This window comes from Muscardinus avellanarius (genome assembly GCF_963383645.1).
Source record: "Muscardinus avellanarius genome assembly, chromosome: 11".
NCBI lineage: Eukaryota > Metazoa > Chordata > Mammalia > Rodentia > Gliridae > Muscardinus > Muscardinus avellanarius.
Window position 1 is genome coordinate 66277069 of NC_137797.1, and position 142418 is coordinate 66419486.

A 142418-nucleotide genomic window follows, 5' to 3' on the forward strand; every position below is an offset into this window, starting at 1 on the left:
TCTCGATTCCTTTTAGGTAGGCTGCAGGTGTTTCAAAATTTGTAAATTTCTTCTGGGTCTTCTGGTTTATTGGAGTATAAGTCTTCAGAATAGTTTCTAATCAGGTTCTGGAATTTCCACATTATCTGTGTATTTCTATTTTCATCTCTTATCCTAGAAATGTGGGTCTGTTCTCTCTTTTTTGTTGTTATTGTTAGGTTGGCTAAGGGTTTAAAGTCTTATTTATCTTTTTTTAAAAAACATATTTTTGTTTTATTGATCTTCTGAGTTGTTTTTGTGGTTGTTGTTATTGTTTGTTTGTTTTCCATTTTATTAATTTCTGCTCTGATTTTGATTATTTCCTGCCTTCTTCTGGCTTTGGGGTTACTCTGTTTCTGTTTTTCAAGGGCCTTGAGGTGAATCATTAAAATTTTTTTTTTTTTTTTTTTTTTTTTTTTTTGGTGGTACTGGCTTTCTACCTCCGGGCTACACTCTCAGGCTTATTTTATATTTTATTTGGAAACAGGGTCTCACTAAGTTGCTGAGAGCCTCACTAAGTAGCTGAGGCTGGCTTCGAACCTGCGCGATCCTCCTGTCTCAGCCTCCCAAGTGCGGGGATTACAAGCGTGCGCCACCACGCCCGGCTAGATTAGTTATATTTTTTAATGTTCAAATGCTTTTACTTATTATACTGACACATACTTGAATCAAAACTTCAATGCTACAATCCTCAGAAAATCTGGGAGAATAGTCAGAAACAACAAACCAAGGCATTTTAATGGACTCATTTTTGCAATAAAAGAAATAGGCCTGTGTATGTCATTGTGAACTGTGGTTCTAAGTTAACCACTAAACACGACATGTTATATTGCAAAGAAGACCCTTGACCTTTCTGCTCCATCTCTTCATCTTAATATTAATGGTTGTCTATGTTCCTTTTAATGATTCAATTCTATTTTCAAATAAAATTCTATAGAAATAGGTAATTATGAAATTCCAATTTTTTACTTTCTGTGACTGACTAATCTCACTTAGCATAATATTTTTCAGTTCCATTTATTTCCCTGAGAATGACATGATTTTGTTCTTCTTTAGGGCTGAGTAAAATTCCATTGTGTACATATCCCATAGTTTTGTAATCCATTCATCTGTTGATGGAGATCTTGGCTGATTCCATAGTTTGGCAATGGTGAATTGTGCAGCTATGAACGTAGATAGGCATGCATGAGTTTGATAGTTTGGTTTCCATTCTTTGGGGTAGATCCCCAGAAGTGGTATTGCTGGATTATATGGTAAGTTCATTTGCATTCTTCTGAGGATTCTTCATACTGTTTTCCAAAGTGGTTGCACTAATTTGCAACCCCACCAAAAATGTATTAGATTTCCCACTTCGCCATACCCTTGCCAGCATTTCTTGCTGTTTGCATTTTTAATGATTGCCATTCTAGTTAGGAGATTGTTTATTCTGTTTTTCCTATATGAGCATTCAAGGCTATAAATATTTATCTTAATACTACCTTCAGGGTGTTCCATAGATGTGGGTATGTTGTGTCTCTAATTTCATTTGTTTCTAGAATGTTTTAATTTATCTCTTAATTTATTCTCATCCAGTCTTCATTTAGTAGTAGTATATGATTCAACATGTATCTGGATCTTTAGTTGTTGATACCCATTTTCAGTCCATTATGATGCAGAAATTACACTGATTATGTTTTAATTTGCTAGTGCTTGTTTTGTGGCCTATAATATGGCCTACTTTGGAGAAGCTTCCATGAGCAACTGAGAAGAATGTGTATTCAGCTGTTGTTGGATGGACTATTCTGTAAATGTCTGTTAGGCCCAATTGGTTTATAGTATTCTTTAGGTTCAAAGTGTCTTTACTAATCTTATCTAGCTTATGTCTTCATTTTTAATTTTTTGGGGGGAGGTGGTACTGGGGTTCCTGGATGCCCTTCTAACTCCGGGCTACACTCCCTGACCTATTTTTATATCTTTATTTGGAAACAGGGTCTCTTAAGCCAGCGCGGCTGGCTTTGAACCTCCGCGATCCTCCTGTCTCCGCCTCCCAAGCACGGGGATTACAAGCGTGCGCCACCACGCCCGGCTTATGTCTTCATTTTGGATGGTTCCTTTCATCAGTAAGAAGTGATACTCTTTATCTCCTTTGACAATTTTTGGCTGAAAGTCTGCTACATCATAATATGCTTGCTTTTGGTCTCCATCTGCATGAAATATCTTTTTCTGTCCTTTTACCTTCAGCTGATGAATCTTTCTGCCTATAACGTGAGTTTCTTGCAAGCATCATATAGTAGGATATGAGTTTTAATCCAATTTGATAGTCTATGTCTTTTAATTGAAAAGTTGAGATCATTGCTATTTAATATTATTACAGAGAGATGACTTCTGTTTCCTGTCATTTTGAGTTATGTTTAATATTTGGGACAACATTTGCTGCCCTTTGTTTGGTTTATCATCTGGTGGTATTCATCTCTTCTATGGTTCTAATGTTTCGTTTTCCATTCTTTATGATTAATTTAAGTGTTTTTTCAAATGCTGGTTTAGTCATCACGAATTCTTTTAGAAGATTTTAATTTCTTCATCAATTTTGAAGACTTGCTTTGCTGAATATAGCCATCTTGATTGGAAGTTATTATTTGTAAGGGCTTGAAGTACATCACTCCATGCCCTTCTGGCTTTCAGTATTTGGGTTGAGAAATCTAGAATGATTCTTATTATTTTTTGCCTAAATGCTGCCTGGCATATTTCTCTAGTTGCTTTTAGTTTGCTCTACTTAACCTCTATGGTACACATTTTGATTATAATGTGGCAGAGAGATGATCTTCTTTGATGTTGTCTGATTGGAGTTCCAAATGTCTCCTATAAATGGGTGTGATATCTTTATCCAAGTTTCTGAATTCCCTTGGTCTTTGCTTCCCTACCTTCTTCAATTACAATTATCCTTATGCTTGTATGTTGCATGTTGTCCAATAACCTTTGAACATTCTGGTCCTGTTGACATCTTATTTTTTCTATATTAATGACTGGTTGTCCAGTTTTGAATGTACTGTCTTATATGTTGAGACTGCTTTACATGTGGTCTACTCTGTTGGTAATAGCTTCAATTGAATTTTTATTGACTCAGCTCAGTCAAGGTTTCGGTTAATTTTTGACTTGGTCCTTCATGTACTGAATATATTTTCTCTGATTTTGGTCTTAATATCTTTGATCATATTGGCAGGCTGGATCCTGGAGCATTCTGTTGAGATCATCTGAATCATTCCTTGACTCCTTTCTGGTTCAGTTTAAATTTTCAGATACAATGTTGTACCAGGGAGCTTTGTTGGTATTTTATTGGGTGAGAGATAAAGCCGGTCCTCTCCTTGTCTGCATACACCATGATCCTGGTAGCATGTCCTGAGATCTCCTTGGGGGTCTGTGCTTAAGGTGGGCTTCACTCCCCCTAAGCTAGTGAGAGGGCTATCGGCACTTCCCAGTCTATGTGGCTGCTGTTTGCCTTGATCATGCACTGGGTTGGGCTTCATTAGTGCAGGGGCCTCAGTCTCTTCACAACCTACAATGACACCCTTGTAGCTTGGATCCATACTGCCACTGTGGCTGTATCTATAGGAGAAGCTATCCCATTCTGCTGGGGAAACCTATCAGCAGCTCTGGGTCACTGACACCTTTGGGTCTAGGGCCTTGCCTTTAGTGCTGTCCCCTCTGGGGTGCTGGAGCATTCTCTCTCTTTTTTCCCACGAGCACCATTGGTATTCGGGTCAGTACAATAGCTGCAGCTGCTGCGGCTGTGTTCTTAGGGGGTGGGGCTTCGCCTTCTTGCACTCCTCTCCCTGCACGGGCTGCAGGAGCTGATTTTATTTTGGGAGTTCAACGGAGCTGGTGAAAAGGCTGCCTAGATGGCTGCCAGCCATGCTTTGGGTTTCTCTTCAGTAGATCCTAGCCACTGCTGAGGCTGCTCCCTGAGCTAGTTCTGGGAGGTGCTCCCAGGCCTAAGCCAGTCCACAGATAAAGATGCTGTGGCTCTGGCTAGGCCGTGCCAATGGGGATGCCTGCCAGCACCAGCCCCTAGCAGCAGCTCGGGGTCTTAACGCACAGGGGCTGGTCTCCTGAGCCTTGCTGCAGGTAGTGAGTGGCTGAAATGGGTGTGCTGCAGCCACCACTGCTCAACAAACCTCTAGGGTACAAAGGTGCCTGAAATGGGCAGGCAGCAGCTGCCACCACCCACCCTAGCTCGAGGGGGCACTTCCCGGCCTTTGATTCAGCATGGGAGATAAGCTGCACTAATAAAAAGTTTTGCCTATGTCAGCTGGCCCACAGAAGCCAGCTCCCAGCAATTAAGTGGAATAACGCATGAAATGGCCTGATGTCCCTCCCCTTTAGGCTAGTGTTGCCAGGCACTGGGGCCCAAGCCACATGCGTGGGCTCCTGGGATGTATTCCCGGGCCTGTTCAGGTCCCACTATGATGTCTTTGCAGTGGATATTAAGCTATGTTTGGGAGCATCCTAAAATCCTTCCCACTCAACTACCTTCAGCCCCAGAATACTGTAGACAGAGGCTGCCAAGGCACTGGGCCAGCGATGGGATGGTGGGACTGGACCACATCTGCCTTGCCGGGTGGGGGGGGGGGGGGGCAGGGAAGTGCAGCAGCTAGGCTGTGATTGCAGTGGCAGTGTTCCAAATGTGTAGATTGGGAAAGAGATGTGTATCAGCTGCCTGGTTCTGAAAGGAAACCCTGAAGGGCCTTCTCCTTTGCCCTGGGCTTCTCTATTTATAAAAAGGAACCATTTCTAGGGATTAGAGACCTTGGGCTTTCTAATAATTCCATAAACGTTAGTTGTTCTCATCTTGGCTCTCTTACCTCAGAAAGAAAAGAAAAAATTAGAGTGATTTTTCTTGTGGAGCTCCTAGGCTTTGTCTTTTTCCTGTCACCCTGACCCCTTCCCCAAGAAGGCTAATTCAAACCCAATTTAACAAATTGTCCCAGGCTAACTAAATTCAGTAAGAAGAAAATATTATAAAATATTACAGTAATAAAATAAAGATTATTAGCCGGGTATGTTGACCCACATTTGAAACCCAGTACTTGGGAGGCTGAGACAGGAAGAACCCAGGTTCACGGCCAGCCTCAGCTACTTAGTGAGGCCCTCCAAAACTTAACGAGACCCTGTTTCAAAATAAAAAATAGGGCTGGATATGTAGCTTGGAGGTAGAACACCCCTTTGTTCAATTCCCAATACCAAAGAAAAAGGAAAGATTATAATTCATTGAATCAGTAGGAAGCCTTGAAGCCCTGCTGGTACAAATGAATGAATAAATGGAGATGTGAGGAGGGTTTTCCTGATCATGAAATAGCAGCTAATGAATGTAGAAGGAATGATTGAACTAGAAAATCAATGTTTAGCAATCGTCCCCAGAGTAATTAACTAAGCCAAGAAGCAACCATGAGTGCTAAAATTAATTGTTGAGATCTTGATAAGGGAGGAGATACTTTCATCATCTCAATATAACTTCCCACCAAAAAAAAATCTTATTAATTACAAAGAGGAAAAAAGAAGAACTTCACAGTGAAAGAAAATGGCAAGGATCACCTTAATCAGTGATCGAAGTTTACATCACAGTACTGGGCTAAATTGAAATCCTGTGCCGCCTAACAGGATGTAATGTGAAGAGCCCAGTGTGACCTCCTAATATTCCTGGCAAAAGTGCAGACTCTGCGTGTGATAGTGGGAACATCACATGAGCCACCTGGGGAACATTCTACACAACCCATGGGCTCTAGTCTTCAAAACTGGCCATGCTGTTGAGGTCAAGTAAAGACTGAGGGACTGTGACAGCTACATGCTCTGTGTATGCTTGGACTGGATTCTTTTGTCATAGGGACAGTATTGGGACAACGAGCCACTTTTAAATGGAGCCTGTGGCTTACATTTAATGGGATACAGTATCAATAGTATATCAAATGTTAATATCTTGATTTTAATGGTTGCTTTGAGGTCATGTTGAGAATATCCTTCTTATAGGAATTACATGAAATTCAACAGAAAAAACATCTTAAGTAAGTTGAAATTTTAACTTTTGATCGAAAGTCAAAAGCTGGGTAAAAAGCCCATTGTGCAAATTTAAAAAGCGGAATATTGATTTAATATGAGCCAATATTTATTTCAGGGTAAATGTACCCGGGCATTCTGGATCGAAGTCTATACTGTTGACCAACACTTCAATAAACTCTAAAGTTTAGAAATAATGCAAAAAATAGCTTCTCTGATCTTAAGGCAATAAAACTATAAATTAAAAACAGAACTAGAGCCGGATGTGGTGTCACACCTTGTAATTTCAGTGTTTGGGAGGTTAAGGCAGGAGGATCGCACGGGCTCAAAGCCAGCCTCAGCTACTTAATGAGGCTCCCGGCAACTTACTGAGATCCTGTTTCCAAATAAAAATAAAAAATAGGTCTGGAAGTGTAGCTCAAAGGTAGAGGGACCCAGGGTTCCATCCCCAGTGCCACAAAAAAATAACATAGATAGTCAAAAACTCTTATCTAAAGCCAGATATAGTGGTCCACCCTTATAATCCCAGTACTTGAGAGGCTGAGACAGGAGGATTTGAGCCAGACTCAGCCACTTAGTGGGGCGCTCCACAATTTAGTGAGACTCTGTTTCAAAATAAAGAATAAAAAGGCTGGGCGTGGTGGCGCACGCTTGTAATCCCCGCGCTTGGGAGGCGGGAACAGGAGGATCGCGCAAGTTCGAAGCCAGCCAGCCGCACTGGCTTAGGAGACCCTGTTTCCAAATAAAAAAGTATAAAATAGGTCTGGGAGTGGCCGGGCGTGGTGGCGCACGCCTGTAATCCCCGCGCTTGGGAGGCAGAGACAGGAGGATCGCGCAGGTTCGAAGCCAGCCGCGCGCGCTGGCTTAGGAGACCCTGTTTCCAAATAAAAATGTAAAAATAGGTCTGGGAGTGTAGCCCGGAGGTAGAAGGGCTTCCAGGAACCCCAGTACCACCAAAAAAAAAAAAAAAAAATAGGTCTGGGAGTGTAACCTGGAAGTAAAAGGGTTTCCAGGAACCCCAGTACCACCAAAAAAAAAAAAGAAAGAAAAAGAATAAAAAGAAGGCTGGAGGTATAGCTCGGAGATAGAATGCCCCTGGGTTTAATCTTTAGTACTGAAAAAAAATCTTATCCATATAATAATTTATAATCCTCTCAAACAACTCTTGGTTCAAAGAGGATAACAAAAACCATATCTAGGATATGACAATAATAAAATACTGTATAAAATAATCTATGAGCCAGGCATGGTGGTGAACACCTGTAATTCCAGGACTTGGGAGGCTGAAATAGGAGAATCACAGGCTTGAGGCCAGCCTCAGCAACTTATAGAGGCCCTCAGAAAATTAATAGACTCTTTCAAAACAAAATATAAAAAGGGCTTCAAAGGGATGTAGCTCAGAGGTAGTACACTCTTGAGTTCCAATAATATATCTACTTTTTTGCATCATATGTATACCACAAATATATATACATATATACATATATATGATGCAAAACTTTAACTATTTAATCAAAGAAAAGGTTTATTTGTAAGACCTTCAGAAACTTAGCAAAACCAATGTTTCAAAATTTAAAAATAATAAAAAATAACAAGGTTGGGGATATATCTCAGAGATAAAATGTCCCTGGGTTTAATCCCCAATATCCCCAAAAGTCACACAAAAGAACACCAGACTCTGAGAATTTTTACCATCCTTTGAAGCGACTCAATTCCATAAAACCAGCTTCAGAACACAGAGCAAAGAGGAAGTCTTCCAAATTCAAAAGCAAAGCCAACAGATCATTGATTTTAAAACTCCAAAGACTGATTATCAAAAAATAAAATGTACACCAGAGAATGAGATTCTGGCAACAAGTGGACCCATACCAGCCAAAAAAGAATTAAAAAATATATGAATATAATTATGTATACCAAAGATAACAAAGCATATGCTTTATCCCAAATATGTTGCAAAGTAATTTGACATTTCAACATTAGTATTTTTAAAAGATGATAATATCAGTTAAATGATACTGATTAAAAAAAAACACTCAGAAGATTTGCCATAAAAAGCTTCATGTAGAAAATAATTATAGAAGAAGTATTGAAGTAAATCAATCTAGAAAGAAGGTGCCTTGAGAGACATAGGAAATGAGAATCATTCATTATTTAAAGGACTAAAAAAAGGGAAATAAGAATATCATAGAACTAAATCTATAACATAAGAGTAATTCCAGAACACAGCAACATGACAGAATGAAAAGACTAAAAGGACACAGAGGAAGAAAATGCTTGACTTTTTTTTTTTTTTTTTTTTTTGGTGGTACTGAGGTTCCTGGAAGCCCTTCTACTTCCAGGTTACACTCCCAGACCTATTTTTTTTTTTTTTTTTTTTTGGTGGTACTGGGGTTCCTGGAAGCCCTTCTACCTCCGGGCTACACTCCCAGACCTATTTTTACATTTTTATTTGGAAACAGGGTCTCCTAAGCCAGCGCGCGAGGCTGGATTCCAACCTGCGCGATCCTCCTGTCTCTGCCTCCCAAGCGCGGGGATTACAAGCGTGCGCCACCACGCCCGGCAGAAATGCTTGACTTTTAAAGCAAAAATATAGATATTGATCATTCCTTCCCACCAACATATCAGCGATTATTCTCCTCTCTTTTTCTAAGATGAAATTGAATAAAAAGATCTAGGCTGGAGATATATATTAAGAGTAATAAATACCTAGATGGGCTGTAGATAGGATTTAAAGTCATGAAATTAAAAGAACTCACCCAAGATCTACAAATAGAAAGTATAAATAGAAAAAGAAAGATGTCTCCTCCGATATCGAGAGGTTGGGGAGAGTTAGGGAAATACAGCAAAGAAGCAGAGAAAAGCGAGATAGGAAGAAAGTCAAAGAAATGCGGTGTCCCAGAAGCCAAATGTAAAAGGAACTGTGTTTCCAGGAGGTTGAGATGGTCAGAGTGTTAAATGGTCCTGATGACAAAGAGCCCTGGGCGCTGTCTGTTAGAATCAACAGCGGGACATCTGGACAATAGCACTTTGGGTGGAGTGCCCTGGGTACAAGCCTGATTCAGAGTGGATTTGGTCGGAATTGGAGAAAATGTAGACACATGGTTCTGTAAATGGACTTGGCCATAGGTAAAGTGGAGCAAAGAACTGAGCTGTTTCCCCACAAAGGGTATTGTGTTAGTCAGCTTCCTTTTGCTGAAACAAATAATTGAGAAAATCAGCTTATAAAGAGAAAAGGTTAATTTGGGCTCGCAGTTTTGGGGTTTCAATGCAGGATCAGTTGGACCCATTGCTTTAGGTCTGCGGTAACACAACATGAAAGAAGCGTGTGGCATGTGTGTCCTAAGAAAACTGCTCACGGGATACAAAAAAAGAGAAAGCAAGAGACCAGGGACCCACAGTCCCCTAGGCAGGCATGCCCTAGGGTGACCTAAAACTTCCCAGTCCCCCACCTCCTAACAGCATCAAACTGGGAACTAAGCTTTTAACACAGAGGCCTTTGGGAAACATCTCAGATCCAAACTATAGCAGATATTGATTCCGTTCAAAGACTACTCCGGATAATGTCCTAAGACAATGAACAAGAGAGATCCTCCCAGAGAACAGAACTAGAGGGTGCCAGAGTGGTTTATCAAGGGTCCTATCCCAACACCATCTCAGGTACCATTGCTATTTCTATGGAGCAGAACATCGATGTGAATCCTTGGTTGCTGGAGGTGGGACTTCGTATTATAGTTACACTTTTCCTTCTCTACAATTGTATACTGGAGTTTTTACCATAATCATAACACATCAAGGAATTGTAGCTAGACTTGGGATCTGGAATTGCATCTGGGTACCATAAATAGTTAAGAAGCTTCCAGGTATCTTTTAGAGAAGGAGATGGTGTATTTCACACGGTGCAAAAAATATATATGTCAAGTGTGTGTATGCGATGACTATTGTTTTTAAATATGGACAGCCAAAGATGGGCTATAACAGATGTCTGGGATAAGATACTGAATAAAAATCCCCATTGTATGATAGCTGATATTATAGCTACACATTGATAACAGGAAGCCTAAAGACAGTACTCCATGCCTAAAGACAGCCAGCAAGAAGCCACCTGATGCATCCCTGACGACTGATCCAGAAGTCACAGAATTGGTCCTATTACCATCACCTGACTCCCCAGCCGGGGTAAAAAACATAGGTGAGAAGGAGCATGTGAGATCCATCAGGGCCAGGGGCTGTCATGCCTTCTCTCTGTCCTCCAGCTAAGCAGCAAGGGCTTGGTGCCTGCTGGAAGAAGACAAGTCTCCTTCCAAATTCAACACCTGCTTACCCTGAAGACTTACTGATCTGTCAAAGAGAAAATGCAGCTGGAGAGAAACGCGGCAGGACAGGGCAGGATGCTGCAGGCCAGCCCACTGGAGGGTGTGGTGAGGAGGCGAGAGTCTCCCGTGGGACAGACACATTCTGCGGCATGAGCCATCTAGGTGGAATTCTCCTAAGAGTGGGGCTTGGTTGGCAGGGGCCACGGATATGAAATGGTTGCTGAGAGTGGTTGGAAGAGACAACCCTACAGTGGGGAGATCTGCAGACCTGTCCCCCAAGAACTCTCAAAGGCACCCCTTCTTTGAGACAGCCACCATGTGGACTCTTCCCACACAGAGGATGCGGTCATCTGGTCTTGGCCAGTGACAATTACAAGAGCGATCAGAAAAGGGACGCTGAGCTGGGCGTGGTGGCGCACGCTTGTAATCCCCGCACTTGGGAGGTGGAGACAGGAGGATCGCACAGGTTCGAAGCCAGCCTCTCTGGCTTAAGAGACCCTGTTTCCAAATTTTAAAATATATAAAATATGTCTGGGAGTGTAGCCCAGACGGAGAAGGGTTTCCAGGAACCCCAGTACCACTAGGAAGGAAGGGAGGGAGGGAGGGAGACACTGATTTCCTTTTACCAGTCTAGTCCCTCCTCCTGACCCATACTCACTGGAAGAAGCAGAGGACCAGCAGGAGGAGAGGCAATGGAGACAGTGAGAGCTGAATTGGATGTGAAATTGAACTGTTTTTTGGTTGGGTTGGGCGGGGTTTTGTTTGTTTATTTGTTTGTTTGTGTACAGGGAAGAACCCAGGGGCATTCTACTTCTGAGCTGCACCCCTAGCCCTTTCAGGTTCTCATAAGTTGCTGAGGCTAGCCGCGAACTTTGCAATCCTCCTATCTCAGCCTCCCAAGTACTGGGATTATAAGTATTACACACTGATTGGCTGAGATGAAAATTTTGAACTGAACTTAGCTCTAGAATAAAGCTCAGATATTAAGGGACCCAAAAAATGAAGTTTCCATAGAGCATTTTTGAGAGAGTGATCAAAGTAAAATAAAACTATTTCATATTTAAACCCCACTGAGCTCAGACTGCTGAATATACCAACTAAATACTGTTGGCTGCCTACTCAAGAGTCATGGCTCCCTTTCTCCTTGCTGACAGATTGACTCTATTCCCATGTATCCCCTCCCCATGGCCAGGTGTATGGGGAGGCAAAGCCCAATAAGGGCTGCATCACAGTCAGTCAAAGCCAATCGGAATGTGATGTGATTCTGCCTGATGAGAACGAGGGAGAGTTGCTATGAAGACTTCGGAGACGCAGGGTGCTGTGGTGCAAGGCCAATAATACCAGCACTTGGGAGGCCGAGACAGGATTGCAAGTTCAAGACCACCTCCAGCAATGCAGTGAACCCTGTTCCAAAACAAGACAGTAAAAAGGGGGTATAACTCACAGGGACAATTCCCCTGGGTTCAATCCTAGTACCAAAAAATAAGTAAATAAATATTTCTAAAAAGGGTTTCTCTTAAAATTAAAAAGTAACACAGAGCCTGGCATCGTGGTGCACACCTGTAATCCTATCGATATTTCTAAAAAGGGTTTCTCTTAAAATTAAAAAATAACACGGAGCCTGGCATCGTGGTGCACGCCTGTAATCCTAGTACTTGGGAGGCTGAAACAGAAAAATCACAGGTTCAAGGCCAATTTAGCAAGATCTTCAGCAACTTAGTGAGATCCTGTTTCAAAATAAAAATAAGCTGGCCTTGGTGGCACACACTTGTAATTCGGGAGGCTGAGACCAGAGGATCACAGTTCTCAGACACCCTCAGCTACTTAGTGAGGCCCTTCACAACTCAGTGAGACCCTGTTTCAAAAAATAAAAAGACTAAAAAATAGGACTGGGGTGTGGCTCGGAGGTACAATGGCCCCTGGGTTTCATCCCCAGTTCTGCAAATAAATTAAATAAATAAATAAATAAATAAATAAATAAATAAATAAGGCTAGGGGTGTAACACAGGGGTAGAATGGTCCTGGGTCCAATTTCCAGTACCACAAACAAAAGCATAACACAAGAACACAATGGGTCCCACTATTACTTTTTTAACCATAATGCACCAATCAAAATAAATAAATAAAATGAAGCTAGGCAACACACCTATAATTCCAGTACTTGGGAGACTGAGACAGGAGGATCACAGGTTCTTGGCCAGCCTTAGCAGCTTAGTGAACCCCTCCGAAACTTAGTGAGACTCTGTTTCAAAATAAAGAATTAGCCGGGCGTGGTAGTGCACACTTGTAATCCCAGCATTCGGGAGGCTGAGACAGGAGGATGACAGTTCTCAGACAGCCTCAGCTACTTAGTGAGGCCTTTTGCAACTCAGTGAGACACTGTTTCAAAATGAAGAATAAAAAATAGGGCTGGGGGTGCAACTCAGAGGTAGAATGCCCCTGGGTTTCATTCCCCAGTACCAAGTAAATAAATGAATAAGTAAATATAAAGAATTTTTTTAAAAAATCAGGCTGGGGGTGTAGGTTGGAAATAGAACGCTCCTGAGTTTAATCCCCAGTTCTGCAAAAATTAATTAATTTTTTTAAAAAAAAAAGCTGATGGAAGTAGTTACACAGAAAGGAAAGGGTACTTTTTCTGCCTCTGGATACTGTGAAGAGTAGTCACAGCCAACTTGCTACCTGAAGGGAAATAACAGAAAGGAGTTGCAGAAAGCTCTTGGACAGAGAGTAGCAGTGTGAAGACAGGGACGGAGTCCAAAGCCCTCGACGCCCTGCTTGAGCCGCTGAGCTGACCAAGCTCACTTGCACGCGCAGCGCCCCCTCATTTGAGCCAGCTGAAATGGAAGGTCTGTCATTCACAGGGAGGAGCGCCCCACCTGAAGCTACCCAGGAAACTGAGTGTTCTAGGTTGTATTCAAAGCCTATGTTATGAGCACACACCAGGCCCTGGGTTCAACCCTCAGTACTGAAAAAAAAAAAAAAATTAAAACCTATGTTATAGAGCTAGTACATTCCTAAACAAAGGCCCCAGTGTTCACCACCTCCCACCTCCCCTGAAGGAATTAATCAGAATGCAAGCACCCCGGGACATACAGGTAACTCTGATGAGTCACAGCCACACCTGTTCTGGTCTTTTCCTCTCTTCGAGCCCTCAGCCCTTCCCAGGAAAACCTCCATCTCTCCTACGGTGCACTCTGCCCTTTTTTTGGCATAGGCCAGGCCTGGCCTCCAGGGTATTCAACCTCCGGCCATCCCGATGTGCTCACATCCGTCAGTCCTCACATAGGTTCCCAAACTTATTTGACTTACTTTTCAGGGGACAAAAAGTTACTCAGCATCCCTCTGAAATCGACCTCTTTTTGTTTGTTGTTTTTGTTGTGGTGGTGGTTTGTTTGTTGTTATTTTTGCAGTACTGGGGAATTAAACCCAGGAGCATTGTACTTCCAAGCTATACCCTAAGCCCAATTTTTTTTTTTAAATAGGATCTCACTAAGTTGCAGAGGGCCTCACTAAGTAGCTGAGGCTGGCTGCGAACCTGCGATCCTCCTGTCTCAGCCTCCTGAATCCTGGGATTACAAGTGTCGCCACCAAGCCTGGCTGAAGTCTACCTCTTTAAGCAAATAAATAGAAAGACGCAGTGACAAGTTTCATTCTTGTATGTATGTATATTTCACTCCAGTATAGCCTACTTTGGGAACCTATGCAACTAGAAAATGTCCCCATAGACTGAAGCTATGGACGCCAAGCATCTGCTTTGGGTATAGTTTATGCAGTTGGAGGAGTGGATACTAAGGCTGTAAGAGGAGAGAAGATGCCAGGAGTGGGCCAGTGATCGCCAGGCCTGCCGGGAACCGGAAACCGCAGCTTCCAGCATAGCTGGCCCTCCGCCTCTCACAGCCAGGGCCACCACACGTACCCACCTCGGCTCACAGAGGGAATGCTGAGCAATGGAGGGTGGTTCTCAGGAACCTGTGCCCTTCCAGGCAGACAGCGGACAGTGTTTGCAGACTGTCCAGGATAGGGCGAGTCTGGCTCAAATCTTTCTGCAGAGAAATAGGATGTGGCTGAAATGGACGTGTCGGCAGTGGACCCTGAAGAAAGAGCTAGAGACTCCCTCCAGAAGAACCACTAGAATCCAGTGAGAAGCCAGGCAGCAGTGCTCCCCCACGCCCCGGCTCCTGTCCTGGGCAAATAGGACCGTTCCCAGTATCCCCCCAGGACTCTCCGCAGTGCCTCGCCTCTCATCTCCACATGGGCTGCTCCTTCTGGCTCTGCCGCCGCCTGAGCTGCCCCGTCAATGGCCTTATTTCCTTCTTTGCTCTATGACAGACTTCCTTTCCGCTCCTGTGGAGAAGACGAGGTCTGGGGAAACAGCGCTGGGTGGGTGAATAGGCACAGGCTTAGGGCACCAGGCTGTGAGGGTGACACTGGTGGTGCTTGGGGTCGGGTGGCAATCAGAGCCAAGGTTGACTCGCAGCCATGCCAACTGTCACCTGTCACTTTGGTAAGTCTACTTGGCCTCCCAGACTGTCAGAGGCCATGGATACTACCCTGCAGGGCTTGTGAGAGTTCAGTAATCATGTGTGTGGCTCAAGGTCAGACCTGACAGAATGCCAGTCTCCTCCTTCCCTTCTTTCTCTCCACTACTCAAGCCGGCAGCCATCCTGGAGATCGCACGAACGCACGCACGCACGGTAACGGGCGTCCCGGCTCCCAAAATCTGCCGGGAAAGAAGGGGGCGCTTTTGCTTAGAAGCCATTCTGTCAGCCTGAGGTGTGGCAGCCTCAACACCTGCACGTCAGGACTGCCCTGGACTCTGGTTCCACCGTGGAGATTCCTGGTCTGCCTCCCGGGCCTGCTACGAGACAGGGAAGGAAGTTCAAGAAACTCCCAGCAGATTCCGTGTGCGCTCAAGTTTGAGAATGAAATATCCCAAGAAGTTTCCTGTTCCTGACCCAAGAGGCTTTCAGATACTGGAATGAGAATCCTGAGCTCCCTGGAAAGGCCCCTCCCTCTCCTTATGGAGGAGCCTGAGCCCGGGGAGGGGGCGCGAGGCCGCGCAGGGAGGCAGTGAAGGACCAGCGCTTGGACGCAGGTGTCCTGACTGAAAGCTAATGTCTTTGAATGAAATAGGTTCATTCAGTTTACAAGACCCACTCAAGTTTCACCCAGCGACAGAGGGAAGGGGGAAGCGCAGGAGCATCTCTGGGGCCTCACAGAGGACTGGGCAGGCTACCCGTGTGCCCGGGCTGCACGCCCTGCTGCTGCTCCACAGAGCCAGCCCGTGAGAACCTCGGGTCCCAAGGGCTCCTCCCAGAACCTCCTCCTCCTCTCTCTGTCCCTGCTTTTTTGTTTGTTTTGCTGTACCAGGGATGGAACCCAGGGGTGCTCTACCACTGAGTTAACATCTCTAGCCCTTTTGATTATTATTTTTATTTTGAGACAGGGTCTCACCAAATTGCCGAGGCTGACCTCAAACTTGCACTCCTCCTGCCTCCGCCTCCGGAGTAGCTAAGATAACGGGTGTGCGCCACTGCGCCTGACTCTCAGTCTCCTTTTTTTTTTTTCTTTTTTTTTTTTCTTTTTTTTTGTGTGTGTGGTACTGGGGATGGAACCCTTCTACCTCTGGGCTCCGGGCTATACTCCCAGACCTATTTTATATTTTATTTGGAAACAGGGTCTCTTAAGCCAGCACGGCTGGCTTTGAACCTGTGTGATCCTCCTGTCTCTATCTCCTAAGCGTGGGGATTACAAGCGTGCGCCACCACGCCCAGCCTTTTCGGTCTCCATTTTGGCCTTTCTCTTCTTCCTCCTTCCCTACCGTTTTTACCTCTGACCGCTCCCTTTCTTTGTCTCTCTGCCTCCAAAGTCACTGAGAAGGACCTTGTTACTGCCTCGGTGAAGAACCATCACTATGGAGCACCGGAAGTGGACGGCATCTTGCTCGGGCCCCTCGGACGCCCTTTGCCCTCTCCTGTCCAGCCTATTGATGGTGGCCTCAGAGTAAAGCCCAGACTCCTCACAAAGCAGAAAAGGTCAGAATAACAGGGTCGTCTGACCCAAAGTCTGACAAATGGTACACAGCACTCTGTGACCTCTTGGCTCAGGGGGAGTCACTGTGGCAGACACGTGACCGCCTCCTCGGTCCAACTTTCCCCGACACCTGAATCAGTAGCCGAGCACACAGATGAGGTCCAGCTCTTGTAGGAGCAGGTTAGGAGAGCTGGATATGGAAAGCCTCGCCAGCTTCTCCTGCTAGTAGAGTCTTAGAGCCAGGTTTAGCAAATAAGTACAGAATACCCAGTTAAATGTGGTTCCAAATATATACTTGAGACATACTTATGTCTTGTGTGTGTGTGTGTGTGTGTGTGTGTGTGTGTGTGTGTGTGTGTGTGTGTTACCCAGGGGTATTTAATCTCTGAGCTGTGTCCCCAGCTCTAGTTCATTTTTTATTTTGCTAGAGGGTCTTAATAAGTTGACTCTGCTGTCCTCCGACTTGTGATCTCCTGTGTCAGCCTCCTGAGTACTAGGATCACAGTACAGGTACATCACCATGCACAGCTTTGTGCAACATTTGAGACATACTTATACTTTAAAAAATGTATTGCTTATATGAAATGTACTGGTGCCATGGTGGCTGCATGCTGAAGTCCCTCCCATGAACGAATCTGAGTCCAAAATTATTTTTAATATCAGGGCCGGCAGAAAAGGAGCCGGACAATTCTCCCATCCTCCTGCAGCCAGCATGTTTCTTTTATTGAGGGTTTAAACAGCAAGGAGGCACAAGTTAGGTTCAGAATTACAAGTTAAATTTTAGGAAAAGGCCATCACAAGTTAAGGGAGGAACAAGGTTAACGTTTCAGGAAGAGAAGGAGGTCATCAAAGTCCACCTTTCGATCCCATCAAGTCCAGAGCAGTTTGTCTGCTTGCAGACAATTTCCACTTAGCATGTACTATGTACATAGCTAAGCTGGTCCGAAATGGTTACCTCACTGCCTGGCTAAGATGGCTCCCAACGAGGAAATTCACATTTAACGGGTGACCTATATTTGGAACCCCTTACCCAGGAGAACAGAGACTGGGTCATGTTTGTTCAGTGTTAGGGCTCCAGCACCCATACCATGCCTGGTATATAGTAGACATTCAGTACATTCTTGTTGAAATGTTTATTTGCTGGAGAAGGCCTCTCAGAGGACCCAAATGTGCATATGTGCATGGGCCCCCCCCCTCTCTCTCTCTCTCATACACACACACACACACACACACACACACACACGCATGCAAGCACACACACACACACACACACACACACACACACACACACTCACTCAAGAGATACTTCATTGGACAAGCATATCCCCAAAGGGCCAGCCGGCTTTGAACAAGCAAATTGACTCATCAATTAAATCAGACTGGAGCACTTAGCAAGTGTCAAGGTCTATGCTGAATAAATTGAGATGCGGAGATAAACAAACCATTGCTCGGGTTCTCAGAATGGTAATTGACCAGTAAAACCCGTAGATTTCAAATCGGATTATTAAAATAGTATGTGACAAGCACTAGACAATAAATGCCATAAAGCCAGGGACCAGGCAATTTTGTTCACCATTTTATTTCCGAAACTTGCAAATGGCAAGTATCCAATGAACAGTACCAGAATATAGTAATAAAAAGATGGAGATGAGTAGGTAATCCCAGTACTTGTGAGGCCAAGGCAAGAAGGTCTCAGGCTCAAGGCCACCCCGTCAGCAAGTCAGTGCGACCCTCAGCATCTTAGCAAGATGCTATTTTAAGAACTTAAAGAGCCAGGTCTGATGGCGCATGCCTATAATCCTAGTACTTGGAAGGCTGAGGCAGGAGGACCACAGGTTCTAAGCCAACATGCAGAGATCCTGTTTTAAAATAAAATAAGCTAGGTGTGGTGGCACATGCATGTAATCCTAGTACTTGGGAGGCTGAGAGGAGGATCGCAGGTTCAAGGACAGCCTCAGCAAGTAGTGAGACTCTCATCAACCTAGCAAGACACTGTTTCCAAATAAGAAATTTTTAGCCAGGCGTGGTGGCGCACGCCTGTAATCCCCACACTTGGGAGGCTGAGACAGGAGGATCACACGGGTTCGAAGCCAGCCTCAGCTACTTAGTGAGGCTCTCAGCAACTTAGTGAGACCCTGTTTCCAAATAAAGTATAAAATAGGTCTGGGAGTATAGCCTGGAGGTAGAAAAACTCTGGGTTCCACCCCCAGTACCACAAGAAATTTTTAAAATCGGGCTGAGGGTGTAGCTTAAAGGTAGAATGCCTCTGGGTTCAATTCTCAGTACCACAAAAAAATAAATAAATAAATAAATAAATAAATAAATAAATAAATAAATAAATAAAATAGAACATGATGAAGATGTGAACGATGCCCTGTGGAGCGCAGGGATGAGATGACTACCACGGGAGGCTGGATGGTGAGGAGGCTGACTGCACTCCAGGGAGAGGGCTGCTCCCAGTCAAGACCGGAGCTTGGAGAGAGAGGAGAGAGCATGCCTGAGAGGACTAGCGTGCGCCGGCCTGACACCTCAGCCCTCAGGGAGTAACTCACAGACGCAAGAGACGAGCTTGGAAAGGCCGAGAGCTGAGTGTCTGCACTTGGTCTTGTGTGTGATGGATTGTCATTATAGACTCTCCAGTAGAGAAGCAGAACGAACTTCCTGGGGATCCCTCAAGCACTGACGTGGACAACTGACTGCGGTGGAGACAGACTGGAGGCCCCAAGAGCCGTGAACAACTGCTAACATAGGCGGGCGCGGTGGCGCACGCTTGGAATCCCAGTGCTTGGGAGGCTGACACAGGAGGACCCAGGTTCACGGCCAGCCTCAGCTACTTAGTGAGGCCCTCTGCAAATCAGCGAGACCCTGTTTTCAAATAAAGAATAAGCCGGGCGTGGTGGCACACGCTTGGAATCCCTGCGCTTGGGAGGCGGAGACAGGAGGATCGTGCTGGTTTGGAGCCAGCCGCGCTGGCTTAAGAGACCCTGTTTCCAAATAAAAATATATAAAATAGGTCTGGGAGTGTAGCCCAGAGAAGGGTTTCCAGGACCCCAGGACCACCAAAAATAATAAAGAAAGAAAGAATAGAAAATAGTGCTGGAGGTGCTTATAGGTAGAATGTCCCTGGGTTCCATCCCCATCACACACACACACACAAAAAAAAAAAACTACTAACATAGCAGAGCCTGGAGACCTCTGCTGGTGGGTCCTGAGAGGCCTGCAGAGCACAGACTCCATCCTTACAGATGCATCCTCACAAAGGGACTGTGCCCATCCCATCTGTCTCAGCCCTGTGCCTTAGTGCCCCGGGCTATGGCCAGGGGACTGCTGGTGAGAGGGGGAAATCAAGGAGGAAGGAGAGGTGAGAGGCAGCCCAAGACAAACTTCCTTCACCTCACATCCTGCAGCAATCGGAGGACAGCTGCCAGCCCTCCAGGCTCTCCACTCCTGGAAGGAGTTGGCACAGCCCAGCACTCTGTGATCTACAGGCCGGGCCTTCCCCTCATGGGACCCTACAGCCCAGCAAGCATGTCCCTGCTGAGGGCAAGAGGCTCAGGCCATTCTCGGGCATGGCAGCCCTCTGCTGCCAGGAGATGCTCCAGAAACAGAAATTTTAGAGAGACCATCGAACCTTCCAGCTGGAGGAGGGAAGGCACAGGAGATCAATTAATTCAGTCCCCAAGACACAAGTCCTAAGCACATCCCCACCTCCTCCCGATGCCTTCTGGGCATCTCACTGCTCAGGCTTGCCCACCAGCCCCTAGGGTGTGGGCTAGACTGACATAATTCTAATGCACCCAAATATGGACCTCTGTACCGGTCACATGTGCTCGTGTGTGTGTGTGTGTGTGTGTGTGTGTGTGTGTGTGTGTGTTGCTGGGGATTGAGCCTAGGGGCACTCTCTACCTCTGAACTACACCTCTAACCCTTTTTATTTTTCTTTTTATATTTTTGGTCCTGGGGATTGGACCCAGAGGCATTCACCTCCAAGCCATACCCCCCTCACTCCTCTGCTGCCACTCTTTTTATTTTTTTATTTTGAAACACAGTCTCACTAAATTGCTGAGGCTGGCCTTCAACCTTCAATCCTCCTATCTCAGCTTCCCAAGTACTGGGATTACAGGCATGTACCACTTCTCCTGACTCTGAAAATGAGTTTCTTTGCTTAATAAATGGCCTCCCAACCATTAAGAACTAAATGAGATATCTCACGTGAACAAACTCAGGACAGTCTGTTGGAATTCCTGTAACAACCTCACCCCTGACCTGATAGGGAGTTTTATCTGCACTCTAGAAAGGAGTGTGGCCTCTCTTTGATTCATTCACCTGACTAATATTTTCCAGGCCCCTACTATGTGGCGGCTACTTGAGAGGTGCTGGACAAACAGCAGCCAGCAAAGTGGGTATAATTCCAGCCATCATGGAAGTTCACTCCTCCCAGGGAGACAGGTACTACCTGATCACATGAACAGAAGTAAAGTCACACCTGTGCTGAGTACCACGGAGGTATTCACACCCAAAAAGTTGTTCCAAGCCACTCAGGGCTGTGGCCCGGCCTGGGGCTGGCACACCCTTGGCACGGCCAGGGCCAGGGGGAAGGCTGGGGGCCTTACTTTCCTGTTAGCTGGTTTCCCAGAAACTCTAGTTCCCAAAAATATCTGTATTCAGAATGGGGAGTTTAGGGGGGGAGCTGGTGTTATGCTCTCAGGTCCAATCCCGAACCAGTTTCCCCACAGCTCACTCTTACCCCCAAATACATAAAGCCCCTACCAGGCGGCCTCCTCAGCACATCCAAGCGGCCTCTCCCGGGAAAAAGCGGCCCTGCTTCAGCTCCAGCATGAAATTCTTCACTGTCCTGCTGCTGGCCAGCCTAGCCTCCGTCTCTCTCGCTGCCATTCAAGGTGAGTGCGTCCCCCTTTCCACTCCCTTGGTCCCAGGAGTCATTGAGTGTCAGCTGAGGGGCATCGGCACCAGGGAAGCCCTTAATATTTGTAAGGTGCTCTGGAGAGACACGGGAGAGACAGAATGAAAAGCCCGCACCTGGTATGACGTAGAGGTGGAGGCAGTGGGGACAGAGCTCATGACCCTAGGAATCCTGCCACTCAAAGCTGGGGCCAAAGGGCTAAACTAGACCCAAATCAGGGCTAACTGTGGGTCCACAGAGATTCGGATTAGATCCCAGCCTCTGGTGATGTGGGACAGCCCAAACATTATCACCACCTTTCTCTACACCTCCATCTCCATCTGTACAATGAGGGCAGGATACATACTCACATTTGATAGCCATTTATTGAGAACTTACTCCATGCTAGACACCGCTGTAGGAATTTGGGATACACCAGAGACCTCAGTCATCGCTGAGATTGCATTGTAGGAGAAAGAAGAAACAATAAACATATTTTTAAAAATAACCTAATGTGTTCGAAATGCTAAGTAAACCAGAGAAGATGAATAACTCTCGTGTTAACTGTCTTGAGACCTCTGGAGATTTTACTCTCTTTTTCAGAGTCAGAAGATGAAATCTCCTTGGAGACTCAGCCCATAGATGCCTGTAAGTCAGATGATTGGGCCCCTTGGAGTAAGTTGGTGGTGGTAAAAGATTGTCCTGAAAATGATGAATTGACATTCAGAGAAGTGAGCAAAGGCCGATGCCCTCCTGGAATTGGCCTTAATCTTCCAGCTGGGCTACTGACTGAGATCTGAGGGCAGGACCATTTGTACAGCACTGCTAGTGGGTAGTCACAGGAGATGGGAAATAGGAGATTCCAAACCCAAATGCTAGCAGGTACAGAGTGCCAGCTCACCCTGAGGCAAGGATACTAAGGGGCTCATGGCTTCAGGCTCCTGCCTCCACAGCCCCCAAACCATGAACACTGTGGAGTTTGGCTTCTTGGTTATCTGTAGAGATGGTTTAATCTCAGCCTAGCTTGTCCCAGTTTTCCTGGGAGAAGCCATAGAAGGCAAATTAGAGCAAAACTCAGAATTCAGAGAAAAAGAACCAACCTTAAATGAAACTCCCCCTATGAACCAAACAATGGGATAGGTATTTGCAAAGTTGATCTCTTTTAACTGAGATTTGCTGGGAAACGTGGAATTCCTAATCAATGGCATTCAAGAACAAGTGCCTGCCTCAAAGGTGTTCAGACATATGGATTCTGGTCCAGGACAACAATCCTACTGGCATGTTAATTGGGTGGTGACTTGACCCTGGTAACCCACCACATGTTAAAGGACATAACCTTCCACGCTGGCTGCTTCTCACCATGAGCTCTTTCTCTGCCCCTTACTCCCTCCGTCTCCTTGATCCCAGCTGCCCAGTCCTCTCCTACCAGCCATCCCGGGAAGGACTCTGCCCCCAACAGTGACCTTGCTGCAGAGCCTTTCATCTTGAAAGAAGATATTTCCAAAGACAATGTGGTGATAAAATCCGCTGGACCAAACAGCCAAAAGCCTGAGCTGCTTCACCCCATCATCCAAAACGACAGTTTCGAAAATGCTGACATCCAACTAGGAAAGACCGCAGAGTCCAATCCCAGCTCTGGTACAAGCCAGGGATCAGGGACCTGGGGAGGTATTGAGCAGAAAAAGGCCGAGGGTGGGGTTCGTGGGTGGGAATAAGGTCGGGGAATAAGTGGGATTCAAAGGAGAAAAGAAGCTATGGGCGGAACAAGAATTAAATATAAATGTATGGTGGTGCATGCCTGTAACCCTAGTACTCGGGAGGCTGAGATAAAAGGATCACAGGTTCAAGTCAAGTCTCAGCAACTTGGTGAGGCTCTCACCAATTTGGGGAGATCCTGTTTCAAACAACAAAAGATAAAAAGGGCTTGGGTGTAACTTGGAGGCAGAACTTGCCTGGGCTCAATCTTCAGTAACACACACACACACACACAGACACACACACACACTTGTAAATGAGATCCCAAACCCACTGGTTGCTAGCACCGGGAATGGTTGCTGGATGGCAGGGAGGGGTGGGGAGAGTACCAGCCTGAACCTGACATTTCTCTCCCAATATTCCCCAGCAACCACCTCAGAGAGTGAACTAGACAACAGTGTCCATGAGATCAAGAAGGATGTGGACAAAGCAATGAAAAAAATTATGGGATTTCTAGAAAACATAATCTCTGCTGCCAAAGATGCCATGAAGCCCTAATGGTGAGGGCGCCTAAGTCCCAGGCCAGGCAGAGAGAGGGGACACATCACCATACTGTGCCCATCCCAGCCACCAGCTCTCGGCCCCTAGAGTTCCTGCATTAAAGTGTTGCAATCCGAACCCTGCTCTGTGGTGACTGTGTGGGCCCAGGAAGGGGGGCAGCAGCTTACAGACCTCTTCAAGTCTCTCCATCTCAAAACATCCTTTGCAGAGGCTTGTCCCTCCTCACCTGCCCCTCCAGGCCCCCTGCAGCCCGCCCCTCCCCACTCACCAGCCCACTGCAGCTGTTCTCCCCAGACGACATGCCCCATGGCTGCCTCAGTCCTGGACCTCAGCGTCACCTCTGGAGGACCAGACACAATGGCCCCTTCTAGAAGCTTCTCCTCACTGGCTTTCCAGGACACTGTGCTCTGCTGGTCATCCAAGTTCCCAGTTCCTTTCCTAGAATATTTTTGGACTGTGCAAAACGCTCCCAGATTCCCATCCTCTACCTTCTTGTTTGCTGTCCACACTCAAGGCACAACACTCTCTTACCCACCTGACTAACGTCCATGTGCCAAACCGTCTTCCTAATACATGCCGATCTCCCCGAGACCCCATGTCGTGAGGCCCTAATGACAAGGGCTTTCGCTGTGAAGGCCTGTGGGACTCGCTGGGTCAAAAAGATCAGGGGAAAATGAGCGTCTCTTTATGAATGAACGGGAGGCTACTCATTCAAGGGCTGGCAGGATGGCAGGAAGGGAGCCATCCTGAGCTCTAGTGTCCTTCCCCCAGGATACATAAAAAGGTCCTCAGGAGACCAACAGACCAACCGACCTACTACAGCGTGGGGCTGGCACGGTCCAGAGAATCTGGAAGATATGTGCAGAGCTGGAGACTTCAAATAATCTCTTTCCCTCCTTTACTTCCTCCCAGTGTAGAAAGTGCCCACCTGCCCACTCAAGTTTACCCCCTCAAGTATGAGGACATAGGACTCACCCCACCAAAACACCTCCCAAACTAGATGGAAAGTTCTACTACGAGTCTTTCTTATGCTATATCTTGAGATGCTGCAAAAATTCTTGCAAAAATAAGATTATGGAGTTCAGGAAGACTCCATTAGAGAAGAAGTTTCCTAAGAAGATTCAGTTAGGAAACTGAAGTGTCTTAGGGATAAAGGCATCCCAGACTCAGCCTTCAGCCCTCCAGTTCAAACCAATGCCAAAAATGACATAAAGCCCGCTGCCCAATAGGAATCAAAGTGCCCGCCCTACAAGTGTCTGGAGAGCTGTACCAATACACAGGCCCAAAGTACAGGCTGCCTATTAAACTAGGTAAGAGGTCAGCCAGGTGTGCCAGCACATGCCCGTAATCTCAGTACTTGGGAGGCTGAGACAGGAGGATTTCAGGCTAGAGGACAGCCTCAGCAACTAAACAAGACCCCCAGAAACCAAGCAAGACCCTATCTCAAATATATATATATATATATATATATATATATATATATATAAAAGGCTGGGGGTGTGGCTCAGAGGGAGAATGCCCCTGGGTTCAATTCCCAGTAGCGAGCATGCGCGCGCGCGCACACACACACACACACACACACACACACACACACACACACAGAGTAAAAACAAGATAAGAGGCCAATCTCCCTGCTCCCCGGGGGCAGCAGTGCCCCAGGGCAGTCTCCCATTTTGCAGACATTTGGCCATTTGTGACCAAATATGTGTCCATATGTCCCACTGATTTGTACAGCTTCCACTATGTGGCAGGTCCCATTTCCAAATGCGCCACACATATTTACTCACTTAATCTTTGCAAAAGACTTAAAATTTTGTTAGCCCCACTTTCCGATGAAGAGACGGAGATATGGGTTCTCACAGCTATTCTTTGTATCCTCCTGGAATCAGTGGGGTGGCCAGGTGACTGGTGGCCAAGGCCTCTGAGTTGGGTCCAAATAGGACAGGAATTAATTCCACAACTGTAGTATGCCCTAGACTTGACCTCCTCTCGCCAATCAGCTCAGTCACCTGAGGCTTATAAAACAAGTGTTACCTGAAAGTATAAAATACCAAACAAGGGACACCAGCAACCAAAATGTGTCCTAAAGGTGAACACAAACCTCCTTCTAAGTTTAAAAGTAACAAAGAACACAACCCAAATATACTCTCTTTTAAATTAAAAGGAGCTGGGCATGGTGGTACACACCTGCAATCCTTGTACTTGAGAGGCTGAGACAGGAGGATTGAAGGTTCGAGGCCAGCCTCAGCAGCTTAGAGAGATCCTCAAAAACGTAGCAAGGCCTTATTTCAAAATTAAAAACAGAAGCCAGGCATAGTGATGCACGCTTGTAATCCCAGTTCTTGGGGGCTGAGACAGGAGGAGCACAGGTTCATGACCAGTCTCAACTACTTAGTGAGGTCCTCTGCAACTCAGTAAGGCCCTGTTTCAAAATAAAGAATAAAAGATAGGGCTGGGGGTGGATCCTGGAGATAAAATGCCCCTGGGGTTCAGTCCCCAGTACTGCAAAAATAAATAAATAAATAAATAAATAAATAAATAAATAAATAAGGAGCTGAGGGTACAGCTTGGGGGTAGAATGCCTTGGGTTCAATCTCAAGTGCAAAAAATAAATAAAAGGCAAGTAAAGTCAAATCCAAAATTTCTCCCCTCCTAATTTCTTAATCTGCTTATCACTTGAGGGGGGTCTGCAAAAGGAAAGGGGGGTTCAAAATTCTTCCCGCCCTAATTTCTTATTATGGTCCTCTTTAGCCAGGGGGGTCTCACTGTAAAGGTCTTGGTATGGCCATGTGGCTGCATCCTGTCTTTCCCCACGTGGCTAGAATAGGAGTACTTCCTGTAGCATCTCCAAAGTTGATTTTATTCATCCCCAGGTAGCTCATGGGTCTGGGTTTTTTTTTTTTTTTTTAATGTCAGAGTAACTAGACACATGGAATACCATAGCACTGGCTCCAAATCAACAAAAATTAGAAACGCAAGCATATTCCCAGTTTCCAAGGAAATTATGTCCCCAAAACATAGTGCATGGTTTTTTTGGGGGGGGGCGGGGGGGCTGGCTCATGGGGAGGATAAAAATATATTTAAAAAAGAAAGACATGAGGGCCGGTGCTCAGCCACAGCCCCTCGGGCAGGTGCACAGGGCCTCACGGAGGTCTCAAGCCTTGGGGCTGCGGCTGCTTACAAACCTCATCTCATCTGTGCTCCTCCTCAGGGTCTCTAGAGGAAAGGGGGACAGAAAAGCGCCATGTCCCTGAATATTCTCTTTTTGTTCCCAAAACAAAGCCATGTTAAGGGAACAACGAGAGCGAGCCTGGACCAAAACATCGGGACACATGGCATCCCGAAGGCCACAGGCTGTCTCTCCCGTGTGCTGGGAGCCCGGGCAAGCCAGTGTGACCTGTGTGAGCTTGTATGTGCACCGGGACCGCCGCTCCTTGACATTCGGATCATACAAGCAAACTAAGCCAACTGCTGCTGCTGCCGCCACTACCTCTGCAGCATAAACCCTCTGCATGGCGACGTTTAGAGACCTGAGGGCCCCGGGCAAGGATACATGGCACTTGTTCAGCCCGCCATCGAAACACTGTGAGAGCAAGGAAGGCTGCTTGGCACAGCACCTTCGTTGGCCCGTCCACTGCTCTGCCACAGCTGGTCCTCAGCAGCGGCAGCTCCTGGTGGCACGGGGGCAGGATGCGTCTAGCTTAGCCAGGGCGCGATGCAGTGGGAGGGGAAGAGGTGATGGCAAGGTGCCTCCATGACAGCCTCTCCTCCTCCAATCCCAGAAGGAGCTCTTGAGATCAGCGGGCGCCGCCTCGCCAAAGCCAGCAACGGCCAGGGCAGAAATGGCGGCATCTGAGGGAAAGGTTTCTGGATTGGAACTCCAAATGGCAGAGAGCCCAAAGAAAGGTTAATTTTGGCATTAAGTTCACTACTGAAGGGTGAAGCTCATATACTGTCTCTTCTGTCATCTTGTGAGTGTGTGTGTGTGTGTGTGTGTGTGTGTGTGTGTGTGTGTGTGTTACTGGGGGATTAAACTCAAGTGCACTCCATCTGTGAGCTATACCCCCAGCTCCATTTTATTTTTTATTTTGAAAGAGGATCTCACTAAGGTGCTCAAATCATGTGCTGAAGCTGGCCTCGAACCTGCAATCCTCCTATATCAGCCTTCAACCCTGTGATATTTAGAGATTTAAAATATTCCCATTCGCCGGGCGTGGTGGCGCACGCTTGTAATCCCCGCGCTTGGGAGGCAGAGACAGGAGGATCGCGCAGGTTCGAAGCCAGCTGTGCTGGCTTAGGAGACCCTGTTTCCAAAAATAAAATAGGTCTGGGAGTGTAGTCCGGAGATAGACGGGCTTCCAGAAACCCCAGTACCACCAAAAAAATAAAAATAAATAAAATACTCCCATTAGTACCAAATTTAACTCAGATGTGACTGGATCTATTTCTTTTATGCATTAATTCTCTTTAGAGTGTGTTCCATCTTCTCAGTAACTGTGTGGCATGTTTCCTGGGTATGAATCCTCAGTGTATGAGAAATATCCCCCTAAAAAAACTGACTGTACCCCTCTGAAACCTGCCTAACAATACTTGCAGTCTCACCCCTCAAGTTGGTCTTCCCCTGCTCCCTGCACGTGACTGTCTACAGCGGGTGTCCACGTGCCCTCTAGTGGCCCCCTCCATTTTGCATTAGTGTTTAAGTTCTCTGGGCCCCTTTTCATCTTTCTGATCTAGTAATGAATAAATATTCTCCTCTTTTCTAGTTCCAGCCTTCAAAGTATTTAGGCATGGGAAACCTTGCCCCTTTTAATGTATCTCAAACATGGGCGCTAAGAAAGGCCTCAACCTTTCTCTCAAAAAAAATAATCTTTTCCCGCAGCTTAGTCGACAGAAATGTCTTCCTTCTTTCCCTTTCCCTCTGACCCTCACTAGGAGACCAAGACTTGTTTCTCACGGGGACCCCGTGTACCCTGGACTCCCTGGGAAAAGCCACCCTCTCAGGACAGAGCGCCCCAGGAGCAGGGCTTGTTCGTTTCTCTCTTACCCTTCAGGTTTGTATTAGCTCCACGGAGTTTTTCTCCGCTTTCATCCACAGTGACTTTCCTCTCTGCAGGGCTCCTGCTCCTTATCATCTGTATGCAATCTGGCACACCTCTGTGGTTAGTCCCGCGGGGCCTCTGAAATCCGCAATCCCAGTCGGGGCTTAATAAATGCACAACGCCGAGCCAACTGGAGAGTCTATGGAAATAATTCCCGGATCCTGTGATCAGGCCATAAATCAAGTCCCTCCGTGGTCCCTGCGGTGGCCCTGAATGTAGTTCAAAGCAAAGGGACAGCCAGAAACCGGGACAGCCAGCTGAGCGTCACCTGCTAAAGATTGCCACGCACAATCTAATGTGGAAGTTTCCAAGTCAGTTCTCTACGCACGCATGGAATTGGAGTGATTTCATTTCAGCCTCAGCTGGACTTACACAGCCGCAGGTGAGTGTTAACAGTAGAGCCTTTGCCCAGTAAAATCCATGGCACAGGGTCCCATGGCGTTGGTCTTTAAGCTTCCCACCGAGGCTCCAGGGAGGTCCACCAACATGTCTTCCCCCACCCTTCTGAGTCAACCCAGTGGAGAAGGATCCAAGAACAGAACAAAAAAGAGACCAGAGCATCCATTTTATCTATGGCCGGACAAGTGCCAGACAACCCCCAGCATTCTGGCCTCTGTGACAAAGCCGGGCTGCAGAATGCCTTGGAGACAGAGTCCAGAAGGGACCTCCTGCAGCCTCCTCCTGAGACACCAAGAGAGAAGGGAAGGGCGGCCTCCTCGCAGGGGAGGGATGGGAGAGTCCTGGCCCGGAGGTGAGAGGGGGCAGGAGAGAAAGAGGCCAAGTTACTCAGGCTCATTCCTGCATTAGCTCTACCCCTCTGTGAAAGGCTGAAACACTGTCTCACCAGCTGTGAAAGCATCCACCCACAGGAGGGGGCAGTCACCAGGAGAGGACAGCCTTTCATCTCCTATCAGCTTTCTAATTGCAAATTACCACAGTTGGACTGCTTTAAAACAACACAGATTTATTATCTTGCAGTACTATAGTTCAGAAGCCCCAGAGGATCTCACTAGGCTAAAATCAAGGCGCATCAACAGGGCTACATTTCTTTCTGAAGGCTCCAGGGGAGAGTCTGTTTCCAGGCCCTTCCCAGCTCGAAGGGGCCGCCCACGGTCTTTGGCCCATGGCCTCTTTTTTCCATTTTCACAGCCAGCAACATCTGGCCAAGACCTTCGCACCCTGGCACCAACCTGGTTCTTTCTTCTGCCTCCCTTGTCCACAACCAAGAATTCTTGGGATTATGCTGGACCCATCTAGAGAATCTGGGATCATCTCCCAATTTTGAGGCCAGCTGATTAGTCACCTCAGTTCCATCCTGGAACTTAATTCCCCCATTGGCAACATAACCCAATATTCATGGGTTCTGAGGATGAGGATGTAGATATCAGCTGGAGGTAGGGCCTTTAATTATTCTGCTTCTAAACATCTTTTGCTCCAATGGGATTGGCCATCGCCTTAAACCACAGGAATCAGTTACCCAAGACCTCCAAACCACCCAGACAGACATTAAGATCTATATTTTGACCTGGATTCCCTTAAAAGGTGGAACTACCACGCTCTTTATGTTGACCTCAGTAATTTCCAGGACTAAAGCAAAGCCTCCAGGGATCTCTGTTTTCCAGTCTCCACCACGCAACTTGGCTCCACCAGCCCCTGATCCAACCTAATCTCTGCCATTATCGTGCCCTCTAGAACTCTCAATCTGTGATTAGCAAATTCCTTGATAATTTCACTGCTTCGTTTTACATATTCTGTTGCCTAATCTTGTGTGTTTGCCATCCTTGATTTGGGGGGAGAGGTATTGAGGATTGAACCCAGGGGCATTCTACTTCTGAGTGATATCTCCAGTCTTATTTATATTTAGTTATTTATTTTTTTTATTGGTACTGGGGATTGAACCCAGAAGTATTCTACTTCCAAGCTATATCTCCATTCCTTTTTACTTTTTGTTTTTTGAAACAGGGTCGCACTAAGTTGCTAAGGCTAGCCTCAAAACTGCCATCCTCCTATCTCAGCCTCCTAAGTACTGGAATTACAGAGGTGCACCTGTGCACCTGGCTCCATTGCCTAATTTTAAATAGCATTTTAAGACTTCCTGAGACTCCCACAACCTCTACAAACATCTCAAGTGGTAACTGCAAACGGTGGAAAGGGATGTCCTCCTGCTCCCCACTGCTGCTTCTAAACCATATCTTCTCCTATCTCCTTGAAAAGCGCCCCTTTTGAAGCACAGGACACGGACACGGGGCCCTCCTCCCCACCCCTCTCTCCTCTCCCTCCCGGTGCCTGGCCTTCCTCTCCCCTTGTTCCCGCCCTCATTCTGGGAGACATTCCACACTCACGCAGATGCCCTCTCCAACTCCTTTGACTTATACCTCGGTCTACACTGTGCCACGTTAACCTCCAAAATTCTCAATTCAAGACCCTGGCTCCTGTCCTCCTGTCTCCATTACTCTAAGAGTCTAGTTGTAACAACGCTTTGATCCCGACTCCAAACCACTGGCCCTGACGTTTTTTCCAGGTAGATAATAAAGACATGTCCCCCAGATTTCTTGCATCTAGATGTGGCAATGTAACCTGATGTTGGCCAGTAGGATATGAGCAAATATCAGGGCAGATGATGACTGGTGCCCTGGATGGAACAGGGGTATGTCCTCCCTTTCACCTTTCTAAACCCTTCTCGCTGACCAAAATGAGATACAGAGGTAGAAGCTGGAGCAGCCATCTTAGGCTACTAACTCGAAGCCACATGTTGAGAAAGTCCTGGGAATTGTGGAGCCGCTACATTACCTCTGTTTAACCCCCGTTTATTTTATGCCATGGTATTATCATATTGTTACTGCCCTTCAACCAGTTCAGGAACATCCTGACCCCCCGTCTTCCTATCTCATTAAGTGTCACCACCATTACTCCATTTTCCAAACCAACATCTTAGGAATCCACTTGATCTCTGCCTTCCCCTCAGTCCCCGCAATTGATACATCAACAAGGACACAGGCTCTGTCTCAAAAACAGCTTGGCTTCCTCCCTCTCTCCCCTCCTCCATCACCCTACTCTATCTCCACCACCATTACTCATCCCCTGGACTTCTGCAAAGACTTCCTAATTTCTCTGCTTCTGCAATTCCTCCTTCAACCCATCCTCCATCCAACACTTAGAATGCCCAGGGGCATTCTACCACTAAGCTACAACCCCAGCTTCCCCCTTTGTTACTTTAAAATGGGGTCTTGCTAAATTCTCAGATACTGGCCTCAGACCTGAGGTCCTCTTGACTCAGCCTCTCAAGTGCTGGGATTACACATGTGCACCACCACACCCAGTTCCTTATTTCTGCCTCTGTAGCAGCGGTTTGTTTTGTCGTTCCTAGTCAGTTCTCAGATCCCCCTCTTAGCTGGGCTTCTCTAGGACCAAGTAAAGAACAGTGGTTCAACTGAAGAAATCCAGGAAACAGGGCCAATGTCAGCAAACCGGATGAGAAACCAGGCACCCAAAATCTGGTACAAAAATCTGGTACCAAAAAATTGGAGGGAAGAAACCAGGTTTGAAACAGGATTTGCTGCCCTCTGGTGGCCAGTTCACATCTGGGCTATTTGCTTTGTGTTCGTGGTTGTGGTTGAAGAGAAGTTGCTGGTACAAAGCTTGAGGCTGACACCCCTTTCCCCTGGCATAGTAGTAACTGTCCCAGTCGTTTTTGTAAAAAGAAATTAAAATTATAATTTCGACGAGGCACCAAAATACAAAAGGTGAAATTTCAATCATGTGGGAAGAATTTCAATATATTTAACAATATGAAGAATTTCAAAGGAAAATTTTAAGAACTGGTTTCTGACCCCTTTGGCCAGATTAAAGATATAAAGGGGGGGTTACAGTCTAGAGAAGTGGAGGAATTTTGTAAGGAGGAAATAAAGTTGTGCTGTTGGTCCCAGCCCCTCCCTCCCAGGGAAAGAGAGGGGCTTACCCCTTGGGGCAGACCTAAAGGGGCACTGGCATGGGTTACCCCAAGAGCTGAGTAAGTGGCCCCTGTGGTGGGGACAAAGTGTTCTAGAGTTTGGGTGCTGACGGAAGTTTAGGAAAAAGGGCTGAAGCCGGGCATGATGGTGCACGCCTGTAATCCCAGTACTTAGAAGGCTGAGACAGGAGGATTGCGGTTCCAGGCCAGTGTTCAGCAACTTAGCAAGACTCTATTTTAAAATAAAAATTAAAAAGGGCTGGGGGTATAGCTCAGAGGCAGAATGCCTAACTGATGAACCTCCAGTGGGCTCTGCACCCGCACCCACAAGAGCAGAAAGAAGGCCTGCTGTCTGGAAGCTGCCCCTCCCCTTCCCCACCAGGCTTCCCTTGAAGCAGGGCTGGAGAAGTGGCACTGGCTGGTTTCAGAGTTGGAGTCATCTATTGACCCCGGTGTTCTAATTTTCTTTTCTTTTCTTTTTTCTTTTTTTTTTTCTTTTTTTTTTTTGTGGTATTAGATATGGAACCCAGGGGCATTCTACCTCCGAGCTACACCCCCAACCCTATTTTTTTAGTCTTTATTTTGAAACAGGGCCTCACTGAGGACCTCACTAGGTAGTAGCTAAGGTTGTCTGTGAACCGTGATCCTCCTGTCTCAGCCTCCCTAATGCTGGGATTACAAGAGTGCGCCACCACGCCTGGCTTTGTTCAGATTGAGACTCTGCCCTCTCTGCAGGTGAGCACAAAAGGAAGGAGGTTTTCCTGAGTTTTCACCCAAGACCAAGGGAAGAAGTTGGCTCTGCCCGATCCCCGGGAAACTACAAAGGATGGTAGAAAGCAAATGAGCAGGAAACCAGAACGCATCTCAGGATGCTACCAAGTGCCAATGCAGGCCAGGTGTTGTGGCTCACGTTTATAATCCCGGAATTTGGGAGGCTGAGACAGGAGGACCACAGTTCACCTACTTAGTGAGGCTCTTTGCAACTCAATGAGACCCTGTTTCAAAATAAAGAATAAAATTAGGGCTGGGGGTGTAGCCCCAAGGTACAATGTCCCCAGGTTCCATCCCCAGTATTGCAAAAAGAAAAAAGTACCTCTGCAGTTTTTGGTGTGTGTGTGTGTTTTGATTTATTTTTATTTTTATTATTGTGTGTGTGCGCATGTGCACATGTGCATGCGGTACTGGGGATTGAACCCAGGAACATTCTACCTCCAAGCTACACCCTCAGATTGATTTTATTTTTATCTTAAAACAGGGTCTCTCTAGGTGGCTGAGTATCTCACTACTTGCTGATCCTGGTCTCGAACCTGTGATCCTCCTGTCTCAGCCTCCCAAGTACTAGGATGACAAGCATGTGCCACCACAACTGCAGTTTTAATTGTGCCAAGCTGTTGCTGTCCATCACTCAGGTTACAGCTTCCCTTCCACTGGGATCAAATTGTGGGGACCCAAGAGTTTCTCTTCAAAGTCCCCTCTGCCTTCTCCTCTCCGATCTAGAACTCCCTGCTCCATCTCTTCCCCCTTTAAAACCCAGCACAGCCCCCGAGGATGGTGCCACCAGCTTCCTGTGCTGGTCCCAGCAGTCCCTGAGCACCCTGGGACACTCACCATCTCCCTACCTGTCAGGGGCTCCACCATCCATCCCAGGTTGAATAGTGCCCCCCAAATTACATGTTGATGCAGAATCCCAGAATATGGAAATTGGGTCTTTGCTAAAGTAATCATTTAAGGATCTCAAAATAAGATTATCCTGGATTTTGGGTGGTCCCTAAATCCAATGACTGACATCCCTATAAGAGGAGAGGACACAGAGACACACACAGGGGAGACAGAAGTGGAATTTGACATTCTGCTGCCACGAGCCAAGGAACACCTAGGGCCATTAAAGCCAAGAAAGAAGCAGAAAAGGACTTTCCCCTGACACCTAGGCTTTGAACCTGTAACCTCCAGAACTGAGAGAAAAACATCCTGCTGTTTTAAGTCTCCCAGTGTGTGCCACTTTGTCATAGCACAAGGAAACATCTCCCCAGGTCCTTCCGGCCTCAGCTGCAGCCCATGGCTAAGCCCTGCCACTAGGGGCTCAAGGCTGGTGCCCTCGCCAGCCTGCAGGAGCTCCAGGCTGTGACTTTCAAATGACCCTTCCTCCAGCCATGCTCCCCCGCTGGGCAGCCCCAGAAGGAAACCTGGCATCTGCTCCCAGCCACCTACAACAACATGTCCAGCACCCGGGAGGGCCCTTCCCCTCGCACCTGGTAACCTACCCTCATCCTGTCCCGCAGCTGGGGAATTTTCCATCAGCCCACCCCCAAGTCGGTCATTAGATTTAATCATTGACAAGGCGGTGTTAATTAGCAGGGCAGGGTGGTCACCCATGCTGATGAGGACACAGCTGGACATGAGAACAGCCGACCTCACAGGGTAGGGAGGGCAGGGCCTGGCTGAGAGATGCAGGGCGCCCTCCCAAACTCTGGCCATGCCAAGCCCTGTCTGCATCCCTGCTCTTTCAAAAGCCACAGGAGAAAGACATTTGCAGCGCTTCATGGTTGCCCCGCACTTTGGGCACAACCGCATCTTACTTCACCATATATGACAAGGATGCTTGTTAAACCAGTCTTAGGGCTGAGGAAAGTAGGGCTCAGAGAGGTTTTGCAACCTAGCTAAGGTCACAGCACTACTGAGGAGCTGAGCTAGAATCCCAGGCCCACCACCATGCTGAAGGGAGCTCTGTGTGGAGGAGCAGCAGGGGCTGAGCAGCCAGAGGCCATGCTGACTCCTTCCTCCAAGCCCTTGGAACATAGCTCCTTTCTTCTTTCTTTCTCTTTCTTTCTTTCTTTCTTTCTTTCTTTCTTTCTTTCTTGGAACATAGCTCCTTTCTTCTTTCTTCTTTCTTTTTCTTTATTTCTTTTCTTTCTTTCTTTCTTTCTTTCTTTCTTTTTGTACTAGAGATGGAATCCAGAGCCATTCCACCTCTGAGCTACATCCCAGCCCTTTTTTATTTTTTATTTGAAGCAGAGTCTCACTAAGTTACTGAGAGTCTCATCAAGTTACCGAGGCTGGCACTGAACCCGGGATCCTCCTGTCTCAGTCTCCCAAGTACTGGGATTGCAGGTGTGCGCCACCACACCCAGGGAAACCCGGTATATCTTTTACTTCTACTTTGGTAATACTGTGGCTGTAATTACTTGGCCACCCCCCCCCCCGCCCACCCCTGACTCCTGCTCAGCTGGGATTTGTCAGTGGACAGAAACTGAGCCTGCTCTGTGTTCTGATGTATCTCCAGCGTTCAGTGTAAAAGCTGGCATGTACGAATACCTGATCAATATTTGTTGAAAAAAATAAATTCAGCAGGAGGGAAATGGAAGGAGCCAGAGGCTCTCTAGAGTTTGGGTCTTACAGACTTCGGATGATCACAGGGTTCAAATGCATTTCAACTAGTCTGTGGCCCACGCCCTGCTGGCCCAGCTGGCTGCCCAGGCCCAGCCACTGATCTGTCCCAGCAGAAGCGCTGGCGTGGCTCTGGTCCTTGGGAGAGCCCCTTCCTCTGTCTAGCCCAAGGGCGTCGGCTTGGCTGCTCTCTCCAGGTCTCCCACCTCTACCGGGGGGGTTTTGTGATTGGAGAAGAGGCAGAGCATTTTGAAGTGAGCATCCCCATCCCATTTGAGTCAGCAGCTCCGGCACCATTCCTGAAAGTGCCAGCTGCAGGGGTGATCACGCAAGCCTGGCAGAATTTGCAGTGATGGGCTTTTTCACAGGCAAACGCGCCCTGACACATGCGCAAGGCCGGGCCTTCTAATTCATCTCCTGAGAGGCCACACATCTACTCCTGGGGTCCATAAAAAGCTCTGAAAACTTCTTTTGCAGAGAGACCTTGACACGGGCTTTGGAGCCCTGCAGGACACCCCATCTCACTACCCACAGAGGGCCTGCTGTTCACCCGGCCTCCCTCCTTCCTCCCAAGAGTTGGCCTCTTAGGATTCGGTCATTTTCACAAGCACGAAGCCACCACAAAAGACAAAGCCTCACTCAGAGGTTATATGACGTTCAGAGCATATAGAGGTTCCAAGGACATGCTGCCAACTCTGAGATGATTCCAGAAGAGTTTCCAGGAGTGTTGGAGAAAGAGCAGCGCATCGGTATGGGCATATGGCTTCCCGGGGACCACTTGAATTGGGTCCCTGCTCCTCTGGAGTTTAAAAGCGGCCTCTAGTCTTACCTCCTCGGGACTGTGTGTCAAAATGTGTGCATTGTGCAGTGCATTCAGGGGCAGGAGTTTGCATCTGCTTACCAGGAGGTGAGGTCCCTGCTCCTGTGACTGCCACAGCCTTAATCATGACAGATATTAGAACAGGAAGAAAGCTGAAAGTTACCTGTCTCCTCCCCATTTTGTAGATAAGGAAATTGGGCCCTCTGTGGGGTGGAGGAATGGGAAGCACTCCCAGAGTCACCCAGGCAGGTGGCAGAGGGGGACATTGAACCTGACCTCCCAAACCCAAGCACCTCTTTACATCACCCTGTCCTGGGAAAGTGAAATAAAGATACTAATACCAGCCCTGCCTCCTGGCTAGCTGTGTGGATTAGTGAATTAATGCACGAGGAGGTTAACAGGGTAGATAAGCAAAAGCAGAAAGTGCTCAGGGTGACAAAGAGCAGCTCCATTAACCCAGAGTCCAGCACCGAGAGCAGGCAAGCAGGCGCTGTTAAGTCACATCTCTGGGACCTTAAATATTCATGGATGCCGAAATGTGCCACAGAACAGCTGCGACGTTCGCACAGACACGTGCAAGCCAGGGAATGGGCCCCGGACAGGTGGCCCCCGTGTCTTGCTCATGCTCAGAAGGGTTCCAAGAGCAGGCGCAGGCAGGGTTGTGTGAGCAGCCCACGCCTGCTTGCACCCACGCCCAGCAGGCACATGCAGTTACTCAGCCCTGGGCAGAAATAAAGGTCAAAGTGACTTACACACACCTTCACAGGCAGATCCATTCCAACTCACCAGGCAGCACCAGCCACACTCCACCTCCCAGCTCCTGGCCACCCACAGATGCCGCACCCACCTGCCCGCTCCCCTCCCTCCAGGGAGCAGACTCTCTCCCCTCTCCCTGTGCCCTCCCCCTCTGCCTCCACCCCAGCACCGGCTGCTCCCATCTTCCCACCAGGCCCTCAGCAGCCATCTCCCCAAAGCTCTTGTGCCCCTGTCTGGACCTGTGGCTTTCAGAACAAGGGGTCTGAGATTCTGGGACTTGAGAAGGTAGCATGAAAGATGGATGGGAGACTCTGGAAGGAACCTCCATAACCAGACCATAATTGTTTTTTATTGTTTATTTTGGGGTGTGTGTGTGTGTGTGTGTGTGTGTTGCAGTAGTGGGGATGGAACCCCAACCCTATTTTTTATTCTTTTAGTTTGAAAAAGGTCTCACTGAGTTGCAAAGGGCCTCACTAAGTAGCTGAGGTTGTCCACGAACCGTGATCCTCCTGTCTCAGCCTCCCAAATGCTGGGATTACAAGAGTGCACCACCATGCCCTGCCCAGACCACAGTTTGAGTGAAAGAAGGGAATGTGAAGTGGGGCAGTATGGAGGCACACACCAGTAACCCCAGTACTTGGAAGGCTGAGACAAGAGGATCACAGGTTAGGGACAGCCTCAGCTACTCAGTGAGGTCCCTTAGCAGTTTCATGAGACCCTGTTTCAAAACAAAAAATTGGGCTGAAGTTGTAGCTCAGAGGTGGAATGCCTCTGGGTTCAATTCCCAGTACCAAAAAAAGGACTTGAATGGTATCTGGGCAAACTGGATGACCTGGCAGGGCTGGGGTTGGAGATAACACAACAGGCAACCTTACCAGCCACTGCTACCACATCAGCCCAGTGAGTGAGCACTTTCTGGAGCCAGGTATCTACCTCCTGTACCACTCACCCCCTGAGCCAGGTCCTCTCCTGCTTGTTTTGCATTTTATGCGTGAGATGGAGGCTCAGTGAGAGGATCCTGAGGTCCCAGAGACAGGGGTGGGAGAACCCTGCTTGAGTCCCTTAGTCAAGGTAGAATGGAGGAGAGAAGAGACCTGACTTGAGGCTCTTCAGAATGATGCTCTGAGTCTGTGGGCAAGAGGGGAGATGAGTGAAGATCCCGTATCCTCCCTGCTTGGGGCCTCCACGACCTCTCCCTCCATTGTCCCTTGGTGAGGGATACACAGATGTTTGGGATAAAGGGGGGGGGGGGGTCTGAGGATCCCAGCCAGCTATTGGGGAGCTGCCTCTTAACCAAACAAGGGGCCCAGCAAGTGTGGGCAGGGCTTGGGGAGCACTGGGGAGTCCAAACAGAGCAAAGCAAGTGCTAATTAACATGTAAAGTTGGTCCTGTTGGCCAAAGCCTTCAGGGCCCACTGGGTCCCTATAACCCAGCCTTGGCCTGAGAAAACTGAGCCCTGAGCTGGCAGTGTAAAGAGATATGGTTAGAAGAGGAGGGCGGGAGAGGTTATTTTGGGAGGTAAGAGAGGCAGGGGCCCTGTGAAATCCAGGCCTGGGGAGTAGGCAGAAGCCAGCCAGCCCCTTACAGGAGTGGATGATCATGAGGTCCCTGGAGAAGCAGTTGCAAATCTGTAAAGAACTTGCCAGTTGCTTAAGGTTAAAAAGAAACAAACCTCCTGGCCCTGGCCAGGCCTCTGCCTGCCTCCAGCACTCCCTCTCCCTCCTCCTCCCCACAAGGAAGCGTCCAGCCCCTCCCCCCCACAGAACCTCCCCTCCCTCTGTCCCCCAATCCCAGCCCCTGGCACAGTGCACGCCCTAGGAATATCCTATCCCCCCTCACTAGCTAGTATAGACTGGCATCTTGGTCCCAACCACCCCAGTAAGTTCCTCACATAGTCTGACTTCCATGCCTTCCCCTACAGATCATTTTCATACTCTGCCAATAGTGAAACTGGAAACCAAAGCCGTCTGTAAACGAGCTGTCCCCCCACCCGGAGCTTCCTCCCCTCCCCCAGCACCTCCCCTCCCCAGCCTTTCGCCTACTTTAGGATCCCCATAATTTAGCAAGCAGAAAACGAAATCTATTTCACAAGCATTATTGGCTCCCCACACCCATTATTCCTTCTGTGAGCCCCAGATGGTCCTCTCCCCCCACGCCCTCCACCCACCCCCCTGGGCGCTTGAAGGGAGACGCTGGCTTTGGAGACCCCAGGCCTTCGACTCCCTCTCCCGCTGCTAAGCGGACGCTGGACAAGTGTGCAGACCTCGCGCCTTCCCCCCAAGTTCTCACCTCGGTCAGCGCTAGCGTTCTCTGGAGGGAAAGTCCCTGTCCAAGTCTAACCTTACTGCTCCCTGCTGTGGGCCTCCGTTCCTTCTCACCTTTCCTCTGTGTGACAGTTCCCTGCGGATTATAAATGAAATTTTCCTCTCGAGTTTGTAGCCTCCTCTCCCGCGGCGCCCCTCCGCTTTCCCCAGCCCCTGAAGCCTGCCCCAGCTTGGAGAAGTTCTTGGCCAGCGCCCCTTCCACCCACTCGGGGCCCAGAAGTCGGAGGACAGCAGGGTGCCCGCCCCGGTGAGCGGCCGCGCTCGGGCGCGCAGGCTGGCCGCCGCGGTGACCACCCCCCGGCGCGGGCGCGGGCGCGGGCGCGGGCACGACGGGGTTAAGCTGGGCGGGGGAGGGGGCCGGGGCGGGGGCCGAGCCAATGGGCGGCCGCGGAGCCCCGGAGCCGCGGGGAGCGCCGAGCCCGAGCCGCGAGCCGAGCGCCGGGCTGGGGCCGGGCGGAGCGGAGCGGAGGCAGAGAGCAGCGCCCGCCCCAGCCCGAGTGCGCCGAGCGCGGGCCCAGCGGCCGCCGCCCCAGCCATGGAGGAGGACAGCAGCCCCAGGAAGATCCAGTTCACCGTCCCGCTGCTGGAGCCGCACCTTGACCCCGAGGCGGCCGAGCAGGTGCGGGGCGGGGCGGGGCGGCCGGACCGGCGGGGCCGGGACCCCGGGTCCCCTCGCCCTGCCCGGCCCGGCGCCCTGTGGGGGCGGGCGCGCTCAGCCAGGGGGGCTTCCGTCCCCTCCCCCACCGCCGGCCGCATCGCCCATCCGTGTTTCTTTGAAACCGACGGGAAGATGAGCTGGTCCAGGCGATGTCCGTCCCGAAAGAGCCGCTCTCGGGCTCCCAGCCCTGGGGGAGGGGGCTGCCCGAGGACACGACCTCTTCCCCTCGGCAGCCCCCCTCCTCCACCCAGACAACCCCGCCAGAGTTTGCGAGCTGGCGGCGGCGCGGGAGGGAGGGCGGGGGACCCACCCGGCTGGTGCTATGGGAGTCGGAAGAGAGGGGTCGGCTCTCCCCGTCCCCTCCTAATGGAGGCGCACTTGCTGGGCTTCCGAGAGCGCGAAGAAGCACGGGCTGGGGACCACCGCGAGGGCTGGGGCTTTGGGGAGAGGGGCGGCGGGTCGCAGACTGAGGCTGCCTTCTCCAAGACTGGACACGTGGGTCCTGATTCCCAACTCCTGCCCTTGGGAGCCCGGCCGGGATGGAGGGCGAGCCGCTGGGGGTCGGGGGCAAAGCGGGGTGCTGCCTCGGGTGGGAGGGGTCCGAGATGAGCGACCTGCGAGGAGGCGCCGTGAGGGCCGGGCTCAGGGGTGGGAGTCCAGAGCCCTGGCCCAGCCTCCTGGCCTGGCCTATTTTTAGCTCTGAGCAGCCTGGCAGAGGCGACGGTGTGTGAGAGTGTGTGCGGCGGTGAGAGTGAGCAGGCGTGTGTGGAGAGGGTTACTACCTACCGCCTGTTTGCCAAATATTTGCGTATCTGCCCAGAGCTCCATCCCTGTCTGTATTCTCTGTCTGCTCGTCTAGTCCTCCCCCACCCCTAGCAGTACCCAGTCCCCACAAGGTCAGTGCTTGCCCCTAGCAGCTGCCAGGCTCTGGCCCCGCCCCCACCCGGAAAACTTGGTGACCTCTTGGAACGCAGAGGGAGTGGGTTTTGTCCTATCTGTTGGATAGACTAAGGTGCGGCTGGGAAGAGAGGAGCAGGACCTCTCCATAACTAGCTGCCCAAAGCCAAGGCTGGGGTAGTGCCCTGCTCCTCGCTGGGTGAGCACAGCCCCAGCCCTGTGAGATGTGACCACCGAGGGAGAGTGAGGAGACCTCAGGGACCAGGGGATGGGAGCTGTTCCCTTGCTGAGAAACAGGCTGAGATGACTTCTGATCCAGGAAAGGGGCTCAGTGTGCGCTGGGGGGCTCCTGCCCACACAGACAGGGCTGTCACCTGCTCACCTGGTGTTTGCTGTTGGAGGAGGCAGGTGTAGGTGTGCATTGGGGGAGATGGGGGAGGGGAGGGCCAGCTGGCTCAGGGATCCGGGGACAAGGGAGGCAATGCTAAGAAGCCCAAGGGAGGAGCCAGGGGCTCAAAACGTCATCAGACATCTGTATCTCCTGGCCTGAAATTCTACCTGCCCCTCCTGCCGCAAGACCAAGTGTGTAAGCAGAAAGATCCAGGATGAGCCCGCCCAGCGTGCTGGCACACACCTGTAATCTCAGTACTTGGGAGACTAAGACTGGAGGATCGTAGGTTTGAAGCCAGCCTCAGCAACTTAGCCAGGTTCTCAGCAACTTAGTGAGACCCAGTTTCCAAATAAATTTTTTTTTAAAAAAAAACAGGGTTGAGAGTGTAGCTTGAAGGTAGAATGCCCCTAGGTTCAATCCCTAACAACAGAAAAGGAGGAGGAGGAGGAGGAGGAGGAGGAGGAGGAGGAGGAGGAGGAGGAGGAGGAGGAGGGTTAAAAGAGACTATCTCCTAGTTTCCTAGTAGTTCAGGTGCTGGGAGGTGCCTCTCTTCCTTCTGCTATAGGATATCACAGTTCTCAAGGACTCTTGAGTGCTTGGAAATCTTGTTCAAGACAAGGAAACAGATAGTAAAGGGACCTGTCCAAGCAAGATCGCCAAGCCCTACTGCCTCCTCAAAGGCCATTTTTGTCCCTCCTGGAGCGCCCCATTCAGATGCTACCTCAACCCAGGAGTCCCCACTGCACCCCCTCCCTGCCTCCTCCACTGCTCTCCAGCAACTACTCCCCCACCCCGGACAGGAACAAATTTGAGGAGTCCTCCCCTAGTCCTCCCTTTGTAAAGGACTGCCCCCCACCACATCCATGAAGCACACATGTCCCACCACCAGTACTCCACCAGGAACAGCCAGACACCGCGCACAGTCCATATCTGTGCGGCGCACGTCTGTGTACACACACAGGACCGATACTGCGGGGACCTTGAAATGTCACTAAAAACAGATGCCACTGGATTTTCCTGGAGCGAGCGGAGCCATCCCCCGCACCCCCCGTTCTGTGCAGGCTCCTTTCTCTTTGGGGACAGGCCCCCTTCTCGGGCTTAAACAGCCCCGCCCACTCTATCTTGTGCCCACTTTCTAGACATAGAGAAGGGCAGCTTTTGCCCACCCCTCGCCTCCGCTGTCAGTAGTGATGGACTAGATAATGGGCACACAAAGAAAGGGATGTGGTCATCCAGCCTCCTCGTCCCACTCCTCTCAGCCCTGGATAGTCTTAGCCCCTTCCCCAGACCCTCAGCCTTTCCTGCCCACTGCTCCCTAGAGGGTGTTGCAAGGGCTCCAACTCTTGTTGTTCCACTCTCTCCAACCCCCTAAAGCTCCCCAGAAAGGGAAAAACCACACAACCCAGGGGTCCTTAGGCTGACTTCAACAACAATCAACTTTATTGGCAGCAGGACAAAAGAACAACAGTACAGGGGTGGGGCTCAGAGGCTTGAGTCCTGAATGAGATTTTTCAGGTCACCTTCATTCAGGCCCTGGCCAGGGTCCTGTGAAGTCTGAGCCTTATATTTACCATGACAAGGGTTCCCCCAGACCCTATCACCTGACAAATCAGAAAGGCAGTGTGACAGGGACAGAGAGGGACCTTTGGGAGGTGCACGTGCAGACCCACCCAGCAGTCCTCCCAGACCTGGCCTTGGGAGATGTTCTGTGCCAGCGCTGGCCCCCAACAGGTTAATGTCCACTCCCAGAGTGGGGGACCAAGGGAAAGTCCTGTGCCCTCTCGGGTTATTTCTGACCATTGATCCAGGATGGACGGAAGGACAGTAGGTCAGAGATCGATATGCTGGAGCAGATAAAGCCGCTGAGATGAGAGCTGGTGCCGGCTGGGGGAGACAAGGGACCAGGCACGCCGGGAGCAGAGGTGGTCTTTTGGGTTGTAGCTCTCCCTGGAGGAGGGGGATGTCCTCCTGGTTAGGGGTTCCACTGTAATGGGGCTTTATTTTTTTGAGGTATGTTCAGTGGGCCAACCTGCTCCGTGTGGCTGAGTGGCCTTGGATGGGCTTTAATGTTTCCGTGTGTATTTGACCTCTTCGTCCTCTCCCTCTTCCCCCAGATTCGAAGGCGTCGCCCCACCCCTGCCACCCTCGTGCTGACCAGTGACCAGTCATCCCCAGGTAACCCAAGGGACGGGTCACTAAAGGGAGTAGGAACGACAATCCCAGGGAGAGCCGGAGGGTGCTAGCCAGGAGGCAGGCAGCTGGGAGGAGTCACAGGATGTCTTTTGTTTGGGGAAAGATGGAGCAGTGCTAGGAATGAGAGGGGGCCACCTGGTTCCTAAGGCCCCCAGGAATTGGGATGGTCAACTGCGATGCTGGTTGCTACAGCAACAGCCTTCCAGGTTTCTCCAGCAACTGAGATGCCGCTGCCCCCACCCCCAGAGGCAGCAGCAGCTGCAAGGGGGAGGCCCCGCCTCCGGCCTCTATCTTCAAGGCCCCCAGAGGGGAAGGGGAGGATCAGACACAGCACCAGGAGCAGCTGGGATTCTGGTCACCAGGGTCCCTCTCAGGGTCTGAGGAGACAACAAGGTGCTGAAGAATGAGAAGGGAGCTTGACAAAGGAGTGGGGGAGAGTGGTCAGGTACTGAGCCAGACTGGAATCCAGGACCCTGGGTCTGCAGCTTCCCTCCAGCTGCCTAAGCAGTTGCACTGAACAGACTCACAGTCCTCTATCAGCGCGCCCCCTGGCCAGGCCCAGTGCTGGCCTAGGGGCAGGGGAGCAGCTGGACGGAGAAAGAGCCATGGATACTTCAGAGGGAAAAACAGTTTAAAAGGCCACAAAGTGGGCTAAAGCAAGGATGTAGGCACAGATTGGCACAGTCAAGGGCAGGCCTAGATGCAGGGATTGAGCAGCCTGCAGATGCAGAGGGGAGCTGGGGGGAGGACACCAACTTGGGGAGGGAGGGGCAGGATGGAGGTGACTGCAGAGTCCCCAGCCCTGGATTTCCGGTCCTTATCACCTTTCTCCTTTCCCCATTCCTCTCAGAGATAGATGAAGACCGGATCCCCAACCCACTTCTCAAGGTGAGCTGGCCCCACCCACTCTGCCCTGCCCAAAGAGCCCACAGTACCCGGGGACTTTGCCTCAAACCCTCCCCTTTAGATCACAGCAGGAGGCTCAGTAGTAGAGCACTGGCTAACACATGCAAGACCCAGGAATCGACCCAGCATCACCAAAAAAAAAAAAAAAAAACCTGCCCCCACCTCTAAGACCTTTGGGCTCCCCTTTCCCTGCACCCTCCAAAAGGCCCAGGACTGGAATTGTACACATGCCCCCAACACACACACACACACACACACACACACACACACGCACACACGCACGCACGCACACGCACGCACGCACGCACGCACAGTCTCTGCTCACTGCGGTGTAAGGGTTGGGAAGCAGGTTTTCTTCCCCCTCCCTCTGAAGCCCACACCTAGACCCAGTCTGTGCACACACCTGGCAAGGTGAGGAGGAGGGCTGGAAGGGCTGGCACCCACCTGAGCCCTGTATCCTTCACAGTCCACTTTGGCAATGTCTCCACGGCAACGGAAGAAGATGACAAGGACCACACCCACCATGAAAGGTTCGGGACTCTCCCCTCGCTCTCGTCCCCTCTGCCCCCGGCCGAGGCCGGGAAGTAGACCTGAGGACCCTGTGGAAGGGTCCTGGGAGGTCACTGAATCTGCCTTTACTGGAGCCCAGCTAATGCTCGTGAACTGGGGCTGGAACCCCACCTCTGCCAGACTAGCTGGTAGCCACAGAGGAACTGCTTAGCCTACCCCGTCTGAACACCACCTCGGTATGGCAGATAAATAATATATGTGAACTCATCAGCATGGTGCACAGCACAGGGAAGGTACTCAAATATTTCTACAGCTCCCAAGAGAGACCATGTAGCCCGGTAAGTTAGAAGCATCTGTCTCATGGTCTTAAAGGCTTTCTCCCTGCAACTCATGTTCCTTTAAAAAAAAAAAAAAAACTTCTTATGGTCTAGCTTGCATTCCTCCCCACTACCCAGCTAATGCTGCTTCCTCATTCAGTTCTCAATGGATAGAAAAAAAAATCAAATACCCAGTAACATTTGCCAACCCACCAGGGGGGTGCTAGTGGATTGGGGACCGCAGGGGAAATCCCAGGTAGCCTGGCCAATGCTTCCTCCTTTTCTGTGCCCCTAGAGCTGCAGACGATGGTTGAACATCACCTGGGGCAACAGAAACAAGGGGAGGAGACTGAAGGAGGCGGAGAGAGCACAGGGACCCAGGAGTCCTGCGCATCTGGGACCACTGACACAGGAGCGGAGCCAAGGCTGGGCACCTCTGGGACAGCACAGAGTATGTGCAGGCTGGGGAGGGCCCCCAGGCACCCTGCTCCACAGCCCCACGGGAGGCATGCCTCACCCGCTGATGGAGGGGGAGGAGTTGGAGCCAGGGAGAGGTCTAACAGTAGCTTGAGACAGAAAACTGTCTCAAGGATATGCATATATTTATATATTTGCATGTTTGTTTGTTTGTTTGTTTGTTTTTTGGTGGTACTGGGGTTTCTGGAAGCCCTTCTACCTCCGGGCTACACTCCCAGACCTATTTTTATATTTTTTTGTTTTGAAACAGGGTCTCATAAGCCAGCGCGGCTGGCTTCAAACCTGCACAATCCTCCTGTCTCTGCCTCCCAAGCGCGGGGTTTACAAGTGTGCGCCACCACGCCCAGCTATTGCATGTGTTTCATGTATTTGTTTTTGTTTGGGGCAGTACTGGGATGGAACCCAGGGGCACTCTACCTCCAAGCGACACACCCCCCAGCCCTTTTTTTTTTTTAATTCTTTATTTTGAAAAAGAGTCTCACTGAGTTGTAGAGGGCCTAAGTAGCTGAGGCTGTCTGTGAACTACGATCCTCCTGTCTCAGCCTCCCAAATGCTGAGATTACAAGCGTGCGCCACCACGCCCAGCTATATTACATAGATTTGAATCTTCACTTTTTCTTACCCTTTGACCCTGAGCCTTCCCAACATGGGCACCACAGATCCCTATCGAGGCACAGCGGGGATGGGGCACACAGGCTACTGTCCTGGCTTGCCACTCGCCACTTCACCAGCTAAGAGGCCTTCAGCAAGGGAGCCTCAGTTTGTAAACCAATCATGTGATAATGAAGGCACCTGTTTCCTTGGGTTGTTGTGAATATTGCAGTGAGTCTGGTTCTTGGCTCAGCACCTGACACATAAGAAACACATGGAATCGGGGCGGGGGGGTGGTATTAGTCCATGATCACAGTCCCTTGTCCCAGATGGGCTCCTGAATTCAGAATTTTTCCAGTTTTATGAAAGTAATACAGTACATATACTGTGTGTTATATAATACTCCCAGCAGAGCACCCTGTAATCAAATACATTAATATTCTACAATCCAATGAATGGTCTCACTAAATGGGATAAATAAAAACTAAAAATAGCCTCATATTAGTTCAGGCTGGGTTTAGCTAAACATTGAGCTTATACCCCAATTTTTCAAAACTTCTTTTAAGAGATTTTTTTTTCAATTTCTGATTGCAGATGAAAAGAAATAATGAACCTATAATCGTAATTGTAATCAGGGAAAGCCGTTGGTCTTGCCAGCTTGCTCCCTCAGAGCTTGCTGGACAGTGGCTGCAGATGCAGTCCCTTCATAAACACTCTCTCTCCCTCCACCACCCCTTGTCCTCCTTAGAGCCTGCAGAAGCCATCCCTAAAGCTCAGGAGAGGTGCAGTGCCAAGCCCCGCACAGAGGAGCCCTCAACCCATCTACCACCATTGGATTCCCAGGGAGCTAAGTCGGTAAGACCCCAGGGCTGGGCCACCAGGTCAGCAGGAGAGTGGATAAGGCCAAGACGCTAATATTTGGAATCAGAGAAACAGGGAGCAAAGAACCAGTTTCCACCACTGAAAAGTTAGCCTCTGCGGTAAGAGGATGTGCATCTCCTCTGACAGACAAGAGAAATGGGACTGAGGTGCAGTAAGAGGGACCAGGGATAGGACTTGTATAGGACTCTTAGTTCCTGGAACAGGTGGTAGAAGTAGACCATAGATTTTCTTTTCTTCTTTCTTTCATTCTTTCTTCCTTTTCTTGTGGTACTGGGGATGTGGGGATGGAACCCAGGGGCATTCTACCTCCAAACTACAACCCCAGCCTGATTTTATTCTTTTATTTTGAAACAGGGTCTCACTAAATTGCAGAGGGCCTCACTAAGTTGCTGAGGCTGGCTGTCAACCTGCAATCCTCCTGCCTCAGCCTCCCATGTACAGGGATTACAAATGTGTTGACTACCATACTAGGCTTCTTTGTTATATGTGTATATGTACAGGGCATTTGGACCCTAAAGAGAGAGCCTCACCTGTCCAGGCCAAATGGGCAGTAGCCCCGCTACTGGGCAGAGGTGGAGGATTGATGAGCTAACCCTCTGGGCACTGGTTTTATAATCTTCGCCCTCCCTACATAGGCTGACGAGGGGTGGAGGCTGATGGCCCCGGAACAAGCGTCCAGAGGAGTGGACAGTTGGGCAGACCAGAGGGGACACGCTGACCTCTGGCCTCTCAGTCACCTTCCCTTTCTGCCCCTTCCTCCATGACAGGTCTGAGAGAAGGCGGTATCCTGGAATCACAGCTGCAGTTTGAGAATGCATGGACACTGGATCTGTTTCTTATTTCTTCACTTTTGGGGAAAATCTCCTGTTTTTAAAAAGTGATAAATTTGGTGTTAGGTCGTTGGCACGCTCCTTCTTTGCAGGCTTGGAGAAACCTTTCTCCCTCCTCCTGTCTCTACACTCTCCACCTCTTCTTGCCCAGCTGCTCCTGGAAAGGAGGAAATGAGGAAGCTGGCAGAATACTTGAGAACGGAATTCCTCCCCCTGACTAGAGGCAGGAAGAGAGATGAGGGTCAGCTAGGTAGGATGACTGACTTCCCGAGTGCTCAGAAGGAAGGCTAGCCCCAGGCTCTGCTTCCTGACCGAGGAAAGATCCAACCACCTGCCCGGGCTGCCCAGCAGCTGGAAGACTTGGAACCCCAAGGCCGGTGCCCTTGCCCAGCTGTGACTGTATTGTGCGCGCCATCTGCTGGACAAAGGCAGAAGTGCACCTGGCCCTTGGCTAATGGAAGAAGGGGTGTTGATGGGTTCCCTCCTCCTGCAGAGAGACCACCGTTCCTTATTTCAACCAGTTAGCAAAGATACATAGAGAACACAGAGGCTGTTACGACTCCCTTTCTGGGAACTGGCAGGGCCTTCTCTCCCCTTGTCCTAGGTTCTGAGAGGCCAAGGTAAGACAAAAATCAAGCAGAGGTGAAAAGACGCCCTATGGCCCACAGCTAGGACTCTCCTGTGGCTGATTTGGATTTTACCAGGTAGTGGAGGAGAAAAGGGAAAAGAGGGAAGGCATGATTCCGTCCCCTCCCTGCTGAAGCAGCAGTGTGGTGTAGAGGAAGGAGCACAGTCCAAAAATTGTAAGCTCCCGCTCCTGCCAGGCACCTCCTGCACGTCCTCGTGCAAAGGCCTCAGCTCCAGGCCTGAGCTTGCACAGAGGGAGAACACCTCACTGGGATCTTATCAAGCTGAAAAGAGTGTATGTGAGGCCCGGCGCAGGGGCACACACCTGTAATCCCAGCACCTGGGAAGCTGATAGGAGGACTGCAGGTTTGAGGCTAGCCTCAGCAATGTAGCAAGACCCTCAGCGACTTAGCAAGACTTCCAAAATTAAAAATAAAAGTGGCTTGGGAGGGGGTAGCTCGGTTGTAGAATACCCCTTGGCTCGAGCTCCAGTACTGTAAAAAGAAGACAAAAAGGTAGTGTAGGTGAAGATGCTCGGCCGACTTGCACCCAGTGAACAGCAGACACAGCCAGGACGTCTCCCTTCTTTATTGATCTCTGGCTATAGCAGGGGCCTGGGAGACCAAGGGCAGGGGTGAGTCACATGCGTCTCTGCCCCACTCGGGCGGGGTAGGAGGGACAAGTTTCAGGTGGCAGGTCTGAGAGACCGTGGGTATGGGCTTCACAAGAACGGGCTCCACTGTACAAATGCATGGTTGGTATTTACAAGAGAGGAGGAGGCAGTCACCTGGACTTTGGCCGCCTTTCCCAGGGCCAGGTGGGGCAAGGAGGAGCCTGAGGGTAGGACGGGCACCGGCCTGGCTGGGCGCTCTCCAGAGGCCAGGACAGCACAGCCCTGAGCCCCTCCCTTTGCCTCCCGCCCACCAAGGTCCCAGGAGAGGGTCTCTTGGAGCCTGCAGCTATGCCAGCTGTGGGAGATGGGAGAGGGGGGAGGGATTCTCTCTGTTAGCAACACAGGAGTCTTGGAGTATAGCTCGCCCTCCCCACACACCCTGGACCCCAACCCACTGGACTCTCCTGTGCTCATAGAATACATCCTGAAGGTGCTTTGCTGGGAAGACCTCAAAGCACTTTACAGACATTGGTCGGATGGGAGCCTCCTAGCCGCAGGGGATAGGAAGGAGGCAAAGGGCTTGAGACGCCCCAGGGGCCCAGACCAACCCCAAGTTCTCAAGGACCTCAGGAAGACCCCCGCAGACCCCGGCCCAGGGGCCTCTCTCTTCCCCCATCACCATTTTGGCCTGGGAAGGGGAAGACCGCAGGGAGTCAGCTAGGGCTGGGGGTGGGGAGGTGAAGCAGTGCAAGTCTGGGGTCAGGAGGATGCCCACCCCCACCCCGTCCAAAGGCGCTGTGCCCTGAGGGAACCCCTCCCTCCCCACACACAGGGCTTTGAAAAACCCCAGCTGTTTTTCCTATTTCAGCCCTTCCCAGGGGAAGAGAAGGGGAACCCAGACCTGCCAGCTAAGATCTGGGATGGGGGGCTGAGGGAACCCCCGAAATGTATTGCTTAGAAACTTGGAGGCAAAAATGATGGGGGAGGGCCCGGGGGCTGGCATCTCTGACCCTCCCCTCCAGACCCTGGGAAGCCTCCAGGGAGCCCCGCCCCCAGGTAGCCATCTAGCCAGGAGGGGAGTCCAGAGGCAAGGGGATGGGCACAGTGACCATTGGGAGCCTGAAGTTCCCCAGTCTTGCTGCTGGGAAATTAAAGTGCATCCCAATGGGTGTCAGGTGGGGAGGGGCCCTTCCCTGAACCCCATAATCCCTGGCATTTGGCCTTCGGTGGGTTGTCTCTTCAGCGACCACACTCCCACGGAGCAGATGGGGGAGCCAGTCCCAATGGATGGTGCTAATGACATCAAATGCTTCGGACTCACTTGGTGAGGACCTGGGGAAAGAGGAAACGTGTCGCACTCTGGTCTTGTCTCCAGCCTGACCTCGATTCTCCAAGTCCTGCCAGGTCTGCACTAGTCCCAAGTACCGTTGTGCAAAAACACCCTTGGGAAGCGAGCCAGCCGAGGGCTAGAATGGGCTGAGATGGAAGTCACGTTTGCCTGACCTCACTGAGCCTGTGTCCGGCCGGATACCCCTCTGCCTGCAGCCACCATGGCCTCCTTCCCTCAGGGACCATGGGACCCCAGGGGTTGGAGGATTTCCCTGCTTCCCACCCACACCCTAGCGCAGTGCTGTGCGTTCACCTCCTCCACTTCACTGGAGACAGCAGAAGCAGCTCGCATCCACAGGCCCCAGAGACAACCCACTGAGCTCTCCCCTCCCGTCCCCTCCGCCACCTCACCTGGCCAGCCCCGGCTAGTCCAGATTCCCATTCTGGTTATGTTCATCTTCTGCAGGGGAGGCTGGGGCCTCCTCTTCACAGGGGGAAAGCTCATCGATGGACATCTGGTTAGTGATGCCTGAAGAGGGGTACTGAGCTTAGACCAAGAAGTATCTTCCCCCAGAACCCAGGAATATATGAAGAAAAGTAAGGGATTGTCAACCCTGCCTCAGAGCCCAGCTCCCTCCTGCCCATCCCCAGGGCACAGCCTCTCTAGCCCAAGGAAGAGCTGGAGCCGCCAAGTTACCCAACATTACAGGGGTGCTATTTACAGACACCATGATGTGCAGGGGTCCCTCGGGTCATGGAATACCATGGCCGTCCCTGTCCTCTCTCCAGCCCCCGTTCTAGAACAGCCCAGACTGATCGGGCTAGGCTGCCTTTCCTGTGACCTCACTAGTCTGTTTGCTCCTTTTCCAACTCTGGGAGTCAGTTGCCCCAGAGCTTAATTTAAAATGGACCTAGCCAGGTGTGGTGACACACGCTTGTAATCCCAGTACACAGTTTCACAGCCAGGTTCACAGCCAGCCTCAGCTACTTATTGAGGTTCTCTACAACTTAGTGAGACCCTGTTTCAAAATAAAGGATAAAAAAATAGGGCTGAGGGTGTAGTTCGGAGGTAGAATGCCCCCCAAAAAGGACCTGCTAGTGTTCTATTAGCCACCCTCACCCCACAGTCCCCCAGCATCACTCACCATTCACGGCCCCTCATTAGCCACCCGCACTCCCACAGCTCCCCCGATTAGCCACCTCCCCATGACTCCCAGCATCACCCACCACTCGCGGCCCGCTCCTTCCACTTCTGCTTATTCTCCTGAATGTACTTGGTCCAGGTGGCACGGAAGCTGACCACGTCAGGGTTGGGGTCTCCCACATCCACATCTAGAGAAGGCTGGCGCCACTGGAAGCTAGATGCAGGAACCCACACACACATCCAGAGGTGAGGGCAAGCCTGCTCCAGAGTCACCCTTACGGCTCAGAGTGGAGGAGATGGAAGGCGGGGAGGCTGAGGGAGCCAGGTCCTCCGCTTTTCCCTCTACCGGTGAGTCCAAGTCCCTGTCCCTCCCCCAGTTTCATCCCTCTCTCCACACCTTCTCCCCTGGTAGAAGGCAATAAAGACAACCAAAGGAAGAAAGGAGACAGGGGTGAGGTGGTGGGGAGCACAGGGCAGCCACACCTGCTGACCCCGACCTTCCGCGCCCTGCCCACCTCCCCGCATCCTCCCTCTGCGCATGCCTGGTCCCTCCCCAGAGGCAGCTGCCCTCACCTGGGCTGGCTTTTAGACTTGGAGTCCTCATCCGACAGGGGCTGGACGCTCTTCTCTGCCACGTCGGTCAGCACCGAGAACGTAGGCTCCACAATGAAGTCAATGAAACCTGCAGGAAGGGGCAAGGAGAGGGTGCAACTGGCATGCCGTGACCCTGGCTGTGGGCAGAACGGGGTGGAGAGGTGACTAGGGCTGAAGCCTTCTCAGCAGGGGTAGCCTTTGGGGTGACAGCTTGGTGGGCCCCTGGCCACCCACCTTCCCGGCGCAGCAGCCCTGCCTCTACAGGAAGGCAGGGGCAGGGGGATCTGGAGCCATCCGGGTCCTGGGCACAGACAGCAACCATTCCCCTGCCAGGCCTTCCTGTAGCAAAGGACACTCACCAATCTGGGACTGGGCCACCAGAGTGGAAGTACGATCACAGAGCGGAGAGAAAGGCAGGCCCAGCTCTGCCTCTTTGTCCCCCTGGGGAGAAAGGACAAGGTAGGGGAGCTGGAGAGGACACCTCAGGCCCACCAGGCCAGGTGCGGCTGGGCGGCAGGGTGTGAGCAGCGGAGCCCCAGCACCTTGGGCCTGGGAAGGTATGCACCTCGGAGACGGGCGAGCGGATGCCACAGAGGACCAAGAGATGCCCCTACCTGGCGGAAGAATTCCTCCATGAGGGCCTTGGTCCAGCGGCTGTGGACCGCCCACTGCTTGGTTGGATGGCTGATGTCAGCAGCGTGGAGCAGAAGAGACAGGGCTTTGGACTTGTCGATCCTGTTTGGGGCAGGTGTTGGGGAAAGGGAAAACCAAAGTATTAGGGAAAGAAAATCTAGACCATTCCTATCACACATCCCTATCAGACCTCGCGTGCAATCCTTACACATAACTTCAGACACCCCTGTGGCTACACGTGCACACACACACGTCCGTGCACAGGTAGCAGCAGCACAGGTTAGCAGCCGAGAACCCAGGCTCTTAGCACCAAAGGGCGTGGATTTAAATCCCCACCATACCAAACACACACAAGCTGTGAGACACTGAACGAGAGACTTAAAATTCCCCCAAGTTTCATTTTCTTCAACCCTAAAATGGAAACGCTACCACATGTTGAGTTGTTCCAAGAATTAAATGACATACAACAAATACACATTTAGAAGAGCGTCTGGCACATAATAAAGACTCAGTCGATGTTATTTATAGTGATAATCACTATTATTATTATACCCCCAACCATGACCCGCTGTGGCACTGCACACTCTCCCACACACAGACACCACACACAGAGATCAGCACACACCTTCAGGACACACAAAGTTCACGCTCCCTCGCACACTTTGATGTGTGCCCGCCCACTGCGGAGCAGCATTAGATGTAGTTCTGGCATTTTTTCCGTCCTCTTTTGTCTTTGCTAACCTCACATGACTCTCCCAATAGCCCTGGTAGAGAAGGAGCTAGGGACAGGCCTTTGTTGGGAGAGGCATGTCATGTTTACCGTTTCACACAGAAGGACACCAGAGTCCAGAAGGTTAAGTGAATTTCCCAACATCCTAGAGTAAGCCTACCCTGAAGCTGAGGTGAGAACCCCTATTTCAGACTTCTGGCCCTAAGGTCTTTCCAGCAGACCAGCTGCCCAGGCTGTACGTACACCCGGGGCCAGCTTCCCACACGGCACCCGCTCCTATCCAGGGATTCACTCAGATCGATCCTTGGAGCCAGGACAGCCCACCACCCAGGAGGAAACAGCGCAGCAGCCGCCCAGTGCGCCCCAGTCACACACCGTCCTCTGCCTGGCACCAGCCCCCCTCCGTATCCACCTCTCCAGCTGCTGCAAGGCCGTCTTCATGGTCTTCACTTGCTGGAAGTGGCAGGACATGTCTGTGGCCAGCACCATCTCGATGACCAGGGCCCGCAGCTCTCTGAGTGGACAAAAGAGAACAGCGCGGTCAGCGCTGCGGGCCGGAGGGTGGGGAGTGGGGAAGGGCCGGGATGAGGGTTTCTGGGGAGAGCCAAGTGCCGGCCTCTGCTCACACAAACTCATCCTTGGTGAGGTTGATGAAAATGTTCATCTCGTCGTCCTGCATCAGCCGGAAGACGGAGCTGATGTGGTGGTTCTCCAGCACAGAGCGATCGTTGTACAAGATGGCACATTCTGACCTGCAGGGCCCAAGGCGGTCACGGCCGGTCCCTGCCAGGGGAACTTGGGGAAGCCTCCTGCCTCCACTCGGCCCCTCACAGCCCTGCCCCATCCCCACCCTCACTTGGTCTGGATGTGGAAGCTGTTGGTAGTGCCTGTGTGCTCGTAGTCGTGGATGGCTGCAGCGAAGACGATGGCCAAGACCTCGATCTCTGACAGGCAGTGCTAGGGGAAAGAGACGGGATGAGAGGGGGCCGGCCCCGCCCTGGACCTCCCCACACAAGCCAGGCCACCGGCCCATCTTCTAGTCTCCAAGGCCACTCTTAGGTGAATGCAGCCAGGTACCTCAGCTCCCAGGATGGCCAAGGACCCTCCTCCAGCCCAACGTGCACCGGTCCCACTGCAGCCCAGCACGTCCCCAGCACTGCCCATGAGGTTTTGGTGCACCCGGGAATTCTCTAGAATGAGTTAATCCAATACGACTCTGTAAGTGCTTTGGGATGCCAGAGGAAGACCCAAAGGGAGAAGAGAGGGACTGAAGAGCAACCTAGGTTCCCGGCTGCAGCCTGGCCCGGCCTGGCCACAGGTGCCAGCTCGCCAGGCACCTACCACCATCCCTGTGCGGAGCAGGAAGCAGTGCACGGTCTGGGTGACGTCGGCCGCGTGGATCTGGTTGTGGTAAGGGTTCTTGTACTTCCCGTAGCCCGTCTCCAAGGCCTCCAGGAAAGTCATCAAAAACACAGTAGGAATCTGCAGGGGGAGGGAAGAAATCCAGATAGATAAAGGAAGACCTGCGGGAATGGCAGCCACGGGGCTGAGGTGAGCAACCCGGGGTCCTCTAGAAGGCAGCGTGGTAGCAGAGAGCATCACTCTGCAGCCAGGTGAACCTGGGTCCGGCTCTACCACCTGCAGGCCGTGTGACCTTGGGCAAGTCATGCATCTCCCATGCTTAATGGCAGAACAAAGATAATACCTCCTACCTGGAATTTAATGGGATAAGTACAAGGCACTTAGTAAGTGCTCTCTAAAGAGCAGCTATAATTATTATTTCCCTGGAGATTTTTAAGAAAGAAAGCTTCCCTCCTACATTCCAACCACCCGCCCCAGCCCCAAATCCAGTCCCATGGGAAAGAGCATAGAAGCAGGGGAAAGAATAAGATGACACAGAGAAGATCCTTTCTGAAGACACAGATCGCCCCTTCTCCAGGAAGCCTTCCCTGACCACCTCCCCTCCACAGACACTGATAAGCAGCGCCAGTCCCGCCACACAGGCCAGGAGCCTGAGCTCTGTCCAACCACTCTCAACTCTGCCCCCCTCTCTACACATGCCCCTGGGGTTTCTCTGCCTCCTTAGAGAAGCTCAAGGCTCCGAGAGGGCAGGGCTGATGTCTTCACCTGTCCTTAGATCTCTAGGCTGGGAAAGGACAGAGGTCCGGGACTTGGGCAGGCTTCTGTAGAGAGGAGTTACAAAGTGAGGAGAGACAGGGAAGACCCTAGCATCCCCCACCCCTACCCCTGGAGGGCTGTGCCCCAAATTCAGGGAATTTTAAAGGACTGTTTCCATGACAACTGCCCTTGCTTTCAGGTTACCATGGTATCCCTGGAGGGAAGGGAAGAAGCAGGGAGGGGCTGGGTGCCCAAGAGGAGAACCTGGATCTGGAGAGGGGAGGCTTCACTGGGAAACAATAAGGATACACACATGCACGCACACACACATGCGCGCACGCACACATGCACACACACGCGTGCACACACATGCACACACACACATGCACACTGCCTTGGAGCAGGTGGTCTGTAGCTGGCCAGACCCAGCCCAGTGCAGCTCCACTCGGGGTCCCCCAATCCCAGGCCTTCAAGGCAAGGAAGAAAAGTCTGTGGAAGTGGTGTCTGAGACTCCGTGTGGAGAAAGGAGAGCTGGAAAGGCCCCAGGGTTCCCTAATACTGGGGCTGGGGCAGGGGCAGGACTAGAAGGAAGATCGTGGGTCTGCAGGAGAGGCACCAGGAAAGCTCTGAAGAAAGCCCAGCCAAGCACCTCAAAGTTTTGGAAAGTTCCTTGGAAGTTCTTGGGAAGGGTGGGGTCAAGGGTAAAGAAAAGCTCACAGGCGCAGCCACTGAGGCGGAAGAGCTGCAGTGACCTTCCAAGGCTTCTTGGACTGGCCCTCTCTGCAGCATTCAAGCTCCCTCCCCGCCCCAGCATCTTCAGCCCTGCCCTCAGCTTCTAAATGTGCTTTTCCCAGGTGGAAGTGCTTTTTCCTGGCCCTTGTTCCAAGTGCAGGGTCCAGAGAGGCCCAGAAATCCAGACCATCCACCCTGGCCAGTCAAGACAAGGAGAGAGCAAAGGAGCTCTGCCCTCCACTGGCGCTGTCCCGCCAAGCAAAGTCCCCAGACTTTGAGACAGAGCTGGGGGGCAGGGAGGGAGTAGCCCCCATCTTCCCTCCCAGGAAGCCAATGGAGACCCAAAGGCTCAGAGCCTCTGCACTCCAGGGTCACCGCCTAGACAGGACAGGCAGAAGGAGCTGGATCCCCGGCCAGACTGGTGCAGACCCAGAGCCCGGCCTAGGGAGCTGCAGTGAGGCCAGAGGTTGGGATGGCCACAGGGCAAGAAAAACTGAGAGAGGGGTGGGCAGGAGATGCCGGCACTCAGACAAGTGTGAGAGGGTTGGAGCCCTGCACCTGGGCAGAGGGGCAGAGGCAGGCCGTTGTCTGCAGCTGTCGCACCTTGAAGCGGCTGATGAGGTTGTGTCGAGTCAGCAACTCAAAGACGATGGTCCTCAGGGCGTGGTCATCTGCTGCCCGGTTCAAGGAAAAGACATCAAAGCACCAGAGGTCCAGGTTCTGCCGAGAAATGACGGACTAGTCAGGGAAGCTCCCTTTGGGGAGATTTAAATTAAAGAGATTTGAGAAGCAGAAAAGCAAAGAAGTAGTGATTTGGGCCTCTTTTGTCCCAGGAATTTCTCAATATGGGAGAGACAAGAAGTCAAGGGGTAGCCTCTGGGGTGAGCAAAAGTTGTCCTGAGGAACATGGGAACATTACTTAAAAAGGAAGGGAAACGCTGGGCGTGGTGGCACACTTCTGTATTCATGGTGCTTGGGAGGCGGAGACAGGAGCATCTCGCAGGTTCGAAGCCAGCTGTGCTGGCTTAAGAGACCTTGTTTCCAAATAAAAAAGTATAAAATAGGTCTGGGAGTATAGCCCAGAGGTAGAAGGGCTTCCAGGAACCCCAGTACCACCAAAAAAAAAAAAAAAAAAAAAAAGGAAGGTAAGCCGGGTATGGTGACACACACTTGTAAAAATCCCAATACTTGGTAGGCTGAGACAGGAGGATCCAAGTTCTGGGCCAGCCTCAGCTACTTAGTGAGGCCCTCTGCAACTTAGTGAGACCCTGTTTCAAAACAAAGAATAAAAAATAGGGCTGGAGTGTAGAATGCCCCTGGGTTCAATCCCCAGCACTTCCCCACCAAAAAAGGGAAGGAAGCTGGGTGTAGTGGCACACACTGGAAATCCCAATACTTGGGATGCTGAGACAGGAGGATCATGATTGGTGGACAGCCTCAGCTACTTAGTGAGACCTTCCACAACTTAGTGAGATCTTGTTTCAAAATAAAGAATAAAAAATAGGGCTGGGGGTACAGCTCAGAGATAGAATGCCCCTGGGTTCCATCCCCAGTACTGCAAAAGGGAGAGAGTGAGAGTGAGAGAGAGAGAAAGGAAGGAAGGAAGGAAGGAAGGAAGGAAGGAAGGAAGGAAGGAAGGAAGGAGAAAGGCTGGGAGTATAGCTTAGAGTAGAATGCCCATGGGTTCAATCCCTAGTACAGAGAAGAAAGAAGAAGAAGAAGAAGAAGAAGAAGAAGAAGAAGAAGAAGAAGAAGAAGAAGAAGAAGAAGAGGAGGAGGAGGAGGAGGAGGAGGAGGAGGAGGAGGAGGAGGAGGAGGAGGAGGAGGAGGAGGAGGAGGAGGAAGGGAAAAAAAGAAAAGTAAAGCTAGGCATGGTGGCACCTGACTATAATCCCAGTACTTGGAGGGATGAAACAGGAGAATTGTAGGTTTGAGGCCACCCTCAACAACTTAGTAAGATCCTCTTTCAAAATAAAAAATAAAATAGGGCTGGATCTCAGAGGTAGAACATCCCTGGTAGAACACCCAATACCACACACACACACATAATAAAAAAAAAATCATATCATAAACAGTCTGGAAGTCCCAATGGCTACTCCAACCCCAACCTTATCCTCTTTCCCACAAACCCAGGGATCACCTTGAGACAGTTGTGGACTGCCGTGGAGTAGGTGGGACCCACAGAGGTATACGTTCTCCGAAACATCCTAGGAAGGAATGAGAGGAGAAGCCCAGGTGTAATGTCAGGAAGCCAAGATCTGGCCAGGCGGAGTGATGGGGTGAGGGTGAGCACATGGGGCCAAGCGGCCGGTGGGGTGGTAAACGGGCAGGAGTGAGGCAGAGGGAGGCTGGGTGGGGGCAAACCTCACCGCTCCACGAAGATGCCAGCCTGCACGGCGTGCACGATGCTTCGGAACTTGGGCTTCTCCTCTGCACGGCGGCCTTTGGCCCGGGTCTGCTGGGTGAAGGTGGAAGCCAGCCAGTCCCGCACCTCCGAAGGCACCGCATCTGACCGCAGCTCCTGCAGCTCATCCTCCGTGTCCAAAATTTGCCTGAGGCCCCAGAACGGGAGTCACGGGAAGGACAGCAGGTGCTTCCACAGCCCAGAGACTCTGAACCCAGCCAGCTCCAAGCTTAGTCACAATCCTGCCTGCTCTTTGCCTCGGACCCTCCCTTTTCTTTCTCTCTCTCTTTTTTTTTTGGGGGGGGGGGGATTACTCAGAATTGAACCCAGGGGTATTCTATCTCCAAGTTACACACTCAGTCCTTTTTAATTTTAAAACAGGGTCTCATTAAATTGTCAAGGGTCTCACTAAGTTCCTAAAGCTGACCTTGAACCTGTGACTCTCCTGTCTCAGCCACCCCGAGTACTAGGATTACGAGCATGTGCCAGCACACCCAGCTCTCGCTTTCCTTTCTTTTGCTGTGTCTTGTTGTTGTTGTTGTTGTTGTTGTTGTTGTTGTTGTTGTTGTCTAAAGTCTCCAAGAAGGAAACAGCCCGCATGTGTGGTAGTAAGCATCCCGACCGTGGAAGCGTTCAAGCAGGCAGTGGAGCGCCATCTGCCAGGGATGCTCTAGAGCAGCACAGCTCAACAAAAATAAACTGCCAGCCACACATTTGAAATTTTAGATTTTGTAGTAGCTACATTAAAAGGGCAAAAAGAAACAGGTAAATTTGTTTTAATGATCGATTTTACTTAACGCTACTGCCTCAAATATTACTTTCAATATGAATCAATATAAAATACAGCAATGACATATTTTACATTCTTTTTCTGGTCTTTGAAATCTAGCATGTAATTTACATAGACATTTTAATACATCCTCAGTGTATTCCAAGTGTTCAGTAGCCTCCTGGAATCAGTAGCTCCCATGTTGGGTGGCACAGGTCTAGAGAAGTATTCTGTTCAGAGATGAACAGAATAGATGAGCTTTAAGGGCCCTTCCAACTTGGAAACCAACCTCTCTCTCCCTCTCTCTTCTTTTACGGTGCTGGGGATTGAACCCGGGGCCCGTAGATTCTAGGCAAGTGCTCTACCACCGAGCTACTCCCCCAGCTCTCTCCTCGCCTCGCCGTCTCTGTGTATGTCTACCTCCACATCTCGCTGCCTCTGTCTCTGCTAATAGCTCTTTCTGTCTGTCCCACCCTCTCTCTTTCCGTGTCTGCCCCAGTTGTGCACTCCGCCTCTCGCGCGCTGTCCCGCTCGCTTTCCCTGGGACGCTGTCTAGCTGCTCTCACTCTCCTTCCCGTTTGCAGGGCTCTCTCACCGAGTCTCATCAATATAGACGGCCTCCAGCAGAGAAGCTGTGTACTCCAGGTTTTTCTTCAGCTCCTCGATGTTTACCTCCCCGTTCTCCAGCTGCTTCACCATGCAGCGCAGCCTGCAGGGCGTGGGCACAGACCCCCTGATTAGATGACGCTACCTTGTCGTGAAACCCTCCGGGAGGGCACATTTTGCAGAAACATCCTCAGTCTTCCGTAAGTTGTTAATAATTCTGACACCGATGATAATAGCGACTAATGTCTTTCATCCGGGGCTACGGCTACTGCCTATATTAAGTCCATCTACCCCCAAAGTTTAGTCCCAGGCTCTCCGCACTCTACCACTCCCACCCACCATCTGACCTCAATACCCACTTCTGTTTCCCAAATGCTTTTCTCTCTTTAAATTGCACGGGCCCAGCAGAATTAGGCAGGTACAAGCCCCGGGGGTTGATGTTTTAGGGATGATTTGTTTCATAGTCTAGACAACGGAGAGCTGAAACTGCATCTCTGTTTGGGATCAACAGCCATCAAAACAGCCCCCAGGATTCTTTCATTGTCTCTTGGTCAAGGCAGGGAGGGGGGGGAACATGTCCACAGCCCCTCTGTCCCTGGCAGGGATGGCAGAGGCGCAGAACAAAGACCAATCTGAATGCGTTAGCCTGGCCTCGCTCCACGCAGGCAGAGCTAATGGATTATGATTCCAGAATCCATCAACCAGGACAAAGCTGGATTAACCCCTGCCTCCCCAGCCTTGCGCCACAGAGAACCTCTGGCAGTAATTGTCCCCGTCCCCGGCCTCTGGCCCAGCAGAAGCGCCTCACTTCATGGTGCAGAAGTGTGAGGTGGTCCGGGCTGCCCCTTCCTGGGTGCTGTGCCTGAAGGGACAATCCTCTCATGTTTTGCACTTGGGAATTTCAAGGGTCAGTGACTAAGTGGGGGGCTTCTTAGAAGTCTGGTGATTCCAGCTCAGCCAGTCAAAAAGCAAACAAAGCTCTCTGACTTCAGATGTGATTTTCAAGAAAGTGACTAAACATTTCTTCCTCCTGTTCCTCTGAGCCCCGACCTACTCCACCTAAAGCCAATGCAAGGGTGAAACGGGAGCCATTACAATTCCCCACTGAGAGGGGCTTCAGGAACTCAAGGTCGCGCCCCATGAGTCAGGGAGGAGAAGAGAATGAGTCAGGGACCAGAGGCTGGAATTAGCATCAATTCCCAGGGATGCTGGGGGAGGGAGAACAATGGCATTCCTGAACAGAAGCAGCTCCAGAACCTAGGGGTCTCCTTGGATGAGGGGTGCCCAAAATAACCAGCCCCGGGAAGTATCACAGGCCAGCTGCTCACCTCAGGGCCCAGCAGTCCTGGCCGACATGTCTGGGAGCAAATGGGGCAGAAGGGAAAGCCGCAGAAATGGGAGGCAGTGTGCAGCCTAGGAGGTGGGCTCTCCAGAACCCTCTGCCACCAGCCTTCCTCCGGCACTGTTCCCATGTGGAAACAGCGGGGTGTCTAAGGAGGAGGAGGGCGGGCTTAGGGAAGCTCAGCCCCAGCTCCAGCTTTGTTAGGGAGGAGGAATGGAGACAGGCTAGACATTAGAAAAGGCTTTCCCAGCCAAATGAGCTAGAAAGGGGCTACCAGCCAGTATCTTTCAGAATAAAGACTACAGATTGCAGAACAAAGAGGTATGCTATACATTTGAGGGGCCCAGGCACAAGCCAGGCTTTCCTCTCTCATGACCAGGGGCTTTGGAATCTGGGGACACACAACCCAGAAAGAAAGGAAAAAAGGCCTCCTCTACTGCCTGCGGCTCCATCGTCCCCCAGGTTCCCATTCTCCCGGTCACTCAGCCCTGTCATAACAAAAAATTCTGCCCCCAGGGGGTCAATGTCCACCATCCAATTTCTCCCTCCCAGTTTCCTTCTCCATTCACCTCTAGAAACAGGTTTTCCAGAAGGGCTCCCAAGTGAACAGCCACACCCACGGGTGCTCATTTGCATGCATTCGCATAATCGCTAAGGATGCTGCCAGCTCTACATTTTAAAAAGGGTTTTCTCCTACATTATCTCATTTTATCCTCACAATGGGCCTAGGAGGGAGGGAGGCGGGAAGGAGTTGCTAGCTGGTTTCCAATGCAAAACCCTGCTCAGGAGGCCACGCTGGTGTGCCAGGATGGATTCCCGAGATCCAAAGCCATCACTTCCCACTGCGGGCCTGTGGGCAAGTCACCACCTCTTAATCAGTATTTATTAAAATGTGGCCCTAAGACTGCCAGTGTCGGGATCACCTCTGGCACTTGTTAAAATTCAGATCCTAGCCCTCACTGCACACCTGCTCAGCCAGGATTTCTGAGGGGATGGCCCAGGGGTATGCACTGTTAACACACACCCCAGGTGATCCTAATGTACTCTTGAGTCAGAACTTTTTCAGAGCAGCAATCTCGTCTATAAAATGCTGAAGATTATAATAAAGCGGCCTCACAAGGCTATTAAGAGGATTAAATAATATATGCAAAAAACCTGGCACAAGCAAAAGGTCTCCATAAATATACTTTGAATAGGAATTAACTGACAGGCCCCAGACTGGCCCTGTGCAGCTCAGACCTCGCTCCCAGCAGCTGCACCATGCTCTATCCCAAGCCCAGGAGGGGTGCAGAGAGTGAGTTCAGATGGAGCCAGGTCACTAGGAAGCCCTCTAACAGAAGCAGGAGGATAATGACTGTGATCTCTCCTTTATGAATAAACCCTCATTTGATTCTCACAAGCACCTTATGTAAGAGGTAAGTGACTTGTCCAAGGTCTACAGGGCGTCAGTCCCCGTTGGGTAGGCAAAGCCTACAGCTCACACTAAGGACGGCAGTCAGTGTCCCCATGCAATGGAGGCGGGAGGTCAGGAAAAGGGCCGCCACGGCTCCTCAGCCTCAGCTGGTGCCACCTAAGGTGTTGGGAAAAGTGTGCCCACAGGAGTGTCTCCTGGCACTGACAGTGACTGATTTCTCTTGGCCTTCGTACTGAGAGCACACAGGATGTGCTCTGTGCAAGTCCATCAGATAAACAACAGGGAAAGGGGCAACTGAGTCAGGTGTGAGGCCCCCTCCCAGAGCTCCCAGCTGAGTTTCCTGAGCCCGGGTTTCTGAAACTCTACTGATAAGCCTGGAGAGCGAGGTGAAGTCGCAGGTTGACTTTCAGCACACCACTTCCTCCTCCCTTGCTTCTAGGTCTCATCCAGGAGCTCATGTGCAGCTTCTGTTGAGATCTGTAGCAAACATGATCCAGATGCCAGAAGGGGAGGGGGAAGGAAGGAAGGAAGGAAAGATTAAAGAACAAATTTGGCAAAGGAGGAGTCCAAGAAGAGGAGCTGGGCTCAGGCAGCTGAAAGGATCCAGGTGCGGAACGGCAACCTCCCAAAGTTAAATAAACACACTCTTTCTCTCTCTCTCCTCTCCCTCTCTCTAGCATGTACGCACACCCGCGCGTGCGCACACACACACATGCACTCACACATACACACATACACACATATATATATCATACTTTGGGGCCTCTTTTGTTCCAAAGTCCTCCAGAGTTAGGATCTCTCTAGACCTGCTGTAAGTCCTCACCTCGAAGTTCTACAGGAAGTCCTCCCCACCCAGATCAGCTTCCAACCCCCTGGTTCAGCCCAGAGAATCTGACACAGGAATGGTCTCTTGCCCTCTAGAACAAGATGCTCCACACTGTCCGGTCCTCATCCAGGCCCAAGGAAAACTGGATGCTGCCCCCAATATCCCTTCCACCTCCATCCCACCCTCATGTCACCATCACTGCTTTCTCCTTTACCTTCAGTCCCTGCACGGTGAAAAAAGCCTCAGCTCCTGACCCAGGAAGGCAAGAGTCCCTCCTTAGCTCTACGCAGCCAGCTGGAAGAGAAGACTCCTGGCAGTAATAACCCCAACACCTCAGCAGAGCCCAGCTTCCCAGCCCCTGCCAGCTCATTTCTTTGGTCATCACTTAGCTCTGGGCATTTCCAAAGCCCCCTGCCACTACTCCCACACCCACAGTCCCAAAAGGATGACCATAAGCAGGGGCCTCAGGATAAGCCAGCCTCAAGCCAAAGGAAGCCAGTTAGAAGTAATTCTGCTTTCAGTTCAGGTTCTTACAATTAGAAGAAGAAATTTCAAAAGGGTGTGAGGTCCTAAGGATGCTGGGACAGGGAGAGAGGAAGGAAACACTGCTAGTCACCCACTGGAGCCAAGGGGAAGTGGTAAGAAGAAAACGGGGTGCAGGTGGGGGGAGAACCCGGGGAAGGCAAGGTGGAAAAGTCGGTACAAACACACACACATCAGACATGGGATTATCAGGTCTGATCACTCCCCTCCACCAACTGCAACTGGTGGGCCCACAAGCAACCTGTCCTTTGCTCCTCCCCTCCCCTCTCCTCTCCTCTCTCTCCCCCAGTACCCACCTGAGGATGGGACCCTGGAGGTGGCTCCTCTGAACAGGAACAGGGCTTGCCATGGGAATCAAAGTTTTCTACTTCAGACCCCGGGGGGGACCTGAGGCCCCTACAGGGTAATGACTTCCTCTTGAGCCCCCGACTTCCTCCTGCTGGTCCCAGTAGAACTGAGCAACTGGCCAGGAAGCCCCCAAGGGAAGAGAGCTGGAGGGCCTGGCTAGGGGAGGGATGCTGGGGCTGAGACCCGCCTACAGGAACTGGGTGAGAGGCCGCGGGAAAAGTTTCACATCTGAATCAGACCGAAAACAAGAATCTGTTGTCAGAAGAATCCCAGAAAGGACAGAAATAGCACAGGCCAGCCCCTTGCTCTGAGGAGGTGGGGCTTCTCTTTGGGAAGAAGGGGTTAGCAGGAGACTCCAGGACGCAGAGACAGAGAACTCTCCTGGAGTGGTCACAAAGAAGCTTGTAGTGGGTGGGGAAGGGGCCCTGCAAGAGCCCCCACCCCAGAGGCTAAGCAGGCCCAGCTCCCTCACAGGGCCTTTCTCTCTGGAGGACATTCTTCAAAATGAGCTTCAACCCACATGAAAGGATAAAAGCAAGACAGGAGTATGAACTTCCTAGAGAATTAGAAACTGTCTGGGAGGGGCTTCTGAAGCTAAGAGCCAGGGACCTTACTCAGAGCCAGAGCCTCAGAGAGGGAAGGGCCCCGCTCCTACAGCAGGGGATGAAGTCGTAAGGGCTTGTTCATAAGAACCAAGAGGCTGGGCAAATTAATACTCCAGCCCTGGTTTTCTCATCTGTAAAATGGAGACTGCGGCGCAACGGTGAATTCACTACAGAGAAGTCTGTCCAGCTCAGATGGCCCTAGAGGGGCCAGAACAGGCACCCAGAACGCGGCTAAGTACCAGAACCCCTTCTTCCACCTCCAGACTTTGCTCTCTTTCTAGGCCTGGGAAGAAAAGACGCCGGTCTCTGCAGCCCGAAGTGGACGTGCGCACTCAGCCCCCGCCGCCTCCCGATTGGCTGCGAGATGACATCACCAAGACAAGTGCAGTGGGGCCGCGATTGGTCGGCCGAGGGGCTGGGCGGGGCTACAGAGGGGAGGAGGCGAGGAAGCCAAAGGCACCCAGCAGGGAGAGGTCCTGGCGCCTACAGTCCCCAAAGTGGGGTCCTGGGCCGCAGGTGGTGTGGAAACCAGGAAAAGTATGAGTATGGCGGGAGAAATGGAAAAAAGAAGAAACAGGCAAGCAAGAGCTTGAATTTCAAGACGGGAAGTCTCCTCCTCCTACCCTTCCAAAGCAGAGAGAAATTAAAATACCTTGTCACTGTGCCAAACCCTTGACGGATTATAAACAAGTGAAGTTGGGGAGCCGCTCCTCGGCTCCGCTGAGCACTGAGACAAATGGAAGTGGGCTTCCACGGCCACGAGAGCGAGAGAGGTTAAAGATGGTCAGCGTGTTTCCTCGTGAACTCTCGGTGGCCGGGAAGCAAGGTGGCTGTGATGCTGGAAGAAAGGAAGCCGCTCTCTGCGTCCATCCACCGTCTCTCGTTGCCCCACGGCCCCACTCTCCCTGCAGCCTCACAAGCTGATCAGAGAAAAAGGGGTAGTCCCGCTGTCAGACACAACTGTCGCCCAGGGTGAGGGCCGAGCCATTTGGCCCGTCTTCTGCACATGCTCGCCCACGGGTGGCACTGGGGCAGGTGGCAGCCAGCTGCAAAAGGCCCCAAACACCAACACCCCAAGCCAAGCCAGCGCCCCCACTCCTGTCTCCCCACTCCAAGTCCTGCTGTTCTAACCGCAGCCCTTCCATTGAAAGATGGAGATTCCCAGAGGAAGTGGTGGTGTAGGCTTGTAATCCCAGTAGTTGGAAGGCTGAGACAGGAAGGTGACAGGTTCGCAGACAGCCTCGGCTACTTAGTGAGGTCCTCTGCAACTTAGTGAGACCCTGTTTCAAAGTAAAGAATAAAAAATAGGGCTGGGGCCGGGCGTGGTGGCGCACGCTTGAAATCCCCACGCTTGAGAGGCTGAGACAGGAGGATAGGATCACGCAGGTTGGAAGCCAGCCTCAGCTACTTAGCGAGGCTCTCAGCAACTTAGTGAGACCCTGTTTCCAAATAAAATATAAAATGGGTCTGGGAGTATAGCCCGGAAGTAGAAAGCCTCTGGGTTCCACCCCCAGTACCACAAAAAAGAAAAAAAAAAATAGGGCTGGGGGTGTAGCTCGGAGGTAGGATGCCCCCGAAAAATAAAGAGACTTCCTAAATTGAAAAAGCCTTGGAAGCCTAGCATAGTGGCACATACATGCAATCCTAGTACTTGGGAAGCTGAGACAGGAGGCTCACAGGTTCAGGACTCGCCTCAGCAACCTAGCAATACTCTCAGCAGTCTAGCAAGACCCTGTTTCAAAATTAAAAATAAAATAGTGCTGTGGGTGCAGCTCATGGTTAGAGAACTCTTGGTTCAATCTCCAGTATCACACACACACCCCTCTTGGAGAGATTATCGGGTCCATTACTCTGTTCTCCTGCCCAACAATACTGAAGTTGGTTGGACAAACTACGGCTCTCCACCTCACCCCACATACACATGCTGCACCACTTACTCTAGACTGTCACCACTGTTGTGATGACGATGACGCTGATGTGGTTGTGTGGTGCGAGGGATAGAAACCAGGGCATGCTACCTCTGAACTACACCACCAGCCCTGTTTTATTTTATATCTGGAAACAGGGTCTCACTAAGTTGCTGAGGGCCTTGCTAAGTTGCTGAGGCTGGCCTCAAAAGTACAATCCTCCTATCTCAGCCTCCCAAAGACTGAAATTACAGTTACAAGTACCACCATGCCCAATTTCTAGTATTATCATCATCATCATTAGGAATAGTAGTAGCAGAAGTAAGTGCTACTGGCAATTGAACCCAGGGGTTCTCTACCGCTGAGCTACATCCACAGTGCTTTTTGTTTTTTATTTGAGGATAAGGTCTCACTAAATACCCAGGCTAGCCTTAAACTTGCAACCCTCTGGTCTCAGCCTTCCATGACTAGGATTATAGGCGTGTGCTACCACATCTGGCTAGCCTATTATTCTTCAGTGTTCCTACTAAGAAGGGATGTTTGTCAACCACCATCCCTTCCCAGAGAATACACTTCACACACACCTATGTCCAAACCCCACACTCCACCTCTTTGTGAGCTAAGGAGACTATTACCCGGGTCGGAGGCAGGACATAGACGTGAGGACCCCAGCAAAGGGTCTAGTCTTAGTTTTCCTTTAGCCCTTAAGTTTATTTTAAAAATAGAAAGGTGCCCAACCATAATGCCTCCCTCCCTTTCCCAGGCCCAGCTTTCCCCACCCTGCACTGAGGAATAGGGTTCCAGAAAAGAGCAAAGGATGGGAAGCCGCCTCTGAGGGTGGGGAGGGCTTGTCTGTGGGTGAAGGGGTTCATGGGCTGATCTCAAGGCTCCCAAATCTCAGAAAGTAAAAGAACCAAGGAAATCATACAAATTCAATAGAAAGAGGGCATGGATTAAAATCAGAAGACTTGTGCCTAGACTTTCTCGCTATACGTGATCTTGGGTAAGTCACTCTGAACTTTAGTTTCCTTGTATGAAGTGGGTAGATAATACATGCTTCACAGGACGCTCACAAAGATCTGATGAGACACTGTACGAGAGCACTCAGAACTGAAATAAGACAGGAATGCAAAGGATTATTATTTAGTTCAATTCTTTATTAGGTCAGCAAATTGTGCAGAGAGGTACTGGAGATTGAACCCAGAGGCATTCTACCTTCAAGCTACACCCCTAGCCCAATTTTACTTCTTATTTGGAAACAGGGTCTCAATAAGTTGATAAGAGTTTCATACCTGCTGAGGATGATCCTCCTGTCTCAGCCTCCCGAGTATGGGGATTACAGGCATGTGCCACCCCACCCGGCTTAGTTCAGCAAATATTTATTAAGAGTCCTCCATCAACAAAACATATGCCCACTCAATACCCAGAACCCGATTTTCCATCCAGACCCCAAATGGTACCTGGGCTACTTGTGGGAAAGTTCGAGTCTCCCTGCCACTTCCACTCCAGACACCCAGGATTTCTCTCTGTCTTCTTAATCACTGCAGCCTGGGACGCAGGGGAAGTGGAGGCCAGGGATTAGGATGAGCACGGAGCTCCAGAAACCAGGAGCAACCAGCCCTGCACCTCACCAAGCTTCCATTCCCTGACTCCCCTGGCTTCCCATTGCTATAGGAGCAGCCCCAATTCTGGCAGCTGGCTGGGCAGAGTGGCGGGGGTGGCTCCAGAGATAAAAATAGTCCTTCTGGTGGCAGAGCTGGGGTGCCGTCCTGGGGGGCGGTGGGCCTCGGGTTTACATGGTAGCAATGGTAAGAGATCTCAAGGCACTGGACAGAGGGGCTGGGGAGGGGTGAGTGGGGAAGGAATAGGGCAGCACTGGGGGTGGGGAAACCAGGAAAGTGGAGGGAGATGAGAAGGAGGGGCAGGCAGTACTAAGAAGGCAGAGAAGGGAGCTTTGGAAGTGCTATGGGAGAGAGTCTGGGAACACTGGAGAAAGGGTGAGGGGGGCTGCTCATGCCCTCCCCCCGTGCCTGTGTCTAAAGGCAGCTTCCCTCTGCCTCTAACCAGAAGCCATCCTCACAGGTGTTCCTTAGCAGCAGCCCCGCACAGCTCAGATCACATGAGGAAAGGGGTGATCTAAACAGTCTGAGTCTTTGATTAATGGGGACCCAGGTGTCCCAGCTCCCAGCCCAGCACACAGTGAGTCACCTCTCCCTCGGACTTCAGTCCTTGAGAGGGGAAGAATGGGAGATGGAGAGGAGGCAGATGGAGAGGAGGCTTCCAGGACCCGGTCCAAAGAACCTTCCTCTGGCTAGCTTGGCCTCCCCCCTCCCTCCCGACACTGTTTAATTCTGCTCATTAACCACTTCCACATGGACCACCCCACTGGCCCTCCAAACCACGTCCCAGCAGATGTTCCCAGCAGCTGCCCTGCTTCCAGGGGGCCTGACAGATGCTGAAGGTGGCCTGCGAGGGAAAGGGAATTGGAAGCTTGGCAAGGGATGGCTGCAGGTGTGATGGGGCCACGCGAGCCGTACATCAGCAGGCTTGAGATTGGTCCCAGCTCTGCCCCCGCCTTACCAACTGTCTCTGGGGATCAGTTTCTTTCTCTGTAACCCTTTGCAGCTCTCAGATTCAGGGCCTGGGTTGGAACATGAGATAGGATGCCTGGGCCTTGGTTTCTCGGGTCCCAGAGTTCAACCTCTCTGACCAGCTCACTGCTTCCCCAAATCAGCTCTGACCTGGTCTTAAATGAGAAGGGTGCCTTCTTATCAGAAAAAAGGCCACATTCCGACCTCCATACATATCCTAGGAAGTTCTCCTGCATATCTACCTCCAGTCTATTGTGCTGCAGTCAAAACAACAGCTAACCAAGGTTTCAAAGAAGGGCAGAAGGGGAGAGGAGGAGACATATTTGGGGTGAGGCTAGTGCAATTGGATTTATTATATACCTTTTGCATCAGAATCTCCAAAGCTTCTGCTTGGTAGGAGACAGTCAGGGTTTAGGGAGCTTGGTATTCCGGCTGGCATGTGTGCACACTCAGCCCAGACCCAAGAAGTTTCCAAACAAGGTGAGCATAAGGGAGAGGAGGCGGGAGAAGGTGCCAAGAGAGATATGCAAGAGCTGATAAACAGGGGAGCGGGAAGCCAAGAAATAGGAAGGAAAGGAGAAGGAGAAAATGCCCTAGTCCCAGGTCCTACCACCAGAGAATCACCAAGCACCGCCACCCAGCAAGCCCAGCTAAACGAAGCCAGCACCGGCTGGCAGCCTAACCACCCCACTGCAGCCCTGATGATTACTTGCAACACTGGCTTCTCACCGCTTAGCCTGGTTAAGCTAATGGCACCCCCTGCAGCACCCCCTTTCCCACTCTTCCCTGAGCCCCACACCCCAGGCCGGTCCCTGGATACCCCCGGCCTTTTCTCCACCAAGCCTGCCTCTCCCACAACCCCAGCACAGCTCTCTACTCTGCCAGGTCTGGAATGCTGACGGAGAATCCTAACCTGATGTTTTCCTTTCAGACAGGGATAAGCACAGACGCAGCAGGAGTTGGGGGACAGGAGCACTGGCAGCACCGAAGGGTATGAGGGCAGAGGAGCGAGAGAGCCCTGGCACCGCCGCCGGCCTGCCTCGAATGGAGAGCAGCCCCCCTTTCTCCTCTCCCTGCCCACTAGCCCTTCTTTCCTCTCCAGTCCCCGTCCAGGCCCCTGCCCCGGGCTCCCTCCTGGGTCTCTGGACCATCTAGGCTTCTCCCTTTGGGAGCAATCTCATTATCTAACAACTTCCAGTCTCCCAAGTTGTCTCAGCCCCACCCCACCTGCCCTGGTCTTGTCCCTCTTTTCCCCGCTGCTGTCCCGAAGAGAGTTGGAAAATAGCTACTCCACTTCCAGAACCTGAGAAAATAAGCCCCTGGAGATTTGGAGGCAATTACCTCGGATTCCTCCCTGGAGGAGCTGGGAGGAGGAGGTCACCGAGAAGGCAGAAGAATGGCCGAGAGGAAGACAGGAGTTGAGGCTGGACTCCTAGGAAGGCCCAAAGGGTGCCCACCCGCAGCAACTCCACCCCCGCCGTCACCCAGCGACACCCGGGCGAGGGAGGGCACCTCAGGGACGTGCCTGGTTCCCAGCCAAGATGGGAGAAGAGTAGGAGGCCAGGGCCAAGAGTGAGAGGGTCAGTCAAAATGAACAGGGATAGAAAGAAAAAATGGGAAAAAAGAGAAGAGCAAAATGGGGCCCAGGAAGGAAACACGGGGTCCAGGCATGCTGACACACACTTGTAATCCCAGTACCTGCGAGGCTGAGACAGGGGGATCGCAGGTTTGACAGCCTCGGCAATTTAGTGAGACCCTCGGCAACTAAGTGAGATCCTGTTTCCAAATAAAAAAATCAAAAAGGGCTCAAAGTATAGCTCAGAGGTAGAACACCCCTGGATTCAATCCCCAGTACGAAAGAGAGAGAGAGAGAGAGAAAGAAAGAAAGAAAGAAAGAAAGAAAGAAAGAAAGAAAGAAAGAGGAAGGAAAGAAGGAAGGAGGGAGGAAGGAAGGAAGGTAGGAAGGAGACAAAAAAAGAGTGTGGATAGAATCAAAGAAAGGAGAGAGAGCAGAAGAATTAGAGATAAATCTTCCATGATTTCTTTATAGACACAAAAGAAAGGCAAGACCTCTTTCAAGGCTTTCTCCTCCTCTGTCCCACCCCGAGGGTTGCTGGGGCTGGGCGTGGGGCAGGAGAGGGGAGCAAGTGTGCACGTCTGGACGGGGGCAGGTGGAGAAGGGTCTAAAGATGTCCAGGCCTCTCTCCAGATGAGTCAGCTAGTGTTCCAGCCCCATGGGGTCCCTAATCTCCTTCCCTTTCCTCCGGGCAAAAATGACAAATGCAACCTAAGCTGTGGCATCTCCTCTTTTTCCAACCTGCCTCCTGAAGCTCCCGAACAAGGAGTGATATTTAAGGACTTTTGGACTTCTCTTAAGTAGGGTGTCACATACCTGATGATGTTACTCCAGGCCTAGGGACTTGGGATGCGTGCCAAAGGCGGAGTCCCCGTGGTCACGGGACCACCCATGTGGGAGCTCCTCACGCTCACCGCTCACCGCCTTGGAACTGCAGCTATACCACCCACTTCTACTTTGACCACTGGAGCAAAATGCTAAGGAGTATTTCTTTCTTTAGACCTCAGTGGCTCCCAACCTTCCAAGTATGGCCAGCCCTCCTCCAGCCCCACCCAGCCTTCTATTCCCTCAGCCCAGACACCTGCCCTCACCCCATCCAAATAAGCATTCATCAACAAAGCCCCTCCAAACCGACCCCACACGGTGGGACCTGAACTGATTAGGTACTTCATACCCCTGCCTCCTGCATCTTTGTCTCCCCCTCATCCCAGCCAATAGTCACCCATTCATTCCCATTTCCCCACCTCTCCACAAAGCAGTCTCTCCCTTGCTGATGTTATCACTTTAAAGCCACTTTCATATGGATGGTATCAAATGAAGAACTGAGACTCTGAGAAACTATATAACTTCAAGATCACACAGATCGTAATAAGCACAGTAGGAATGTGAACTCGAACTCCAGGCTCCGGCCGCTCCTGCTCTTCCTCTACCAACCCCCTGGTCCTGGATTCCCTCCTGCCACCTACTCTGCCCAGTGGTGTACAAACTCTTCCTTTAGTCCGAATTCGATGTCCCCTGCCTCTGTACCTCCCATTCGCCTTAGGACTGGAATTTTCCACCCTCCACCATTCGAGAGATGCCACATGGTTCTCGTTCACACAAAGCTGATGGAGGAAATATCTGATGGGAGAGAAGGTATAAAAACTAGGGAGGAGAGATTCCCTGCACCACGGACGGAGCGAAGAAGGGCTAATGCAGGGAAGGTGGCATAAGGCCCTGGAGAAAGGATGCTCCCACTTCTCTAGAGGTCCAGGGAGCCAGAGTTTATACTGCGATCTTCACAGCAGCTCCACAGTTATAGGCAGAGAAAGGATGGCAGCGTGATTTTCAACACAGGGCATATACAGAGCGAAGACAAAAGGCAGCAGACATCCATGAGATGCCGTCCAGACCCTTGGCTTCCTCTTCCTGCCCTCTGGGTCTCCCCAGGTTTGCCAAACAATTTGAGTGTGTCACAAATACATACACAAGTCCACACATACACACATACACGTTATCCCACTACCCACATACACACACGCATACAATATCGCATTCATACCTAGGACAATTTCAGGTATTCAGGCAAGTGCATGCCTTCTTAACATGTTTATTACCACACAGGCTGTTTATAAACATAAAAACAAAGAGACATCATCGTAGATCTCTGTTTCCGGCACACACGTCAACCTTTACCCAGACATATATGTATACATGTCAGACATTCACAATTTCGTTCTGAAATATCTCATTCACACAAAAGCCATAGCTTTTGTATTCTTGCCAGTAACCCCTTCAGTTCCAGGCTGGGTCCTGAGGTTCTCAAATCCACACTTTTTAAGCATCACCCTCTCAAAAAGCAACATCACCGCCTCCATCTCCATTTCCTACCTCTCCACCTCCCACATGGAGGTATACACACTCCACAGAATCAGAGACAGAACTAGGCTCTGTGACTTATGTGCATTCATTCATTCCCTTATTTAATAGTATTTATTGAGTGCTTATTATGTTCAGGGTACCACAGTAGACTCTAATGAAACAAAGATAAGCAAGAATAATTCCCAACTGGATCCTTGCTCCAAACTCAGCTGTAATGACCTTGAAGCACAGCACAGGGCATCGAGCCTAGACCTGAGGGTTCCTGAGTATGGATCAAGCAGAGAGAGAAAAGAAAACGACAGTGTTTATACTGTCCCAAAGGAAGGGAGAAGCTCTGCTTTAAAATGTATAATTCCAAGAGAAATTGGAGCAGAGAAATGAAGCAATGCTGTACTATCCGGGGAGAGAGAACTCACGTCTATGCTTTTCCTGTGTATAACCCCCCAAAAGAAAAATTAGGCAGAAACCCAGATTGGTAGGATTTTTCCACTTGGATATGTGTAGCAAAATGAGGGCAAGGGTCCCTACCTCCCTCTCCACCCCACAGGATAGAGTTGAACCAGATTCCAGGCTCCATGTCGTCCATCACTGTAACCCCAAATCCAGCAGACCACCTGGCCCACGGGAGCACAAAGTTGGCAGGTGAATGAATGGGTTGAGGTGGCAAACCAGTCTCTGCTCATAGCTTTCCTTGATTCACAAAAGATAGCAAAAACTCCTTCTACCTCTGCTGACCCTCCTCACACTCCCCAAAGGCCTATGGCCTCAGAGGTGCATGGACAGCCCAGTCAGATTCTTCACCTTAGGGTTAGGGAGGCTGGAAATCATCCTGACCAGCCCATCATTTCTAGACTTCTCCCAGCCTCTTTCAAGCCTAAGCTTACGAGTCCATTGAGTTAGGAGACTTTTCCTTCTAGCCAGAGATAAAATCCCATAGTCGAAGACTTTTTCCAACTCCAGATTCTGAATTTATCTTTGACAGGGTTTTAGTGTCAGAAACAGAATTTCTAGATATTTTTCCCAACAAGAAATTGCCTTGCACAACTATATTAGTAGGCATTTTTAATCCAGAGGCAAAAACACCAGACATGGGCTCCCCTGAAGAGAGTCAAGATGTCCTAGATTAGAAATTAAAATGAGGAGGGGTGGGATGTGTTAATTAGAGGAATCAAGAACATATATATATATATATATATATATATATATATATATATGTGTGTGTGTGTGTGTGTGTGTGTGTGTGTGTGTATAAATAATTCGGGGAGAATAAATATATGTATATGTGTGTGTGTGTGTGTATTTAGAGAGAGAAATACCATCTGTCTCCATTTCCATTTAGTACCCAGTCCTAAGATAATCATGTCTACCCCCCTTTTTCCAGACTAAACAACCTCTTCCTACCCTAGCCCATGAGGCAGAGGGAGGGCTCTATCTCCATTTAAGGGAATTCCTCCTTCCTCACCTCTTTAGAAACCACCTGACCCAGAGAGCTGGGGAACTCCTCCTACCCGGCAAAAGCACTAAGTCCTTTTATGTCCCTTCCTCTGATTTTCCAAGCCTCCCCAATAGTCAAACAAGGCCAAGTCCAGACAGCCATCAACTCGGGATCTACCTTGATCTCAAGATCTTTCTCTGAGGAAGTGAGATTGAGCATCTACTGCTGGTGGTTAGTAATCAGGAGACGGTCCTTGTCTGGGTAGATCTGCACACATAGCTAGCAGAATGGAGACCAGGTGAGTATGTGACGAGCTGCCAGTGTTCTGAGACACCTACAAGCAGACTGCTGAGGGAGAGCAGAAGAACCTAACCCCAGAGACAGTGGTCCTCGTCCTCCACGGGAAGCTATCTAGCTAAGGCACTCGAGGGGCGGCTGCCTCCACTCCTTCCCTCTCCAGGTTTCCATGCCTCCTGGGATCCTGTTCTCTCACCACCGAGCACTTCTTCCAATGAAAGAAGAAATGGCAATTTGTCTGCAGGAAGGACTTTTGGTTAGAAAGGTGTGGGAATACCCAAACTAGTAAAACTGACTCTTCTGCATGGCCCTGCCCCCATGACGAGCCCCGGGCACTATGGGAAAGCCATCCTGAGACACCTGGAATTCAACCATTTACAGACCCCGAGGCCCCGTGCCTGCCTTTCAACCTCTCCATTACTTTGACTTTTGGCCCTCTCTTTGACTTGGTTACCATTAGCCAAGCATCATTTTCTATCAAGAATCACCCAGTGCTCCTCCAACTAAAATCAATTCAATCCTGTTTTTCACTTCTTCGTCCCAGAACTCATTCCAAGGCTGCGCTTCACAGAGCCCGGCAAATTGCATTGGCCAGAGGCAGCAGAGGAGGGGGACTGGAGAGCACGTTGGATTCCAAGTCTTGGTGCCCACTAAGACCTCAAAGCAGTGAGCGTGTAATTCAGAGGCACCTGCCCGGTACAAAGGCGTCATCTTACCACTGCAGATGACGTGTTTGGAGAATACAACCCTACGCAATGGTCCGACCCCTACCCCCATCCCTCCCTTTATCAGAACCCAGACATAGAAAGCTTCCGTGCTCACAACTGAGGTGACTGGGGAGAAAAGGGCTTCAGGAGCTAGGTTTACTGTTTGCTCACCAAACATCCATCCTCTCCTATGTAGAGCCTCTTTCCTGGGACTGTAGGGACTCATCTCAGAGAGAGAGGCATCTTCCCTGGTTCTCTGATTAAGAATCACCAGACTGCAGAGACTACCAGATAGCAGCTGCCTGAGAGGCAACCTGGTGCGGGGCTGGTCTTCAACCCAATCCCCTCCTCCTCTAAGAGGCAGGAAGAAAAGTTCCTTTCCTCCCTGAGACCGGTATGTGGGACACCTGAGTCTTTCCTTTCTCCCATTTATTCCTCTCCACCTGCCCTAGTCCTGCAACAATAAGAAATGATGCAAAAACGTGCTTGGAGATCCTGGAAGATCCCATATAAACAAAAAGGCTTTGATTAAGCCAATTGCCTGGCTCCTGCCAATCAATCTTTCTTCACTGCCACCCCCTCCTCCAGCTCCCAGGTGGGGGCTCCACCCCTTCCTCCAGATTCCAGGTGGGTCATTAATATGCAGAATGGGTTCCCAGGCCCCCTGAGAGATGAGCAGCTCAAGTAAGGGGGCCCCCCCACCTCCACTCCCTGTAGGATGCAGGAGGCAGAAACTACCAATCCCAACCCAGAGAGATGTGTATGACCCACAGGTTGGCACAAGTATCCCCATGCACTACATCTGCGGCTGTGTGCAAACCCTCTCCACACCTCGGTGACCCACGGATATTCGTGCACACACATGTGATGTGTCTCAGATCTGCACAACCCTGCACATAGATACGTGTGAGTCAGCCAGGCACCTCCTGAGCGCTGTCCGTCTGCCGCCCTGCCACACCGCACACACAGTGCTGCGTGTCACCCCGAGGTCCACAGGCACAGGCACATCTTGGCTCTGCAACTCCTGAGCCGGCTCCAACCAGCCGGCTTGCCCCACACACGCCTTGCACATGTGGCCTGGACACGCGTGTCAGGGCCATTTCCTCGCACCTGCCAACATGTGTGCCCGAGAGAATTTACCAGCCCGGCTCCAGCCATCCCCCTTCACCCCCGCCCCGCGCGCACACACTCCAAGCTCCCTAAGGTCCCTCCCTCCCCCCTTCCCCGGCCAGGGACTCACAGAGACCGAAGCTTAATCCACATCTTCTTACTGGGGGCTGACTTCAGCTCCAGAGGTGACGGGCAATCCGACTCCAGCATCTCTGGAGGGCTGCGGGGGGAAAGCTCCATGCTCAGCCACAGTCTAGGAACAGAGGGAGGAGACAGCACCTCGGCTCAGCGTCAGCCCCCGGCCGAGAGACCCTCGCCCCCCCCCCACCCCGTCCCAGGCCCTTCCCACCTGCGGCTGGCGTGGACCAGCCAGGCCGGTGTCTCTAGGCTCGGCCCAAGCTGTCAGGGCTGCAGTTCCTGCGGCTCCTCCTCTCCCGGTGCCCAGCCGAGCTCTGGGCTCCGGGTCCAGGCTCTCGGCGCCGCCGCTGCCGCTGCCGCTACCTCCGCCGCCGCCGCCGCCGCGCGCTGCCAGAGCCTCCTCCTCGCCGCTCTCCTCCTCCGCCGGCCGGGCCCCCTCCCTGCTCCCCTCCCTGCTCCTCGGCCTGCCCGCGCCCGTCTCTCACTCCGCGCAGCCACTCCTCCCCCTCCCTAGGGAACGCTTGGCAGCGGGCGCACACGGGCAGGAGCGCCCAAGGGCGAGCGCGCGCACGGGCGCCCCGCACGAGTGGCTGCGGCGTGTGCCCTGCGCGCTGGCTGCGAGTGCGTGTTTACAGAGCGCAGCGCAGGCGGCGCAGGACCTCGGTGTGGGTGGTTGTGTGGGTTCCCTCGGCGTTTGTTTGGAGTTTCTGTGTGCGCGCATATGCGGTTGCTGTATCCACGCGTGCCTAGCCGCCTGCGTGTCCCCTATGGGAGGGGCCGGGAGGGAGGGAGCCACGCACCGTCAGAACCCAGCCAGACCAGACCCCCTCTGTGCTCTGTCTTTGAAAAGTTCAGGGCCAGCTCTGAGCTGTGATGGAATCCCACAGCATCCCCAATTCCCTGACCTGTCTCCATCCCCTTGACCTGCCCCAGGGTGTCCAACCACCCGGCCTGGTCTGGCGGGGGGGGGGTTGCTTCCAAGTTTAAAGCTCTCCAGAGCGGGCAGCCCCACATCTTCCCACACTGCCTAATGACGGCACGCAGCCAGGAAATCATTCCTGATAGCTCAACTGGACGGGCCTGCAGCCGTTCCAGTTCATTTCCTCTTATTCTGTCTTCAGAAAGAAATCTAAGGGCTAACGGCCCGGGCACAGCATAGCTAGCTGCATAATAAACATTTGTGGAATGAGGGACAGAAACTGAACTCAAGACCTGTGACAGAGCAAAACATCTTCTATTCAAATGAGTCCTATCCAAGGCCTGTTGAGGAACCACCTCTTTCTTGTATCGTTCTCCCCTAACAGACACCCTAATGACCTCCCATTTACCTAGAAAGTAGACAGTATTCACTAACTGCTGCATTCAAAATAGGCCCGTATTCCAGAGGGATCTCTCAATACTACTTGTCAACACAACAACCCCTAATCCAGGCTTCCAGAATGTGAATTTTAAATTTAAGAACTCTGGAGGTTGAAAGGAGGGGTGATCAGGGGAAAGTATTTATTCTAAACCCAGCATGATGGGGTACACCTGTAATCCTAATACCTGGGAGGCTGAGACAGGAGGACCACAGTTTCAAGGGCAGTCTTAGCAACTTCTTGAGACCCTCGGCAATTTATCACAACCCTGTTTCCTGTCTCAAAAAATGTTTAAAGGGACTGGGCCGCTATCTCAGAGGTAACTGTCCCTGTGTTCAATTCCCAGTACAACAACAACATGAAAAGGATTTTCAGAGCCAGGTGTGGTCGCACACACTTGTAATCCTAGTACCTGAGAGGCAGAGACAGAAGGATCACAGGTTCCCAGCCAGCCACAGCTACTTAGTGAGGCCCTCTGCAATTTAATGAGACCCTGTTTAAAAATAAAGAATAAAAAATAGCACTGGGGGTATATAATCCTCATTACTACAAAAAAAAAAGGATTTGCAAAGGAAAAGAAAAGAATAGGGGCAAAGAGGTAGGCTGAAAAAATGCATGGAGTATCCTAGCTGAGACCCCAAAAAGAAAAAAAAAGAAAAAGGGAGGAAAACAGATTTCCTTCTCTGTCCATCTAACTTCATTGCACACCTGTTCCCTCCTCGCCAGAGTAACAGCCACAGCCAATAAACAGCTACATCTGAGACCCTAGCCACATTCCTACACAATGCAGTTCTCAAAATTTGGGCACGGCTCTCCTTCCTAATCAATTGAAAAACCAATGGGCTGGAAAATGCAAAAGAGTTGCAAATTCGGATTAGAGTTAAAGAGCTCTAATCAGAAAAATTAGGACTAGAATCAAGAAGTTTCCCAGTATAGGCAGTTCTTTAACCTAAAAGAGGTGGGAAAGAGAAGACACACCTCCAGAGGGATCTCAGCATTCCTTTTCAACATAATGGCACCTCGGTTCTTCCAGGCTCCCAACTCCTAACCCATTTTTTTTTTTTTTTTGGTGGTATTGGGGTTCCTGAAAGCCCTTCTACCTCCGGGCTACACTCCCAGACCTATTTTTACATTTTTTATTTGGAAACAGGGTCTCCTAAGCCAGCGCGCACGGCTGGCTTCGAACCTGCGCGATCCTCCTGTCTCTGCCTCCCAAGCGCGGGGATTACAAGCGTGCGCCACCACGCCCGGCACTCCTAACCCATTTTAAGAAACAGGTTTTGTTTTGTTTTGGTTGTGGTACTGGGATTCCTGGAAACCCTTCTACCTCCTGGCTACACTCCCACACCTATTTTATACTTTTTTATTTGGAAACAGGGTCTCTTAAGCCAGCGAGGCTGGTTTTGAACCTGCACGATCCTCCTGTCTCTGCCTCCCAAGCGCGGGGATTACAAGTGTGCGCCACCACGCCCGGCAGAAACAGGTATTTATAAGAGAGACTTTAGAGTCCATCTAGCCTAATCTCCTCTATTCAATAAATGAGAAAACAAAACCCAGGAAAAGTCCATAGTCCCACAGAGAGTGAGCCGCAGAGCCTGAGCAGGTCTCTCGGCCGTCTCCTAGTGCCTTTTCTACTCTGTGGTTTCCACTTTCTTTAGTCGTCAGTCCTCAAGCTCCTTCCTCTCTTGCAATCCAATCCCATTTCTGCTTTCCTGAAACGCTAAGCGATAAGAAAAGGGCACACCTGTTCCATTCATAGACTCAAAAGACAGCTATCCTCTCCCTTCTCTCCTCTTGCCCCTCACCCGTACCTTTCCCGGGCTCCCTCTGCCCAGCCTCATTCCTCTACCCTTTTCAGCTTCTAAACTGCCCCCCAGGTCCCTGAAACCCTGCCTCCTTGCTCTCCTAACCCCACAATCCTTTCCAACAAGCTCTGAGTTTGCTAGAGACCAAAAAATGATGCTTTGGCAGCAGGTGACGGATGGATGTGATCTGCCTCCTACAGGAATGCTATTTAAAGGGGCAGCCCCACAATCCTCTCCTTCCAGAGTGACAAGAGAAAAGCCTGCTCCTCAATCCCTCCAGTGCTGCAAACTCAGCTCAAGTTAACTTCTGACTTCCCCAACCTGCAACCTGGCCTGCTGCTCCTGCTTCCTCTTCAGGTGGGAGGGAGAGTACTTGACAACTCCTTGAGGTGTGGGGGCTGAGGGGGGACTCATCTTCATCTCCTTTGATGACAGGTACTTAGGAAAAGCAGCAGCAGGCCCTGTGGGGAGGAGGACTGGAAGAACATTCTTCCCCCATCAACGTGAGTGCACTTCAGCCATGTGCCAGCTCTTCTCAAAGTCAAACTTTGTTGGAGAAAAACTAATGCAGGCATGAAGACCTAGAGTCAAAGGAAGCCCCATCCCTAGCTCCCTAGCAGGGCAAGGGGGCTCCCTCCCTCCTGTTTCCTGATGTGCTAACCTCAGTTGCAAGGCAAAGTGCCAGAGCGCAAGGTCCCCTTGGCCAGACCCCAGGCTTCCTGCACCTTCAGGTTGCCCTCCTTGCTGGCCCACTGGACTGGACCCCACAGTGGAAGAAGCAGCATCTCTGCCGTTCAAAGGAAGGAGCGCGCCTTGGCAAGCCTCTCCCCGCAGGCCTGGCGGGAAGGCCATTCCATCTCAGTGCTGCAAACCAGTTAATGGAGGCTTTAATGAAAACACGCACTAATGAAAATGCTGAGGGTAGAATCTACTCTCTGCCAGCGAGACAAAGCAATTGGGGTCAGAACTTCTCTCAATAGTCATTCCTCAGCCCTTTGGGGGCTTAAGCAAAGCAAGCTGGGAATCTGAGAGCAAAGAAGCAGTGCATAATCGACTCTGTCCCCAGTTGTAAGAAGTTCGAGACCTTCCTGGTCAAGAGGCAAACTGCCTGTAATGCTGATGAATCCTGTCTCCCCATCTGTCCTCTACACATTCACCTTCCTTCCTTCCTTCCTTCCTTCCTTCCTTTCTTTCTTTCTTTCTTTTATGGTACTGGGAGTTTAATCCAAAGCATCCTTCCTCTGAGCTATACCCCAGCCCTATTTTATTTGTTTATTTTTGAAACAGGGTCTCACTAAGTTGCTGAGGGTATCATTAAGTTGCTGAGGCTGTCCTAGAACCTGCGATCCTCCTGTCTCAGCCTCCCAAGTGCTGGAATTACAGGCAGGAGCCACCACGCCTAGTGCTGCTCCAGGTAGTAAGGCTACCCATGTCCCCTTCTTCTTCTATTTGCTCTTTTGAATTATAAGTCTTCCCTTATGAAGAGGCATTCTGGTCAGGTGGAAAGTCTAGGTGTAAACATCTAGGTGTAAATTGGGTCCCAATTCTAGTTCTACTAAACCTAGACACATAGCTGGGTGCAGTAGGATACACCTATAACCCCAGAACTTGGCAGGCTGAGATAGGCAGATTGCAGCTTGAGGCCAGCCTCAGCAACTTAGGGCGATCCTCAGAAACTTAAAACGGTTTCCAAATAAAAGGGGCTGGAGGTATAGCTTAGAGATGTAAAATGTCCCTGGGTACCAAAAAATGTCCCCCGTACCAAAAAAAATACCCTAAAACTAGACACAGGACATCCCATTAAGTCACCTAACACTGCTGAATCTGTTCCCTCAGTGGTAACAGTGAAGCCTTCCCTGGATACCTTGTAGAAGTACTATACAGATGCAAAAGCACTTTGAAAAAGTATCGATGGTAGATAAATGTGTATGTGAAATTATGTGTTCATGAAAAAATATTATGTCGGACCACAAACTTTTGGAAATGGAAAACAAATCTCTGATGCCAGGAATGAGGAGTGGGGAAAGGAGGGAAGTGGGTGTGCTTATAAAAGAGCAAAATTAGGGGTCCCAGTGGTGATGGAACTGCTCTGAATCTTGACTGGGGTGGTGGATACACCAACCTACATGTGATGGGGCTGCGCAGAACTAATACACATGCTAAGAAACGAGCATAAGTAAAACTGGGGCATCTGAGTAAGATCAGTGGCTTCTATCAATGTCAGCTTCCTGGTTGTGATGGTTTACTATAGAGAGACATTACCACTGAGAGAAACCTTATGAAGGTATATGGGATCTCTCCATATGATTTCTTTCTTTCTTTCTTTCTTTCTTTCTTTCTTTCTTTTTTTTTTTTTTTTTGTGGTACTGGGGATGGGACCCAGGAGCCTTCTACCTCCAAGCTACACCTCCAGACCTATTTTTACATTTTGTTTGGAAACAGGGTCTCACTAAGAAGGTACATGGGATCTCTCCATATGACTTTTCTTTCTTTCTTTCCTTCTTTCTTTCTTTCTTTCTTTTTTTTTTTTTTTTTTTTTGTGGTACTGGGGATGGGACCCAGGAGCCTTCTACCTCCAAGCTACACCTCCAGACCTATTTTTACATTTTATTTGGAAACAGGGTCTCACTAATTGCCAATAGCCTCATTAATTGCTGAGGCTGGCTTCAAAACTGGATCCTCAATCTCAGCTTACCAAGTACTGGGATTACAAGCATGGGCCATCATGCAGGTTTCTCTGTATTATTTCTTACAAGTGCACATTGATTAACTATCCCAATGAAACTTTCGGTTAAAAAGGGAAGATATCATGTCTACCCTCCAACCCCCTGCAGTGACTCATCCCACTAGTTTCTGGGCGGGTCCTCAGGAGCAGTTCTTCATGTAGATAGAGAAGAGGGGGTCTCCATCTCTTCAAGCAGAACAGAGCAGAGATATGAGAGTATAGGGTGGTCAACTGGATCCTTCTGAGCCTTCTCTTCCTCTTCAGCTGTGCTCACTGTCTCAGTAGGCCTGACACTGAATCGCTCCTTGGGACATAATGTCCTTCCCATAGCAAGGAAGGACAATTAGCAGATGCGTGAAGCAGGATTCCCTTCGCTTCTATCCTAAAGAACAGACAGTTGTTGCTAAGAAAAACTCATGTGTTGATTATGGGTGCCAAGTTAAAAAAATATTAACTGAGCCCGGATCTGGGGAAATAAAAAGCAAACACATGTACAAAATTCAAAAACATCTATCCAAATAGGTTTAATGAAGGCCGGATGGTTTTGCTGAAAGCCAATAATTGTTTCCCTTTCATCGTGGAAGCGTGGACATGACCCTAATTAATCAAGTAGCTAATTACATTTGCCCGTTCCAACCACTCTGGACCTGTGACACACATGATCTGTTGCTCGAGTCCTCCCTGCCAGTGGGTGCACAGCACTGATGGATGGGGCCACTGTTCCCTGCCGGAGTTAACTAAACCTAGTTTAGTGCTATCTTGAATGCCCCAGGCTCTGTGACACTTGAAATTCTAATTAGTGCAGAAAAGGGCTAAGTTGAAACAGCTCATGCTCCCTCAAGGATACCCACTCTCAGGGCCTTACAAGCTAATGAGAGCTGTGAAATGTGAGATCTAGAAGAGAAATCCCTGCCTGGAGCAACAGCTGTACCCAGGCTGACAAGAGGATTTGGGGTTAAATCGGTCCCTCCTATCAAGAGCAAGGTCAGCCCCCTAAGGGTGTGGGAGGGGAACCCCACAGGAGTCTGGTCCACTCGGCCCCTGTGCCCCCTAGGATTGACCTAGATTGTCCCTCCGCTCTGGGCTGTGGAGGACCACAGGGGAAGCAGGTGGGGTGAGAGCGGCGAGTTCACGCGTGACCCACGATAGGTGGGAGCAGGTGGACGGCCAAACTCCCAGAGGGCGCTTCCCCCTCACCCCGCCATATGGGCCGGCAGCAAAGCAGAGGCAGGGTAGAGCCCCGCCAAGGGGAACAGGTCCCTTTGCTGCTCCCCTGCAGGAGGAGAAGCTGAATGTTTGCCGAGCTCATTTTAAAACGGAAGAGAGAAGATAATGGTCCTAATGAATGTGTGGAAGACAATAGCAGCTCCAGTGGGAAGATTATAAGCTCATTATGGTTTAATATGATGATTGATCATCTCTGCCTGCCAGCATTACCCTAGAATAGTGATGAAGGTCGCAGAGACCCAAGCCTGTCAGACTGGTCACCAGAAGATAGGAAATATGCTGGCATGTCACTTGCTTTGTTTTTGTTGCTGTTGTTTTTCTTTTTCCTGGTAAAAAGCCACAGATTTGGCTCCACACTCCACCCTCCAGCCTGCTCTGCTCTCTGTAACTTCCTGGGTGGTTCCTCCATACATCTGCTCATCAGGGCTGGCGCCTGACCCTCTCCCTAGAGACCCAACCCCACTCCCACCCTTGAGGAAATGGCCACAGCTTCCCCTGTGGCTGGGCCTCGGCAGGTCCAAAGGCCCTTCAGTGGGTACTAGCTGGCAGCCGGCTCAGGTGGAAGGCCCGGGACACCTCTCGATAGGCATTCCGAAGCAGGACATAGGGGAAACAGGACTCCAACATGTCCAGCGTCAGGAAGGATGACTCTTCCACCACCTGGAACAGACAGGGCCAAGAGAGGGGGTGCTCAGGTTGGACACTCTATTCCCTTCAGGCAGTCCCTGCATCCTCTGTGGCCCTTAGAGCTACAAGCGTGCGGGGTTCCAAATCACACTTCCCCTTCCTCCCTCACTGGGTTTGGCTCCAGGAAGGTGATGCGGACCCCTTGGCTCCATTACAATGGCCCTGGTCCCCTCTGTCAGTACAAACGTGAAGAGCACTGAAGCAGAAGTCAGGGGAAAATAAGCCATTTTCCTAGTGCCAATAAAACCCCATTCGCTCCTGTTTTGGATATTAGTGGATATTAAATTATATGTGGGAGGGCAGCACAGATGCAGGTGAAGATGGGTAAAAGTTCCAGTTATAAAGCTTTCCAGCGAGAGGAGCAATTGCCACTGCAGGCCAAGAAAGAGGGGTCTGGAATCCACACGGGTCCTCTTGTGCTGGGCCTCGGTCTCCTCCCTCTCTCAGTACAGTGCTTGGGGAACAGTAAGGAGCTGCATAAAGGAGCAGGCATGATTAATTAGTTTAATTAGAAGCCTGCGTGCTGTGGTAAGCCCAGCAGCCCCCACAGCCAGGCAGAAAGACAGATCAGGAAGCCTGGATAAGACTGAGGGCCAGGGCAGGGGAGGGGGTGGGGTTTCGGGGTGGGTCAAGCAGAGGAAACATGTTTCCAAAGAATCGCACAGCCCAGTGTCCAGCTGACAGGCTCTATTCCTGGGGAAGAAGAAGGGTGTGTCCAAGAGGTTACAGAACTAGAAACATGTTCTAATCAGGCACGGTAGAGGGGCGAGTGTGTACATCTGTAATCGCAGCTTCTCAGGAGGCTGAGGCAGGAGGATTACAAATTAAAGGCCCGCCTGGACAACTCAGCAAGACCCTGTCTCAAACTAAATTTAAAAAGGGCTGAGGGTGTAGCTCAGTGGCAGAGTGCTTGCCTAGTACGCAGAAGGCCCTGGATTCAATCTGCAATCACACACACACACACACACACACACACACACACACACACACACACACGGAGATTCACACAGATGGGCCCCTCCCCAAGAGGTCTGGTATTTCAGGTTCTGAAAATCCACTGAGAAAAGAAAATCTACTTTATCGATTCTGAAATGTCTCTCTCTCTCTCTCTCTCTCTCTCTCTCTTTCTCTCTGAAGTCCTTTCAGATTTTACCATTTGTAAGATGTTGCTGTTCTCAAACACAGGCACTCATGATACCCACAACAGCCTCTGCAGCCTGAAGAAAAGAAAATCTGCCACAGAACTGCAGCCTGATCCTAGGTTTAGGAACAGAAGAATCCCCTCTCAGCAAGACACCCAGACCCTAAGACAGCGTGCAGTCTTCTCCAGGCCACTGCCCTTAGGGAGAGGCTCAGTACGGCCCACTGGCCCGTGACCTCCTGTTCTCCCAGCAGCTCAAGAGAATCACAGGGCTCCCAACTGACAGTTCATCGTAGTGGAAAAAGCCCTAGAGAGGAAGCCAAAACACTTAGGTTTAGCCTCAAATCTGCATACGTATTATAGGGAAGGCCTTGAGCATTATCTTTCCCTCCTTCCTCAGTTTTCATGTGTGTGTGTGTGTGTGTGTGTGTGTGTGTGTGTGTGTGTGTGTGTGTTTTTACTGGGGATTGAGTCCAGTGGCATTCTACCTCCCAGTTAGGAGCATTCTACCCCTAGCCCTTTTTATTTTTTTGTTTGGAAACAAGGTCTTGCTAAATTGCTGAAACCTTCACTACGTTGCTGAGGCTGTCCTCAAACCTGTAATCCTCCTGTCTCAACCTCCCAAATACTGGGATTACAAACATGTGCCACCACACCTGGCTCAGTTTCCTCTCTTACGGACTGAAAGTACTGAACTAATTTCCAAGATGTGGTCCAGTTCCGACATCAAAGACTGCATGATTCTCTGAGAGCCACCTCTTTCCCCCCAGGAAGCCCATGCCAGGAACAGGCTGGAGACACTGGGGTAACCACTGCCCAGGGTTGACAGTGAAGACAGAAAAACCCCAGAGAAAGAAGGGCTGGCCGGAATCTGGGCTACCTGAGGTGCTTAGCTCGGAATCCTTCCCCTCCAGTCATTTCCAATTTCTCTGTGGGAACATTTGCATTTAAATTGCTTTGCAGTAGCTAGTCCCTCCAATCTCCACCGTCAACAAAAAGCACCTGGTCCCAGCTCTGCTCCTGCCACCTCTGCCACCTCCCAGGGAGACCCCAAGGGGCAGACAGTTTCCCACACGAGGGGGCAAGGGCTGGGGTTGTGGGGGTCAAAGCAGAGAGGGTGGGCTGAGTGACCATTCAGAGAACTGCCAGGGGAAACCAAGAGGAGCAGCAGCCAGAAGGAGCCGCATTTGTTGAGCACCTGCTGTGTACGAGGCACTTCCACACATGTTATCTCAGGGATTCTAATTGTTCCATCATCAGGATCATCATCCTCTTTTATGGATGAAGAATCTTGCTGCTCCTGATGCTGTAGGCCACCTTCCCTGCATCTGGCCTTTGCCTTCCTCAGTCCTCCTTTCCCTGGCCCTCGCACTCCACATCCCCCACTTCCATTCTCTCCTCCATCACAATCCCTACACGGCCTGGGCCTTATTCTAGCTGAAGAAACAGAAACACAGATACCACTCAGAATATCTAAAGAAGGGGACCTGGAGTGAGTCCCAAGAATGCCTCCCCTAAAATTGCTGGGCCCTGGCCAAGAGTACAAGTGGAGGTTTGCATACCAATGACAAAACTAACAAACCCTTACGTTCTGTCTTTCAACCTTCACAGTATACCTTTGTGGTTTCATGAAAGTTTAAACCCGAATTAAGAGTTTTTAAACTTCTCAGAATTCTATATGAGAACAGGGTGAAGGGAAGGAGCCGGGTTCTAGCTCTAACCTCCTTTCTCACTCCAGCTTAGAGTGTTTTGTATGTACTTGTAGACTTCCCTGCCTGCACATTGAAGTTTCAGCCATACATTCTTTAGACACTAGAAGAAACTCAGTCTGCCTCAGCAGGATGGATTTAGGGATTATGAGATTCCACGTACCTTTTTTTTTATTTTGTAATACTACAGATGGAACCCAGGGGCGTTCTACCTCCAAGCTACACCCCCAGTCCTATTTTTTTATTCTTTATTTTGAAACAGGGTCTCACTAAGTAGCTGAGGCTGGCCATGAACCTGCCAGCTTACAGTCTCAGCCTCCCAGGTACTGGGATTACAAGCATGCATCACCATGCCCAGCTGTGTTTTTTTGTTTTTTTGAAACAGGGTCATACTCAGTTGCTGAGAGTCTCACTATGTTGCTGAGGCTATCCTTGAACCTGCAATCCTGCTGTCTCTGTCCCCCAAGGATTGGGATTACAGGCATGTGCCACTATGCCTGGACCTACATATCTTTAATATGGGCTTTAAGGTGAGGCCCAGGTTCCAGGTGGGCATATCCTTTCCCCATAGGTCAGAAGAGAGCCTCTAGCTGGGAGTGGTGGCACATGCTTGTAATCCCAGCGCTTGGGAGGCTGAGACAGGAGGATCACACAGGTTCAAAGCCAGCCTCAGCTACTTAGTGAGGCTCTCAGCAACTTAGTGAGACTCTTTCCAAATAAAGTATAAAATAGGTCTGGGAGTATAGCTTGGAGGTAGAAAAGCCCCTGAGTTCCACCCTTAGTACCACCAAAAAAAAAAAAAAAAGGAGAGCCTCTAAAACACAGGCCCAGCTGGGCCGGGTGGCATATATGCCTGTAATCCTAGTACTTGGGAGGCTGAGACAGGAGGATTGCAAGTTCAAGAATAGCCTCCACAAGTAGTGAGACTCTCATCAACCTAGTGAGAACCTGTTTCCAAATAAAAAATAAAATTTGGCTAGGGGTGTAACAAAAAAATAGAAATACCACTGAGTTCAATCTCCAGTAGCACAAATAAAATGAAATGAAATAAATAAAATAAAATACAGGCTCAGAGCAAAAGCCTTTCCTGGGACCAACCTGGAAAATCAGATTTTCAGGATAAGAGTGAGTAATTATGTTCAAGAGGGTCATGAGGGGGGAAAAGGTTGTGTAAAGTCAACTGAGTCAGAGTTTCCAGAACTTTCTGCCAGAGTAGAAGCAAGCCCAGTTTGGTAAGCAAGGAAGGGAGACAGCAGGAGCTGCCTGATTCAAGGCCCACTGGGCCCAGGATTAGGGCTAAAATTTCTTTCTTCCTGTGAGCTAGCTAGTACTTTTAAAGATCAGAAATAAAGTGGTAGGAAGTTGTCAGGTAAAACCAAACACGTGCTGGACAGATAGTAACTGATAAGGGACAGCTGTGCCGCCAGGTCCGCATCAGGAACACCGCAGGAAGGGCCCAGTCGACTCCCGGCCTGTTCTGCAGTCTTGAATACTGCTCTGGGATTATAGGACACGTCTAGGATGTTCACCAGACATGAGGACTGGACCCAGAGAGTCAAGCACAATTAAATTCTTAGTAAATGCTTTTGGGTGATGACAATGGTGGGGACCCAAAGCCTTTAAAAGGAGTTTCCCACTGGCTCTTCCTCTCTTTTCCCTCATCAGCTTAAACAAGATACATACCAAGCGCATGAGCAGAGAAATGGATTCCCGGTTTCTGGTTTTTAGCTTGTCAGTCTCCTGGCCCAGCTGCAAGAGGCTGACCGAGGCCACCTGCAAGGAAAGCATTTGTAAAAAGGCAGATTTTTACGGGGGTCAGAATAGGACAGCCCCAGGCTACAGGAAGTTAAAAAGAAAGATCACAGAGGAGGGTTCAGAAGTGCCTGAAGACCAGGTGGAAAGGTAGCAATCCTGTAGGTTTCATAGACGTGCACCGCCTGTAAACCAGCCCGCCAGTGCCAACCACAGAAGGTTGCAGGAGGAGGGGAGGGGTCACCTGGGGCAAGGGAAGAATCTGGAACAAAGGCTAGTGCTACTGTGTGCCAGGAGAGGACTCCCTCGCCTAGGCAGCCTCCAGACACCTCTGTCACCAGGCTCTTTACAGCTGACTCCCCACCCAGCGGGGGCCAGAACCGGCCTCTGATTCCCCTCAGAGACTCAGACTCAGCACTATTTCTTCTTGGTATTCTCCTGTCAACTCCCAGATGGCTGTCATCTCCATTCACCTCCAGGCCCCAGATCAAAGAGGGAGGGTGAATGATGTGATTCATACCCAGGCCCAGGTTACCCGCATTTAACAAGTAGGATAAAAGAAAAGGAGGGGGGGTCTCTTCTCACTCCATCTTCGAAATCTGCTGTGAATCTTTTTTATGTTAAAGATGCTCAGAGCCTATCCTAGCTGGTTGGTTGTCCCAGCTTAGACACCCTCTAACCAACCTACAGTCTCTGATATGTACTTTTCAGGAAAAGAATATAATTCCTGAAAGAAAAAAAAAAAAAATATATATATATATATATATATATATATATATATATATATATGATGTATTATTTTCTCCTGGAAGAAGAAAAATGAGGTCATAATTCTTAAATTAGGACCATGGTTTGCAAGGGTTCGAGAAGCGCTTTTGTGTGTGTGTGTGTGTGTGTGTGTGTGTGTGTGTGGTGCCGGGAATTGAACCCGCAGGCATTCTACCTCTGAGCTATAACCCCAGCCCTGTTTTTTTCTTTTTTCTTTATTTAGAAACAGGTTCTCACTAAGTAGCTTCAGCTAGCTCACTAAGTAGCTTAAGCTGGCTGAGTACCCAGGTCCTCCTGTCTCAGCCTCCCAAGTACTGGGATTGCAAGCGTGCACCACCACACCAGGTTTAGGAAGCTCCGTCTTACTGAGAATGCTCAGGCAGGCAGTGGGTAAAGGCCCATGCATCAGAAGTATAGAAGTGGGATTCCTTTAAGGAGAACTTAGCAAAACTTGAGGGCCCCTTTCAACTATGGAAGGAAACTATTTGTTTTGTATTTTTCCAGAGGCAAAACTAAGATCAATGGTGACAGTTGTGGAGAGCCTGACTCTGGCTAAAAATACTTTTGAAATGACGTCTCAAGCAAATTAGACAGAACCCAGCGTGTAATCTGCTGCCTGGTTATAAACTCCAATCCTTAAAAATCTAGACCAGTGGCTCTCAAAGTAAGATCCCGGGACAGAGAGGATCAATTTCTACTGGGAACTTTTTGGAAATGCAGGTGATTCTGATTTATAACACGGTTTAAAAATTACTCATTGACTGTCAGAATAGAGTTAGAAGTGCTTTGCAGATTATAAAACACAGTATCTCTACAACTTTAATGTGCATCTGATGATCTCCTGGAGACCAAAATTAGAAACACAGAAGCCTGGCCTCACCTCAGCATATTCTGATTCAGTAGGTCTAGGGTAAAGATCAAGACTATTTTAACAAGTTCTCCAGGATATTCTGATGCACACTTAGGTGATGAATAATGGATTCAATTTAATCTCTCTAGTTTATAAATGGGAAAATTAAGAGCCTGAAAGTTTTCATAGTGGCAGAACTCAAGATTTTCTCCCCCTTTGCCCAGCAATTCTTCTATGTATTCAGGCAGAGGCTGGAACATCAGCTCTCAGGGAGTTCAGAACAAACTCCTGTCTTTCACAAAGCAGACTCTTGCCGTTCACTGAATGACAGGCGGGAGGTTACTCCCAAAAGCCTGTTCAGCGATAACCGTTTATGAATGTTAGTCAAACCAACGCCAGCCTTTGCATCCATTCGTCCATTCCTTATAGTCTAAACTCACTCACCACCAGAAATTCTTTGAGGTGAGTTTCAATGTTCTTGTTGTAGAGGGTGAAGAGGGCAGCAGACACCTGGATGATGGCCTTGGTCAAGCAATGGATGTTGTTGTTGAAACCTGGGATATTATTGACACGGGAGAGAGAAACAGAAATGACAAGGCAGGCACCGTGGACTGGCCATAACTGGCACTTTCTCATTTTTTTCAGGCTAGGTTATCCTCTGTGACACCAAAAAGACTAGGAGATGTATGGGGGTTAGAGGAAGGATGTACTATGATGTTTTACTGGAAAATAATCATATGCATAGTTCCTTCTCCAGTGTTTTTTGAAACCGAATTTTGTTCTTGAATCAGAAGTCTGCATGTTCCAGATAAATGACTTGGTGTCTTCTCCCAGGGTCAGGACACGGACCCAAATAGCCTCAGCCCCTCATATCTGCTCTCACTTACCATCCTTCTCAATGCTGTAGAAGGAGGAGGGATCCATGGCAAGAAGAGGGATGGAGACGGCGAGAAAGATTAGGAGCAGGCAAGCCACCTTATATTCTTCTTCAGGGGATGAACCATCTGATGAGAGCGAAAAAGGACAAGAGGGAAAGTGAATAAGATCAGCAAACAAGAGTTATTTTCTGCAGGGACCCTACTTCACAGAATTGTGATCACAGGAGAAAATACCTATGAACACACTCTATCAAGCTATGTGGGCACACTGTCATTACCAAAGGACAGGACTAGCATCTGCTCATAGCAAGGGGCACGAATCCTGGAGGGAGCCCCTGGTGACAACGCGAAACTCTTAGTCAAGGGCTCTGCTTGCACGGAGTCTTAGGACACCTGTCAGCTGCCTGCAGGGGTAGAGAGGCAGGAAGGAGAGAAAAGATTCTCACCAACCATCAGAGAAGAAAAGAGGTTGACTCTGTCAGTTCTGAAAGGGTTGAATGCTAAGCAGCTGGGTTCTATCCTCTTCTGGGTATGTGGAAGTATGAATATGCTAATCAGAGGAAATGTGTGATGGAAAAGGTAAGAGACAGGTGTGAGACAGGTGTGGATAAAGTGGGAGGGAAAAGCAGGAGATCACCATGGGGAGCTTCGATGCTCTACCACACAATTTAGCAGGAAGTCATATACTGTTTTGGATTGTTCCCTCATTGATTCATTGGCATTAATCCTATTTCTCCAACCAGACTGTAAGTTCCTTTGAACACTTGCTGAGAACCAAACTGATTCTTTTTTTTTTTTGGTACTGGGGATTGAACCCAGGAGCATTCTACTTACAAACTATATCCCCGGCCTTTTTTGTTTTATTTTTTATTCTGAAGCCTACAATTCTCCTGTCTTAGCTTCCCAAGTAGTGGGATTACAGGTATATGCCGCTGTGCCTGGTTCAGGCTCTCACTGAAAGCATCATTCTTTTTTATTTTTTATTATTTATTTATTTATTTATTTATTTATTTATTTTGGTGGTACTGGGGATGGAACCCTTCTACCTCCAGGCTACACTCCCAGACCTATTTTATATTTTTATTTGGAAACATGGTCTCTTAAGCCAGCAAGGCTGGCTTTGAACCTGTGCAATCCTCCTGTCTCCGCCTCCCAAGCGCAAGGATTCAGCGGGCCACCACAGCCGGCTGAAAGCATCACTTTTAGTTGATTGGTAGGCAGATCTACAGATTGGAACCCGAGGAGAGACCTAAATCACCTATGTAATTATTTTCTGGAAGTTAAGGGTCTACACTTAAAGTCTTTCCTTACTCAAAGCTGTTTATTGGTTGGTTGGTTGGTTGGTTGGTGCTGGTGCTGGTAATTGAACCAGGGGCATTCCACCTCCTAGCTATATCCCCAGCCCTATTTTATTTTTTATTTGGAAACAGGACCTCACTAAGTTGCTAAGGCTGACCTCGAACCTGTAATCCTCCTGTCTCAGCCTCCCATGTACTGGAATTCCAAGTATGTGCCATCATACCCAGCATAAAAGCTTCTTTGACATTGACATTGACATTTTCCTGCCCCAAAGTAGAGCACAAGCCCACCCCTGCCCTTTCCCCCATCTTACCAGCTTTTAGATTGGCAATGGCAGCCACCAGGGCAGGGTCGATGTCACAGCCCACCCCTGCAGCAGATGCCAGCTCAAAGATGCTCAGGGTCACCTGGTAGAGAAGAAAACAGCACGCTGGAGAGGAATCCCAGGAGAAGAGCGCCTGGCAGAAGCTCCGAGCTGCCAGGATTCCTGGATCACACACTTTACACTTTGGGTGTACTGTCATTTTTTTCTATTCCTTTCAAAACTCTCCCTAGCCTACAAGAAAAAGAAAAAAAAGTCTAACACCTTGGCTTGGCATTCAAGACACTCCACAGTACACATTCACTTTTCAACCTCACTTCCCAAAAAGCTTCATTCAGTCAATGCAGCCAGGAAAATGTATTCACTGTCTCCGAACTTTAATTTCCTTTCTCTCTTTCATACTTTGGTCCTTTCACTTCTTTCCCTCTCTATCATAACCTTTCCTCTCCTCCCCTTACAGCTAAGTGACACCTGTCCTGTAGACACAACTCAAATCTGATCTCTGTAAAGGCCTCCCTCATTACTTTGGCCCAACCACTGACCTAGCATTGGTCACACACAGCACCTGGTATTAGTTGGTTTATCTCACCAAATAGATTATAATTTTTTAAAACCCTGTGGCACAGTGAAGGGATAAGGCAGCTTTGGGGTGAAAAAGCAGATCCTGGTTCAAATCCTAGCAATGCCACTATTATTTGTAACTTGGGCTAAAAGTTGCTTAAGCTCTTTGAGCCTCAGTTTTCTTGTCAGGAAACCTGGGGTAATAATAATACCCACCTCATAAAGTTATAAACACTAACTTAGACTTGAAGTATAAAGCACCTGCTTTAGTGACTAACAGAGCAAATAGTATGCCTCTTCCTCTTCTTCCTTTATCTTAAACCAGGAATTTTGCATTTTTCTCTATTCTCTTTAGTATATCTGTTTGTTTGTTTGGTGTATAGTACTTAGGGTGGAACCCAGGGGCCTTCTATGTCCAGGAAATGCCCCCAGACCTATTTATATATATAAAAATATTTCATATATATATATATATATATATATATATATATATATATATATTGTGTGTGTGTGTGGTACTGGGGACAGAACCTAGGGGCATTCTACAAGCAACACCCCCAGCCCTATTTTTTATTCTTTATTTTGAAACAAGGTCTCACTGAGTTGCAAAGGGCCTCACTAAGTAGTAGCTGAGACTGTCCTCGAACTGAGATCCTCCTATCTCAGCCTTTCAAATGCTGGGATTACAAGTGTGCACCACCATGCCCGAGTACTATTTTTATATTTTATTTGGAAGCAGGGTCTCACTAAGTTGCTGAGAGCCTCACTAAGCTGCTGAGGCCGGCTTTGAACTGAGCAATCCTCCAGTCTCAGCCTCCCAAGTACTGGGATTACAAGCGTACACCACCACACCCAGCTCTCCAGTATTTCTTTTTTTTTTTTTTTACGGTACCAGATATTGAACTTAGGGCCATTCTACCTCCAAGCTACACTCCCAGCCCTATTTTTAACTTTTTTATTTTAAAACTGGGTCTCACTAAGCTGTGGAGGGCCTCACTAAGAAGCTGAGGCTCGCCACAGACCTCCAATCCTCCTGTCTCAGCCTCCCAAGTACTGGGATTACAAACATGTGTCACCACGTCTGGCTCCTCTCTAATATCTAACACACTATTAAGTACATAGAAGACTTTCAATGAAGACTAATTGATACCTGAATTCCCCACTGCACTTAGAATCAGGTTCCCACGGTGTACCCCAAAACTCTACTCCTACACTAAATATTTATACTACTTTTGAGGTTAAAAAAAAAACCTTTAAAATGTTCTGAGAAGCCGGACGTGGTAGCACACACTTGTAATCCCAATACTGAAACAGGAAGATCACAGGTTCATGGCCAACCTCAGCTACTTAATGTGACCCTGTTTCAAAATAAAGAACATAGCCGGGTGTGGTGGTGCACGCTTGTAATCCCTGTGCTTGGGAGGCGGAGACAGGAATATCATGCAGGTTCAAAGCCAGCCTCGCTGGTTTAAGAGACCCTGTTTCCAAATAAAAAAGTATAAAATAGGTCTGGGAGTGTAGCCCAGAGGTAGAAGGGTTTCCAGGAACCCCAGTACCACCAAATAAAAAAAGTAATAATACTAGAAACTTAATCGAAGCTTCTTATGCCATCGAACAATAATAATAAAGAATAGCCGGCCGTGGTGGCGCACACTTGTAATCCCCACACTTGAGAGGCAGAGACAGGAGGATCATGCAGGTTCGAAGCCAGCCTCGCTGGCTTAAGAGACCCTGTTTCCAAATAAAAAAATATGTAATAGGTCTGGGAGCGTAGCCCAGAGGTAGAAGGGTTCCATCCCCAGTACAACCAAAAATAAATAAATAAATAATACAAAATAGAGTTGGGGGTATAGCTCAGAGTTAGAATGCCCCTGGGTTAAATCCCCAATACTGGGGGAAAAAAAAGTTCTGAGAAGCCAGGCGTGGTGGCTGATGCCTGTAATCCTAGTACTTGACAGGCTAAGACAGGAGGATCTAAGGCTCAAGACTACCCTCAGGAACCTTGCAAGACTCTCAGTAACCTAGTGAGACTCTGTTTCAAAAGCAAAAAATAAGACGGACTAGGGTATAGCTTAGCGGCACAGTGCCCCAAGGTTAAATCCCTAGTACCACAAAAATAAAGTTCTGAAGAAACAAGAATAATTATCTCAACACTGGACAACTAAACAGCACATCTCTGTGCAAAGAACCCCACCGACATTTCAACATACACACGCTTTGCTCATGGTATTGACATGGTAGCAAATCCTGGACACCTTGTGCTCTGCCCATTATTTAAATCCCCTACAACCCAGGTGAGCCTGTTTGCGGCAACCACAGCCAGGCAGACTGGGGGCCTGCTTCATGATCCGTGGCTTCCTGGAAGGAGAAAGGAATGATTAGAGGGTCTCACTTCTCTCTTCTCCGTATCTTCTCACCCCTCTGAGGCAGTACAGAAGCTCTGATGGACAGGCCATCCCCCTTCTCTGCCCACACCTGCTTATTTTTGCAGGCAAACAGAGCCTAAAGACCAGAGCTGCCCAGGAGAGAGCAGCTAGACAAGCTCCTGACAGGCTGGAGCGCTCAGCCCCAACAAAGCAGCTGCCAAAATCTCAGGCTCCACATAAAATCAAAGACTGCTCAAGGGGCAGCCAGCCCTCTGAAGCTCTTGCCCGCTGCCCCCGTGCCCGCTGTCCCCGCAGCCACCAGGCACTCATGTGACTTCAGGCAGGTGGAGGGGAACTTCATCACCCTTTTGTTTTTGAGATAAGAATGTTTTTCTTAACATTCAACTTTAATTCTTTTTTTTTTCCAGTACTTGAGTTGAACTCAGGACTGGTACATGTTAGGCAAGCACTCTACCACTGAGTTACATCCTCCATCCCTTTTGATTTTTTCATAGGACCTCACTAAGTTTCCCAGGCTAAACTCGAACCTGCGATCCTCCTGCCTCTGTTTCCTGGATAGCTGGGATTACAGGTTTGCACCACCTGGCCCACCTTCAGCTTTAATTCTCCCTGCTCACCAGTTTTCTGTATCAGATTGCTCTCCTTGAAAGGAATCCATTATCAAAGAAGTAGCCTGCCCTTAGCATTGGAGGGACCTTGGCCCCAGGCTTTGGCTAAATCTCCTGCACAATACACTCGTTGCTTCCAGATGATTCTGAAGACAGACTGACTGAAAGACGTGTGGGAGGGCGTGGACATCTAACTCCAGTGTCTGTAGAAGCCCTTCTTCCTCTCTCCCTGTCCTGCACAGTGGGGGCCTGAGACAGGTGATACAGACGTAGGAGAACCAGAAAGTTTAAGAACTGGAAGGAGGAAAGGGGCAGGAAGAGAAAGGAAGCTGTGAGGGGAGGTGGTGTGCGTGGGAATGGTAGGAGCAAGTCTTCTGACACAAAGTACCAGGCTCCTGGCTAGAGGGGACATGTTTGCACACAGCTTGCCATCTGGTTTGCACACTGCTCATTTCAGACAAAAACCTGAGGATACTCTCCCAGATATCACCCCTCTCCTTCCAGGCACCTTTCCCTTGCCCTCACAGCGATCCCTTTCTCTCAGTATCCCCCATGTCTCCCCATCTCTGCCCTCTCTAGCCAACAGTATTCACCTGACCCATTTTCCTATTGGAATCCGGCCTCTTATCCCTGCAGAGCCCTCTTCCTCCCTAGACACCTGCCACATCCTTCCCTACAGCAAACGTCTCCCCACTGGTTCCACCCGACACCTCCCTACCTTGATGTCTGTGTCTGCAGTGACAAACTCCTTCAGGCTCTCAATGGGACCCAGGAGGAACGGACAGTGAGCAGAGAAAACCTAGAGGAAAATACCATGCGTGAGTGCACAGGGCAGCTGCCCGCGCCTTCAAAAGTAAGTGGAGACAAAGGGTCTGGCTCAGGCGGAGCCTGGCCAGCCTTCCATGCTATCCCTCCCCAGGCCTCCTAAGTTCATCTACCCTCGGGGATCTTCAGGGCCTCTGCCAAGTTCATCTGCTTCTCTTCAATGCTCACCGACCCTTCCATAACTTCCCGTGCCGACCCCACCCGCACACTCACCTCCCGAAGCCCCTCTTGGGCCATGGCTCTGAAACTGAGGATAACTCCAATGATGGTCATGCGCTTCAGCACATTTTCAGCCCCTGAGAAGAAGGAAGATCATGGGAGAAAGGCACTTAGGAGAATACCGATGGTTCTGCTTCTTCAGACCAGCCAAGGCCCCTGGAAACCTCTGTCATTCATATGCCATTCCCCATTTCTACTCCCTGAGGGAAAGGTGTTTACCAGTTAACTGGGGCAGCAGAGACGCCATCAAATCTGGCTTGCTGAAGTTGGACCTGATCTGGACGAGTACATCCATGTTTTCCACCACCAGCTTCTGTAGCCCAGGAACACAGAGACGTTGAGCGGAAAAGAAACAGACCCAAGTTGCACCTTCCTCCGTTCAGTCTCCTTCCTCTGCCCCTGCTCCCCAAGCGGGACTTTCCCCAGGGGCTTGTTTCCACCACACCTTCAGCTCCACGATCTGAGAGGTGACGTGCCACATCAGGTTTTCACTCAGGAACTTCATGCCATAGGGACCCAGGAGTTCAGCCAAGGCCCGCATCTCTGGAATAGAGTTGCAGAGGTCCCCAGTGAGACTCGGAGGACACTGGAGCATTTGCACAATGCTGACTTGAACATTTAAAATGTCCAGCAAGAAAGAGGCGCGAAGTTAAGGAGCAAAACTGACCTGAAATCTTACCTTCAGGTGACAGGCGTGGCCTGCCCACAGCACAGTTTACCCTCTTCCCACTGGAACTCACACCAAGACTTAAAATAAGTGATAACTGATAAGTCGGGGTCCCTCCCCCACGTGACCTCCTCACCCACGTGACCTCTGCGCAGACAGGAAGCAGAACCCTAAAGGCAGAGAGAGTCTGCCCCGCATCTTGTGAGAGGGGAGGTGTTCTCACATTTAGTCCCATCCCCAAAGTACTGGCTTAGACTACTTCCTCCTGAGAACCCAGATGACTCCCACGGCCGAGCGGGGACTGATCCCTTCCCACCGCAGGTGGACCCATCCTGAAGGGCGCTGAATAAAACAGATCGCTGACTGTCCCTTCGCAGTTTTTCTTTTCAATAACTATTTACCTTCTTATGTGACTCTCCCTTTCCCAGCCCCTTTACATAGTACCTGTGTTTTTCACTTGCCGTACTAGCCACACTAGCTCTATTAGATGTAAGCCCTCAAACCATTTAATCTCTGAGTGTGTTTACTTCTCTATAAAATGAAAAATTAATATCTTTCATAAATTCTTCACAGAGATAATTTGAGGATAAAGATACTACATTTAAAAACTTGGAAAACTATAAAGATATATACAAATACAGGGTCCTTACGATGTTAACTATTACCAGCACTGCGAGGTGTGAACACAGACATTTTCATCATGGTGTTACGGACAATGGAGGGGGGTTAGGAGTTTGTCCGAGGTCACTTAATCACATGGGGGCAGGTCCAAGAACTACCCAGCACAGTGCACTCCTGCTCCGTACTGTTTCCTGCTGGGACAACTCTTTCCTTATCTAGAGCCTAGCTTTTCCTCTGTCTTTCCTCTCCTTCCCTTGGTGAATGTGCCATTGTCCGAGTTTTCCCCTTCTGAGCTAACTTTTTTTTTTTTTTCATAACCAGCATACATCGCCAGAGCCTCTCTATTCCTTTAAATTATCTTTTCCTTAGGCCGGGCATGGTGGCGCACACTTGTAATTCCCGCGCTTGGGAGGCGGAGACAGGAGGATCACACAGGTTCGAAGCCAGCCTCTCTGGCTTAAGAGACCCTGTTTCCAAATAAAAAGTATAAAATAGGTCTGGGAGTGTACCCCAGAGGTAGAAGGGTTTCCAGGAACCCCAGTACCACCAAAAAAAAAAAATTCTCTTTTCCTTTAGGCATAGTAGCACATGCCTATAATCTCAGTACTTGGGAGGCTGAGACAGGAGGAACACACATTCAAAGCCAACCTCAATAATTTTTTGGAGGGTGGTACTGGGGTTCCTGGAAACCCTTCTACCTCCAGGCTACACTCCCAAACCCCCCCCCTTTTTTTTTTGAACAGGGTCTCTTAAGCCAGAGAGGCTGGCTTCAAACCTGCACGATCCTCCTGTCTCTGCCTCCCAAGCCCAGGTATTACAAGCGTGCGCCACCACACCCGGCTTCAACCTCAACAATTTAGCGGGACCCTGTTTCAAAATAATGAATAAAATAGGACTGAGGTTATAGCTCAGAGGTAGACTGCCTCTGGGTTCAATCCCCAGTAGCACAAAAATAAATAAGTAAATAAATAATAGTAAATAAGTTCTCTTGTCCTCTAATCCTTCCCAACCAGCCTGCTCTTGCCCTTCATGAATTCAATAAAACCCACCTGGGGAAATCCCATGTTTGAAACACAAGTGACAAATTCAGATAGGAACCGTAGCTGTAGTCTTTGGCTATGGGCCATCTCGGCAGGAGAAACCATGAAAGACCAGAAGTAACAAGAAGAAAAGCAAGTTGCGTATCATTAATCAGGGTTCAAAGAGAAAAGAAAGTCAAGGCTCCACACTCAAGTCTTTGAAGGAGGACCACTTCATCTCCATCCGCCTCCACCAATGACAGAGGAAGCCGACCTGGTCACAGCAGCTGACACAGAGCCTTGTCCAGAGTAGACACTAGACATTTTTAGAGTCACCTATTTGCAGTAGGAATAACTGAACTGAGAACTATAAACGGACTTCCTAACTGGTCAACTTAGCTAAGCTGACAGGGGAAAGGGAATGGAATCTTCTTTTGTGTAGCTGACAGAGGAGACACGCTGAACCTCCTTACTCCAGGCTCCTCCACCCCCAGCTAGTAACCCTAGGACATCCTTCTCTTCTGTCTATCTATTTTTGCAGTAGCATTGCCCCATCACCATGGCAACCCAGGGAAATTGGGGTGGGGGTGGTAGAAGGGGTAATGAACATTACCTCCTGCTGCTTGTCAGTTGTCAGCAAGACCTAAAGTGGATTTTAGAGGCTGCCTACAGAATGTGGGTAGAGTTGATACGAAGGGGACATCTAAACCCTCTAGTGGGTAAAAAGCGGGTATCTGCTTACTGATAAATCAAAAGGATGGTAAGGAGGCAGAACCAGAAAGCACAACTGTGCACTCTGGGCTTCTTAACATCGCCAAACATCTTCTGCCTGTACCAGACACCATGTGCAGCCCATGATTTATATGGAGGTGAGAGGAAGAGAGAAGTAGAATAGCTCATGAATCACTCAGTCTATTAAAAAGGGTCTGGCTGGGTGTGGTGGTGTGCCCCGCAATCTCAGCTACTTGTGAGACTGAGGCAGGAGGTTCACAAGTTCCAGCAACTTAGCGAGACTCTGTCTCAAAAATAAAAAGTAAGCCAGGTGTGGTGGCGCACACTTGTAATCCCCGCTCTTGGGAGGCTGAGACTAGAGGATCGAGCAGATTTGAAGCCAGCCTCAGCTGGCTTAAGAGACCCTGTTTCCAAATAAAATTTATTAAAAAAATAGAAAAAAATAAAAAGTAAAGTGGGCTGGGACATAGCTCACTGGCAGATACCCCTGGGTGCAATTCCCCAGTACAAGGGGGAAAGAAAACAAAAATAAAAATATCTGTATGGCTTCATGTCGTCTTTAAAAAGGGATCAGCTTCAGAATTTATTTACTCCACACCCGTTATGTCACACACACACACACACACACACACACACACACACACATGCATGCACACATTTCTATACCCTGGGAAGCAGCCCTACAGTGTTCTGGAGTTTGACTGCCTTGAGTGGCAGGTCTAGTCCTGAGATTTATGAATGTGTGGCCTTAGGCAAGCTCCTTAACCTCTTTGTATCTTGCTGTCTTCATCTGAAAAATGGGGATAATAAGAGTATCTACCTCCAGGCTGTTGTGAGGGCTGAGTGGGATACTGCGTGTAAACATTTAGAACTTAGCCCACAATAAATGCCATTTGTCAGCTCATCATCGCTGTTGCTATTAAACATCAGCAATACAAACATTGGCTAAGGTTCTAAAATGTACCCCGAAGGAAGCTGACTCCTTGACGTCAGACCACTGTTTAATGACCACACTTCTTACACTTTATCCTTCACCCATCACTCAAGGTGCTACTCCTTCATTCTTTGTGGAAAAACAGAATAAACATGTATCACCCTTTGGAAAATAATCCCCTTCAGCGACTTGAGTATCTTTGCCTAACTCCTCCTTTTCCCTCTCTACCTTCAACCCCAAAGTCCATTCCTCAATTCTAGGCTTGGCTGAGAATCTATGTACCAAAAGTCTAGCAGAGATGCTGAGGAGAGTGTGGAACGGGTGTCCCTCTGGGCAGAAAGTAGAACTGAGATGGGGTCTACAGGCTGAGGTATTGACGTCAAAGGCTCAGCAACTTGACAAGGGGCCAGGCGCTGGGCTTACCTGAGATGTCTGAGAACTCCTCTGCACTGAAGTTCTGCTCTCCCTCTCTGGGGAGGCTGATGAAGGCCTGCATGGCTGGGGAGAGGACAATGGTCCCACTGCTCGCCTGTCGGAGCAAACTTTCTAGGTACCTACAAGGTTGTCCAAGAAAGCACAGATTAGTTTCAATCCCTTCTCTCTGCCCAGGCTCCCTTTCACCACCAGTGGGGCCCAGAAGAGAATCTCCCTCCACTAAAGACTAGGGTAGGGAGAAGAGACTCAAAGGAGACAGTCCAACACACGAATTAACACCCCAAGCTGTTAAATCAAAAACAGAGTGAGCCAGGCATGGTGGTCCGTGCCTGTAATCCTAGTATTTGGAAGGCTGAGACAGGAGGATCACAGGTTCAAGATCAGCCTCAGCAACTCAGCAAGATTTTCAGTAACCTAGGGAGACCCTGTTTCAAAACAAAAATAAGTAAAAAGGGCTGGGGTGTAGCTCAGAGGTAGAATGCCCCTGGGTTCCATCCCTAGTAACACACACACACACACACCCATTTACATACACACACATTTACATACATACACACACACACACACACACACACACACACACACAGGCATGTTTCTACTTTGCCTCTAATGTGCAGGGCATCTATCGCACTGTACTGTCAAATGCAATGGTGTGTGTTCCCCCCTGCAGCCCTGCTCTTTCCTAACAAGTCTATTCCCTTACCCTTAACCTCCGCAGGTAAGACAGGCTCAACTTCGCATTAAAATAGATCCTACAGGGGACTGGGAGTATGGCTCAGTGATGGAGCACCTGCTTATCATGGGCAAGGCCCTGGATTCACTCCAGCACCCCCACCACATCCTATTAATCTGGCTCCTCTGAAATATACTTAGCCCTAGCCTCTTCAATGAGAATGCTGGAATGAGGAGCTAGGATCTTGGACAGAAGGTTCAAATCAAACCTCCTGGGGAGAGAGAAGCCCCTTGAATGCTTTCACCCTCATCAGCTCTGCAAACCCTCCCTCCTGACCTCTGGACAAGCTTAGGGGCTGACTCCAGCCAGAGGAGGGACTACCCAATCCCTGCCACTCACCAGGCACCAGCTCTGCGTCTAGATTCCGTAGGCCTTACAAACTAACCACCAGTAGGCCAAACCCAACCACCAGGTATATTTTTTTTCTTTTAATTTGAATTAGTTGTCAATTTTTTGAAACAGAAATTTTTCATTAAAAAAAAAAGAATTTAGAGAACAGCATTCGGATGTTGCTAAGTGATTGCTGTCCCCTTTACAAGGGCATCCTTTCTCCAACTCCTCAAAGTCCTCACCAGCTTAAGACATCATTTACCTTACCTGCCTGACCCCATTGATATTTGTATTTGCAAACTTTGTTCTTCTTACTCAAGGGGGTTCTGCAGACTCCTACTAAACTGATATTAGATTAAGAGCGCCACCCAGTGGCGTGGGGAGGTAGGATCCGGCTCTTCAGGCCTTAAAAATCTCAAGGGAAAGGGTACTGATTCCACCTCTCCACTTGTTGGGAGATAGCCCCTTCCCGATTAAGCACAGTCTACTAGACTTGACATGGCCATGGCTAGGGATGAGGAGATAGTGTTTTAGAGAGATAGCAGTAAACAGAATAAAGGGCCAAAAGAAAAATAAGAGGATATCAGAAAGAGGAATAGAGAACATTGAAATTGAAACAGTAAGAATCTAGAAAAGGAGCCAGGCAAGGTGGCACGTGCCTGTAATCCCAGTACTTGGGAAGCTGAGCCAAGAGGATCACAGAGTCTAGGCCAGAGCACAGTAACTTAGCAAAACGCTGTTTCAAAATAAAAAATGGGGGTGGGATATAGCTCAGTAAAGCACTTGCCCTGCAAGCACAATGCCCTTGGTTTGATCCCCAATATTTAAAAAAATCAAAATAGAAAATAAAATAGGACTGAAGGTGTAATTCAGAGGTAGAATGTACCTAGGTTCAATTCTTAGTACCTAAAAATCAAAAAAAAAAAAAAAAAAAAAAAAAAGCCGGGCGTGGTGGCTCACGCTTGTAATCCCAGCATTTGGGAGGCTGAGACCTGGAGAATCGTGGTTCGCGGACAGCCTCAGCTACTTAGTGAGGCCCTCTTCAACTCAGTGAGACCCGGTTTCAAAATAAAGAATAAAAAATAAGGCAGGGGGTATAGCTTGGAGGTCAAATGCCCCCGGGTTCCATCCCCAGACCCACAAAAATAAAAATAAATAAAAATAAAAATAAATTGTGTGTGTGTGTGTGTGTGTGTGTGTGTGTTACTGAGGATTAAACTCAGAGGCATTCTACCTCTGAGCTATACCCTCGGCCCAATTTTACTTTTTATTTTGAAACAGGGTCTTGCTAAGTTGCAGAGAGCCTCACAAGGTTGCTGAGGCTGGCCACAAACCTGCTATCATCCTGTTTCAGCCTCCTAAGTACTGAGATTACAAATATGTGTCACCACGCCGGGCCATAAGGATTTTTAAAAATAGGACTGGGGCATAGCTCAGAGACAGACTGCCCCTGGGTCCAATCCCCAGTACTACCCAAAAAAATCTAGGAAAGGAAGGTTAAGAACTATATATTAGCCTATAATTAGTACTTAGGGGGCTGAAGCAGGAGGATAGCAAGTTCAAGTCCATGTAGCAAGTTAGTGAGGCACTGAGCAATTTAACATGACCCTGTTTCAAAACAAAAAATTTAGCAGGGAGTGGTAGCCCACACTTGTAATCCCCGCGCTTGGGAGGCTGAGACAGGAAGATCACACAGGTTCAAAGCCAGCCTCAGCTACTTAGTGAGGCTCTCAGCAACTTAGTGAAACCCTGTTTCCAAATAAAATAGAAAATAGGTCTGGGAGTATAGCCTGGAGGTAGAAAGCCTCTGGGTTCCACCCCAAGTACCACCAAAAAAATTTGCCAGGCTTGGTGGCACATGCTTGTAATCACAATACTTGGGAGGCTGAGACAGGAGGAATCACAGGTTCACAGCCAGCCTCAGGTACTTAGTGAGGCCATCCAAAATTTAGTAAGACCTTGTTTCAAAATAAAGAATTAAAAATAGGGCGGGGAGTGTAGCTCAGAAGTAGAATAGCCCTGGATTCAATCCCCAGTTCCCCAAAAAATAAAAATAAGAAAATAAAAACAAAAAATTTAAGCCGGGTGTGGTGGCGCACGCTTGTAATCCCTGCACTTAGGAGGCGGAGACAGGAGGATCGCGCAGGTTCAAAGCCAGCCTCCGCTGGCTTAAGAGACCCTGTTTCCAAATAAAAAATATATATAATAGATCTGGGAGTGTAGCCCGGAGGTAGAAGGCCCATGGGTTCCATCCCCAGTACCACCACCAAAAAAAAAAAAAAAATTAAGAAGGGCTAGGGAATAGCTCAGAGGAAGAACACCTCTAGGTTCAATCACCAATACCAGAGATTTTTCAAAAGCTGGAGATAAAGAGGAAAAAGATCAAATAGTTGCAGGGTAGGTTAACTGGTGCTATAGTGAAGTGATGTGTTGTTGTTGTTGTTTGTTGTTGTTGTTGTTGTTGTTGTTGTTGTTGTTTGGGTGTTTTTTTTTTTTTAGTGGTACTGGAGATGGAACCAAGGGCCATTCTACCTCCAAGCTACATCCCTGGCCCTAATTTTTATTCCTTATTTTGAAACAGGGTCTCACTAAGTTGCAGAGGGAGGGCCTCACCAAGTAGCTGTGGCTGTCCACGAACCACAATCCTCCTGTCTCAGCGTCCCAAGTACAGGAATTACAAGCATGTGCCACCACATCCAGTTTCTATAGTGAAGTTTACTTATTTTTTTTTTACTGTTTTTGTGGTACTGAGTGTTGAACCCAGAGGCTTTTCTACCTCTGGGCTATATACTCCCAGACCTATTTTTATACTTTATTTATTTATTTATTTATTTATTTATTTATTTATTTTTGTGGGTCTGGGGACAGAACTCAGGGACATTTGACCTCTGAGCTACACCCCCTGCCCTATTTTTTATTCTTTATTTTGAAACAGGGTCTCACTAAGTTGCAGAGGGCCTCGCTAAGTAGTAGCTGAGGCTATCCACGAACCTCAATCCTCTGGTCTCAGCCTCCCGAATATATTTTATTTTGGTTTTTTTTTGTTTTTGTTTTTGTTTTTTAATTGGTGCACTGTATTCATACATCATAGTGGGATACAAACTTTTGTAGACATACATGCACACATCGCCCAGTCAGCCCCCACCCGATCCCCACCCTGTTCCCTCCCCATCCCTCCTTCCCATGCTTGGCTTAGTGGTTGACATCTAGTATTATAGCAAATTATCCAAAATTAAAAATGATAATCTCACATAAGTTTCATTTGTCTGATACCAAGCTTTTGATGACTTAAAGATAACATTTCAATATTTCTTTTTGCTTTCTTTCTTACCAGAGAATATTTTTTTTCTATTTTTTTTTAGGTGAAACTATCATATATTTATATATTTATTTTTCAGAAAAAAATCTATCCTAATATGGAATATGGGTTTTAGATACCCAAAACGATCTTGAAAAAGAACAAAGCTAGAAGATATATATTTTCTGATTTCAAACCATATAAAGATACAATAATTGAAACAGTGTAGTACTGTTCTAAAGGCAGATATGTAAACCATTGGAGTTAAATAAAAGCCTAGAGCTAAATTCTTCCCTATATTATCAAGTTATTTTTGACAAGGTTTCCATGAACATTTGATGGTGGAAATAATAATCTCTTAACTAAATATTGTTAAAAAATAATAATTACATGGAAAAGAATAAAATTGGACCCTTACCTAATCCCATATACAAATATTAACTCAAAATAGATAAAAGACCTAAATATAAATCTTAAGACTATAAACTTTTAGAAGAAAATCTGGGTCATAAAACCTCACAACATTGAAATTGGCAGTGATTTCTTGGATATGATTTCAATGGCACAGGCAACAGAAGAGTATACAAACTCCCTAAAAAATAAAAAACATATTGTATATCCAAAGACAATGTAAACAGAGTTAAAAGTTACTAATAAAATTGGATAAAATATTTCCAAATGCTATATCTGAAGGTATATTAATATTCCAACTAGAAATCCTAAAAATTAACAACAATAAAGGCAAACAATACAATTTAGAGATAGGTAAAAGACTAACATAAATAATGACTCTCCACAGATAACCAATCTTAGTTGTCTGTTGGATGGAAAATCTTGTTTCTCTGGTTCTGGAGTGTGTTACCTATTTCTTCTTTGTAATTAATCTCTTTGAGTATTTTCTCTAGCGCTGGTTTTGAAGACATAAATTCCTTCAGTTTCTGTTTGTCATGGAAGCTTCTTATTTTTCCATCTAATTTGATAGAAAGTTTTGCTGGGTAGAACATTTTTGGCTGGAAGTTGTTTTCTTTCAGAGTTTGGAATATGTTACTCCAAGCCCTTCTGGCTCTCATGACTTGATTTGGGAAGTCTGGAGTGATTCTAATTGGTTTGCCTCTGAATGTCACTTGGCCCTTTGTTTTTGTTGCCTTTAAGATTTTCTGCTTGGCTTCCACATTGGTCATTTTGACAATTATGTGGCGTGGGGATCCTCTTCTCCGATCCTGTCTAAAGGGAGTTCTATAAGTTTCCTGGATCTGTGTATCGACCTCTTGCTCTATGTTTGGAAAATTTTCTGCTATTACTTCCTTGAAGAGATTGTTGATCCCTTTGGTTTCACTTTCTTTTCCCTCCTCTATTCCAATTATTCTTAGGTTAGCTCTCTTAAAATGGGCCCATATTTCTTCAATGTCAGATTCCTGCTGTTGGATATTTTTTTCTAGATTAGAAACTATGCGTTCATTTTTGGAATGATTATCTTCTAAGAGCGAGATTCTGTTCTCCATGTGGTCTAATCGGTTGTTTGTGCTTTGAATTGAGGCCTTTACTTCATTAATTGCATCCTTTATCTCTTTTTGGCTCTCTCTGAGTTCTTTTCGAAGCACCTCTATTATTTCTACAGTTATTTTCCAGATTTGATCTTCTAGAAATCTCTGATTTTCTGTTTTATCGGGTTCTGATGTTGTGGGGTTGTGGGCATTCATTGCTCCAGTGTTATTCCTCTTTCCCATGATTTCGGAAGTTTGTGCCTTCTCTGGGTTCTTCCCTTGGGTCACTATGACTTCACTTAAGGTGCTCTGGATCTCGAGTCTGTAGTATCTCAGACCCCACTACTCCTTTACTGGGTTGTATCACAGAGTCTCTGACCCAGAGAGTCGATAGAGGCTGCTTTAAACTATGGGGGGTGCCAGGTTGCACGTTCTCATATGGTGTGATATTTCTGCCACCGCCACTCCCCCACTGGGTCAAGTCCCAGGAAGTACAGTACTGGGATTTCTCCTCTGTGGCCCGCAATTTGACTCACTGTTCTTGAGTTTGCAGATGTAGCTGTACTGGACTCGTTGAATTCGCTGCTGCTGCCGCCGGTGGCAATATGGCGCCGCTGCTACGCCCTCGGCCGTGAGGCTGGCTTATTTCTTCTTGGTTTTGAATTCCACTCTGAGTTCTTGCAGCGTGTGCTGAGCTCAGCCACTGGGAGCTTTAGATGTTCCCTGCGCTAAAAAATCCCGCCTGGCTGTTCCGCAGCGGCTCACCTCGGCTTGCTGTAGCCATCAGGTGAATTTGCCGCTGCTGCCGGCAGTATGGCGCTGCTGCCGCGTCCTCGGGCGTGAGGCCGATGTATCTCCTCTGTGGCTCTGAGCTCTGTTCTCAGACCGCTTTCTCTCTGGAGCCTGGTGATTTTTTTGTTTCTCTGGTGATGGTGTTTTCTGGCTATGAAAGGCGCTGATTTTGTGGTAATGGAGATTGGTTGTTAGCGAGGCTCTTAAGCCCCGCTTTTCTCGGTCGCCATCTTCCCGGAAGTCCCCGAATATATTTTATTTTGAAACAGGGTCTCACCAAGTTGCTGAGAGCCTCACCAAGTAGCTGAGGCTGGCTTTGAACCTGTGCGATCCTCCTGTCTCAGCCTCCCAAGCGCGGGGATTACAAGCATGCACCACCACACCCAGCATATAGTGAAGAAAGAGCTCTGCATTTCCCCAGCTATGGCCCTGATCCTCAAACAGAAACCAGCCTCCATTTGGGAGTCCATGACCCTGGAGGCCCTCTGGTCCTCCTGTGTAAAGAGAGATATGCTCACAAAGAGGCAAGGCCAGGGAAGGGCGAGCTGCACTGACCAGTTCGTGTAGAGAGTGGTGATGGTCTGCTCCCCGCACGAGTCCAGCGGCTGCGTCTGCTGCAGGAGGGCGTTGCGGATGACTCTGGAAGCATCTGCACCCACGAACTGGGCCAGGGACTGTATGAAAGCGATGTATGCCTTGACCCCTGCCAACAGCTCCGAAGGCCTTAGGATGTCCTGGGTGGTGGCATTGTAGCCAGCCAGCCGCACGATGGCTCTGAGTGATAAGGATCATAATTACAACCAGAAGGATCAACACAGTAACGATACAGGACTGCATTCTGTGTCCCGAGTGCTGTGCTATGGTTTTATTACACACATTACCTCACTTAAATCTTATAGCAACCCAGGAAGGAGCGACAACTATCCTCATTCTACAAATAACAAAACTGAGACATGCAGAAAGTAAGCCACTTGCTGGAGCACGCACAGCGGGCAATGGCAGAGCTGGGACTTGAATCCAGTGATAGTTGATTGCTAGCCATTCTGTTCTCCTGGTTCATCTGGAGAAATTAGGTCACTTTTAGGGCTCACACCACCTGGGTTCTCAGTGGCAGGATTTGCCTTTTCTCCTTGGGAAGAGTCTGTTCCAACCAATGTAAAACATAGAAAATCATGGGCATTCGGGGTAGCTCAGGGTGGAGTGTGTGCTGAGCTTGCATGAGGCCTTGGGTTCAATCCTCAGCACCAAAAAACAAAATGTAAATGTAAAGCCATGCTTAGAAGTCTTTGGAAGTACCGCAGACAGACAGAGTACTCTAAGCTGGCACACAGTCACAGTCAACCTTAGGGAAGGGTAACAACTGTCCATGCTGTGTTACTGCAGGTGTACACCAGGAATAACTCACACACACTGGACTCCCACGTCCTTCCAAAATACCTTCTCCAGCTACTTCAGACGACACAGTCAGAGTCAGCCCTTTGATTCAAGGCTTTTTTCCTTATAAAAAGGTGAACTGTAAGCCGGTCATAGTGATGCACACCTGTAATCCCAGTACTTAGGAGGCTGAGACAGGAGGCTCACAGGTTCCAGATCAGCCTCAGGAAGTAGCAAGACTGTCAGCAACCTACCAAGACACTTTTTTTCAAAACAAAAAGTATAAAGCTGGGCGTGGTGGTTCATACTTATAAGCTCGGTACTTGGGAGGTTGAGACAAGAGGATCACAGATTCAGGATAGCCTCAGCAAGTAGTGAGACTCTCATCAAATTAGCAAGCCCCTGTTTCAAAATTTTTAAAAAACAGGGCTGGAGCTGGGTGTGGTGGAGCATGTTTGTAATCCCAGTACTTGGGAGGCTAAGACAGGAGAACTGCGTAGGTTCGAAGCCAGCCTCAGCTACTTAGTGAGGCTCTCAGCTACTTAGTGAGACTCTAATAAAATATAAAATAGGTCTGGGAATGTACCCCAGAGGTAGAAAGCCTCTAGACTCCATCCCCACTACCGCAAAAAAAAAAAAAAAAAAATAGGGCTGGGGGTGTAGCTTGAGGTAGAATGCCCCTGGGTTCAATTTCCAGTAAAGCGTGCACACACACACACACACACACACACACACACACACACACACACACTCAGAGGTAAACTGTAGGGAAAGAGGAACATTCTGCTTTCAGCTTTGTCAGTCATTTGTACCCTGGTATAAGAGTTCCTCAGATCCTTCCTAAAGCTACAAGATGTTTGGGAGTTTTTTTGTTTGTTTCATGGTTTTTGGCAAGATGTTATGGGGCAGGGAAGAAGCTAGAGGAAGATTTGCTCCCCAGATGAAAGTGAAAAGACCCTCCTGTACTATAGCACTGCAGGGAAACAATACAGGAGGGACTGGCTGCGGGCAAGCAAGTCTATTTAGTTTACACTGAGGCCAGACCTCTAGGCCTTAGAAACAATGATGTTCATGGCACAGGAATCAGAGATGTCAAGGGGAAATGAGACTAGCATGCTTGCTGCTCCAGGGGAAACCAGTGGCAGCTTCTGAAGTTGTGTGCACGGCCTTTATCACGCTGCCATCTTCTTGACGTGTGTGCGCGACTGAGACACTTCCTCCCATGGAGCTGATATGCATGTAACAAAAACAAACTAATTTTACTTCACTCATGCAAAAGCCTAACTCAAGCCGGGCGTGGTGGCGCATGCTTGTAATCCCTGCATTTGGGAGGCAGAGACAGGAAGATTGCGCAGGTTCAAACCCAGACGCACTGGCTTAAGAGACCCTGTTTTCAAATAAAAATATAAAAGTAGGTCTGGGAGTGTAGCCCGGAGGTAGAAGGGTTTCCAGGAACCCCAGTACCACCAAAAATAAAAAAGCCTAACTCAAAAATGAATCTACACGCCGGGTGTGGTGGCGCACACTTGTGATCCCAGCATTCGGGAGGCTGAGACTGGAGGATGGCAGTTCGCAGACAGCCTCAGCTACTTAGTGAGGCCCTCTGCAACTCAGTGAGACCAGTTTTAAAATAAAGAATAAAAAATAGGGCAAGGGGTATAGCTTGGAGATAGAATGCCCCTGGGTTCCATCCCCAGGCCCGCAAAATAAAAAAATGTAATTAATTAAAAAAATAAAAGAATCTACATCTCCCACAGTCAAAACCCAGGCTCATGCCAGGTGTGTTGGTGCACACCTATAATCCAAGCTACTCAGGAGCCTGAGGCCAGAGAATCACAAGTTTGAGTCCAGCCTGAGCAATTTAGCGAGACTGTGTTTCAACATTAAAAAAAAAAAAAAATTAAAAAGGGCTGGGAAGCCTGACATGGTGGTGCATGCTTGTAATCCCAGCATTTGGGAGGCTGAGACAGGAGGATGACAGTTCACAGACAGCCTCAACTACACGAGGCCCTTTGCAACTCAGTGAGACCCTGTTTCAAAATAAAGAATAAAAAACAGGGCAGGGGATGTAGCTCGAAGGTAGAATGCCCCTGGGTTCCATTCTCAGTACCACATAAAAGGAGGGGGTGCTGAGAGACATGGCGGTGCACGCTTGGAATCCCAGGGCTTGGGAAGCTGAGACAGAAGGATGGCAGTTTTTCCAGGTCAGCCTCAGTAACTTAGTGAGACTCTATTTCAGAATAAAATAGGGCTGGGGGTGTAGCTCGGAGGCAGAATGCCTCTGGGTTCAATCCCTAGTGTCACAAAAAAAGGGGGGAAAAAGAAAAGGAAAAAGAAGGAAATAAAAGGAAGGAAGAAAAGACAAACTCCAAACTCCTAACTGTCCTCCCCGTTTCTGTTGTAGCTCCAGCTAAAGCAGCTACAGTGAAATATGGAAGCAAATCTTCTTATGGCTCTGCTCAGACCAGGCGAGGCTCCACCTTAGATAAAAGCCAGAATCCTTAGCGAGGACACACCAGCGCCCGCGGTCTCCCACTCCCCCACCCTCTAGCCGCATGTCACCCCGCAGCCACCACACCAGCCACTCGCAGCCGTGCGCCATCTCCCCGGCCTGGAGAGCATGCTCCCCAACAGCCACAGGTGCAGCCTCCCTAGCTCCTTCAGGGATTCCTCAGATGTCCCTTCCTCACGGAGGCTCACCCTGGCCACCTAGATCTAGAACTGCAAGCCCCACCCACCCACCCACACCTCTCCCCCTTCCCACTTTTCCTTTCCGCTCAGCAGTGTCTACCTAATTTACCACGAATTCCACATTCTTATTTTGTTTGTCTCTCTCCCCCACCAGAAGGTAAGCTTTATGGAGCAGGGATATTTCAACTGTTTTGCACACTGCTGTGTTAACAGCTTCTAGAACACTCCCGGCACATACTAGGTGTTCAACAAACACTCGTTGAATGAACGTAATGCGTGTTCCAAAATAAAACATAGGAGACTGAGGGAGTACTCACAGGAATCTTCCCGAGCCCCCGACTGCTGCCTACACAGCATCCGACTCCAGTTTGAGGGTGTTCCTCCCGCTGGAGGGGACAATGCGGTGAGGGCCAACGTGAAGGGAAGGGAATTTGTTTTCCTACGGGCTGTAATATGTCGGGAGCTTTGCAATCATAACTGGCTTTGTCTATCAGGTCTCAATTACAAGTAATTTGCAGTTATCTACAAGATAAATATCATCATCGGTACTCGGCAGGAAGCAAAGTGCCTCACACCCCTGCTCTGCTCACTGCAGCCTCTGCTCGTTTCCCTGGGATCTTGCTGTGTATCAAAACCACCCGTAGAGGCTCAGGTTCTTTTGCCCTGCTTGTCATACAGATGCTCGGCCTCAATGCCTGACTGACTGGGCCAGGGCCCTAGCCTGCGGCACGGCCAGTGGGACTGATCCACGAGGGCCCGCCACCGAGGCCTGCCACGCCATGTCAGCACAGCGAGGACGGCCTGCTACCTGTTGAGCCTGGCCTCCAGGTGGCTGCTGAGGTACTCGGAAGGGAAGACAGTGTGTTCAAAAACAGAGAAGCTGTGCACATGATTCATGGTCAGCGCCAGTTCCGTCAAGTTTAGGTGCAGCTTGTCCATGCTGAAAAATAAAACGAGCCTTGATTATGAATGTGGTACAGTCTGCTGGCATCTGGGAAGGATCGCGTCAGACCCACAGCCCTCTCATCCTTCCACAGACCCCTTCCGTCTCCTACGGACACTCAGCCCAGAAGAGTTCACATTAATGCTGACTTGAAAAGCAAAGTCATTTCCCACACTGCCGCTCCTTTTTCCTCCGGTCTCACCTTCCCTCCTCCCTTTCCCCCCTCTCCAAGGCAGTACCGGCCTGGCCCTCGCAGGCCCAGATGCTCACTTGGTGACCACGCTGCGGTTCTTCCGGTGACTCTCAGCTCCCGGCTTGTCCCTCTCAGGCTCACCTTTCCTGGGAGCCTGCCTCTGCTTCATGGTCTTCTTGCTCCTGGCCTTGCTGATGGTGGTGGCACAGTGCTTGGGCAGAAGCTTTAGAAACACAGTTGAAGGGAGGTATAAGGTTGCCAAAACCACTCGAGCGGCCATGGAGCAGTGGTAAGAAGCTCTCTCCCATTAGCTGTGGCTTATCTCTCTGCCTTCCTCGCTCTCTCCTCTCAAGCTCCTCTCTGTGATGGGGCCTATTTGGAATGTGCTCACTTCCTTCAGTTTTCATGAATATCTTCCCATCTTGAGACCTCAAAGTCTCAGGATGGCAGTGTCTTGCAGGGGTCAGAGCACTGCTCCCCCACCCACACCCTGAGAGCATTTTCTGGAACAATTCAAGCAGGAAGGATAAGCTTGGAGAATTGCGCTCAACTGCTTCCTGCTGTCCTGGGAAAACAGTTATGTTCTGCTAGACAGAACAACTGTCTCACTTGCTACATTCCTTCATACTCTGCAGCATGAAGACAGATGCCCAAGGCTCCACAGCCTTTCCCAAACACTCAGAATTAAACAACGTGGCCATAGTGTGTGTGTGTGTGTGTGTGTGTGTGTGTGTGTGTGTGTGTGTTTTACTGGAGACTGAATCCAGGGACATTCAACCTCTTACCTATACCCTAACCCTTTCTATTTTTTATTTTGAAACAGGATCTCACTAACCTACAATCCTCCTACCTCAGTCTCTCAAGTCTGGAATTACAGGCATGTACCACCACACCCAGCTTCCCATTTCTTCTTTTCTTTTTTCTTTTTTCTTTTTCTTTTATATTTTTGCATTACTAGGGGTTTGTTTGTTTGTTTGTTTGTTGTGGTACTGGGGATAGAACCCAGGGACATTCTATCTCCAAGCTACACCCCCAGCCCTATATTTTTATTTTTTATTTTGAAACAAGGTCTCACTGAGTTTCAAAGGGCCTCACTAAGTAGCTGAGGCTGGTTGTGAACCTGCAATCCTCCTGTCTCCGCCTCCCATGTACTAGGATTACAAGCGTGCGCCACCATCCCTGGCTCTTCTTTTTTTGAAATATATTTCTTGCTAATTAACTTAAACAGCAGTCTGCATCTCTTCTCTTCTCCAGTTAGCTATATAGAAAATATACTCAGCAAGGCCGGGATTGGTACCTGCCATGTGGTGAGGCTGTAGCTGGAGCCAGCAAGGCTGGGATAGGAGCCTGCCTTAAGGCAAAGCTGGTGCTGGGGCCTCCGAGGTCAGAATCTGAGCCTGCCATGAGGCAAGGCCGGTGCTGGAGCCAGCGAGACCGGGATCAGAGACTGCCGGGTGGCCAGGCCAGTGCCAGGGCCTTCAAGAGTGGGATCAGAACTTGCAATGCGACATACACAGAGAAATATCACAGAAAATAAAAAATCAGATGCTTTCCCTAATATGCAAAAACTAGGAAGAAATGGGTAATAGGAGGAAATCTAGTTGAAGAAAGGGTCCTATGGAGGAGCAATTAAGGTGACCAATCAGAGGGGATGGGATGGGGGAAGATGGAATCTCCTTAAAACACATGTTGTATGTAAACAAATATATCAAAGTTAATCACTAAATCAATCATGGGATTGAGGGAGGGGGAGAGAGGGAGATGGGATTGGATAAAGGCTAATTGGATGATGTGTGCTTGGATATCCTCACAAGTCTTGTGTTCCATTGTGATGTTTGACTACAATGCACCAAAAAAAATACATTTAAAAAAAAAGAAAATATAAGATACAACTGGATACTCAGATGGCCTTCAAAGTAGCACCTTGGAATTTCCTCCATTGCTTCCCACGTTATGAGAATGTGCAAAGCGTGTCTGGGAATTCCTCAGTTGGAATTAATTTTTCATCAGCATAAGAGCCATACAAGAAGACTTGCTTTATTACTTTATAGTCAATCTCTCTACCTCTCTTTAATCCAAAATCTTAGACTGAGGTGTATCTCTGTGGTAGCGTGCTTGACTAGCATGCACAATGGCCTGGGATCAATGACCAGTGCCTGGAAAAAAAGTTGTGGATGTGGTGGTACATACCTAGTCTCCTAGTACTTGGGAGACTAAGACAGGAAGATCACAGATTTGAGGCCAGCCTCAGCAATCTTGCAAGACCCTCAGCAACCCAGTGAGACCCTATTTTAATTTTAAAATTAAAAAGACTAGGGGTATATCTCAGAGATAGAATGCTCCTACATTCAGCCCCCAATACCCCCTCTCCTCCCAAAAATCTAAACTCTTGGCTGTGCCAAAAAAAAATCAGATCTATCTTGATACACAAAAAATGTGTCAACCCTGATATTATACAAAAGTGCCTGTGGTAGGTTCTGAAAGCAGTCCCCTCAAAATGTAACTACATTAGTAATGGCAACATCATTAATTATTTACTCAAACTGTTAACGCCCCAGGGCCAATACTCATTTCCTTGCAAAAATCTTGTGTGTGTGAAAATTATTCACATCATGGTTTAGTCACTCCTAATATAGCACTGAATAGATCTCTTTCCCCATGTCTTTGCCTGTGGTAGATATTTCTAAGTAATAAATACACCTGCAAGTATATTCATTTGCATACCTTTCTTGAATTAATTATTTAAATTTCTTTCAAATTCTACTTACACTCCCTCTTCCCTTAAAATGAGAACAATCCCCAAGAGCAGGGATTGTGCACCTTTCTTCTGGGCCCCCACTCCAAACACCTGGCACAAGGGCTCAGTGTCCAGCAGGCACCAACTAGCGTAAGAGCTAATATTGGTTGATTCCCATGCTACTAAGCTCATGTACAGCATGTCTGAGAATTCCTCATTTGCAATTACTTTTAGATCTGCATAAGAGCCACTAAGAAAACTGGTTTTGTTACTTTAGAGTCACACTCTATTTTGTTGAATCCAAGCTCTTGGGCTGGTATGTAGCTCAGCGGTAGAGCTATACCAGAATATATAAAATACAGAAAGAATACCAAATATTTAATGTACTCTGTTTCATTGAGTTTTTATGACACCTCTATAAAGAAATCATTTTTATCCTCATTTTAGACGTGATAGAATAAAGGTTAAATAATAATGTTAACTGTACATCTGTACACACACACACACACACACACACACACACACACATCCTGCTCCCCTTCTACCAAAGTTGCTACAAAGCCTGACTCAAACCCAGGAAGGGCGGAGGGGAGTCTGAGAAATCTAAAAGACTCCAGGGCCAAAGCAAAGCTCATGCCTCATTTTCAGATTTTTTGAAATTTAGGTTGAGCTAATCATGAGGAGGTGCCGTGCGTCAGTGAAGGGAGGCAAGGAGCCAATCAGAAGACAGAGAGAAGAGAACAGCCCCGAGGACAAGCCAAGAGCAGATGCCTGGAAACATCAGACACAGGTTAGGGCACAAACAGACAGAAAGAAGAGATAAGACAAGTGCTGTGGGCCACCGTCCCAGGCTGTGTACACAGGGCAACGAGAGGAGGGGAGAAAACTGGAAAGTTAACGATCTGCCAGAGCTCTGCAAACGGAGCTCCGTCCGAGTGCAGCTGTTCAAATAAGAGTATTTTTAGACGCCTTCCTCTAGTCCCATGGGAGTAAAGACCAAGGGACAATACTATGAAAGGAATCCTGCCATCAGCTCGAGGACACAAAAGCCTCAGCCCCACCTGAGGAAGAGTTAGAGAGGGGAGCATTGGCGGACGAGGGGAAGGCTGAGGGTGGAGCGCGAGGACGGACCCACCTGTTGGCTCAGGTTGTGCTGTTCAGCACAGATCTCCAGGATGCAGTTGCTAGTCTGCTTGGCCAACTCCTCCAGGAAGGAGTTGCAGTGGTGAAGGCCATGGTTCTTCAGGTGCGGGTACTATGGGCCCAAGGGAGAAGCCATCATCACCTGGACAGACACTTCTTCCTCCCCTTGCCTGAGCTACCCTTGCTAAGAAGAAACTGAGGCCCAGGAAGAGAGGACACTTTCAGCATCAAGCTGAGATAGCTGGGGCCTCACACCTATGAAGCTGTGTTTGGGGGACTGAGTATGAGCTGTGACGAGAGAGCTGCCAGGGCTCAAGGTTCAGGGTACCCACCTCCTCCGGGCACATCTCATGAGTGCAGTGGACAAAATGAGCACAAATGAGGGGGAAAGCAATGGCGTAACGCAGCATGGCAGGCTCCTCCAGGGTCATGGCAAACATCTTCTCAAAGGCACGGAGGTGAAAGCTGCAGAGAAGAGGGCAGGAGCCTTGAAACCAAGGTGGCGAGCCAGTCCCTCTGAGGTACAGAGCACAGTCATTCGTGCATCAAATATTTATTGACAGTCACCACTCCCTGCTAACCTCCCTATCCTTGAGGTACAAGGAGCACAAGAATCTTAACCCTTTCAGACTTCTGTAACAAACCCCAGGGAAGTCCTGTGGTGATCTTCCCCTCCCTTGAACAAAATTTGTTATACCTGCCTCGGAACCTTTGCATGAGCTGGGCTACTTTCCCTAATTTAGAGATCATTAAATTCACTTTCCTCCCCAAATTTGACACTCAGACTTCAGAAACCTTCTCGGTTTAATTCATGAGATGGACCCTTCCTCTCAGGCACTCCTTTCTGCATTTTCTTACATGTCCAGGTAGTACATTGATATTGATGTCCTTTTTTATTTGCTTTTTTTTTTTTTTGCAGTACTGGGGATTTTGCCTCTGAGCTACACCCCCCAGCCCTATTTTTTAATTCTTTACTTTTGAAACAAGGTCTCGCTAAGTTGCAGAGGGCCTAAGTAACTGAAGCTGGTCTTGAAACTGCAATTCTCCTGTCTCAGCCTCCCAAGTAATGAAATTACAAACAGGTACCACCACACCCAGCAATTGGTGTCCTTTTAACATGTAAGCATTATATCTCCTCCATTTATATTAAATGAAAAGAACATAAACAACACATTCTGTTTTTGCTGGTTTGATGCTTCAAAGAGTAGAGTTATGAGTAACAGTGGTCACCAAATACTGTTCGCTGCTACCTATGGGAGACAAACTAAATGCTTATTCTCCAAAGCCTTATTCTCCAGCTCTCTCAATTATCTCCAGTTCTCACCACTAAACTTCCAAGTTTTTCATGTTTCTTTTAAATCACAGCATACCAAAGCTTAAAATTTTTATTTTTTCATATTTAATGTATTAATTTTATCCTGGGGATTGAAACCAGGGGCATTCTACCTCTGCGCTACACCCTCCTCAGCCCTGTTTTATTTTTCATTTTGAAAACAGGGTCTTGTTAAATTGCTGAGGGTTTTACTAACTTGCTGAGGCTGCCCTCGAACTTGTGATCCTACTGCCTCAGTCTCCCAGGTACTAGTATTATATATGTGTACCACCATGTCCAGAAAAATAAAACATTTTTTTCCCTGTGGTTCTGGGGATGGTACCCAGGGGCTTTCTACCTCCAGGCTACATTCCCAGACCTATTTTATATTTAATTTGGAAACAGGGTGTCACTAAGTTGCTGAGAGCCTCACTAAGTAGCTAAAGCTGGCTTCGAACCTGTGTGATCCTCCTGTCTCAGCCTCCCCAAGTACTAGGATTACAAATGTGCACCACCACGCCCGGTCAAAAAAACATTTTTAAAGGTTAGGGACTGAGAATGTAATTCAGTGGTAGAGCACTTACCTAGCACATTCAAGACCCTGGGTTTCATTCCCAGGACCCCCCTCCCAATTTTTTAATTTTATTTTTTTGTGGTGGTGGTACTGGGGGTGGAACCCAGAGGCTTTTCTACCTCTGGGCTACACTCCCAGACCTATTTTTTTATACTCTACTTGGAAACAGGGTCTCACTAAGTTGCTGAGAGCCTCACTAAGTAGCTGAGGCTGGCTTCGAACCTGTGTGATCCTCCTGTCTCAGCCTCCCAAGCACTGGGAGTATAAGCATGCGCCACCACACCAGGCCCAATTTTTTAATTTAAATTTTAAAAAGCTGAAGAAAGCTGGGTGTAGAGGTACATACCTGTCATCAGTACTTGGGAGGCTGAGACAGGAGGATCGCAGGTTTAAGGCCAGCTGAGCAACTTAGCCACACCCTCTTTTGAAATTAAAAAAAAAAATAAGGGGGGAGCTGGGGGTGCATCTCAGAGGTAGAATGCCATTAGGTTTAATTTCTAGTACCTAAAGAAGTTTCAGCAGGCGTGGTGGCACACACTTGTAATCCCCGCGCTTGGGACTCTGAGACAGGAGGATCGCGCAGGTTCAAAGCCAGCCTCAGCTACTTAGTGAGGCTTTCAAAAACTTAGTGAGACCCTGTTTCCAAATAAAAAATATAAAATAGGTCTGGGAGTATAGCCCAGAGGTAGAAAGCCTCTGGGTTCCACCCCCAGTACCACCACCACCAAAAAAAAAAAAAAAAGTTTCAAAGGATAACAATGAAGATGTAAAAGGGTTGGAAGGTGTATGGATGAATTATCTTAAAGAGGGGTGGCGGCATGAGTACAAATGGCTTTCCTCACAAGCATGAATATGAAACAAATGGGGGTCATCTTCCATCCTATACTTAGGAATCCTGGTAGGAGCTGGCACAAATGAGCTGTGGGGTTGAGCAGCTCTGTAAGACTGCAAAGAGGAAAAAAACTTTCCCACCTCTCTAGGAGGATCACGGTCCTCCACGGGGTCCAGGCAAGAGATCAAGTGGAGTGAAGATGAAATCGGAACCATGACGTACCAGAAAGTAGACAGGTCAGAGGTCTCCACCAGCACTTTCTCTACCGAGTCCAGCATTCGGGAGTGAAAGACAATGAGGTTCATCACCTTGGCTAGGTCAGGGTTCTCATGCAGATGCAGTGGGGCCTTGGCCACGCTGGTGTATGCCTGTGGTTGGAGGTGGGGAAAGATGGATCCATCCAGGTGGATGGAATGGGCCTCCAGCCTCAGAGCTACAATTTGGCCTGGATGTGTCCAGTCTAGTCATGAGTTTTCAAGGTTCACTTACTCCACATAGCAGAGCTTAGGAAATAAAAGAAAGGGGATCGTGGGAAAGGAAGACTCTGAGGATGGGAGGCACCAGCAGGAGCAGACACTTGCCTACCTGTAGGCGGAACCAGTCTAGTCTTAATCCAGAAAATTCAAATTTCTCTTCATTATCAACTGCAACACAAACAGAAAGGGGTGTAGAAGGAAACAACAAAACTGCGTTAGACATTAGATCTGACTCATATAAAAGTAGGTCCTCTTCAAAGCCATCTTGTCCTATTCCTGGGCTAAAAGATCCGTATTAAGTGTGCATGTGTGTCCCGATCGCTCTGAACTTCATTATGACATGACGCTACATTGTGCCAATAAAAGTATATTTTAAAAAAGATCAATATTTCTAGAAAAACAGATATTGACCCTCCTACACACCCTGCCTCCCTCCCCTCCCTCAGTTACCTTGTTTGAGATTCAAAGAAGACAGGGTACTGACAAATGAGGACATGATGACGGACTCCTCCTCCGGACACACAGACAGGTTCTACGAGAGTGGGGAAGAGTTGCTGTCACTGGGCCCAGGTCCCACCAGGGCAGAGACCAGGACCAAGGGCCCAGTCAGTGCACAAAGGGACAAAGAATCACCAAGAGCAAAAACAGGGGGAAAGCCAGGCTAGAGCTGAAGGGAACTTCTGGAACTCCTGCCAGGTTAGCATCCAGTTTCTCTTTATTGTTCTCTCCTATTTCTTTGTGATTTCACTTGGGTAGGGGAGGGAATACTGTGAGATTAGTTGAGGATGAGACCAGGCTTTTTGACACCCAATCAACAGAGCATGAAACTCAGCCTGCATGACTGCAAGAGGAAACGAACCAGGGTTCACGCTGAGTTTTCCAAATTAGAACCCATTAAGCACACCTGAATAATGTCACTGAGCACAAGAGCATCGAATCTGGCCAGATACTGGAGGTGATATTGCTGTATCACTTTGATGTGTCTTCGGACCAGAGTCCTAATCTCCTCCAACAAGAAAAGCAGCTCTGCGATGCTCCTGTGAAGTTGAGGGCAAGCACTGAGAGACAGACGCACGGGACTAGAAAGAGCAATGGAGACACACGATAGAAGCAGGGCAGACACTAAGCGTGCTCCTGGGCATCTGGCACCCCCTGTTCCCTTTCCCAGTCCATCTAAGGGCGAGGCTCTTAACCATGTCAAGCACTAACGAGTCAGCATAGTCCTCAGGCGTCTTGGTCTTGGTGACGTTTTCTGTGTGGCGAACAAGCCAGGTGACTTCATCACGAATGAAAGACAGGGCCATGAAAGCAAAAAGGGCCTAAGGAGAGGACAGGGATCGTTAGAGCGTTTGGATCTTAAAGCACCAAGAAACCACCATGACAATCTGCATACATACACAACTGTGTAGCCATACCAACAGAGTCCAGTAATAAATACAGAGACCACAGAAACCTCAAATATGTGACTCAGAATCAGACATGTACGATAGACAGTGGTTCACAGCCAGTGTCCCTCCCTCCCTATCAAATTAAATTTTAGAAATATTTACTGGGCATTTGCATGGCTTGAAATTTAAAAAGCGAGCTCTGCTATTAATTAGTTCATACTCATAAGGAAGATAAAACAAGCGTACAAATAGCTATAATACATGCCATACCCTGATAGTGCTTAAAAAAATAAAACCTAAAAAATAGTTTGGGGCCAGGCGTGGTGGCGCACGCTTGTAATCCCTGCACTTGGGAGGCGGAGACAGGAGGATCGCGCAGGTTCGAACCCAGCCTCGCTGGCTTAAGAGACCCTGTTTCCAAATAAAATACATAAAAATAGGTCTGGGAGTATAGCCCTGAGGTAGAAGGGTTTCTAGGAACCCCAGTACCACAAAAAAAAAAAAGTTTGGGGGTACTCTAAGTGGATTCACAGAATCAGCATATACACATACAAATGGGTCACAGAAAACTGAGAAATACAAAATCTCCAGGATGCTGTCACCCCCACAGCACTGGTCATCAGTCCCTCCCAACACCGCCCTCTTGCCTTAGGCCCCAGCAGTCCTGGCTCATCGGCTAACACGGTCTCCAGCTCCTTCACAGCCATCCGCAGGAACTGCCGCCGTTGACAGTGAAACTGGCCACTGATGGAGGAAAGTGGAAACTAGAGAATGTTGCCTCTCCCACCCTCACCAACCTCCACGGGCAGCGCAGAAGAGGGCTGTGTTGAGGAAGGGGTGCCAGGCAGGAAGAATGTCCAATGTCGTGTTGGACTTAGAAAGAAAATACAAGAACCCGTGGGGCAGCAGCCAGCTCCTGGGTTGAGGCAATGTCTGGTGACTTAGGTGAGAAGGAAAGTTGTCAGGGAGCCCATCCTCCCCTTACCTGTTTGCAATCGCATGTTCCTTGCTCTCCTTGATGTCTGCCACTCGCTTGCCGTACCTGAGGATGGACACAAGTGTGGCAGGGTTGGCTACACCACCAGGTGGGAGCCTTGCTCACTCCCCATCCTCAGATTCCAGCCCTCAGGCAAGCACAGGTAGTCCTCACTGGCAGAACCTTTCCAGGCCCCTGGCCTGTTAATAAAAGACTCAACACTGGGCGTAGTGGCACGCACCTGTAAACCCAGGAGCTGGGAGGCTAAGACAGAAGGAGCGCAGGTTCGAACCCAGCTTCAGCAACTTAGTGAGACAGCCAACAACCTAGTCAGACCCTGTTTCAAAACAAAAAATAGGACTGGGAATATAGCTCAGAGGTAGAAGAGCCCTGGGTTCGATCCCCAATACCAGAAAAAAAAAAATCATAGTGCTTAGAGGTCATTCCGTTCTACCTCTTTATTTTTGAGATAAAGACAATAAAAGGGGAAAAAAATGGCTCGCCTAAGATCTCACATGGCCTAAGGGCAAAGGTGGGGCTGGACGTGTCTCACTCCGCGCTGGCACCTACACACTTTCAGGACAAGGCACTGTTTGGGGTCTGAGCCGTCTGAAGGAGGCAGAACACAAACACCGCGTGAGCGCAGCCCAATCAAGTCACCTGAGAGGCACTGCGGCCCCACTCCCACCCACTCGCTCTTGGAATTTAACTTCACCCACCATCTCTTTGTGACCTTTATCTCTCCCTCTCCATTGGCTTATTCTCCTCTCCCTACAAATAAGTTCAAAGCCTTATTCTAAAGAGACCCCGCTTGACGCTGACAGCCCACCGAGCCTCACCCTTCTTCCCACACCACCAAACTCCTTCAAAGACTCGCCCTTTTACTTCCTCGCCTCCACTGACCCTTGAATTCCCACAAGGCCTCCAACACTTAACGAACTGCTCTCTGTAAGGTCAGTGTGAACTTCTGAATCACCAAATTAAATTGCCTTTTCATTGTTTGGGATCTGCAATATTTGACCATATTTCTTTTTCCCTGCTAGTGACCTGCACTCAGAATCTCAGCATTACACAGGCTTTCTCTCTCTGGGTTCCTTACATCTGTCTTCTCTCATCCTGCAGCCCTGTTGCCACCACCTTGGTGGGACTTCATAACCTCTCATTTCCCTTCTCCAAACTAATTCTGCATTGGACTTAGCAAAAAATCAAAAATAAATGGAAAATGATCTTAATTAAATCAGGATTAAACTCCGCAGCATTCCTGAAGGATAATTATTTCAATCCTTACGTTACTACAAAAGGAAAGAGACAGGCAAGATTAAGAGTCAAAAATAGCTTGAATTGTTTACTAATTCCAGCTTTTATTAACTGAGGGACATTGAAACTGAACCTCCCATTTTCTTGTGTACAAAAATAAATTAATGCTTGTACTTGAGTTCTCACGAAAACCAAATTAGACCACTTATGTCAAAGAACTCTCTAAACATATCATACATATCGGTTGGTGTCTTTAGTGATGGGGAACTGAACAACCTTAAAACATCCTTTCCAGTTCTTAGAAGTGGTAATTATTAGATTTTTTCATATATTTATATCCAAATCCATCTCCTTAGTGAGACCCTGTTTTAAGTACTGAGGATTGAACCAAGGGGTGCTTTACCACTGAGCTATATCTCTAGCCCTTTATTTTCAGAGAGGATCTCACTGAGTTGCCCAGGATAGCCTGGAACTTACTATCTTTCTGCCTCAGTCTCAGCTGAAATTGCAGTCATGTGTCACCACACTCAGCTGTTGGTGCATTTTAATCATACAGAATAAAGGATTTCATGATGGCATATTTATTCATGTATATGACATATTTTAATCATACTTGCCACCGTTCCCTTCCCAACCCCCTTCCTGTTCTCGCATAGTCTCTCTTCTACTTTGATGTCATTTTCCCTCTACAATCCACATACAAGAGAAAACGTGGGGGTATAGTTTAGAGGTGCAGTGCCCTGGGGTCAATCCTCAGTATCAAAATTTTTGAGATGTGCATAACCTTTATCTTTGCAATTTAGCATCTAAAAATTTGTCATAGAGAAATATGCACATAGGGTAATCCCAGCATTCAGGAGGCTGAGACTGGAGGATCATGGTTCGCGGACAGGCTCAGCTACTTAGTGAGGTCCGCTGCAACTTAGTGAGACCCTGTTTCAAAATAAAGAATAAAAAATAGGGCAGGGGATGTAGCTCAGAGGTAAAATGCCCCTGGGTTCCATCTCCAAACCCGCAAAAAAAAAAAAAAAAAAAAAAATATATATATATATATATATATATATGTATATAGGTTCACAAAGATCTATGTCTAAATACTCATTATAGCATACATTTGTTTATAATGTGTGTGTGTGTGTGTGTGTGTGTGTGTGTTAGTTGCTAGGGATTGAACTCAGGGGCATTCTACCTCTGAGGTACACTTCCAGCCCTATTTTATTTTATGTGTGTGTGTGTGTGTGTGTGTGTGTGTGTGTGTGTGTGTGTAGTACTAGAGATTGAACTCAGGGGCATTCTACCTCCAAGCCACATCCCCAGCCCTATTTTATTCTTTATTTTGAAACAGGGTCTCACAAAGTTGCAGAAGGCCTCACAAGTTGCTGAGGCTGACTGCGAACCTGTGCTCCTCCTGTTTCAGCCCCCCAAGTACTGGAATTACAAGTGTGCACCAGTATGCCTGGCTTTTATTCTTAATCTTCAAACAGGGTCTCAATAAATTGCTGAGGTTGGCCGCAAACCTGTGATCCTCCTGTCTCAGCCTCCCAAGAACTGGGATTGCAGGCATGCGCCACTGCATCCAGCTTTATTATTTATTTATTTACTTATTTATTTATTTATTTAGTGGTACTGGGGATTTAACTCAAGGCCTCGTGCATATTAAGAAGTGCTATGCCATTGAGCTATATCCCCAGCCCTTTTTATTTTTATTTCGAGACAGGATCTCACTAAATTGCCCAGGCTGGCCTCAAACTTGCAATCCTCCTGCCTCTCCTGAGTAGCTGTGATTACAAGCATATGTCACTATACATAGTTTATAATAATTTTTAAAAATTTTTAAATTTCAAATGTCCATCAATAGGAGATTGGGTAACTAAATTATATTACAATCACATCATAGAATATTATTCAACTAGAAACAGTAAGTCTCTATAAGTATATTCAATATTCAAAGATATCCAAGCGCCGGACGTGGTGGCGCACACTTGTAATCCCAGCGCTTGGGAGGCTGAGACAAGAGGATCACACAGGTTCAAAGCCAGCCTCTGCTACTTAGTGAGGCTCTCAGCAATTTAGTGAGACCCTGTTTTCAAATAAAGTAAAAAATAGGTCTGGGAGTATAGCCCAGAGGTAGAAAAGCCCCTGGATTCCACCCCCATACCACCAAAAATAAATAAATAAATAAATAAATAAATAAATAAAACAAAGATATCCAAGCTGGGCACAATGGTGCAGGACTGGAATCACAGAATTTGGAAGGCTAGTACAGGAGGATCCCAGGTTCAAGGCCAGCCTCAACAACCTGGCAAAACCCTCAGCAACTTAGTGATGCCCTGTTTTTTTGTTTTTGTTTTTGTTTTTTGGTGGTACTGGGGGTAGAACCCAGAGGCTTTCTACCTCCAGGCTATACTCCCAGACCTATTTTATATTTTATTTGGAAACAGGGTCTCACTAAGTTGCTAAGAGCCTTAGTAAGTAGCTGAGGCTGGCTTTGAACCTGCGTGATTCTCCTGTCTCAGCCTCCCAAGCGTGGGATTACAAGCATGCACCGCCACGCCCAGCTGCGATTCCCTGTTTTAAAGTAAAAAAAATTAAAAGGGCAGGGGATGTAGCTTGGAGGTAGACTGTCCTTGGGTTCAAACTTTAGTCCTAAAATAAAAAAGCAATGAATTTACATTCTACATTGTGTCTGTAGTTTGCTTTCTTTTTTTTAAATGTATTTTTTATTTGGAGGGCACTGAGGATTGAACCCAGGGCCAGTCTACCTCTGAGATACACCCCCATGTTTTTTCTTGTATGTGGATTCTAGAGGGGAAATGACATAAAAATAGAAGAGAGACCACTAGTTGCAAAGGGTCTCACTAAATTGCTGAAGCTGACCTCAAACCTGCGATCCCCCTGGCTCAGCCTCCTAACTACTGCTGGGATTACAGGTATGCAGCACCACACCTGACTGAGGCCATTCTGTGTGTGTGTGTGTGTGTGTGTGTGTGTGTGTGTGTGTGACTGGCGATCGAACCAAAAGACATTCTATTTTCAATCTATACTCCCAGCCTGATTCTATTTCTTATTTGGAAACAGGGTCTTGCTAGGTTGCGGAGTCTCACTATTTGCTGAGGCTGTCCTCGAATCTGAGATCCCTCTGTCTTAGCCTCCCAAGTACTGGGATTACAAATTTGTGTCACCATACCCGGCTTGAGAACAATCTTTTTTAAAAGTTGCTTAGAGAGTTGGAATTGTTGGCACATGCTCGTAATCCCAGTACTTGGGAGTCTGAGACAGAAAGATCCCAGGTTCAAGAACAACCTCAGAAAATAGTAAGACTCTCATCAACCTAGCAAGACACTATTTCAAAATACAAATAGGGCTGGGGGTGTATCTTTGAGGTAGAATGCCTCTGAGTTCAACCCCTAGTACCAAAAAAAAGAGATACTTATATAAGTTTAGAAATAAATGCACATATTTATATGTTTATACACACATACACACAAGCATCTGAACATCAAACTACTCTGGGAGTTGAGACCATAGCCAACTCCCACTTCGTATTTCCACATTTCTAAATGTTCTATTTGTCACCAGAAACAACAATATAAATAATTTACCCCACTTTTTTTTTTTTTTTTTTTTTTTTTTTTTTTTTTTTGGTGGTGGTACTGGGGTTTCTGAAAGCACTTCTACCTCCAGGCTTCACTCCCAGACCTATTTTTTATATTTTTTAAATTTGGAAACAGGGTCTCTTAAGCCAGCGAGGCTGGCTCCAAACCAGCGCGGTCCTCCTGTCTCCGCCTCCCAAATGCAGGGATTACAAGCGTGCGCCACCACACCCGGCTTAACCCCACTCTTAATCTCACACTTTCTCCTCATTATACTTCTCTTCTTCCCTTCCAGGTTAAACTACTTAACAGAGTTGTTAACTAAATTCTTTATCTTCAAGCCAAGCGTGGTGGCACATGCTTGTAATCCTAGCATTTGGGAGGCTGAGACAGGAGGATCGTGATTCACAGACAGCTTTAGCTACTTAGGTCTAGGACCACAAGCAAAACCCCAATACATCTATCACTGTCTTACAGACACTTCAGATTCATGCCCTCTGCAATTCAGTGAGACCCTGTTTCAAAATAAAGAATAAAAAATAGTGCTAGGGGTGTAGCTCGAGGGAGAATGCCCCTGGGTTCTACCCCCAGTACCGCAAATAAAATAAAATAAAATCCTTTATCTTCCATTGCTCCTAAACTCAACTCAGCCTTCAACCTTATCACTCAACTGAAGTTGTTCACAAGAAGGGCACAGGTACGGTGCCTGGAATCCCAGTACCTGGGATCCCAGTACCTGGGAGTACACTCAGTAATCCTCAGTATGGAAACAGGAGGTTCACAGGTTCACCACCAGCCTCAGCAACTTAGAAAGACCCTCAGAAACTTAGAGAAAGCCTGTTTCAAAATGAAAAAAAAATAAATAAAAAAAAAGAAGAAGGGCCAGGGATATAGCTCAAAGGTAGAATGCCTCAGGATTCAATCCCCAGTGCCACAAGAAAAAAAATTATCTTTATAGCCAAATTCAATGAACACTTTTGATCCTCATCTTGAGCTCTTAACACCATCCAACATAAGTAACCGGTCCTTTGTTCTTGGAATGCATTCTTCCTTTGGCTTCTGTTTCCCTTTTTCTTCTGAGTGTCGCTCACTGACTTCTCTGCCTAGGCCTGGCCCTTGAATATCAATGTACACCGAGGTTTGCCCCCTACTCTTTTTTTTTTTCTTTTATGGAACAACCGGTGCCGTTTTATCTTTTGCACTTTGTCCCCTACTCTCTCACTGTAGATCTCCTTTATCAGTGCACCTGCTGCTGCAGCTGTGATTACATGTCACCAGTCTGCATCTGAGTCCAGACCTCAGTCCTCAGGCCTAGGACCACAAGCAAAAGGCCCAACACATCTATCACTGTCCTAAGAGACTTCAAATTCAACCCATTCAAAACTGAATTCACTCCAAGTGCAGTGACATATACCTATAATCTCAGCTACTCGAGACACTAAGGGTTTCTCAGCGAAACCCTATCTCAAAATAAAATTTTAAAATGTTGGGGCTGTAACGCATTTCTGGGTTCAATTCTCAATGGGAGTTGGGGGTAGGCAGAAAGAAAAAGAAAAAAAGGCAGGTGTGGTGGTATATGCCGATAATCCCAGTACTTGAGAGGTTGAGACAGGTGGATTGCAGTTTTGAAGACAGCCTCAGCAACATAGTGAAACTTTCAGCAACCTAAAGAGACCTTGTTTCAAAAAATAAATAAAAAGGGCTGGGGAGCCAGGCATGGTGGTGTAAATTTATAATCCAAGTACTTGGGAGGCTAAGAGAGGAGAATCATAGAAAGAAAGGAAGGAAGAGAGGAAAGAGAAAGGGGGAGGAGAGAGAGAGAGAGAGAGAGAGAGAGAGAGAGAGAGAGAGAGAGAGAGAGCGCAAAAGTAAATCTGAATTCACAAGGACTAGGGATATAGCTCAGTAGTAGAATGCTTGCCTAGAATGGCCATGGTCTTGGGGAACATCTCCAGCGTGTCCCCCCAAAAAATTGACAAAAAAGAGTTACAACCTTTCCTCCACAAATTTATTTTGGTTCCCATGTCCTCTGTCTTAAAAAGAATCCCAGATATCCATGCCAGAAGCCTAACGTCATCCTCAGCTCCTCCTAATGTACTTAGTTAATCCTGCCTCTACCTTGTCCATCTAATCACTTTACTTCTCTGCAGCAAAGTGACTTTTTTTTTTTTAATGCAAACATGACCAAGTCACTTCCCTACTTGATTTCACCCAGTGGCTCTATATCCTCTTAGGACAGACTCAGACTTTATGGCAGAACATACAAGGTCCCAACTTACCTCCCCAAACCATCTGCCGACGTCCCCACATTTGTCACCATCTCTCTAGACCCTGAACCACTGCTTAGCACTGGCCGTGCTCTCTTGCCCCAACTCTTGATCATTTTTCTGTCTATAATCCCTTTCTCTGCCTTAAGACACCCTCCTGTCTTTCCACCCAACACACACACACACACACACACACACACACACACACACACATACACACCTTCAACTGTTCAATTCCTAGGTCTTTCTCTCTGCAGGTTTTTCCAGATCCCACAAGGCCAGTTTAGGTGTCCTTCTAGGTGACTCCACAGCACTTTGTATTTCCACACGATAATGCCTTACTCCCTCACAACAGTCTGCTTCTTTTCCTTCAATTTGTAAACTCCTTGAGAGCAGAGACTCTGGTTTACTTGTGTTAACAAGTACATAATTCTTACAATGTACCACACTTTCTACTTGCTTTGCAAAAAGTAATTTCATTTTTTCATAACCTATAGACAGGGAAGTACTACTATTACCTACATTTTACAGATGGGAGGTTGATCCAAGGGCATGAAGTTAGGTGACTTATCCAGGTCTCACAGCTAGTAAATGTTAAGAGCCAAATTCAAACCCAAGCAGTCTAGTTTCAGAGTTCGTGCTCTTAACCTATGTTATATTTGTGTCCCTAAAGCTCAGTAAACCACCTAGCAACTAGTAGATATTCAATAAATATTTCTTCAATCGTTAGAATTAACCCTTACCAACATACTCCAGGACCACTGACAGGGACTGAAAAAGGAAGTTGGGAGGGGCTACGAATCCCAAAAGATCAGCTTGGCTGTCACGCCTCTCACCCTTTCAAACTGCTAAACAGGTCCTCGGTGACCTTGTGCACCTGGAGCACATCGTCCCGGATGAGGGTGATATACAGAGAGCCCTGCAGACACAGCTTCCACAGCTTCTGGCACTGGCTGTTGGAGTTGAGGCACCCATGACAAAGAAGAAACCCAACTGTAGATGGGCAGAGAGTGCAGAGGATGCTTTTAGAACTCACTCTCCATGTAACGTCCATTCTGCCAAATCCCTCTAGACTTACTTATAATCCAGCGCTCCATCACTTCCACGGACAGATACTCGCAGGCCATCTGTGAGAAAGGAGGAGAGGCAGAGATAGTCAAGCACTTATTTAACTTAGTCTTCCTCTAAAGAAGAACAGTCCCTCTAGAAGCTAAATATCAAAACCAGCTTGTGAGGCTGAGAGTGTAGCTCAGGGACAGAGAGCATGCACAAGGCCTCTTGTTCAATCCCCAGCACCAACTTTTATTTTACCAGGCTGGATTGGGCTCTTTGATAAACCAAGAACTGGGAAACCTGCCACTAAAGAGGGGAGGCACTGGGAATGAACTGAGGGGGAAAGGACCAAAGAGGAGCTTGAGCTGGATTCGGGACAAACAAAACGTTTGACCTAATTTCTACTCAACAGTTCAGAGACTCCCCTTGATTGCCGTGGTACTGGGGATTGAACCCAGGGCATTCTATCCAGAGCTACACTCCAAGCCTAATTTTATATTACTTTATTATTTTTTGAAACTGTCTCACTAAATTGCCAAAGCTGGCCTTGAACCTGCAAACCTCCTGTCTCAGACTCCCAAGTACTGAGATTAGGGGCATATGCCACTGCGCCAAGCTCAGGACACTCCGAGACTTTTACCAGCAGGAGAACAGAACTCCACCCTTCTCATGCGCCCTTCCTCCTTTGATTATTTAACCACACAAATCACTCTCTTGGCCCTTATCACTAATCTTAAACCATCAGTTGTGTTTGTTATGACAACATGGTGCACCTTCCCTACTAGACTGTAAGTACTTTGAGGAAAGGGCTTTTGGCCCACAGTAGTTGAACAAAAACATTTATAAATTCACTGATTCCTGCCGGGCGTGGTGGCGCACGCTTGTCATCCCGGAGCTTGGGAGGTGGAGACAGGAGGATCACGCAGGTTCTAAGCCAGCCTTGCTGGCTTAATAGACCCTGTTTCCAAATAAAAAAAAAATATAAAATAGGTCTGAGAGTGTAGCCCAGAGGTAGAAGGGTTCCATCCCCAGGACCACCAAAAAAAAAAAAAAAAAATCCATTGATTCCTAAGCTCCAATTCCTACTGATGCCTAATGAACCAATTTTGTCCATTCGTGGGTTCTGTGAAAATTTACTAAATTCTTTCTATAAGCAGGCACACATTAATTATGGTCCAAACAGAAAATCCAACCTAACCATGTTTTTAAGTATAAGAAGTGATCAACCCGGAGGCATATCCTAGAAGAGGGATAACATGACCTTAGAGCTGATATTTCCTGAAAGAAGCACCTTCTGTAGAGATGACATTGGCAGAGACCACCATGCCTAGAAGGAAAAGGGAACTCACTGTGTCTGAGTTAGCAGGATTAATCATGGCAGGGGGGCTGCTGACAAGACTCAGAAGCTGGGCACTGCGCCACTGCTCTGCCCCCTGGTTCCTCCGAACAAAGAGGAAGTGCAAAGAAAGGAGGGCTCCGCTCACAGCCTGTGGGAAAAGGCAAGTAAATCCTTAATGTTGAAGATGGGGACAAATATCCATGCCCAAGGAGTTCCCCATGCTCTCGGGGACCCTGCCTTCGTGTGAGGCCCAAACTCTTCTGTCAGTTTCTTCAGAGGGTGGTCGTACTCCAAGATCATCTGGCCCAGACGAGGAAAGCTGGGGTCACTGGAAAAAAGTACAGGGGAAAGGATGTACAGACCTTAACCATGATATAAATGTACATGTTTGCGTATAAGATACAGAAATATGCACAGGCTGGCATTCCCCACCACCCCAAAAGACAGACATATAAAACTGTGAATTACATACACAGACACACCATTGCAGACTCAGGTGTACTAAGCTTTGGTACACCTGATAGATAAAACCATACAACTTGAGGTAGGTCCTTTGAAGCACCCAAAATAGAGGTACATACAGGATAAGTATAATATGAATTTGTATCAACTAGCCAAGCAATATGTCCATACCCAAATCTGTATACAACCCAAAGGGATATATACATATTCAAAGCTAAAGGGTAAGGCATATACCCAGGTATCCACCCAAACATGTGGGAATGCACATCACGCATAGAACAATGTGCCATATCCCACTCCAGTCCTGCTAGTATTCATTTTTCAGCCCTTAAATACTTATATTTGTACTAATGAAGGAGGGCAGAATTGCAGATAATCCAAAGTTCATTTATATTTGGCTTCAAATGTATTATCATACATTACTTACCTCTAATGGCTTAACCTTACTAGTATTGGTCCTACCAATGCTAAAGAGAATTGCCTTTGCTTTTTGTAATAACCTGAAAAGCAGAGTGGAAGCCAATCCAGGATTAAGAATAGATCACAGATAATGCAAACTGGATACTCCGCTAGTAGATATTCGAGAGTTAACTTACATAAAAGTGTACCTTGTCTTCCCTGGGCCATGGTAGGGTCTCATATGAGAAGTCACGGCATCTGTTTCCTTTGGTTCCACCCCTCACCTCCCTTAACTCACCTGTGCCCATGCAGCATCTCGTGGGCACAGTTGTACATGCCAACAAGTAGTCGACGATCCTCAATCCGCGACAGGAGTAAAATAACTGAGGTGTACGTCACGATCAGGTCCAGGTAACTCCGAGTGAAGTCAAAGTTGAGATTCTACAAGGAAAATACATAGGAACCCAAGAACAGCCTGGCCAACTACTCTAGATCCCCCTGTTTCCCCAGCCACTCCAGACTGTGCTAAATAGACCCCCAATGGGGCTATTTTGAAGTAGGAACTTGACAGGATTGAAAATCCAGAAGAAAATTGAAACAAAAGTCAGGTACTAAATAAGAGCGCCGGGAGTGGTGGCGCGTGTTTGTAATCCCCACACTTGGGAGGCGGAGACAGGAGGATCGCCGGGCGTGGTGGCGCAGGCTTGTTTCAAAATAAAAATATAAAATAGGTCTGGGAGTGTAGCCCAGAAGTAGAAGGGTTTCCAGGAGCCCCAGTACCACCAAATAAATAAATAAGAGCACAAGATACACAGAAACTGGGGGGAAAGTATTTTTGAGGGTTGGAGGAAATTAAATAAAAAGAGTTTTGTGTGTATATGTATATATATATACACATATATATACACACATATATATATACATATATACACATATATATACATATATATACACATATATATACATATATATAATATTATTAAGAATTGAATGCAGGGAATTGAATGTACCTCTACACCCCCAGCCCTTCCTTAGTTTATTTTGTTTTATTTTTTGTAGTACTAGGAATTGAACCCAGGGGCATTCTACCTCCAAGATACACCCCCAGCCCTATTTCTTATTCTTTTTTTTTTTTTTTTTTTTTTTTTGGTGGTACTGGAGTTCCTGGAAACCCTTCTACCTCTGGGCTACACTCCCAGACACCTATATTTTTTATATTTTTATTTGGAAACAGGGTCTCTTAAGCCAGGGAGACTGGCTTCAAAACTGCACAATTCTCCTGTCTCCGCCTCCCAAACACGGGGATTACAAGCATGCGCCACCACGCCCGTCTTATTCTATATTTTGAAACAGTCTCACTAAGTTGCAGAGGGCCTCACTAAGTAGCTGAGGCTGGCAGCAAACTTGCAATCCTCCTGTCTCCACTTTCTTGCACTAGGGTTACAAATGTGCACCACCATGCCTGACTAGTTTATTTTTTATTTTTGAAACATGATCTCCCAAAATTGCTGAGAATGAGACCTTCTTCCGCAGCCTCCCAAATACTGGGATTACAGGTATGCACCGTCACACCCAGTGTAATTCTTATATTAATTAAATCACATTGCTGATGTGTGGTTTTATTTTATTTTTGTGGCACTGGGGATTGAACTCAGAGGCATTCTGCCCTTGAGCTACATCCCCACTCCAATTTTATTTCTTTTTTGGAAACTGGGTCTCCCTAGGTTGATGAGAGTCTCACTACTTGCTGAGGCTATGCTCAAACCTGCCAGCCTCCTCCTAAGAACAGGGATTATAGGCTTGAGTCACCATGCCCAACTGCTGGTGTGTTTAACATACAACTACATTTTTTGTAACTACATTTTAACTTCACCATTGTGTGTGTGTGTGTGTGTGTGTGTGTGTGTGTGTGTGTGTGATACTAAAGTTGAACCCAAAGGCATTCTACCTCTGAGCCACACCCCCAGTCCCATTTTATTTTTTATTTTGAAATAGATCACTCTAAATTGCTGATGACTTAAACCTACAATCCTCCAGTCTCAGCCTCCCAAGTACTGGGATTACAGATGCACTCCACCATGCCCAGCTAACTTTTTACAAGAGAATTATGGTCTTGGAAAGAAACAAATGAAATGTCCATTTTTCCAGCCCCATTCCCTAAACTAGACCTGGCCTTTTTTTTTTTTTTTTTTTTTTTTTTGGTGGTCCTGGGGTTCCTGGGAGCCCTTCTACCTCCGGGCTACACTCCCAGACCTATTTTATATTTTTGAAACAGGGTCTCTTACGCCAGCGCGGCTGGCCTCGAACCTGCGCGATCCTCCTGTCTCCGCCTCCCAAGCGCGGGGATTACAAGCGTGCGCCACCACGCCCGGCTAGACCTGGCCTTTTTTAAAAAAAAAAAATCTATTCTATAGTAGAAGAAAATTGCAAAGGATCTTACGATATCAAAATGGCACTGGCAGGCATCAATTGTGTTGAGAAGTTCATACACATGGTCCTGGGGGGGAAATCAAAGATGAGAGTGAGTAAAGAAAGAGAAGTGACACGTACTACCAGAATTTGAGGGAGCAGACTGCTGCCTCAGAGGTCCCTAAGAGCCCTCAGGTAAAGAAAGGGAGGTATTGTTTCAAAGAGGGAGGTTTCTCTCTATCGGCCATCAGTAGCCCCTTTCAGGATACCTGGCCAAACGCCCATGTGTCACCGGCACAAGTCTCTATTATGTCCACTGTCATTTTTTTGTTGTTTTTTTGTTGGTGGTGGTTTTTTGTTTTGTTTTGTTTTGTTTTTGTTTTGTTTTGTTTTTGTGGTACTGAAGATGGAACCCAGGGGCATTCTACCTCCAAGCTACACCCCCAGCCCTATCTTTTTTTTTTTTTTTTGAAACAAGGTCTCACTAAGTTGCAGAGGGCCTCACAAGTAGCTGAGGTTGTCCAAGAACCTGCGATTGTCCTATCTCATCCTCCCAAGTACTGATATCACAAACATGCACTACCACGCCCGACCCCACTGTCTCTGACCTCGTCATCCCTGTGCCCCATTCTCCCACAGGATAAAATGGAACAACTTTGAGAAAAAAAAAATGTTTGGCAGGTTTTTGTTTTGTTTTGTTTTGTTTTGTTTTGGTGGTACTGGGGTTCCTGGAAACCCTTCTACATCCAGGCTGCACTCCCAGACCTATTTTATATTTTTATCTGGAAACAGGGTCTCTTAAGCCAGCGAGGGTGGCTTCGAACCTGTGCAATCCTCCTGTCTCCGCCTCCCAAGTGCAGGGATTACACATGTGCACCACCACACCCGGCTTGTTTGGCAGCTTTTTATAAAATTAAGGACTTTTTTTTCATCTTCTTCTTTAGAATAGTACGAGGGATTGAATCCAGGACCTTGCACATACTAAGCATTACTGGGCTGCATCCCCAGCCTAAACATTTTCTTTAAACTTTGTGTATGTGTGTATGTGCATGTGCGTGTGTGCGTGTGTGCGTGAGAGAGAGAGAGAGAGAGAGAGAGAGAGAGAGAGAGAGAGAGAGAGAGAGAGAGAGAGAGAGAGAGATTGGAGAGTTATACTGTATACTATACTGGGGATAGAACCCAGGGACCTTCTATCTCCAAGCTACATCCCCAACCTATTTTATTTTTTATTTGGAAAGAGGGTCTCACTAAGTTGCTGAGAGCCTCACTAAACTGGTGAGGCTGCCTTAAACCTGAGATCCTCCTTTCTTGGCCTCCAAAGTATTACAAGTGTGTGCCACCACACCTGGCTCAAATAAACTCTTTTTTTCTTTTTTGTGGCACTGGAGATTGAACCCAGGATCATTCTACCTCTGGGCTACACCCCCAGCCCTATTTTAGTCTTTATTTTGAAACATGGCTTCACTAAGTTGCTGAGGCTGGCCACAAACCTGCAATCCTCCTGTCTCAGCCTCCCAAGTACTGGGATTACAAGCGCGCGCCACCACACCTGGCTAAACATACACTTTTATAAAAAAAAAAAAACCTAGAAGAAAGATGTTTGAAGGTTCTCAACACAGAGAAGTGATAATTTTTTAGGAGTAGGAAATGTTCACTTTTCTGATTTGATTACTATATATTGTATATATCTACTGAATTTCACACTGTACTCTATAAATATGTACAATTATTATGTCAATTTAAAAAGAGAAAAAATTTAAGACTCAAAAAATTAAACATACTCAACACATATTCAAAAGTTCACTGTGTCGCCACAGAGATTTGTACTTGAATGTTTATAGCAACTTATACATAATGGCCCAAAACTGGAAACAACCCAAATGTCCATCAACAGGTAAATTGATAAACAAATTGTATCCATGGAGTGGAAATGTTCTCAGCAAAATGAGTAATGAATCACTGATACATGCAACAACATAAATAAATTGCAAAGAACATTATGCCCCATGAAAAAAGCCAGAAACAAAAGATACATGCCAATCAGATTCCACTTATTTGAAAAAACTTTCTAGAAAAGAAAAATCTATTCTAGAAATCAGAGTAGTGGTTATGTGGGGCCAGGAGTAAAAGGCAGGGATTGACTGGAGGAAAAGAGGCCCAGGGAATCTTTGGGGTGATAAAATTTTTCTATGTTTTGATTATGGTAGCGATACACAGGTGTAGACTTATCAGCACTTGCTACTATGTGTAGGAAAAAATGTTTTCCATGTGTCTCCCCAAAAGGCTGTGTTTAAATCTACAAATGGAGAAACTAAGTAGTTAAGAAACTTACCATCCCAGTACTTGGGAGTTTGAGAGAGAAGGATCACAGGTTCGAGGCCAGCCTCAGCTACTTAGGCCCTCTGCAACTCAGTGAGACCCTATTTCAAAATAAAGAATAAAAAAATAGGGCTGAGGGTATAGCTTGGAGGTAGACTGCCCCTGGGTTCCATCCCCAGTACCACAAAAGAAAAGAACTTACTCAAGATCCTTAAGTACCAGAATTTGAGCCCAGACCCCATGACAGTCCTGTATGCTACGTGACCTTCGCACCTGTCTAGGTCTATGCTGCCTCATCTGCTAGGAATGCAACCCCAGTGCCTACAGAATATAACTCAGGTTTGCTTTTATTCATTCATAAAGTTAATGTCAATACATAGGTTTAGTAACTCTTAAAAACAAGAATCAGAAGAGAATGGAATTCCTGTTACTTTACTATATGCTAAATACTGAGCTAGGCATTTTTCATACACCTCTTATTTAATTCCCATAAACACCATGTGCAGTAAATCTTTTTTCCTCCTTTTATAGATAAGGAAACAGATCTGAGGAGTTATGTGTTTAGCCTGATGGCACATGTCTATAATCCCAACTACTTTGTAGGTTCAGCCAGGGATGATTGTAAGTTTGAGGCCAGCCTAACCAACTCAGCAAGACCCTGTCACAAAATAAAGTTTTAAGAAGGACTGCGGCTGTAGCTCAGAGGCAGAGTCTTGCCTAGCACGCATGAGGTCCCGGATTCAATCTCTAGTACCATCACCAAGAAAAAAAAAAGCGTTAGCTTAAGTCACTCGGTGGCAGCTGAGATGTGAAACCTGCTGCCTGGTTGAATGTCTACTTACTTCACAATGCACCATGATTCATTTCCCTATTTCCCTTCCTGCCTCAAACAAGCCATGCCAAACACTTTGGGCTCAGAACTTTACCACAAAACAACCAGCAGGTGCCCTAAAATCTCCTTTGAATTCCAATTTTTTTTTTTCCTGGTACTAGGGATTGGACCTGGGGGCATTCTACCTTCGAGCCACATCCCCAGCCCATGATATTGTAGGAAATATTACATTTCCTGAGTAAAATAATTGTATTAGGATTATGTAAGGAAATATTCTTGTCCTTAAGAGATGGATGCCAAAATATTTTGGGAAAGAAATTCCATGATGTCTACAACTAAGTCAAATGATTCAGAAAAAAAATGGAGAATGAGAATACGGCAAGATTCTAATGATCTAGCTGGGTGGTGCATGCTTATAATTCAGTACTTGGGAGGCTAAAGACAGGAGGATCACAGGTTCATAGCCAGCCTCAGCTGTTTAGTGAGGTCCTCTATAACTTAGTAAGATCCTGTTTTAAAATAAAGAATAAAATAGGGCTGGAGTGTAGCTCAGAAGTAGAATGCCCCTGGATTCAATCTCCAGTACCGAAAAAAAGAGAGAAAGAAAAGAAAAGAAAAAGAAAAAAGAAAGAAAGAAAGAAGGAAGGAAGGAAATAAGGAAAGAAAGAATTTGGAAATATTTGCATATACATATATCTCAGAGATAGAGCTCAAGTCTAAATGCAAAATTCATTTATGTTTTATGTACAACCTGGATGAAACTATAGAACATTCTGCCAAATGAAACAAGCCAGTCTCAAAGATAAAAAAATGCCTCGTATATAAACTACTTAGAGTAATAAAAATCATAAAAACAGAAAGTAGCATGGTAGTTCAGGGGTTGGGGGACAAGGAAAATAGCAGTTATTGTTTAAAATGAAAAGAGTTTCAGTTTTACAACATGAAAAGATGATTGTACAACATTATAAACATATTTTTGAAGGGGTATTAGGGATTGATCCCAGGGACATTCCACCTCCAAGATACACCCCCAGCCAAATTTTATTTTTATTTTGAAACAGAGTCTCACTAAGCTGTGGAGGGCATCACTAAATTGCTGAGGCTGACTATGAACCTGCAATCCTCCTGGCTCAGCCTCCACACTGCACAGGAGGAACTTGTGCAATCCTCCTGTCTCTGCCTCCCAAGCGGGGGGATTACAAGCATGCACCACCACGCCCGGCAGAAAACTATGAATGTATCTAATATCACTGAACTGTATGCTTAAAAATGGTTAAGAGTCAGACGTGATGACCACACTGTAACCCTAGTACTTGAGAGGCTGAGACAGGAAGACTGCAGGTTCAAGTCCAGCCTAAGCAACTTGGTGAAACCTTAGCAACCTAGCAAGACCCTGTTTCAATTTTTTTTTTATCACTTTTAACCTCACTATGATGTATAGTTACAATGTACTAATAAGAAAAACTTTTTTTTTTTTTTGGTGGTACTGGGGTTCCTGGAAACCCTTCTACCTCTGGGCTACACTCCCAGACCTATTTTATGTTTTTTTTTTAAAACAGGGTCTCTTAAGCCAGTGAGGCTGGCTTCGAACCTGTGCAATCCTCCTGTCTCCACCTCCCAAGCGGGGGGATTACAAGCGTGCACCACCA

The 142418-nt window shown here is 48.4% G+C and overlaps 3 protein-coding genes across 4 annotated transcripts in view; 1 reads left to right on the forward strand and 2 right to left on the reverse strand.

Annotated features, from left to right (window-relative positions):
* Positions 1-40418: 40418 nt before the first annotated feature.
* PPP1R1A (protein phosphatase 1 regulatory inhibitor subunit 1A) lies at positions 40419-49296 on the forward strand (the record flags this gene model as incomplete). Its single annotated transcript, XM_080704870.1, has 7 exons — positions 40419-40502; positions 43944-44004; positions 44873-44910; positions 45395-45458; positions 46051-46206; positions 47572-47678; positions 49240-49296. The coding sequence occupies 7 exons, from the start codon at positions 40419-40421 to the stop codon at positions 49294-49296; spliced, it is 567 nt and encodes a 188-aa protein (XP_080560996.1).
* Positions 49297-51529: 2233 nt separating this feature from the next.
* PDE1B (phosphodiesterase 1B) lies at positions 51530-78136 on the reverse strand (the record flags this gene model as incomplete). Of its 2 annotated transcripts, none has more annotated exons than XM_080705423.1 (14): positions 51530-51633; positions 52332-52462; positions 52822-52930; positions 53202-53283; positions 53457-53577; positions 54618-54719; positions 54832-54957; positions 55062-55162; positions 55547-55687; positions 57659-57775; positions 59196-59262; positions 59425-59607; positions 60824-60937; positions 78027-78136. In XM_080705423.1, the coding sequence occupies 14 exons, from the start codon at positions 78134-78136 to the stop codon at positions 51530-51532; spliced, it is 1608 nt and encodes a 535-aa protein (XP_080561549.1). The 2 variants fall into 2 exon arrangements, with proteins under 2 accessions (XP_080561549.1, XP_080561550.1); XM_080705424.1 differs by lacking the exon at positions 78027-78136 and adding an exon at positions 65256-65308.
* Positions 78137-85677: 7541 nt separating this feature from the next.
* NCKAP1L (NCK associated protein 1 like) overlaps positions 85678-142418 on the reverse strand; it is a gene marked incomplete at both ends in the record, with an annotated part of 61336 nt that continues 4595 nt past the window's right edge. The window contains 28 exons of the mRNA XM_080705539.1: positions 85678-85809; positions 90370-90459; positions 92501-92610; positions 92944-93060; positions 94547-94640; positions 98830-98910; positions 99150-99232; positions 99375-99468; positions 99601-99698; positions 103552-103682; positions 110756-110974; positions 115074-115205; positions 115479-115624; positions 119274-119393; positions 119614-119746; positions 122222-122367; positions 122585-122643; positions 122926-123007; positions 123380-123512; positions 123685-123794; positions 124511-124607; positions 124849-124905; positions 132793-132949; positions 133035-133083; positions 134359-134496; positions 134586-134676; positions 135508-135650; positions 137650-137706. Coding sequence (XP_080561665.1) covers positions 85678-85809; positions 90370-90459; positions 92501-92610; positions 92944-93060; positions 94547-94640; positions 98830-98910; positions 99150-99232; positions 99375-99468; positions 99601-99698; positions 103552-103682; positions 110756-110974; positions 115074-115205; positions 115479-115624; positions 119274-119393; positions 119614-119746; positions 122222-122367; positions 122585-122643; positions 122926-123007; positions 123380-123512; positions 123685-123794; positions 124511-124607; positions 124849-124905; positions 132793-132949; positions 133035-133083; positions 134359-134496; positions 134586-134676; positions 135508-135650; positions 137650-137706 — 3099 coding nt within the window. The remainder of the gene's footprint in view (positions 85810-90369; positions 90460-92500; positions 92611-92943; positions 93061-94546; positions 94641-98829; positions 98911-99149; positions 99233-99374; positions 99469-99600; positions 99699-103551; positions 103683-110755; positions 110975-115073; positions 115206-115478; positions 115625-119273; positions 119394-119613; positions 119747-122221; positions 122368-122584; positions 122644-122925; positions 123008-123379; positions 123513-123684; positions 123795-124510; positions 124608-124848; positions 124906-132792; positions 132950-133034; positions 133084-134358; positions 134497-134585; positions 134677-135507; positions 135651-137649; positions 137707-142418) is intronic.